This window comes from Balaenoptera physalus, assembly GCF_965194825.1.
Source record: "Balaenoptera physalus genome assembly, contig: HAP1_SCAFFOLD_1780, whole genome shotgun sequence".
NCBI lineage: Eukaryota > Metazoa > Chordata > Mammalia > Artiodactyla > Balaenopteridae > Balaenoptera > Balaenoptera physalus.
Window position 1 is genome coordinate 1 of NW_028125023.1, and position 125,210 is coordinate 125,210.

Genomic DNA, 125,210 nt, shown 5'->3' on the forward strand with positions numbered 1-125,210 from the left:
TAGCAACTTGAAGTTGCAGGACCCCTGCTCCGTCCACTGACCGCTGGCACCACAGACGGGCCTTCAGTCCCCGGTTCCTTCGTTGACGACTGGCCAGGAATGCAGATAAAAACGGGACACTCTGGAAGGACGGTCACTGTGGGACCGCTGCCACCACGGGAGGACCCCTTGCCTCGCACCTCCCCAGCCGCTTCCGTGATGGGGACAGGCCTGCCCTGCCCCTGCCGGTGACACTACAGGGGTGGGGGATTGGGGCCAAGACTCAGGGAGTAGCACCAGAGCCTCGGTTCCTGGCCTGCGGGCACGGGGCCATGAGGAGACACTGACAGGGCAGGCGTCCTGCAACGCTTCATCGACCGGGCACAAGAGGCCCCCCGTCCCCACTGCCTTGTGAGGGCGTCCCAGGTTACAGACAGGCCTCTCTTCCAGCCACCTTTTTCCTTCCCTCCAGTCTCAAGGAGCAAAGTCTTCATCTATGAACCGAGGCTGACCCGGGAGGGTGGGGCAGGCCCAGCACAGACCCGGGAGGGCACAGAGGGGCCCGTCTGCTAGATAGGTCAGTTCTCCTTCTCTGGGGTCCCCCTGCACCCCGACCATGTGTCAGGCTTTCAGGTGAGGCTTTCTTGAATTCTGTGTGCATTTGGAGACGGGGCGGTCCTGGGGACCCCTCTGTCCCAGTGTGGTTCCCCCCAGGGCCTCTCAGGCCCCACTCTGGGCAGGGCGCCTAGACCACCACGACCTCCCCGACCTCCCCGACCTCCCGCGTGGGCTCCCACTGGCCTGGCTCGTACTCTCTAGTGAGCTCCCGCCCAGGGCTCTGAACTGGATTCGCCCGGAGGCCCCAACACACAGGAAGGGGTGGAGGGGTCTGGCTCTCCACACTGGGGGTCACAGGTCTGGGGAGGAGCCAAGGAAGGAAAGGTCAGCTGGGGTGGCCTGAGACGGGCCGTGTTTGGGGGGCCCCTGCTGCCTCATGCTCACGGGTTACACCACACAGCTGCGGGGGACAGGGTAGCCCGGGCGGGGGTCTCCTGCCTGCAGACCCTCTGGTCCTCCCCCAGCTCAGGACTCAGGAGGGGCAGGAGCGCGTGGAGCCAGGCAATTCTGAGCCCCGTGCTGCCGGGCCTCCGAGCTCAGGCCCCGAGCCAGGTCCTGCTCAGCTGGGGGGCGTGGGGGGGGGAGGGAAGGGGACGACTGACAGCAGGATCTCTCTAGAAGCTCTCAGGGGAGTGACCCTGACGCCAGCAGAGCTGGGGGAGCCCCGGGGGCGTGGGCTCAGAGGAGCCAACCCGGTGGGGAGAGGGCAGTGCCCGTCACCCACGTGCTCCTCAGAAACCTCCTACTTCAAAGAGCGTCAGGCTCAGCGTCGGGGCCCAGCTTCCCCTTCCATCACCCACAAGTGCCACTGGGCAGCGGTGGCCGCGCAGGTGCTCTGATGACGAGCCTGGGCTCGGCTGGAGCCAGCAGTGCAGGGACCAGCCCCGGGTGGAACTTCCAGGCCGGGGTCGGGGGGGCTGCTCCTTGCTGACCACCGACACACGGGGACAGGGTCATCGGCCAGCCTGCTGACAGCGGAGGCCGGGGTGGGGCCCCTAAGCCACCCACTCTGTCCAGGCGAAACCCATCAACCACAGAATTAGGGGACTAGAAAGGTGTACGTTAAAAATCCTTGCCAATGAAACATGAGCCTGAACCAGGGATGAGCTGTAAGGCGTGACCTGACCCCAGGGTGAGGGCTGGGTTTAGGGTCAAAGTGACCCTGAGGTGGTGGGGGCAGGGGCCCGGGCAGCACAAGCGGTCCGGTCACTTGGCTCAGCTGTCTGTCCACAGGCCGGACAGCGTCCCCAAGGGCACGGCGACTCTCCAGAGGTGGTCAGAGCGCAGGTCCCGCCAGGCACCCCCGGCAGTGATCCCTAACCACAGGTCTCTGTCCAAACACCACCGAGGCCAGGAGCACCGGCTTCTCTCCCGGAAGTCCCATGGAGCCGGCTGAACCTTGGAGCGACGGGAGCTCAGGGGTGGAAGGGAGGGCACCTAAGAGGAAGCTGGTCCCAGACTTGGCGCCTCCCCAGGCCACACAGCCCCCTCTTCCTTCCGCTTCTGAAGCCAGGCATCCGTGGGCAGGACGCCCAGTCCCCGCCTGCAGCTCCTTGGAGACACTGCTTCAGCTTGAAAACTAAACCTTAATCAGAAGCATTACTGCAATTATTAAAAGTCAAAAGGGAAACTCATGGTAGCCAATCAATTCCTTTTTCCTTTCCTGAAAATAGTGAAGAACAAAAGAGGGAGTGTTTCCTACAGTATTTTAATAAAACTTTGTGTTTTGAAATAACTAGACGCAACTTGAAGGCAACACAGACGCCATGAGCCTTCCCCCGCCCCTCCTCCCCGCCCCAGCTTCCCTGCAGAACAAGAGCAGAAACACACCGGAGACACTAAGATTTCAGTTACAAATCGTTAAATTCTTTAAACGCTCATTCCCCCAACCGGTGAGTGATGCTGAGTTTCCTCTGCTAATTGAGAAATAGAAACAGTGATGTGTACCCTCTTCATTTTATTTGCAGTACTCTGATTAAAACTAGAACAATTCCAGGGAGTTCCCTGGTGGCCTAGCGGTTAGGATTCTGGGCTTTCATTGCTGTGGCCCAGGTTCAATCCCCGGTCAGGGGACTGAGATCCCACAAGCCTTGCAGCTCGGCCAAAAAAAACAACCCAATTCCAAACAACTTCAGAAAGCGTGCACACGACGCAGGAGGCTGCTCTGATCAACCCCGTGAGCGGCTGGGCCGGGGAAGCAGGGACGCTGCGAGCGCTGTGGGCTGTGGGTGGCGGGCCCGGTGCCCTGCAGAGCTGCCGCTGCCGCTGCCGGTGCCGGTGCTGAGGCAGACACGGGCTCTGGCCTCAAGGAGCGCACGGCCGGAGGTAAGTGAGCTCCTGGAGGACAGGGACGGCGGCTGCCCCGGGCTGAGCGGCTGTTCAGAGCAGGGCACAGCTCCTCCATCCAGATGCTGCAGAGACCAGACGTTTTCAAATGCGTGAACCAGGATACACAAGCACAGGGGCCCACGCTGAAACAGATACCAGATCACAAAATACAGCCTCCGTGCTTCATTACCACGCCCAGGGCAGATCCACGTGAGGTGACACTGTGAGAGGTCCCCGTACAGTACATGAAGCCTGGCCCCGCCCCCCACCCCCCAGGGCCAGTGTCATCTGCTGTCAACACGCACAGCACAAGGAAACGCTCAACTCCACTGGGTCCCAGAATCAGTGAGACAGAGCCCTCACGAGAACCCTGCCCAGCGCCGCCCCGCCCGCAGCCCTGGGCTCTACCACCACACGGCACCTGGGAGGAAGGCCGTCCCGTCCCCAGCCCATCACCCCCGGGTCCCCTTCCATGTGGACCTTGGACGATATGACGGAACCGCCAGACCCTCTTGGCCAGAGACACACGCGGATCCCGCCGGGGCCCAGCTCCTGGGTTACAGAGGAAGAGGTGAGGGTTTCGAGGGGGGGGGGGGGTCGCCACGGCCACGGCCATGGCCCAGGCGGGGGGCTGTGCCACCGAGGGACGGTGGCCCCTCGCAGACAGGCCAGGGCTCTGGTGAAGGTCTTCTGCATCAACCTTTTCAAACCCCGTGGCCTTGGCTGCCAGCAGGACCTGCCCCCAACCTGGGCTGGAGACACTGGCCCTTGTCAGAGACCAGCATCAGAACAAAAACTCTGAGCACGGCTGCACGCTCAGCGGGCCGGGGGCATCAGCGACCTGAAGACTTAACTTTCATTCTGCTTCTCTTGTAACCCAAGAATTAAAATGAACGTTTGTTACGTGCCAACGTGCACTTGAAAAGCCAGAAGACACACGAAACGCAGATCAGGGTGCCGAAGCCAGGGAGTAGATGGCCAGCCTTACAAAACTCTCTCAAGGTCCCCAGAGCTTCAGCCTGGGTGACGGCAGGACTCCTGGCTCTCCCAAGGCCGTGCTGTGATCAACTGCTCATCTCCTCTGGACTGGGGTCCCGGCCGGCAAGGACAGCCTCTCCGCAAGGCCCACACCTGCAAGGGGGGGGGGGGCAGGACCCCCTCTGGCCTGTGGACAGCAGGAGGCGTGGTTTAACTGCCCTGAGACAGGAACTGTGTTTACAGAGATCAGATTCGTTTCTGGAAGCAGAAAGTCCTGAGATATTTACTCATTTTACCTTTTCACAGGCTATCCATCCATTCCTGCCCTTGGATGGACGATGGAGCAAAGCCAGGCTACAGCTTCGGGGGAGAGCTGGGACAGGGGAGATCCCTCGGCTCCCTTCAGAGTCTGCGGTCTAGGGAGGAGCCGGGGGGAGAGCCCGCAGGGACACGTGGTCAAAGGAGAGCCAAAGCCAGCAGGTGCACGGGCAGGTCAGCACCGGCACGCGAGGCCCAGGGCCTGGACGCGGGAACCTGGTGCACCCAGCACCTCCCCCACCAGGCGCCGTGTAGACAAGCCCGGGCCTGGGGCCTCGGGAGACGCAGGCCTGCGGGGGCAGGGGGAGAAGCACGCGGCTCAGGTGTAACACGGGCACCCACAGGCTGGGGGCGGGGGCAGGCCCTCGTGCTCAGTGCTGCTGAGGTGCGGCACGGAGACCTCAGACCACGCGGCACAGGGGGCAGGACAGAGAAGAGGCAGCACATTCCATCAGGGAGAGCTCCAGCCCACCAGGAAGGAAGCTGCTAAGAGAGCCACACGGATCTGCTCCTCTGGCAGCATTTCCATTTCCAGAGCAGCTACCCTGCGTCCCCGATGAGCCCCGGGGCGGGGGTGGGCTGAGGGGGTCCAGCGATTCTTCTTACCAGGCATTTACGGGGGCTGGCTCTCGTTGGCTGACTTTTAGCAGGAACCTGGCTCCTACACACCCAGTCTAAGGCCTCCTGAGGACAGGAAGAGGCTGCCGCCCGCCCGCCCCCCCCACCCGCCCCCTGGAGACCTTCATTCACAGCCCCAAGGTCTCCCACCAGCAGGCCCAAGACAGTGGCCCGGGCCAGGACCCCACACCCCCTCCCAGCTGCAGAGGGGGCACAGGCCTTCCTGGCCCCCAGATCCCAAGGGCCGCCCGCTCTCACTGCTTCCCAGAATCTCGGCTAAGCTTTTGGGTTGATCTTGCCCATATCCAGGGAGCAAACAGGCCCTGGCTGGCTGGCCTCTGCAGGAGCTCTGATGTCCACGCGTAGGACCTGCCCGTGGGCCCTCCTTGGTTCTAGGCAGGAGGATGATTTACAACCCTCCCCATCGCTTTCGCTGCTGAGAGGCCAACACAGGCTTGGGGCCCAGCTGTGCTCTGCACGGTCAACAGCCTAACGTGGACTGTCCCGGTATCGGCAGGCAAAGGTCACGCAGGGTCTGCTCCGCGTATTCAGAGAAGCTGCCCCCGCTCTGCAGGCCCCGCCACGCCCACCTCCTCCCTACAAGAAGCTGCTTTCCTTTATCTTTGGAAACGCGTGACTGACCAGGAGTTCAGGCTGCATTTTGTGTTTAACCTGGAAATGCAGTTCCGGGAGATGGAGAGCCAGCGTGGCCAGAGCTGAGTGGCACATCAAGCGTACGAACTGCGAGTCTAGATACAACGCTTAACACACAGAGAGCGTAACTTCCAACAACTTCTGAAGGATTAGCGGACAGTCGTTCCTAATTTGACGGTACTGATCTTAGCATTTTAATGAAAATCAGATTCTGAACGTATGAAAAACATACCACAAGACCACAAAGACCTCTCTCTCCCCCATACTCGAGGTGGGCCTGGGGCGCCAGGCTTCCCACAGCGTCCGACGCTGCTTCCCTCAAAGCAAAAACAATCCCACTTTTGCTCAAGATTTTCAATTACGTTTTCACGCCGTGTCAACCCAGCAGACTCTGGCCTGTCCTCTTCCCCAGCGGCTCGTGCGCCTTGCGTCCTCGGGAGGGAAAACTGCACGACCGGGCACAGAGCGGATACACCCGTTTGGGGCCGCGTCCTAACCCACCTCGACCGCGGGCCTTACAGGGGCCCAGCTGCCCTCCAGCCCCGCAGGCACCAGGCTGCAGGCTCTTCAGGCAACAAAACAAAACAAAACATGTTAGTGGCTCCAAAAGAAGGAAACAGGAAAATCCAAAGGCTCCGTTAAACGTGCACGTAGTACCTCACGGTGTCAGCTCCATCCGCTGTTAAGTGTAATTTCCAAAGTCATTTCATCACACTAGGAAACTACTGATGGGCTTCTTCCCCCCACACTTCGTAAGAATTCCTGAGTGTAACAACGCATTAAAAAACTAAACACTCACATTGCCAAGTAAAGAGTTACGCATACCCAGGTAATTCCACAAGCAAAATGGTAGATGCCCTGGTGGGTTCCGCCCCCAAGCCCTGACACTCAATGCGCTCTGCGCCGGTGGACCTCGCAGGGCGAAGGCCTCCGGCTACAAAGGCCCCGAAGGCGGGTCGCCAACGGTGATGACAGCCCAGCCTGGGGGAGGCGGCAGCGACGTGGTCCAGACCACTCCCCGCTCCTACAGAGAGAAGGTGGGGCCGGCAGAGCCCAGGAGACTGGCGTGGGTCCCGGGACGCAAGAAGCAGCCCACGGTCGGCGGGCACCCGAGGCCTCGCCCGGGGAGAGGGAGGCGCGTGGCGCCGAGTCGCGTCTCAGAACCCCGGCCCCACGCAGCCTGTCCGCGGTTCAGGACCCCGGGCCCGGAGGGCGGGGCGCTCCGGACCCTCTCGTCTGGAAGCGGGACTAGGCGGGCCGGGCCCCTCCTCCTCCTCCCCGCCCCTCCCCCGGTTTCGGGTCTCCAGGGCGCCGCCGAGCCCCCGCCCCGCCCTGCAGGACGGACCCCCGCGCTCCCCAGCCCCCACGGCCCGCTCCCGGCCCGGCGCACTGACCTCCGCGTCCCAGGCCGCCAGGTGTGCCCGGGACCGCGGCACCTCCCGGCCGCCGCAGCACCCGCGCACTGCGCATGTCAGGCCGGCTAGGCTCGGCTGGAACCAGATCCAGCCGGCTGGGCGGTGACGCAAGCGCGCGGCTGGGCGTATGGGCGGGATTCCTGGCGGGGCGGGGTCAGGCGGTGGGCGGGGTCGGCCCTGCACGGGGGTTGGGGGGCGAGGACCACCCCTCCCCCCCAGGCCGTGTGGGCGGTGGCTGCCGCGAGGCCCCGGGCGGGGGAGGGGGGGAGAGGAGGAGGGGGTGGGACCTCCGGGCCAGGGGAAGGCCCAGCCCAAGGCTCCGTGCACTTCCCGGCCCACAGCTCGGCCGCCGAGTGGCAGACGCTGAGCCCCCGCCCAGGGGTCTGCCTGTGGCTCTCCTCACGACGCAGTGGCCCGGGCTCCCTGGCAGGTCCCCACAGGGGAGGCAGGAAAACCACGCGGTGCAGTTAACACGGACGCGTCTGCCGACCACAGGCTCGGTCCCCACCCCCCATCTCCACCCCCTGCAGCCGGGGAACCTGGCCTGCTGGCTCCGCCCAGGGCGTCTGCGCATGCGCTCCGCCTGCCTGAAGCGCTCACTTCCGAGCGCCTGTCAACCCTCAGCTTCGGGGAAGCCCTCTCTGCCTCACCCGCTGAACACCCCCTAGAGCTCCACCCCCCAAACTGTGAGCTCCACAAGCATAAGGCCGGGTCTGCCCACCGCAGGCGCTGACATCACCCAGCAAAAAGCAGGTGATCAATAAAGGCTCACGGAGTAAATGAATGAAGGTGTCCTTCCCCTAAGACAAAACTGCAAATCGATTTTTATAGTCCGAGGAAAACCACACTCCCGCAGCCGGAGCCTGCTGAGCCCGCCCAAGGCCTGCAGCAGGCTCTGGAGGCGGGGCTGGTTTCGGGGGGCTGCTCTGGCAGCCTGGCGTGAGGACATGCTGTCCCCTGGCTGCTGAGGCCGTGCGCTGGCTGGCGGGGGTGGGTGTCCCAGCTTCCCAGCCCGATGAGGATCTCCCAAGGTCCCAGAGCCAAGCCTGCATCTTTCTGTGCTTTTCCTCTTGGCCATTTCCCCAGCACCCAAGGCTGGCCCGCACACAGAGGCTCGCTCAGGAGTGCTGCTAGGGGCAGGGGCAGGGGCAGGGGCAGGCACGAGGTGGGGGCCAGAGCTGGGTGGGGGAGGAGAGTGGAGGGCAGGGCGGGGACTCGCGGGCCCACCACCACAGTCTCACCTCTGTGACCCCGTTTAAGCCCCGGGACGCTGGCGTCAGCATCCTCACTTTACAGATAAGGAAACCGAGACTCAGAAATGCTAAGACCGACGGTTTCAAGATTCGAAGCCACAAGCCAGTTTCGTGGAATGGACTCCACTTGAGGTCTTCCGAGTCACAGAGGATCTGCGTGCTGAGTTCCCAGTGCATTTCCTGTGGCAGCCCTGCAACCCAAGAACCCCCAATCTGGTTTCTTCACGTACTGTTCTGGTGACTCTAACGGGCCACCGTGGGAGACCGGACAAAGGAGAGAGCAGGAGGGGCAGAGCTGGCCTGGGGCAGGGTGAGGGTGGGACCCCGCACGCGGGGACACGCAGCCCAGAGGGAGCTTCGTGCCCACTGCTCGTCTCACGCTCCCAGCCGCCCTGTTGCCTGCACCGTGCAGACGAGGTCAAGGGTGTGAAATGGGCCGGGATCCAGCTCCTTCCCAGGCCCTTCTCTGCCCAGGGACCCGCCTGCAGGAGGCACTCTGTCCCCGCAAGGCCTCCCACGGAAGCAGGTGGAGCCCACCCCCAGAAGCTGCTGCTGGGCTGTGCTGCCCCCGGTTGTCTGTCCCGGGCCCGTGTCAGAGGGCAGCAGGCACGGGGCCACTCAGTGCACCCTGGGGCTCCCTGTAGGGACCCAGGAGAAAAGGCGCTTGGTCCAGCCCCGAGGGCCTCTGTGGCCAGAGCCCAGCTGGTGGAGTGGGACGGTGTGGCCGAGTGGCCTGCCTGCTGCGTGACCCCGGCAGCAGCACTGGCTCTACCCTGAGGGGCCACAGAGGCCCTCGAACCCCAGGCAACTTGGCCCAGCAGCTCCCGGTCAGGAAGAGCGGGTACATGACAGACCTGGATGCATTCCACATACATTTGTTAAGCAACATCTTCACGTGAGATATTCTTCTAAGTGCTAAGCTTACTGTGGGGAACGCCTGCCACCACAAAGCGTGTTCCAGTGCCCCCAGAACTCATGTATCGTAACCCTACCGCCCACGCCGTGATGGCACTAGGAGGTGGGGCCTTTGGGAGGTAATTAGATCATGAGGATGGGGGCCCTGTGAAGGGGATCAGTGCCTTCATAAGAGAGGGCGCTGGCTGTCACTAAAGAGAGCTCCTCACCCCTCCACCATGTGAGGACACAGCAAGGAGAACCGGGAAGGGAACCCACCAGACACCAAAACTGCCAGTGCCTTGATCTTGGACTTCCAGCCTCCAGAACCATGAGAAATAAATGTGCTACCTAGAAGCCACCCAGCCTATGGCATTTTGTGATAGCAGCCTGAACTAAGACCCCCTGCCATAGTTAGACTGCCTTGAAAGGCTACTAAGGAGGAAAATTAGGGACAACAGACAGAGAGTCGGTTGACTTAACGTTTTGTAATTTAAAATGGCTGGAGGAGGACGGAGGTCAAGGAAACAGCGTCAGGACAGTGACACCTGAGACCCAGAGGTGAGGGCACAGCCGTGGATATTTGGGAGAGAGGTGGTCCAGGCAAAGGGAGCAGGCAGCCACATCCCGGGGAGGGGGCACAAAGGCCCACGTGAGGCAGAGGAGAAGCCAGGATGGCTGGGGGTGTGGGGGGCAGAGGAGAACAACTCTGCTGAGCTGGTGTTCTAGAAGCATGAAATTGCCACCAAACCCTCCCCCGAGGAAGTAAGAACAAGCTCTCAAAACCAGCACCCCAAGATCATGGGGATCATTCAGAGTCATTCAGCGAAGAATAAATATGTCCGACGCAGACATTATTAGCCGGAACGTCTGGCTGATCAGCGTGCCCAGCGTCCCAGGGCACGCCACCTCCTGAGAACCAACCACTGGTGAAATCACAGGAAGTGCTGCAGGGGGTTTGGAACACCCGCCTGGATGCTGACATCTGCTCGCAGCCCCCAGAGCCACGGCACAAACCCCTTCCCTCACACGTGGCCCCGCCAGCGGGTCAGGCCCTGCTTGGAAGCATCTGGCGGGTGGAAATCGTGAGTGTGCGTGTGAGTATGGGGGGAGCCCCAGCCCCAGGGGAGCAGGGTCTGCCGTCGGCCACAAGCAAGAGGAAGCAAAGTGCTGCTGAAGGCCTTGGTGCAGCCGGCCCGCCAGCCCCTCCAGAGACGGCCATCGCAGGGCCTGGCTGTCACTAAAGCGACGGCAGGCCTGACGCCAGAACCTTATGTCCAAGCCCAGATGGTTTCGCTGGAATTCTATTCAACACTTAAAGAAGAATTAACACCAGTTTTATATAAGCTCTTCCAGAAAATGGAAGCAAAGGAACCATTTCCCAGTTTGCTCTATGAGGCCAGTGTTACCTTGTTACCAAAGCCAGACAAAAATAGTACGAAAGGAAAAAGAATGAAAGGAAAAGAAAAATATAGACCAAAATCTCTCATAAATATAAATGCAAAAATCCTACTCAGAGACGTATAAAAAAAATTATACACCATGACCAAGTAGAGTTTATTCCACAGACGCAAGCCTGGTTCAGTATTCAAGAATCAATCTAATAAACCCGTCATATCAACAGGCTAAAGAAGAAATATCACATGACCATATCAACTGATGCAGAAAAAGCGTGTGACAAAATTCAAAACTCATTCATGATATACATTCTCAGAAAACTAGTAACAGAGGAGAGCTTCCTCAACTTGGTACGTGACATGTAAAACTGCCCCCTCCCCCCACCAGACTGGGAACAAGGTGAGGAGATCCACTCTCACCACTGCTATTCAACACAGCACTAGATGTTCCAGCCAGGCCAAGAAAGCAAGAAAGTGCAATCGAAGGCACTCGGATTGGAAAGGAAGAAATACAACTGTCTATATTTACAGATGGCATGATGGTCAACACAGAAGAGCCCAAGGAATCGACACACTTTTTCCCTGTGTATGTCTTATTACTGCAGCACCGTTTGTTGAAAAGACTCTCCACTGAATTACTTTTACACCTCTGCCGAAAATCAAGTTGCTGATGTGGGACAGTTTCTGGGGTCTCTATTCAGATCTGTGTCTCTCCCTCCATTAATACCACACTGTTGTTTGTTTTTGCTTACCACTAATAAACAGAGATTTATTTGGAAATTTCTAAACCTGCCATAAGTGGCACTTGCCAAGCCCTAGGCCCACCCTCCTTACCAAGCTCCAAGGAGCAACGACAGTCCTCCCATCTCTCCCCTTCACCTCCCCCCTCCCCCCGGCCCCTTCCACCAAGCACACCCACCCACACCTCAGGCCACACCAGAGAACTAGAGTGCAGTCTCCCTCTAGGAGGCATTACCCCTGGGCCCAAGAGCCTGGGTGGCAGCCCTCTGGCATCCCAGGAGATGATGGCGGCCAGAGGTGCTTGCATAGGGTTAGGAAAGAGAGTAAGGAAGGAGGCACCTGAAAAACCCCAACTTACCCCTGAACAAAAAAAGTGGCTCCTGCATGGAAAAACCTGCTCCATGAAGAGTGCAAATGCCCAAAGGATAGGGAAAACCAGCAGCAAGGCTGGGCTGGTAGGAATGGCACCACACTGCCATGTTAAATTTCAGTTTCAGCGTTCACGGCTAACGCACAGAAATACAGCTGACTTTTGTATGTTGATCTCGCGTCCTGAAATCTGCTGCACACCTCAGTGATGGCCATCCACCCGAGGCAGAGGGAGCAAGGCCACGGGTGGGGGACCAGCCTGCACGAATGTCCAGCATCTAGCCTCGGCCCTGAGACCGCGCTTTTCTGTGCAGGGGAGCCTGCCGGACCCACCCCCCATCATTTCCACAGGTCACGTGGGGTAAAAACCCACACCCCCACCCACCCTCCTCTGAGTCCTCGGGCAGGATCCTGGCATGGGGCAGACTGCCTTCCTCATATGGCTCGGCCAGACCTGGGCCTGGGACCCTTCACTGTAGTGGGGACGGTGCCCTGGCTTCTGGGGCCACGCCTGAATGGCAGATGGCCAGCAGACTCCGGGATGCCCCCAGCGCGGGCTGCTGAGAGGAAACCCCGGGCCATGCGCCCCTCCGGGGACCCCGCTCCTGCTCTCCAGGAAGCACTGTGTCACGTGTACTATTTTTTTAAATTAAGTAATTAGTTTAACTAATTTATTTTTGGCTGTGTTGGGTCTTCATTGCTACATGAAGGCTTTCTCTAGTTGCAGCGATCAGGGGCTACTCTTCGTTGCGGCGCGCGTGCTTCTCATTGCAGTGGCTTCTCTTGTTGCGGAGCACGGGCTCTAGGTGCACGTGCTTCAGTAGTTGTGGCGCGCGGGCTTAGCTACTCCGCGGCATGTGGGATCTTCCCGGACCAGGGCTCGAACCCACGTCCCCCACATTAGCAGGTGGATTCTTAACCACTGCGCCACCAGGGAAGCCCCACGTGCACTATTTTTAACGTCGATTAAAGGTTTGGGAAGAGAAAAATAAACTCCCAGAATAAAAACTCTGGTTCTTTCCCCTCCTGACCCCAGCTTCGAGGTGCCTGCACGCGAGGTCCTAACCGGCAGCAGCAGCACTCAATCTGGCAGCGACCGACGGGCTCCCTCGAGGGACAGGGCGTGACAGAGGCTCCCCACTAACCGTCAGCAAGACAGCGAGTCCGGCTTTGTGAAACCCCTCCTGCAGGAGGAGTGGAGGGGTGAGCGCATATGGGGCAGGACGCAGGTCCCAGCAGGCAGCCCCGGGACGTGCTCAGGCCCACCGCCCTCCCTCTTTTCTCCTCTTTCTGTCATTAAGGGAAATGTGGTGACCCCCTGTGTCCAACGGTGTGGCCCATCTCCCCCTCCTCCCCTCACCCCCAAACATCTCATCATTTCTTCACATGCACCTGGAACACTTCAGCGTACGGCTCTGATGTGATCCGTATGTTTTATACCACACACACACACACACACACACACGCAGTACACACAAATAAAAGCACACATGACTACAGCGGAACAGCTTCTTCTAAGTAACGGAATATTGTCATTGATTGCATTATTTGGAAGCTGACCGTGAGCTCTTCTTGGCTAAAAGTGTGGCAGAAAAGTTTCATCAGCAGAGTTGGGTGACGTGCCAAGGTCTCCCCTGACTCTGGGGAGCGCTGACTTGACTCCTTGGGAAGGAGCCTCTGAGGCTGCACCGCGGAGGCCGGCCTCCCGAAGTCAGACGACGACTCGGCATCTCACCGGCTCCCACCGTCAACTGCCTCCACATCCTCGGCTCTGAGGGAAGATCCAGCTTCGAGAAAACCACCGAGCGGACGTGGCCCTGTAGCCACGCTGGCTCTACCCCTCCAGGACCGCTCAGACGGCCACGGGGAAACCCGCCCTATCCGAGCGGGGAAGCACCCTGGGGCCCACGGGCAGGGCTGCACAAAGGCTGAGGCGCTGTGCCCACCGCAGAGGATGGACTGATCCCTGCTCCTCAGAACAGGGAGCACGAGGGACCACCAAAGCCCACCGACCTGGTACTGACCTGGGCTCCAGCCCATGACCGTGGCAGGACCCTGTGTAGGTCAGTTCCTCGCGGGGCCTTGGTCTCCCCACCTGCAAAGCGGAGCTGCCAAAGCGTCCCCGGGAGCTGGGAGGCGCCCTGATGAGGCTGCCGGGCCGCACGGAGCCCCAGCTGTCTGCTCTGGTCAGGGGTCTGTTATCCCCTGGAGCCCGGCCTCTCTAAACCGGGCCTGGTGGCCACTGGGAATCCCACTCAAGTGCAGGAAATCACTCCGTAAAGACTGTGGCACAAGGCCAGCGATCGGGGCCCCTTCCCAGGTCCCACGGGCACCGTGGCATCGTGGGCGACCTTGCCCGCGGCTACCCGACTCGCCCTGCACCCTCGTGCGGTGCGGAGAATACGCAGGCTCAGCGCTGGTTTCTCTCGGACACAAGAGCCGACGTGGCTGAACAGCTGGGGCCGCGACGAACCTCCATTAAGCACATGGCGGGTTAACCTACAATCCCCGAGACGATCCGCGCTGCTGCTGCTGGGTGGGGGGCGCCCAGGCGCGAAGCCCCCGCGTGCCCGGGCACCCCCGTACGCGTGCCCCGTAGCGGGGGTGGGGGCCTGCCCTCGTCTCCCGACCCGCGGCTGGAGCGGCCGTGCGAGAGCCGGGGCAGCCGGGCTGGCGAGGCGTGTGGAGAAGCAGCAGGGCGAGGCGGCGCGGTGCCGGAACCGCAGTGGACAGCGGGGCCCTCCGCGCGGGGTGCGTCCACAGGGCCGTGTCCTCGCCGCTGCCGCCGGCTCGGACGCGGAGGAGACACAGCCCGGCTCGTGGCCCACCCGCTGGGGTCGGTGGTCCTTCGCACACGGAGACCAGGATGAGAAGACGGCCACGGGGCAGGGGAGGGCAGGCCGCTGCCGGGCGAGCGTCGGGACACCTGAGAGCCAGAGGGGCCTCCCGCACCCCCAGCCGGCTGCCATCAGGCGGCCGCCCAGGGGCTCTCGGGAGGGGCCACATTTTCCAGACCTAAGAAGCACCACGAAGGCTGTGCCGGGGCTGCTAGGCGTGCGGGGCGCTCGTCGGCCTCAGGCTAGACAGAGCCCCGGGACCAGGTCTCCGAGCGTGGCTGAGGCCGTGGCTTGGGCCTCGGTGGCCCTCCTCCAGGCTGGCCCAGCTGCATGCCTGCCGACTCCCGGCGTCCCTGGTGCTCCCCGTCGGGGACCAGAGCCCCGGCTCACGGCCTGCCTCGCGCCGGCCTGGGGCTCCTGGAGGGCGGGCCCCGTCAGCGTGCTGATCTCTCAGAGCCACTGGTCTCCCCCAGGCCAGGAAAGGCGCATCTCGGGCAGGGCTGACACCGGGTGCCGCTCCACTGCCCTCCTGGAGTCTGGGTGGCCCCCGCTCCAGGCCCTGCACGCCGAGGGCAGGGACCTGTCACACACCCACCCCGGGCGCTTCTCACGTTACTAATGGGGAGGATCTGCTTCCACGGAGGACAGAAGGGGTGCCGGCAGAGGCCGAGTGGGGTGGGATTTAGAAAGGGGGGGGGCAGTGATGCAACTGCACTGACAAGGGTGACGACCCAGGATGACCACACAGAAACCACGGGCCCAGCTGTCAACTGACGTCCACCCCTGGCCCCTCCAGGGTGGGACTCGGGTTCTCACCAGGCCCTCACGCTTCCTTATCAAAGTCAACTACCAGGGCCTGAGCAACACGACTTACAGTAACAGAACCACGGAGACATCAAAACACATAACCTCACTACAAGCCACACTCGCAAGAACTAACAAGGGAACTTTAAACGTTCCTTGCCCTTGACCCACGTTTCACATAGAATCACATTTCTTCGTAGGTGTGAAACTCCTAAAAAGGTGCATCTCCTAAAGGTGCGTAACTCCTAAAAAGAAAGACCCACCTGCCTTGTCAGTGAGGGCAGCCGTCACCCTCGCCGCCCCCGAGGGAAGGACCAAGTGCGGCCCCCGCGGCAGGTGACCCTCGAGTCCCTGACCAGCAGTCCAGCGCCCCCGGCGTGGGATCGACTGCCGCTCGAGGACAACCAGGAAGACTGGCCGAGTCTCAAGACTGGTGAGCAGTCTACATCCACGGGGAGGCGTGTCCATGAGCCCAGCAGAGCACCGGCCGGAGTCTCTGCTCCACAGAGTGTGGCACAGTTAGGGCACCAGCCTTGTGAACACGGCGTGTGCAGCTACAAAGGTAGAGGCCTGGGGCCCGGCAGCACTTGACCGCTCCTTGGGGGCCTTCACCAGAAACAGCAGGGGAGGCCGACTCCACGCGGTTTTCAAAAGTCAACACTAGACGATGCAGTTGGAAACCCAGGAACCAGGACCAGCTTCCCACACCTCCCGCCCCGAGGACGGTACAGCTGTCCCTGCAGACACCTGGGTCTTGCACAGGAGTTGGCCTGAGCTCTGGGAGCAGCTAGCAGCAGGCCACAGAGCTGGGGCCCCGCAGAGCGTGTTTACATTCCCCAGCTAGAGAACGCTGCTCTGGGCTCAGCTGGAGGGTGGGTCCACTTTGAAGATCCCCCGACACACACAGACTCCGCCATTCTCCCTGGCCGGGGCCTGCTTGGTGGAGGAAGTCTTTCTCTGCAGATAAGGCAGTGGGGTGGCCCGAGGGCTAAGGGGCCGGGACGGAGCCGAACGCCTGCTTTTTCCCAGGTACGACCAGCAGCTGACCAGGCGGGGAGCACCTCGTGGGCAGAGCCCACGTTCCAGGGCCACGTTGCCGAGAGTGAGCCTTGCCGAGCCTGGCGTTCCGGGGACTCTGACCAGGAATCCTGGGGTCCTGGGCCTTTCAAACAAGTAGACAACAACACGTCTTAGGCAGATCGCTAGGACGACCCAAAGTCCCAAGCCCTAGATTTAGAAAGCAGAGACCACCTGAGTGCAAATTCTGGCTCCACCCTGCTGCATGACCCCGGGCACGCTGCTTAAGTTTTCTGAGCCTCAGTACAATTTAAAATGAGCAGGGCGCCGTACTCCACTGATGGTAAGGCATATTTCCTCACTTTGACGACTCTAAGATCAGCACGCTTCTTACGAGAGACAGCGTCACACTCTTTTCTTGTAGCGGTCCATAACGTTTTGGCGCGTGCAGCGCTGACGGAGTCTCCGACTTGATGAAACATGGAGCATATACCTTGAAAGGCTGCTCCGAGGGCCCAGAACAGAAGCTGGCACACAGCCCGTCCTCCCTCGCTGCCGGATGTCCGTGCCGGCTGACGGGACTAGCCTTCCCACGACTGGATGCCTGCCTGCTGCCACAAAGACCTGGTGTTGGGATGAGGAGCAACTTACGGTAACGACAACAGGGCCAAGGGGAGGGTGGGGGCCCCAGGGGTCTGTACATGACCTTGACAGAGAGCGAGAGGCAGTCTGGTCCCCCAGCTGACCCCCAACTTCCCTCTCGGATCCCTTGGTCAGGAAGCTGTCCTGTCAAGCAGGATGGCCCAAGGAGGAGCCCTGAGCCCAGCCGGCAGGACCATGACACCCAGGGCCAGTCTTGGTTACTATTCTCATCATTCCTGTTCCATCAACCCCTGGTCACACAGCACACTTGGATCTTCAGAAACGTTCTTAGCTCTGGAGCCAGATCGCGTTGCCAGGAGCACTATTACAGCACAAGCCTTACAGCACAGAAAACGACCTTGTTCTGTAACTTTCCCAACACCCAATTAGAACAGCAGCTACGGAATTAATGAGACTGCAAACAGCGCACTGTCTCTTTAAACGGTTTTCCTGCGGCCAGTTGTTTACAAAGAAATTCCTCAGGCCAGGAAGTAAGGGGTGAACCTGGAGCCAGCAAGCACTCTTGGGGAAGAGGAGCAGGTGCGCCTGGCAGGCCCCGATTACAACCTCCGAGGGCGGGGTGTGCGTCCCCTGCGGATTAGAGCGCGTTCTGACTCAGCAATCTGGCCCGCCCAGGCCCTCGGCCGAACGAGCGCCGGCCCGCGGCGTGCCCCCGGGGGCGGGGCGGACTCCCGGGCGGGGCGGGAGCAGCGCGGTCACGTGTGTACACAGGCCCGCGCGGCGTGCGCGCCGTCAGCCCTGCCGCCTCTCTCGGAGCCCCGAGCTGACCCCCTCGCGGCGACTGCGCGGTCCGCGGCCCAGCGAGCCGGTGAGTGGGCGCCGGACGCGGGGTGGGGGCGGACGGGCACACTCGGGGTCTCGGCCCGCGCGGGAGCGGCACGGGACGCAGCGGCCGGGGCCGGTGCTCCGCTCTGACCCTCGGGTCCCCTCGGCCCCGCCCAGCGCTGTCCCCCGGCGGGTGGGAGCGCTGTCCCCGCCCGTGGCTGCCCTCCGGCCGTGCGGAGCCCAGCCGGCCGGGGCCGCTGCCCTGCGGTCATTCACCTGTCCGGGCAGCTGAGAGCTGCTGGCCGCATAGGAGGCTCAGCAGCGCCGCCGGTTCCTCACATGTCCTGCGGGGACTGACCGCCCGCTCCTGGGTCACCGTGCTTGTAACTTTCGTCCCCTTTTATGATTACAACATCTTAGGAACTTCTGGAACGACGTCTAAATGGAAATATCAAGTGTCGTTAATGGTCTAGGACACTTGATAAAAAGATAAAAACCCCTGAGCGTGAGGCTCCTTCAAAACCTGCGAAGAAGGCAGTGCCCCCGCCTCTGAGCACCCACGTACCAGCACAGGAAACCCAACACCAAGTTAGTGGCATGAACACGGAAGCCGGGTTCATGGTCTCGGTGGGGCCCTGGTCTCAGTGTTGCAGTCTGTCTGGGCTTTGGGGAGACAGAGGGTGAGCCTGGACCCGACAGACCGGCCCCCCATCGCTGGATGTGCACTCACTTGGCAGCTCCAGGCCGCCTGCCGACAGCCAGCTCCGTGCCTCGGCCGAGCAGCGGGCCCCCTCCTCCCCGCTCTCCGTCTGCAGCATCTAGCGGGCTGGCCTTCAGTCACCCAGGGGCGAGCAGCCTGCTTTCCCGGCCTCTGCAGACACGAGAGTGTGAGCGCGGTGTCTCTGACCGTGCTCCAGGCTGCTCACGCATGACGGGGGGGCCAGACACGCTACCGTCCCATCTGGGTCCTCACCAGGGCGCTGCTGAGAGGGAAAGAGGCCCCACTGATAATTACGCTGAGGGGACGGCCACACACTCCACGACCCGCTGCAGGGTCCAGTTCTCCACACCGGAACCTCCAGCATCTTCCTAAATGGAGAAGTCCTCTCTAAGATAATAGGCTTTGAAAAACCATAGCTTCCATCTGGTGAGTGCGTACTGTGCCGAGTCACGGACAGGAAGCTGGGGGGGGGGGCCCTGCCCTTGACTGCTGCTGTCCTGCTTCCCTGGGGGGTATGGAAACACCCTGAGGAGAGACGAGCACAGCATTTGTTCTGCACTGACTTGGGGTCCCTGGAACTCAGAAGCCCCTGGTAGGCGGGTGACGGGAGAAAGGCACGTATATCCACTGGATGTGGGTGTGGGGGGTTTTAGGTTAGAACGGAGAACTGCTTATACCTATTATATAACTAAGAAGTGACATGCCTGCAAAGATCCCTGCCAGGGGGTATGCGTGCGTGATTACAGGTGGGAAGAGGGACCGGCTGCTTTCCGGGGCCGGGAGAGGAAGGTGCTCCCTGGGGAAGCTGCATCCATCCTCCAGGCCCTAGGATGTCATCTGGACCCTGAGAGTACAACCTGCCACCCGGCCTTTCACGCCCCAGTTGCACACCAGGGCTGCGTCTGGGGTCAGGGCTGCTGGGTTCTGCACGCGACAGAAGCAGGCTGCTTCCTCCTTCAGCAGAGTGTCCAGCTACCTCCCCTTGCTCGCCGCCGGCTCCTCAGCTCTCTACGGCTGGAGCCTCTTGCACGGCTGGGCCGCACCAGGCTGCGTCTGTCCACGGGGTCTCACAGGCCCAGGACCCCAAAATACCAGCCAGGCATCAAAGAGCAGAGGGCACTCAGTCTAGGGAGTAAAAGTGAACTTTCTAATTTGAGAAGCTAAAACGATGCTGCCAAGGGGCCGAGTTCGGCCCCCGAGACCTGCCAACAGAGCACCCCTTGAGTAGCGGAGGGACAGGGTGACACGGGCCGCCTGTCCCGTGTGTCCCCCCGGGGTCCCCTGCCTCCCACACACGCGGTGGGAGGGCGGAGCGCACCTAGGAGTTTCCCAGTTTTAATGAGAACCAAGGAAGCAACTGTCGCCATTATACCAAGTGTAATGGGCAAAAATAACTGCTGGCGTTCCTCCCTTGGAAAGAACCACGGGCAGCGATAAGATCTGTGGCTCCGAGCACCGCCCAGGTAAGAGCACACCAGGGAAAGGCAGGGCGGCGTGGGGAGCCCAACAGGGTGCCGGTCTGCCCGAGCCTGCGTGGAGGCCCGGTCTGTTCTCAGTGTGGCCGTTGACTTTCTGAGCGAGTCTTCCTGGTTCTGTTTTCCCCTGGTTGAGATTACCTGGAAGGAGCATTAGCCTCAAACCAAGGTAGTCGGGGGACAAGAAAAAGGCAAGGAACTAGTGCTCCACAAACAAAGGAACACGTGTCCCATGTTCTTCCAGGGTGAGGAGCCTGGGGCCCCGGGCGGGCGTCCCGGGCCGTTGGTCCCCGTTCCTGCAGCCCTTCCCGAGCGGCGGACGTGCTGTTCTCTCCCCCGGAGAGCCAGAGGCAGCTCCGTTTATGCCTGAGGCAGGCTACGTGGTTCACACTCACCACTCTTAGGTTCAGAACCTTAAAAAGCAACAGGCTACAAAAATCAGAACACCCCATCTACGTAATGGACCGTTTCTTACCACAGCCAGGAAGGCGCAGCGTCTGTGATAGGAATCAGTAGCGTAAGCTCTCTACACTGAAGACCTATGAAAACATCAGCCTTTCCTGAGTGTCTGGCTCCTACCAGCTGCATGTTAATTGTAGCTAGAGCCTCTGCCTGTTATTACAAAAGGAAATAAACATTCAGGAGTCATTTTCAGCGCATTTTGATGGCTCCAGAGCATTCAGCTGAAGTCCAGGTATGGTGCGCGGCGGGTCTCCAGGACGTCAGCCAGGCCGAGCTGCACTGCCCAGGCACTTTGGGGAAAAGCCTGTGACACCATCTCGGGCCTCCTCTTCCCCGGACACAGCCAGCCAGGCTGCAGGGCACCAATCAAGGAATGCACCCGCTTCAGGGAGCTCTCGGCAGGTGGGAACAGACGGGTGCAGTGGGCCGAGTTCAGCGACCTCGGACGGGAGTTAGCCGGTTCTTCGTTCTGCGGGCTGTGTGCGTGCACACGCTCACGCTCGTGCACGCGCACACGCTCACTCAGGACCCCCCGCCTGCCACGGCCGCCCACTCCCCGCCCCCCGCCAGGCTGCTGCTCTGAAGTGCTCCTGGCATCCTCCAACTTCCACAGAGATCACCGTGCACTGTAGCCCTGAACTTGAGCAAGATTTTTAGTTACCTGTGGACATTCACTTTGGAAGGGTTGGTTTATACCGTTCTGGGCTCTTTTTTAAAAAAAAAAATCAAGGAAGAAAGACGCTGACATCTGGCCTCAAAACACTTCCAGCAGCTAGCCCAACTGACCTGCGGTCCTTGCCAGCAGAGAATGAAAGAAGGGACCGCGGAGCATCTGTAAGCAGGGGCGCCGTCGGGGAGGAGACCCCAGCTCAGCGAGCGCAGCCCCAGAGCCTCGCTGCCTGTGTTGTCACCAAGGCCCTGGTGGGGTCCCGGGGACTCAGCTGTGACGTGGGGTCTGATGGGGCCCGCAGCCTCTCCCCGTGAGCACTCACACTGGGCCTGTGACCGCGCTCAAGCCCTCTGTCCCCTCTCCCCCAGCTTCCTCTCCCCACGCATCAGCTGGCAGAGAGTCTGAGCGAGAGTTCACGCAGCAGCTTCCTCTGCAGTAACGGAATGCGGAGGAGGGTGAGGAGTCGCGGCCCCACTGCCCACGCCGGGACGGGCCAGGCTCATCCGCCGACCGCACTCACCCCACCCTCCCGACAACCTCCTGACCCAGGGACCAAAGCCAGGCAGCTGTGAGCAGGGTGCCCAGGGAGCCCGGTCCTCAACCACGTGGAGTCCTGGTCTCGGCCCCTCGGCCCAGCTCACAGGCCACTGCTTGGTTCCCTCCGCAGCCCTCGGGCAAGAGCTCTCAGCAGGCAGCGTGGGTCCCTCCCGAGGGGAGGACTGAGTCAGGCCAGGGGGCGCATCCGAGCCGCTTTCTCAAAGTATAAAAGCAGGGCCCTTGGTGCAGCAGGGCTTGGACATGCGCCCTGGGGCCCCGAGGTCCCCAGGTGGGCACCGCTTCACACCTGGCCCCGGCTGTTCTGCTCCATTGACCAAGCCTGTGGCCAGTCCCCCGCCAGGGCCCCCCAGTCACCGATCATTGGGGGGGAGCTGCTGCCTCACTGCGCTGCCCCCGCTGCCCCGGACACCACGGCCCCTCCTGGGCTTCAGGGCTTCCTGGGCCGCTGAGCAGAGGCGTGACCTGTCAGCTCACCTTTCCTGAGGCCCAGCCACGCCACCTAGAGCGGGCCTCCACACTAAGCCCATGTCCCGCAAGACCCTCTCTGCCCACATGTGACTCCAGTCAGCATGGCCCGGCACCCACCCAGGCCACAGGGCCATCCCACAGGGCCTCCTGGCTGCCAGAGAGAGCCGGCAGACGTCCTGGAAGTGCCTGCTCAGGGCCCAGAGCAGAGCCGGGGACCATCTTCTCCGGAATTCAAGACAGCAGGAGAGCTGCCCTGGGGCGCTCGGGCCAGCGCCGCACACCCTGCACTCACATCGGCGTCCACCTTGGAGCCAGGCGGCCGTGGGTTTCCCTCTCGTGGTGTCTCCGCTCCTCCCCGCCCGAGCCTGGAGCAGACAGCTCTTCAATGCCACGCGGCGAGCCTCCCACCCTGCACAGCCGGGGGAGCTCCCACCCAAGGGGCACACAGCGTGACCACGGGCTGGCTGAGCCTTCCCAGGGCTGGAAGTCGTCGAGCCTGGGAGAACGTCTTCTTGAAAGATAATCACTGGAACCCAGAGAGGGTCTTGGAAGAAAACTATCAGTACTTCTATGCACAGGAACATCTGTGATGAATGACAGTCAAGGAAGAGAGGGGGCTCTAGAGACAGCTGAGTCCTCAGAAACGGGTGCGGGTGGGACAGAGCCCCGAAACGGCCCCGTGCCCTGGGCCTCCCGTGGAGACAAAACCACTACTTCCACGTCCAGCAGCCCCGAGCAGGGCTCGCCCCGCCTGCCCCATTGGAGGTGGCCGCCCTATCACCATGCCCTTCTGACAGGCTAGCTTGAGGTCAGTGGCAGTGCCGCTGCCCAAGTACCACAGGTGGACGCCAGCTTGTCTGACCATGAACCTCTGGCCTTGAGGCCTCACCCTGGTTCCCTCCAGAGGGCAAGGCCACTGGGGTCCGAGAGGGGACCCTCTGTGCTGCAGAAGTGGTGAGCTCGGCTTTGTTCCCTTAAAGGCTTCCCTCAGCCCCCGGTGCCCCACATGCAGCGGGTGGGCAGGGAGGCCTGAGAGCTCCCCATCACACTCACAAAGCAGCAGCCCCAGCAGGCCACGCACAGCCCAGCTCGTTCATCGGGCCCAACGCTGCCCGACTTCCTGGTCCTCTCAGATTCTCTGAAAGAAGCATGATTTTTGAGCTCCAGCCTCTCCCAGGGCTACCCTCCTGTGCCATGCATGCAGCCAAGCCTGCAGAGAAAGACCCTGAGCAGGTGCTTCAGTGTCAGGGGCAACGTTCTGAGCCAGCTGAGCCCTCCGCCCCGGCCCAGGGAGATGACCTCCACCCCGGAGTCTCAGGCCGGCGGTGCCCTCCCGCGGGCGAGGTACTCTCTGCTCTGCCAGGCTGGCCGCCCTCCTCTTTCCTCTCCGCTGCTGGCTCCAAGCCTGGAACCACCCTGGCCCGAAGCTAAAGACCTCGCCATCCCCTCGAGCGAGACTGGCCAGGCGCCCGCTCCATCGCAGCCACGCCGGGACCAGGCAGGGCAGCGGACGCTGGGAAGGCCGCCGTGCTTGCAGCGCCAAGGCTGCTGCTTCAGGAGCGTCATCAGGAACCAGACAGACAAAACCCTCCCACGGCGGGGATGCAAGTCACCTTTAGCTCAGTAATCAACCCCCTTATAGGAGGAACAGGATAAAGCTGTCACTGGACCACCGCGGACAGCCCGAGGCACGTGCCAGTGCCGGCCTGCGGAGCTGCTTCCCACCTCTCTGCTGGGCCAGGACACGGGTGCCAACCAGCCCGCTCCCGCGGCCCAGGGCCACACGCTGGCCGAGCAGATGATCAGGGCTCGGTGGTCCTGCCGCTGGCATCGCTGTGATCCCCGAGGCAACGCGCCTGCACGCATCAGCGCGCCCCTGCTCCGTGGACCGAGGCTGGTTGCAGCCCTGGCTCGGCACGCCTGCCGCAGAAGAGAGGCGACCGCAGGCCGGGATCCGAGAGCAACTGGGTCGTCTCTGGGTGGACGTGCACACACCTGTATGTTCCCTGGGCCCAGCGGAGGGAGGTCAGGCAGGGGCCCTGGGAGGAGGCTAGGACCCTGACCAGGCAGGAGAGAGACGTTCGGGCACGGAACCGGGACCCAGCCGGGCTGGGGGAGTGGGGGTCCTCGGAGGGCCCCTGGGTGCAGTCCTGTGGGAGGACAGGAGGTCGGGGCCACTCCTCGTGTCTCATCTGATGAAGGGGTCGTGGACGAGGCCTGGTGCGGGCGCTGCAACTGGGTGCTGGTGCCGGAGGAGGTGTGGGGGAGGTTTGGAGAGTGGAGACGCAGCGAAAGCACGAGAGGAAGGCGGCCGCCCGGGCCAGCGAGCCTGGAGGCGGGCCCAGAGGAGGTGAGGCAGGAGGGCAGCCGGACGGGACAGAGCCGGGAGCACAGGACAGAGCCGGGAGAACAGGACAGCGGATGGGACAGGGCAGCAGCAGGGGAGCCAGCAGGGTGGGAGGGGAGGGGAGGGGGGAGGGAGTGAGGGTGCAGAAGAGGGCAGGCCCGGGAGCATCGAGGGGCCCAGCGGGCAGCAGCGTGGGCAGCTCTGACCAGGAGGTGTCAGGAAGGCCCCAAGGACAGGGCGACAGGATCAGCCTGTTCCTAAGGCCAGCCTGGACGAGAGGCCACTGGGGTCCTTGCTCGTCCTGACCCCTGGAGCTGAGAGGGCTGCAGCAGGTGACGGGGTCATCAGAAGTTGGATTATTAATCCTGCCACTTGGGGAGAATGTGGCAGCTTTCAGAATGAAAACCGCCAAGCGCTCCACATTCGGCACCACCAAGGACGGCCTACCGAGGCACCGGAGAGAAGGAGCCCGGCTACTCAGGGCCTACCAGGCCTCTTCTCTCCTGCCTCTGGGAGGGACAGGACCGCAGAGAGGGCCCTTCCTGGAATCCTGGTCTCTGCGCTGGCAGCCGTTCCAGTTCCTCTTTCTCGGGAAGGAAGTGAACAGAGCTGGTAACTGGAAAGACAGCCCAGCCCAGCCCAGCCCGAGCCTGTGTGGAGGGTGGGAGCCAAGCCATTGTTCTCAGGCCCCCTCCTCACATGGCTACGCGGGGAGGAGAGTCTTGTTTCCAGATTCCTGCACTTGCAAAACCAGAGCACAAAGGGAAGTGGGGGGACCGCAGGCGGCGGGGGAGGGGCAGGGCATCCTGCAGGAGCAGCACCGGGACCTGGGCAGGGCAGGACGGCCGCCCCCACCAACGTCCTCGGGATACCCGGCTGGGCTTCGAGCAGGTCTGACCGGCTGCCCTGCCGCCGGGGCAGGCAGTCGCCTGCTGAGCGTCCCCAAATGAGATCCCCCAGCTCCCCTGCAAGCCCACAGGCGCCGCCCGCGCAGTCTTGAGCCAGGTGGCCACCCACCCCCGGCCTGCAAGTGTCCTGGTTACACGTCCCCTCGGTGCCAGCGGTGTCACCCGTCTGCTTCCTTCCCTTCTTCTCACCCCGCGTGCCCACGCAGGTGAGGATGGGCCTCCCCACTTCAGAAAACGCCAGGCACCTTCATCTGTGCGTGAGGCGGCTCCCCCAACAGGTGTCCCTGCCCTGGGCCCGCTGAATGACACCTGGAGACGAGGGGCCTCCAGGAAGAACGTAGGGCCAAAAAGCAAAGACGGACTGAAAGCAAGTGAAAACTGGTACTTTTAGCTCGTGATCTGCATCTGAAATCGGAAGTGTCCTCACAGTTGATAACTAAGAGGACGCACACAGAGCTGCCTGTACCTCACGGGGCAGAGTTTCTAAGTTCTGTGTTTATGAGCTGCCGGAAAACAGACTCGGGCAGGTTTTTAATCTAAAACCCGGCACTGACTCTCGAGACACTCACAGCCTGTCTCGGGCCGAGCGAGCCGGCCGTACAAGCACGTGAGTCTGTGAAGGAAATTCTCAGTAGGTTTACTCCATGTGACCACCTCCCAAGAATTGAGCCATTCTTCGGCCAGGACAGGGCCCCTGGCAGCAGCTCTGCTCCTCCGCCGACAGCGCTGCCCCTGCCCTCGGCTGCGGTCCATGAGGCTGCAGGGCCCCCCTTCTGTCCTCGGTTTCCGAGAACCTCTGCTCAGTTGACTTCCCCTGGCTGAGCCCGCCCTCCACGTGGACGGGGATCCCCAGGAGGGGCGGGGGCACCAGGGGACCCGCCGTGGGGCCATGGGGGGAGCCAGCGGGCAGGGCCGCCCATCCCACGCGCTGGTCCTTCCAGACACAACCCTTGTGCCTCAAACTGGCTGTAAACAGAGAGGGAAGAGCCGCTGCACCTGCCCCGGGAGGAGGGGCGTCACGAGAAGCCGCAGATGGACGCCCATGCGCGCAGAGGTGCGGCCCAGGCACCAGGAGACGTGGGGCCCGGAGTGAGGCAGGGCAGGCGTGGCGGGAGAGTGAGAGTGCGTGGACGGCAGGAGGGTAGGGACTGAGGCCCGGGGGGGCCGCTGGACGCCCTGCGAGCCGTGTGAGGCCGGAGTGGAGGGGGACTGAGCCGCAGGCTGGTCACAGCACACACAGGCCGCTCTGGTGGACCGGCTCCCCGGCCCCCAGCCACTTTCCAGGCCGTGGCTCAGCAGGCAGGAGCCTGCAGGCATTTGGGACGGAGATGGGAGAGAGGGAGCCAGCACTGAATCGGCAAGAAGATGGGAGAGAGGGAGCCAGCACTGAAAAGGCAAGAAGAGGACGTAGAGGCTCCGAGGACCCCACGAGGGCGTGTCACCTGCCTGGAGCTCCCGCCGGCTCCCCTGACCCCAGGGCTCTGGAGGGAGGACCCGTGTCCCTGCGGCGGCCGTGCCCCTCCCAGAGGTGATGGAGCCGGCAGGCGGGCAGCAGCTCGGGACCTGCGTCGCCCCGACCCGGCACGCCTCGGCCCAGACGCAGGACGGAGGGGAGGGCGGAGCAGGGGGCTCGCGGGATTCCGCGACTGATGCGGGAAACCAGGGATGCGCCGGCAGGGCTGCAGCTCCCACCGAGGGGGCCGAGGGGGCTGACAGGGCCGCGGGAGGCCAGGCCTCGGGTCCACCCCTCCTCTACAGGCTTTTGTCGCCGTGGCCCACCCAGTCACCGCCCATCACCAAAAGGTGACGGCAGGCATGTTACGGCTCCAAGAGCTGTATGTTTCCCTGGCAAACAGGGCCAGGGAGGCTCCCGTGGCCGGCAGGGTCCTCACAGCTCGCAGCCGTGCCACCTCGGGGTCACAGAAAACACGCAGCACAGTTTCTGGCCGTCCCAGCTGGTTCAGGGGGCAGGGAGGGGCCCAGGTCTGGTCGAGGGGAGGATTCACGCGCTGCTCTCCCCACAGCCCGCCATGTGGAGCTGCCCACTCAACGGCACGGGCGGCGAGGACCAGCTCCCCTGCCAGCACGTCCAGCGGGCCCTGTCCGCCCTCTCGCTACTCTACCTGCTTGTCGGCGTCCCCCTCGGCCTCGGCTACAACGCCCTGCTGCTGCTGGTCAACCTGCACGACCCGGGCGGCATGACCATGCCCGACGTCTACTTCGCCAACATGGCCGCGGCCGGCCTGGTGCTCAGCGCCCTGGCGCCTGCGCACCTGCTGGGCCCTGGCGCTGCCGGCTGGGCCGTGTGGGACGTGGGCAGCGAGGTCCACGTCACGCTGCTGGTGCTGTTCAACGTGGCGGCGCTGGTGACCCTGTACTCCACAGCGCTGCTGGGCCTCGACTGCTACATCGAGCGGGCGCTGCCGCGCACCTACATGTCGAGCGTCTACAACACCAGGCACGTGTGCGGCTTCGTGTGGGGCGGCGCCCTGCTCACCGGCTTCTCCTCCCTGCTCTTCTACATCTGCAGCCACGTGGCTGCCAGGCTGGCCGAGTGCTCGCAGGTGCGGGACACGGAGGCGGCCGACGCCATCATGCTGCTCAGCGGGTACCTGGTGCCCGGCCTGGCCGTGCTGTACGCGCTCGTGCTCCTCACGCGGATCCGGAAGGAGGACACGCCGCTCGACCGGGACGCGGGCCAGCCGGACCCCTCGGCGCACAGGCTGCTGGTGGCCACCGTGTGTGCGCAGTTCGGGCTCTGGACGCCCCACTACCTGACGCTCCTGGGGCGCACGGTCCTGGCTGCGCGGGAGAGGCCAGTGGACGGGCACCACCTGGGGACGCTGCTCCTCGCCGAGGACCTGTCCAGGTTCCTGGCCTTCGCCAGCAGCGCTGTGGTGCCGCTTCTTTACCGCCACATCGACAGAAACTTCCCCAGCAAACTCCGGCGGCTGATGAAGAAGCTGCAACGTGGGCACCAGAGCTGCTCCTTGGACGAAGCGGGGGCACAGCCGGCGATGGCGTAGACGCTGCTCCTCGGGCCTCGGCCAACCGAGGGGCAGACGGCGCGTGGCAGAAGGCACAGCCCGCAGTGGCCGGGCCCCCCGCTCCCTCCCTCCCTCCCGGGTCTGGCATCCAGGAGACTCGCCGGCCCTGCATCACCCGCTCCCTCCCTCCCTCTCCCCAGGAGACCAGGCAGAACCAGGCGAGTCCCCTTGGAGCTTCCCGTGTCCTCCCACAAGAAGCCACCCTCAGGCCAAGGCCATGATGTCCGAGCAGCAGGTGCCAGGTGTGAGGATGGGCTGTGCCATCGGGGGCACCTGGCCGCCCGCGGGGCGTGCGCTTGTCTCCTGCGGCGCCTTTCAGGTCCACGCCTGCAGCAGCCTGCTTCCCTCAGCCTCATGTCTGGCTTTCAAATGAGTGATGAAAATCTAACGCCACTATTTATACTTTGTATTGTTAAAATACTCCATCCCCCCTCCCTCTTGTTTTGTTGTTTATGAAGAGACGTTTGGTAGGAAAGTCAGAAGGTATTAAAATGAAGGAGACACACGGAAGCGCATTCGGGGGATGGGTGGGTGGTGGGCTGGCGGGGCCGGGGCTGCTGGCGACTTGGCGTCCACGTGGACGTGGTGGGAGAAGAGTCAGACGGGGCCTCTCCTGCCCCCAGGTGCGCCCCCGGGTCACGTCCGCTGTCGCTGGGCCAGCGTGGGTCTGTCCTAAACAAGTCCCCAAAGTGTGCACAAAAGTAAATAAACCGAAGGAAGAAAAATGCTGTTAGGATTTCTAACCTAACCCGAAAGCCGATGGGCCTGCCGACGGGAAAGAGGGATTTGGACGGGTGGGCGTCACCGGGGCCACAAGGGTGCTGCCCGCTCCCGGGACAGACAGACGGACGGTGCAGACCAGACGACCTGACCAGACAGGGCGGGGCTCAGACGAGCCTCCCTTCCCCCACCCCAAGTCTTCACGAAGAATTACGGCCCCACAACCCTCTGACCCTCAGTTCTGAAACCCCCAAACTCCCTAGAAACAAAGATTCGTTTTTCAAGTTCGTAGCAAAGGTACGAGGGTAGCTTTCTGAGGAAAGATGAATGTGATGGTGTGCGCTGCCCCAGCCCCTGGGCTTCTGCCACATAAATACACACGTGTTCACTTCTGACCACCCAGCTGCCCCGAGGAGGAGGCTGGCTCTTTTCTCTGGCATCTACCGGGGAAATCGCCCCATTTGGTCCCGGTCTCTTGGGAAACTGAGCCCTGAGTGAGCTGCATTGCTTTTCTACGTGCAGACTGTTTCCCCTCCAGGCTGAAGAGCCTGTGCAGAATCACAGACACACACTGGACGCCGGGAATGGTCCCCGCCCCGCCCGATGTGGCCCTGGGGATGGTTCTGGGCACTAAACCTCAGGGATGGGGCGGGAGGGACTGAAGAGGTCTCTGGGCGGCTCCGGTCGCTGACAAGAGCACAGCCGCCTCCAGGGCCCCAGGCTGTAGTGGGATTTGTCTTCAAGTTCCCCATCCCCTCGGCTCCTCCAGCAGCTGCCCCAACCATCGACAATGAAGATGAAGATGACGATGACGATGACGATGACGGATCGCAGTGGGCTGTGCTGAGGGCGGATCGCAGTGGGCTGTGCTGAGGGCGCCCCGCAGGGTCCCGGCAGGTACGGCAGCCCCTCCCCCCGCTTCCCTTTCAGCTCTTTGCTCCCAGGGCTCCTGGGAAAAGGTAAACCCCCAGCGCCCAGATCTCTGCCTGCAGTCCTGCACCACTCAGCCCAGCTGGTCTTCCCCAAACAGCACGGGGGGCCTGAAATCACTTTATTTCTTATCAGTTTCTCAGTGGCTTTGGTTGCAAGCTGTCCAGTCTCGGGGGGCCTCCTGGGTGGGGAGGTGTCAGACAGCGGCAGCCGCGCGTTTCTGTCCCTCCCCCGTCCCGGCGTCCACCTCTACTGGTGACAGAGGGCCCCGAGACGTGACAGAGGGACATACTGGGGTCTCAGGTGCAGGCCCCTCTGCTGCTCCTGCCACATCTTGGATCCCCCCCTAGGGCCCCCGCACCTCAAGGAACAAGCCCACCTTCGCCTCGGCCGCTGGTGCCACGACACAGAGCCTACTTTCTGTGGACATTTGCTTGACAATCTCACGCGGAATTCACCTCGGTCACTTCCTGCTGTCCCAGTATGTTTGGTTTGATTCCCAGTACTCCTGCCACATTGCCAGAAAATGCAGTGAATTTTTGAGCCGTTTTGATTTTTGGGTTCGGGGTGGTATGGCCATAGACTGGAGCCATTTAGAAGAGAAGGAGGAACTACTTGGAAAAAGCCAAGGTGAATGGTACACTCAATCCTTTTTTTTTCAATCTCTCTGTGTGTTTTAGTTAATTTATTTATTTTGGCCACACGGCATGTGGGATCTTAGTGCCCTGACCAGGGATCGAACCCGTGCCCCCTGCAGTGGAAGCAGAATCCTAACCACTGGACCAGCAGGGAAGTCCCCTCAATCCTGTTTTCTTAACTGACCAATCCTATATTCTTCAAATGCATTTGCAAGATACCAGAAGTTTTCCAGTTTATGTTCTAAGGTCGTTAATTCTGCTACGGACACTTCTTGACTATGATTTTAAAGTTAACGATCTTATTTTTGTCAATAGACAAAAGCTCACCTACCTTGCCATGCTTCATTATTTAAGATCCCAAAAGGTGAGTTTAACCTTGAATTTATTTCATGAAGGTTATAAAATTTATTGTACGAAACTGGGTTTTCTGCTAATTGTGGCAGATATATCAAGATATCAAACATTTGTTCCTTTATAAAAAGCACTTGAGGGGCTTCCCTGGTGGCGCAGTGGTTAAGAATCCGCCTGCCAATGCAGGGGACACGGGTTTGAGCCCTGGTCCAGGAAGATCCCACATGCCGTGGAGCAACTAAGCCCATGCGCCACAGCTACTGAGCCTGTGAGCCACAACTACTGAGCCCACGTGCCACAACTGCTGAGCCTGCATGCCCTCAACTACTGAAGCCCACGCGCCTAGAGCCCGTGCTCTGCAACAAGAGAAGCCGGTGCGATGAGAAGCCCACGCACCGCAATGAAGAGCAGCCCCCAGTCGCTGCAACTAGAGAAAGCCCGTGCACAGCAACAAAGACCCAACACAGCCAAAAATAAATAAATTAAAAAAAAAAAAAGGCACTTGACAAAGGATAAACCAGGAATAAGTCATTAGAAGTTAAACTACACATCAAGTTCTTGAATTTAAAATCAGTTGGGAAATTTGGGGGCTTTCTCATTTCTAACCTGTTCCATCCACCCAGATGGCCTGAATTGCTGCATGTGTGTCTGAGAAAGAGGAAACTGCTGAAGAAGACCCACAGGTTGGAAGATTAAAGTATTTGATCGTTATTAGCCAATTTCTGAATTCCTGTGTGTGTATTCCCAGGGGTGTGTGACATGTCGGCAAACAGCAGAAAGTATCACAAAAACAGGTTTTTCCTGTCATGACTTGAACCCTAGCCTCTTCAGTTACTCCTGGCTCCTCTGTCCTCTGCACAGCTGACCCTGCACCACGTGGGTCTGGACACCCGCGGCCACGGGGGCCCGTAAGCCCTACGTGGGTCAGCCATCGAGCCGTCCGAGGGCCCGTGGTGCGTCCACGGGGCCAGCGGCGGTCGGGTCCCACATGCCTGCGTCACTGCGGGGCCAGAGCCGTGGTACAGACGGTGACGGAGCACCTCACTCCCGCTCTGCACGTCACGCACACAACGCTCCCAAGGGGACAGACACCCACTGGCCTCGCTCAGGGCTCCCGCGAGGCCAGGGCTGCCCGGAGGGCCGCTTGCACGGCTGTGCCATCTGTCAACACTCCTCGCCCTGGACCCCGAGAACCCAGCGCTTCCTTCACGCCTGTGCGTTTCTCAGCTGTTCCACGGGGAGGGGGGCAGGGCCACTGCAAAACCGCCCGGCCTCGCCAGCACGTGAGCCCACGAGGCAGGACGCCGATGGACTGACTGCGCTTTTAGGTTCCAAGCAGGATAACGGGCGGCTGGGTGACCGACCGCCAGCCTCCGAGCAGGCGTGTTCGCGGGGCGCCCTCCAGTGGCCGCCGCGGCCCCTCACTCTCCGCGCGGGCGGGCCTGCGGGACTGGCCCCGGGCAGCTCCTAACAGCGTGACGCGCTGACCCCCGAGGAGGAGGCCCCGTCCCGCGTCCCGAGTTTCCTTCAGAAGCCGGGCTGTGCGGATGCTCTAGCCCAGGAGCCTCCGGCTCTCAGAACTCACAGCAAATCCTGCTTTTACAAGACACGCCCTCACAGCAGTGGAGGTGAGCTCAGCCCATGCGGTGCCGCTCCGCATGCGCACGCGCACGCGTGCACACGCACACGCACACACACAGCCCCCGGTGGCACCGAGCCCATGGGGCCCGGCTTTCACGGGGGCAGCCCGACACTGGACTTCATGCCCAATCTCTGACCTCCAGCAGTCGGGTCACTAACGCAGAGCACTGCATGCCGGGGCCGAGACACAGCAGGAAAGTAAAGAGAAAGCAAAGCAGTCAGATAATGTGGGCTTGTAAAAAATGCTGGGTTTTTTTAGAAAAACTTTTTATCAAGAAAGAGGCAACAGCAAGTGGTGGAACGGGAAGGGGCCTGCTCACGACGGCCAGCTGCCAGACCCGCGGGGACTGCCCGTCACCTGTGCACACAGGAAGTTTCCAAATCTACAGAGGGTCACTCGAAGGGTCAGTGTTCCTTAGAGACGTGGCCTCGGGCATCTCTCTTCACCAGAAAGCAAGAAAGAGCTAGAAGACGAATGGGTCATGTCAACAGGATCGGGAGCTGACTGCCAGGGGCTCCCCTCAGCCTCGCTTGGGACTATCTGAGCGTAAAAAAGACAGTGAATGTGGAATTAAAAGTCTATGCAGACACTCAGAGGGAAGGAGGGAGGAGGGAGAAGCAGCAGGAAGTCGCCACCTTGTAAGCCAGGGCCCCCACGCCAGGCAGGACCCGTGAGGGACCGCTTGTCAGCCACGCTGCCGCACCCGGCCCCTCGGCCCCCGGTCTGCATAGCACGGGGACTGGAGCGGACACGTACGCAGCCAGGAAGGCCCGAAAAGGCCGGGTCCTGCCGGTGGGCACGAGGCAGGGAGCGACTGGCCGAGTGGAAAGGGCTAGAGAGCCACGTGCCCCTCCCGCCCCCCCACCAGCAGGCTGACACGAAGGGTGTGGGGCGGTCACGTCTCATGTGCCTTCAGGGTTACAAGTCAGCGTGCTGCGGCCCTTCAGAAGATGCAGCCCAAGACGACAGTTCCCAAGAGGTCAGCATCCGAGTCAGACGGGACCACAGGGCAGCGTGGTGACAAGCGCTCGCAGGAGAGCCTGGCAGAGGCCGTGCCCCGTCCAGGCAAGCCGAGGACGCACAGAACCACCGGGGCGGCCCTGACTGCACAGCTTCACACTCAGGACCCAAAAGCACCCACGATGGCAAAGATTCAGAAGCCAGTGTCCACAGAGGGGGTGGTTAGTAAACGACGGTCACCGCGCTACCGTAGCTACGTACCCCCTGAGACGTCTGCGGAACCGTGTAGGAGCACACAGAGCACCGAGGGGCTCGGCAGCACTCCCGCCGGACGTGGAGCCCGCTCCGTGTAGACACAGGACCACCCAAACCCCACACGGAACCCCACCACTGGGACGGGCTCGTCTCCCCACCCTCTGACCCAGGCAATCCTGGTGAGCGAGGCCCGCTTCGCAGACCCTCTCAGGACTGTGTCGGGGGCGGCGGCCGAGAGCTGCCACGGAGGGCACGGCATCCTCCGGGCTCGGGCCGCGGGCGCTCCCGGGGACCCCGGGGCTGGACCTTGGTGACCCTTTTGCAAGGCTGAGGGAAGGGCCTCAGAAGCCCTGGCCCGTGGTCTGAATTGGCACCAGAACAAGCCGGGGGCCCGTCTTCCCGGGAAATTCCAAGGCTCACGTAAGAGCCTCCAAGGGAGGCTCCCGGCAGGAGAGCGGGTGGCCGGCCACGTGGGAGAATGCTGGCGGCGTCACGTGCCTCAGACGCTTCCCCTGCGAACCCACGAGCCCACCCTCAGGCGCTCACTGGGGAAAGGACACTTACGCTCAGGTGAAAACCCACCCACAAATTCTGATGGCAGCTCTGCTCGTAGAGCCCAAACCCAGAAACGACCCAGCGTCACTCCAAGCAGCCGTGGTCCATCCACACGGCGAATCCTGCTTGGGCCGCATTGCAGGGCTGCCGAGAGCAGGCCCCACCTGGCCAGGCCAGACGCCGACCGCCGAGGACCGGCACCAGGATGCCAGGCACCTGGAGTGGGTTGCGCTCACAGGCCGGGCGCCCCCCGACGACAGACCTCACGTGGGCACGTCCTGACACACCCTCCGGCCCCCGGGTCCGGCAGTCCAGGCGCAGGGCTGGACGCCACCAGCGACCCCCGCGTCATCGCTCTGACTCACAGCTCAGCCGTAAGGCGGGATCACGCCTGCACCGCCTCGTGCGGACCACCGCCAGCCCGGAGCAAATCTATGCAGAAAGCGCTACCAGCGTGTCTGCCTGTGGTGGGCGCCCCAACTCCTGAGAGCTCATCCACCCCTCTCTGTGCCCTGTCCCCGCTTCTCTTTGGGGGTGAAGGGGAGGGGAGACCCTCAAGGCTACAGTGGATCCCAGGCTACAAGGGGGTGGGAATGGCTGGGTGGGACGGAACCGTGGACAGTTTCCTGAGAAAACGTCTCCAGCGTTTCATGTTATCTTCCCAAGTACACCCAGAAATGGAGCCGAGGACAGCTGGTCAGCCCGGCTGGCGAGGCGGCTGTCGCTCGGCCAGGTGTGTGTGCCGGGGCCCCGCTGGGAGGAGTGCTCGGAGCCCCTAGACCCACCGTGCTGCACCAGGCGGGCCCCCCAAGACCAGGGGCTCAGGGAGCCAGGTCCCAGGTCCCACCCGCCAGGACACCTCGCCCCCGGGCCGGATTCTGAAAGCGAAGGAAGGTGTGGGCATCCATCTGGGTCTGCACGGTACGTGAAGCCTCGAACTCTACCCTCTGCTCACGTGCCTGGGGAGGAGAGGGAACGGAGCCCTGCCCTGTGGGCCGGCCGGCCGGGCAAGCCAGCGCATCCAGCGCCCACCCCTGGCAAGGGGCTCTGCCTGGTCTTCCTGTCCGCGAAGCTTACCCAGCCTAGGAAGAGGCTCTTCGGGTGTCCGCCGTGCAGATGGGGAGGCCAGGGCCCGAGAGTCCAGGTGGCCCAGGTGCAACAAGCCGCGGCCACGCCAGGACACCAACTCCCGTCTGCAGACCCCACGTCCACGGCCCCCCGCCAGAGAGCCCACGGCGTGGGGGAAGAAAGACGATGCGGTAAAGCTGGGGTTCGCTCTTCTTAAGTTAGTGGTGGAACGTGGAAGAGCTGCGTCCTCCGAAGTGGTAAACCAGCACCTCTGTTTGTTCCTTTGCTTTGCCTTAGCTCCACCGCTCCAAACCCACCCACCAGGACTCTGAATCTGTCCACCCCGGGCGAAGTGAGACCTTCCGGCTGGGTCCCCCGGATTTGGGCCGACTTTGCGCCTCCAAACAACCTTAGCATGATGTCTTATCTTAAGCAACCGCCTTACGCAGTCAATGGGCTGAGTCTGACCACTTCGGGCATGGACTTGCTGCACCCCTCGGTGGGCTACCCGGCCACCCCTCGGAAACAGCGGCGGGAGAGGACGACGTTCACCCGGGCGCAGCTAGATGTGCTGGAAGCGTTATTTGCTAAGACCCGATACCCAGATGTCTTCATGCGGGAGGAGACGGCGCTGAAAACCATCTTGCCTGAGTTCAGGGTACAGGTGCGGTTTAAGAATCGAAGAGCTAAGTGCCGCCAACAGCAGCAGCAACAGCAGAATGGAGGTCAAAACAAAGTGAGACCTGCCAGAAAGAGGACATCTCCTGCTCGGGAAGTGAGTTCAGAGAGTGGAACAAGTGGCCAATTCCCTCCCCGCTCTAGCACCTCAGGCCCAGCCGTTTCCAGCAGCAGTGCTCCTGTGTCTGTCTGGAGCCCAGCTTCCATCTCCCCACTGTCAGATCCCTTGTTCACCTCCTCTTCCTGCATGCAGAGGTCCTATCCCACGACCTACACTCAGGCTTCAGGTTATAGTCAAGGATATGCTGGCTCAACTTCCTACTTTGGGGGCGTGGACTGTGGATCTTATTTGACCCCTATGCATCACCAGCTTCCTGGACCAGGGACCACACTCAGTCCCATGGGTACCAATGCAGTCACCAGCCATCTCAATCAGTCCCCAGCTTCTCTTTCCACCCAGGGATGTGGAGCTTCAAGCTTGGGTTTTAACTCAACCACTGACAGCTTGGATTATAAGGACCAAACTGCCTCCTGGAAGCTTAACTTCAATGCTGACTGCTTGGATTATAAAGATCAGACATCTTCGTGGAAATTCCAGGTTTTGTGAGGACCTGCAGAACCTCTTTTTGTGGGTGATTTTTAAATATACTGAGCTGGACGTTCCAGTGTTAGCCAGGCCTTGGTTAAAAGCGTTAGATGGCATGACGCTCAGACTCATCTTCTGATCGACGTCGCGGGAGGCATAGAAGGAAAGATGAAAGGCCTTAGAGGGGCCTGCCAACCAGCTACCTGAAATGGACAAACCGTTTGATACTTAAGATCCTATCATAGTTTTAGATCATTGGTTTTACTGATTCGCAAAGTGATCGAAAGCATTCTAGCCACGTGCAACCAAATACCACCAAAAATAAACAAACAAAACTAAACTGTGAGGGAAAGGAGGGAAAGACATCGCCTTCTTAAGCAGAGGTGTTCCAACGTCTCAGCCAATCCTTGGCTGAATCTTAGGAATGGACAGTGTCCCAAGCTCACTCACGTTTCATGGCCAACTGGTAGCTGGCACTGAAAAACTTTTCAGGGCTGTGTGAATTGTGCGCCTGATTGTCCTAGACGCACTACTTTATTTCAAAAATAACGTTCATAAGGAGTCAATATGTAGTTTAAGAGACAATCAGTGTGTGTCTTATATAAATGGTACATCTGTGGTTTTTCATCTGTGCTAGACTTCAAAACTGTCATCTCCTGTTATTGTATGCAAACTTGAACTCCACCTCTGCAGGGGTTCTTCTGTGATTAAATGCGTTATAATTATAAGCAAATTCAGAGCAACTGAGTACTTATCTAAAAAGATTACCTGTGGCTGGAGGTAGCTGGAGGAGCTGCACTGAAACTTTACAACAAAATGTCTCTGGACAAGGAGTGAGAGAAGAGAAACAAAAGGACACTAATTCATCTGTAATTTGCTGTTGGTAAGCCTAGCAGTAAAGAGACATTGGTCAATTGCTCTGACCCTGATGAATTTATAAACTGAGATCATCGTTGTTTATGCTTGCAGATGTTAACTGGAAAAGTTATATATGCATAAACCTTTCTTCCTGGATTCGGCAGATATGTATAATTATATTAAAATGGTTCTAGCACACACACACACACACACACACACACACACACACACACACACACAAAACTGGGGTTCCCTCACCCGAGGAAGGCCCCGGCCTTGGAGGGAAGCCTGGGAGGCACGCTGGGGCCAGGTTCGGACACACACCCTCCCCCTGCCCGGCCACCAGGCCAGGTGACAGCTGACGGCCACAGCTGCGTGGCCCTGACCCCACACCACCAGCAGGGACCAAGGCGCACGCCCGAAGGGGCCTGAAACGCCGGCCGCCGTGGAGATCGGACACCAGGACAGCCTGATGCCGTCTTCCGACCTGGAGTCGATGTTCACGAGATCTTTTTTCCAATTTGCCTTAATTAAAGAGACAGGCCAACTCATTTCCTCTCAGTGTGGTCACCAATCTTAATTTTGACGTCACCCAGCATCCTGGCAATCGCTCACGGCCTTAAGCGCTGCCCCATGGAAAACATCACTATTCACTGCGTCTCTCGGACGGAGGAAGCCAGACACATACCTGGGAGCGAGCGGCTCCAGGGCCCAGACCCCCTGCCTGCGCGTGGGGTGGCGAGCAGGGTGAGGACGTGGGCAGTGCTCTCTGCGGGTCGAAATAAAGGCAGCACACCAAGCGGCGTTCAGGCAGGGCATCAGCGCCGCACACACGTGCACAGGCATGTGCGTGCAGGCACACGCGTGTGCTAGAGACAGCAGGGAGGAGGGCCACAGCGAACCCATGGATGCAGAGGCTGCCGTCAGGCAGCCAGTGTGCCTGAGAACGCCGCTGCAAACGCAGGGCCTGTGCCGAGTCACGCAGCACCTGCAGCCGGGCCGCGGCCCTTCCCGTGGTTGGAGCCGGCCCACCGCCAGCGTTCTGTGGAAACGGTTTCCAGCTCGTCGCCTTCAGTTTCCTCTGAACCACAGCAGCGCTCTCTCCCCGCCTCATCAATTTAGTTAAAGTTTGCGGAGGGGAGACATGTACGTGGAAACAAAATGATTTCCAGGCCGGGAAGGCTGAGCCTGCGGGCACTGTAACTTCAAGCCCTCCCTCCAGGTCTCAGGCCTGAGCAGAGCCCCCTTCCCCAGGGAGAGGCCAGACTGGTCAGAACTTCTCTGGGTCCAAAGGCGGCGACACCCTGCCTTCAAGCAACGTGGACTCTGGCTGTTCGTTCGCTCCATGAGGGCAGAGGCCCCGATGAGAACCGCAGGATGCACCGACCGGCTGGAAATGGAGAGCCTCGAACCCCATCCTGGAAACCTTGCACTGAACCCTTCTGCGGCGCACACGCTATAGTGGTTCTCAGAATGCGCTCCATCAGCACCGAGGGAGATGGAGGGGGGTCCTGGGGGAGGGGGGGTCATGGGGGTTCTTGTACCCCACCCTGCTCCAGTGGGACCCAGCTTGAACCTGCCCGGGATCCACCAATTCCCATGGCCGCCCACCCTCCTCGGGAATCGGGGTGGGACCCAGAAAACTTTTCAATGAGGTCGCAGGGCGTCCCTAACTTAGGGCAGCCCAGGTCCCCCCGGTGAGAGCTGGTTCCCATGACGCGTGTCCACAGCCAGCGAGGACGTCGTAGCCGCGCAAGGTGTCGCGTCCAGGTGTGCACTTGGCTACGCGGCTCTGTCCCCGTGGGCTCTTTAACCTGACCACCTTCCTCCGGGGCCTCGCCAGGCTGGGGGGCCCAGAAGACGGCCCGTGGGACCTCGCAGCCCCGGCCTGCTGGCGACGATGCTGTCACTCGCGGCCATCGGCCGGCCAGACTTCCTGGCCACGGCCGACCTGGACTGTGCCGTCCTCTCCTTTCTGTCCAACACCTGCTACTTCAACACGCAGGACGTGCAGCTGGCGATGCCATTCGCGTTCCTGCCGTGGCGCCCTCTGTCCTGTCCGCAGGGGCTGACCTGGCGGCCGTCGGGGGCAGCGGCCCTGCTGGGCACGTCTGGGGAGCTCTGCGAAACCACGCTGTGTCAGGCAGACCTGCTGACAGCCTGGCCTTCGTCCTGCAGCCGGCGTCCAGCGGGCCAGGCGGGCAGCTCCTACCCAGAGGGACGCGGCCTCTGCTCAGCTGGTGGCTTCCGGTCGCCCTGACCACCATCGCCCTCCACCTCCCCTACCACAAGGCTCTCCTCCAGCAGGCCAGGCTCGAGCTGCAGAGGGCCGGAGGCTCCCCCAGGGACGAGCCGCCTGGGAACCTCGTGGAGCTGCCCTGCCTGGGGAGAGCTGTGCAAGCTCCCGGCCGCCCTCCTCCCCACAGCCGTGCGGCTGGGCCCTGCTGAGTGTCGGAGCATCTCTGGCAGAGGTGCAGGTGCGGGAAGCCGGCAACAGCTTCCCCCTGAAGGGGCTCAAGTCGGAGCCCCTGCCCGTGGACATAAGCCACGCAGGCCGGCGGGGGACTCTCCCGGCCCTGCAGAAACCCAGAGCGGCGTGCTGAGAGCCAACAGGGATGCCGGGCTGTCCGGAAGGTGCTTACTGAAAACGAGCTTTCTGGCTTTCAACTCAGTTTATGCAAAAGCATGACACCTTAGCCCAAACCAATACTCACACCTGAAGGCTGGTGTGGGGAGTGAGTGCGGGCTGACACCTGACCAGGTGGAAGGTTCTAGCCTGTCTGCTGGCCGACATCTCTCCCCTACCCCAACCAAAGGGCAAGGAAGGAATCTTGAAGATAAAAACATTACTCAAATAACTTTATGGGCTTGTCTTACCCTGGCCCTGAACGGTCGTGGCTGGTTGACCTCCAGCTCTGCCAGGAAGCGGGGGCCGCACAGATCTCAGCAAGAACAAACGCCGGTTTTGTCTTTTTAATGTATCATCACTGGGGGTCTGAGGACATCACCCACAGGCACAGCTGTCCAGCACTAAGGCGACGGGTGTGAGCCCGTGGTGACCGTCGCACACCTGTCACGCTGTCCATGACCCAGCGGACAGCGGGGGCCCGTCACCAGGAGCGCTGGATAGACCGGCTGTTTCAAAAGCCTCATGTGTTCTATTCGACAGTATGTGCAGAAAGGCTAGTAACACGGGAAACATAGAAATCCAAGGGAGGGTAATTAGTCTTATTCCAAAGCTTACATCCATCGGTCTTACTGCATTTACATCACGGTTTACTTGGCTGAGCAGAGAACAGGGACGTGCAAAGGAAAGGCATCTTTCTGGCTTTATGAAACCTCTACCTTTGACAGCTTCGTTTTTTTTTTTTTTTATTAAGACCTTGCTTTTTTAGTTTTTAGATTCACAACAAAAATACAAAGAACTTTTAAATTTCGCATTTATCTCCTGCCCCCAAACAGGCACAGCCGTCCGTCTCCGGGTGTCACGACTGATGAACCTGCACTGACACACCTCCACGGCCCCAGTACAGCCTCTACACTGGGGCGCACTGGGTGCTGCCCGCCGCGCAGCTGAGACAGGTGTATAATGACATCTACGACTTCTCTGTCACTTACATATTCATGAAACCTCTACCACGGACCCCGTGCAGCACGCCCACAGGGGACAGAGCTGGGGTCAGGGGTGAGCCGCCCCCCACCCAGACCATCAGCAGGACACGCAGCGTCAGGGCCGACGTGGAAAGGCGGCTTCTTCGTGTGACACACTGACCACCAGATGCTGGACGTGAAATTTTCCTTGTTGAGTGTTTCAGTGTCACCGTCGTCCTTACGGAGTACTGACTCTGTCTACCCGGGCGGGCGGGCTATGACCTGAGGACGGGCAGGGTTCTCTGCAGAGCTGTGCTCAGGCTCTGTTAGTCGACGTCCAGAGCAGCCTCAATACGCGGGTCCATCCTGGGGTCTCCGCGCACTGTCATGACTGCTCACAGACGGTGCGGGGCTAGAGCAGGCCGCCTCTGGGGGCTGGGGGGGCGGGGGTGGGTTCAGCCTGTGGCTCCAGGGACGCTCGTGCCCCGCAGGCAGATTCAGCCAGAGTCCAGGGGCTGCTACCCAGACCCGGCCCCTCCCCTCCAGGACCGTGCCCAGCCCTTGTGCCCCCAGCGCCCGGGAAGGGCCCCTCCTGGCCCAGGGGCCGGCACACGGCCTCCGCAGCCCCCCTCCCTCCAGGCCCACCCGCTGCTCGGCCTGTGGTGCCAACACCTGAGAAGAGCCCTTTCCTGGAGGCCGTCCCGTTTTCTATGGTTTGTGGCAGGCGTGCAGGCCAGAGGGGAAAGGACCTCAATCGATCAATTCACAGTAACAGACGCCAACGGCTTGCCAGTCTTAGAACCAGACGAGGCGACAGCAAGTCCCCGAGTGCGCAGGGCTCCCTGAAGAAACGGCGGCCGAGCCTGGAGGACTTGCTCACACTGCGTTTCTAAGTATGTCGGCTAAAGGAACCATCTTAGGACCCGCCACAAGAATGTAAACTCGTGGCTCTCAAACTTCCTTTTCAGCAGCAGAAGCCTTTCTTTAAACAAAGCCCGAGACGGTCAAAGGGCTGCTCTGGCTGGAGGGGGGGGCGGGGCCGACCGCTGGAAGGTCAAGGCCCCCAGCCCCCTGTCCCCGTCCCCGCGGCTCTGGTCCACTCAGCCCGCATCCTGCACCCCGTCAGGACACACAGAGCCAGAGAAAGAGCTCCAGAGCCAACCAAGAGCTAAGCAAACACACAGGCTCTCTGGCGGTGGGGGGGGGGGGGTGGGGGCACCTGACTCCAGGAGAGGGTGTGTGGGATAAAGCGGGACTGACGGGGTGGGAAGCCACCTCCTGGGGCTCCTCGCCCCTCCCAGGACACTGCTGGGGCCACTAACGTGCGGCTGGGACAAGGACCTGGGCCTGCAGCCTGGCCTTCTAGAGCATTCCACCCAGAACCCCCAGGGACGGGACAGCCCCTCCCAGGGCAGACCCCTGTTCCCGTCGCTGCCGGCATGTCCTTCTCAAAGGCCAAAAGGAAACGTCCAGGAGGCTCCTGGCAACGGCACAGAGGAGCCAGCTGCCTGAGAGTCAACACCAGCCGAGCCCTGGGCCGCTGCCTCGAGTCGTAAATACCGTAAATACCGCGGGGCCGTGCGTGCAATGGGCGCCTGCGCTGGGGCTGGGGAGCAGCAAACCCTTCCCACGACGGGGCTGCCCTCCGGGAAACGGCCGGGCCACGGATACGTCGGCAGCTGTCGGGCACACGCACTTGCGCACGCGCAGGACCGGGACTCGCGACACCAACAGGGGCACGACGGCTGTGTCGAGACGCGAGGAGCCCAGCGAGGGGAGCGCCAGACGCGGCTTCCGGCCCGCCCCGCCCCCCCGCCCCGCACAGAGCAGAGCGCTGGGTGAGGCGGGGTAGGGGCGGGCGAGGGGCACCACCCAGCTGCTGATCGGACCAGGTTCCCTCCACTGACCCGGTTCGGGGATGGACAGGACGATCCCGAGAACTGCACTTCCGCACCAAGAAGAGCGCGTGTCAGGCCGACGGTCAACGTGGGAGGCTCCCGGCGAGGAGAGGGGGCCCAGAGGCCCTCAGGCGGGCCGAGTCCCAGCTCCGAGGCCCTGGTGACATTCCTTCTGAGCTCTGTTTTCCCATCAATACAACGGGGATACCACCTCACCTCACGGGGAGCTCACGGAGGATTCCGAGACGGTGGGCGCCACGCTGCCCGGTGTGGAATAAGCGCTCTTTCAAGGCTGGATGTCAAAGTGTACAGACGGGCTTCACGCCTCACGAAAACGTCTACGAGGCCTCTTGGGCCCTGCCCGTGTGAACATCAACTGGGGTTCAGTGGCCTGACGCCCCCCAACGCCGTGGCCTGGCCCTCACGCTGACCAGCTGCAGGAGGGTTGACAATTACTTACCCACCCGGGGCCACGAGAAAAGTGGGCCCGTGGCCTAGCAGCCCCAACTCGGCCCAGGACCATCGGCCCCAGGTGAGTTCGGGGACACACGGACGAGAGGCGGGGCTGCAGGCCGTGGCTCCCGCCAGGAGGGAGCGGCTGTGCTCCAGTGACGTGACTCGGCTATTTCAGGGTCTGAAGTTGTGTTTTAGTCGTTTATTTAACTCAAGGAGAAACTGTACTTTCTCATGACTCACTGCTCTCAAGATGGCGTCTCCAGCATTTCTAGTGCTGAAGCCATCTTGCATGTGCAGCTGGCCAGAGACAGGTCTAAAATCAAATCAGCCCCATTTATGTGATCACGCCATTCTTTAAAAAGCGAACCTATTAGAAGCACAGCTGGAAAGAACCCTGAACGTTAGTATTTTTCCATAAAAAATTCACCACTGTCTTCTGTGGAAACGTGTCTGAAAAGATGTTAAGTCAGCATCGCTCAAAAAACACCTTCAAGCTCACGTGCACTCAGCTGGGAACAGAGGAGAGAAGGCTCCCCCGGGGCTCAGGGAGCCCGCCCTCGCCCCACACCCCCGTCCCACCAGGCGGGGGCTCCCACCGCAGCGGAGTTCAGTCTCACAGCTTCAAACACCAAAGAGGTGAAAAAAGGGACCCCCTGAGGAAGGTAGGAGATGGATTAAAATGCAGTGCTGATGAAAACCACGCAACTCTCGCTGGCGACCAGGGCACGGAGGGCCTGCAGAGCTCTCGGCCCCGAGCTGAGCGTGTCCGGAGACGCCTGCGGCGGCTGTGCCAGCCTCTCCAGGCCGATGGTGACATCCATCCGCCGGCAGGCGGGGCGCACGGTCAGTCGGCCCTGGAAGTCGGGTCAGGCCGGCCCTGCCGGCACCAGGGCGGGCACACAGCGGGAGGGCGGGGGCCGTGGCGGGAAGAGGGGTCTTAGGCAACACCCGCAGGACAGGCACCTCCAGGGGCTTCGGGAGCAAAGGAAGGGGGAGCGGAGGCTACACATCTACCCGACTCTGAGCTCACCTGCCGAAAATACCTGCTACTTGTTGGGTTTACATTTCTTCCTACAAGTGTCTTGTGAAACTCCTAGGTGAAATTGTCTATGTATAATTCACATACTACTCTCCGAACTTAAGAAATCTAGTTTTAGTTTTAAAGGCAGTCCATTGCTAAAACAAGCAAGAATATGTACGCTTCAACAAAGGATGATAGATTTTTATCTAAAAGATAAGACCCATTTACAATCCCTTCAAACTTAGAAAGAGGTTTGTATCAGTGGGTGAAAAAAAGCTGTTCAACTGGAAACTTCTCTGAAGACGCTTTGGTGGGACTGAGCTCAGTGCCAGAGGGGGAGAAAAAGGCCCAGCAAAAAAGGGGTTACATCCGGACCTGTGGGAGGTGCCCGCCCGCCAGCCGCGGGCCTATAAAGCCTGCCTGCGGCTGCCAGAGGCCAACGAACCGACAACCGACCGGGCTGCCTGCCGAGGACAACGGGCTGGACTCCGGAGCCTCCACGCTCCTCTCCAGCGTCCCGCGAAGGTCCCGATTCCACCCCCAAGTCCAGAGTCGCTGCCGCCCCCAGCCGTGAGCGCATCCCGGAGGCTGGCGGAGCTGCCCTCCCAGGGACGGGGGACGGGTCTGCTCAGAGGACACACGCGGGTGGCCAGCGGCAGCCACGCAGGTAAGCGCGACCCAGGCTCTGGGTCTGTGTTCGGGTCAGCGCCGGGACGGAGACGGGCCGGGCAGACGGGGCTGGACGTCCCGGCTGGGTGCAGCACAGACTGGGCACCTTCAGTGAGGGCGGCTCAGCAGGAAGGGTCTTCCCTGACGCTGGCTGAAAACAACGCTAGCTGCGCTCCGTCCTGGTTTGTTCAACAAGCATCTTTCTCACTCCAAGAAGATCGCCAGGGCTCTGACGGCGGCGCGTCACTCACTCCCTCAATGAGGACGCCCGCCAACCCGAGATTAATTTAATATGTAAAACATACCTCGTAGATCTGACAAAAACGTGGTTCATTTTTCTAGATCTGGACCAGCAGTGGCAATCTGAAACAAAATGATACCTGACTGTTTTATACTCCCCTATTTGTAAATTCGTGGCCAACTTTCATGAGGAAAGTGTGTCAGCAGTAAGGTTCATGCTTATCTTTTCATCAGACCACCATGAAAACAGCAGCATTGCTCAAGGACCAAAGACCCATTTACCCGGGAAAGAAGTGACGGCCAACACCTAACGAGCACAGGGGAGGGCAGGTGTGTCTCAAGGGCTCTGCTCGCCTTGGAGTTTCCTGAGAAGCGGTCCAAAACTTTCCAAAATCCCCACGTTTAAAGAGCAAAACCAGTACTCTGAGCAGTTTTACAGAGAAATTTAAAAACAGAGGCTTTAAACATCACAGATGGAATCTGAGAACAATGGCACTTATGTGGTTCAAATTGGGATTACCTATCAAAGATGAAGAACACAACACAACTAGTAAAATCCAGTTTATCAACCCCAGTGAAGCAGAGGTTATTGAACCCTTTTTAAAATAACTGACTCCAAGGTCCCGATTCATCTCTTTCCTCCTTTTTTTTTAGAAACTCTGTTTTCAAGCAATAGGTCAGTAAGCACCTGCTGCTCTGGCAACTTTGAAAACGATCCCTGGCCACCTCCCAGGTGAGGCAGAAACTCTCCAAGGCGGTCACTAAGGCTCCTCCGCCCCAGCCCTGCTGACGGGGCTGCCCCACAAAGCCGGGGCCACCTTGCCCCTCCCCAGCCGCGATGCCCGAGACCGCAGATCCTGCCCAGGGTGCCCAGGTCAACGCCGCAGAGCCTCTGGGGAGCGCGCTGAGCAGAGCCCGTGTCAGGCCGAGCGCGTGAGCGGCCACCGGGGCGAGACGGTCAGAAGCAGAGGTCTGGGAGGGTTGCTCTCCCCAGCCTCCAAGTCACAGCGTTTCTAGGTTGCAAACAGCAGTAGAGAAATTCATTCGGTTTTACAATCATTTGGCAAAACAGTGAAAAAAATTCAAATCTTATTTCCTAAAACAATGACCACCTTTATTTCTCATGTTCTCTCATTCCATGCTCTGAAAACAGTTCCGTGTTCGGCACCCAAACTTAGGGTTAGCCAAAAATGCTAGACTTCTTTGATCTGTATTATTGTAAGAGAAAAGACTCTGCTCCACCTCTCACCAAGCGTGCTGGGCCCACTCCCTTCCAGAAAAGGCCGCTTTTCCCCTTCCCGTCTTAGTTCTCTTTCAGCAGCCGCCGAAATAAAACTATTTCGTCTCCTGACCACAACCCTCCTAAGGCTTCCACGCGAACATCCAGCCGTGCTCCCTCCTGAGCTGCGTCCGGCGGGCCTGAGCACGAGTCACCGTCGGCTCCACTCAGACCCAGTGGCCCTGGGAGCCCTCGGGAGAGAACACGGGGCGTGTTCTGCGCTTGACTCTCCCGCTCCAGCACAGGGCCGGCCGGCCCTCCAAGCGGAGGGGACACGTCCAGGCCCGCCCCGCGCGCTCGTGTGCTGCACCCGTCCCGCGTCATCCGCAAGCCCTGAAGCTGCCGAGCTTGAATCCTCTGCTCTTGCTTCCCCAGGTGCCCGGGAGTGAGGGGCTCGGGTGTGGCGGGGACACAGCCGCAGACCCAGAGACCAGGCAGAAGCGCAGGCCGGAGCGCAGGCGCTGACCTCCACCTCCGGTTGCACAAGTGCCCCTGGGACCTGCTCCGCTTTTACAGATGCCTGGCTCACTTCCAAGGGCAGCACCTTTCCTTCTCAAGATGGATCTCCCGTTAAAAACCGGTTTCTGGGAGCCCTGCGGCAAAGCCTGAGAGCCCGGCCGTCCCTCCGGGCGCCCGGCCCCGGCATGGAGATGCCGCCGGGCGCCTGCAACGGCTGCTCCACCGGCCTCGAGCTGCCCCGCACGCTGGCCAACGGCTCGGCCGCGCTCTCGGAGCAGCAGCAGTATGCCATCGGGCTCTTCCTCTCCTGCCTCTACACCATCTTCCTCTTCCCCATCGGCTTCGTGGGCAACCTCCTGATCCTGCTGGTGAATATCCGCTTCCGGGAGAAGATGACCGTCCCCGACCTGTACTTCATCAACCTGGCGGCCGCGGACCTCATCCTGGTGGCGGACTCGCTGATCGAGGTGTTCAACCTGGACGAGCAGTACTACGACATCACCGCGCTCTGCACCTTCATGTCGCTCTTCCTGCAGGTCAACATGTACAGCAGCGTCTTCTTCCTCACCTGGATGAGCTTCGACCGCTACCTGGCCCTGGCCAAGGCCATGCGCTGCGGCCCGTTCCGCACCAAGCCCCGCGCGCGGCTGAGCTGCGGCCTCATCTGGATGGCCTCCGTGTCCGCCACCCTGGTGCCCTTCACTGCCGTGCACCTGCGGCACAGCGAGGACGTCTGCTTCTGCTTCGCCGACGTCAGGGAGGTGCAGTGGCTGGAGGTCACGCTGGGCTTCGTGGTCCCCTTCGCCATCATCGGCCTCTGCTACTCGCTCATCGTCAGGGTCCTTGTGACAGCGCACCGGCACCGTGGCCTTCGCCCGCGGAGGCAGAAGGCGCTGCGCATGATCCTGGCCGTGGTCCTGGTCTTCTTCGTGTGCTGGCTGCCCGAGAATGTCTTCATCAGCGTGCACCTGCTGCAGCGTGCGCCGCCCGGGGCCGGGCCCTGCCAGCGGTCCCCCCGCCATGCGCACCCGCTGGCCGGCCACGTGGTCAACCTGGCCGCCTTCTCCAACAGCTGCCTCAACCCCCTGGTCTACAGCTTCCTCGGGGAGACCTTCCGAGACAAGCTGCGGCTCTACCTGGAGCAGAAGACCGGCCTGTCTGCCCTGAACCGCTTCTGCCACACGGCCCTGAAGGCGGTGGTCCCGGACAGCGCCGAGCAGGCCGAGGTGAAGTTCAGCAGCGCCGTGTAGGGGGCGGGGCGGGGGGGGGGGGGCGGGAAGGGCCAGACGCCGTGCCCCGCGCCGCCCTAGGGCGCCCTCCCGCTGGTCACTCACACACAGAGCTGTCCATCCACCTGGGTCGTGAGCACGGGGCATGGACCCCGCACACGCTGGACCAGCGGCAGACGCTTCTGACACCCGCCAACGAGAGCGAGGAGGAGGGGGACGCTGGGATGAAGTACCCTCGTTTCAAAGCAGACGTGCCAGAAATTTGCCATTTTAGAGGAACAGAACTCACGCAGCTGCCGTGAACTGAAGGTGGCGGAACACCTTCCGCGCCTGCGTGTGTGTGTGTGCGTGCGCGCGCGCGTGTGCGTGTATGTGTGCGTGCGCGCGCGTGTGTGCGTGTGTGTACCGGGCGCCACGGCTAAGCAGGAGGACGCCGGGCGCCCTGCACCTCCCGCCAGCCTGGGGAGGGACGCCTCGGGCGCCTCCTGAAGGGCGGGGTGAACGCAGCGGTAACAACGGTGGCAACGCAGACCCCTCTCGTCACAACGTAACACAGGAAACCTCACGAGTCTGGGGATGTCCAGTCTTTGTCAGTAAAGCGCAGCCATGCCGATTCCTCCGAGTTCTCCACCTGAGCAGTTCCCTGAGGGGCCGCGGGGTGGGGCACTGAGAGCCTCAGCAGCAGAACCACCCCTTCCTCACCGAGAAACAGCTCCCCAGCGTCTGGAGGCGCCCCCGCCGCCCGGAGGACTCCGGGGACTCCGGCCCAAGCCCCGGGACGGTGCCTGACACGGGTGCCACACGCTCTCTGTGCACCAGGATAATCTCTACTGCAAACACACCACACGGCCTCGCTCTTCTGGGGCTCTGCAGGGCTGGGCCCACCCGCCCCGCCCAGGGCCCCCTCCTCCCCAGAAGCACAACCAAGACGGGACGCGGCTGGCCTCGCCGGGAGGTCGGTGAACAATGTTTAAGTGACAGGAAGTGAGCCATTTTTAGTTTTAACAGTTCTCGATGAGTGCAAACCTCCGACAGAGAGTATCTGTCCCAAGGAAGTACCTGCGTTCAACAAGCGCCGTCCCCAGTGGCTCCAGCCCCACCGAAGCCTCGCCTTCCACACAGACTTGCATCTTACGAGGTGAGAGCTGTTATTAAGTTCCCTGAGCCCGCAAGTCCCCATCGCAGGAGCCCCAGCACTGAGGCCTCCATCACGTGCACGCTTGCTCTCGTCCCCGCCGGGAGGGTGGTGATGGCCGGGACATGGAAAGACAGTGTGTTAGTGAACGGGGCCTGTCCCTGACCCTCCAGCAAACCCAGGAGGTGCACGCGTGGCCCCAAGAGTCTGACTTGACCGCTGGAAACCTTAAGCAGTAACGACACAGCCGGGAACCAGGCCCCTCCCTGTGTGCTCGGCTTACCCTGGTATCCAACAGGTAGGAGCAAACCACGCGGAAGCCACGCGAAGCCACGCAAAGCCACCCGGGGTCACAGCCCCGTCCTCCCCCCGAGGTGCCTGACATCAGCACATCTGGGTGGGAACTGCGTCCCACGGAGGCCCTGGAGTGTCGATCGGGGCGGGGCAGCCCTCACCCCGAGGGCGGGCGGGCTGGGCGCTCACAGGGCGGGGCAGCCCTCACTCCGCTGGCGGGCGGGCGGGCGGGCTGGGCGCTCACAGAACCGCCCCCCGCCGCTGGCTAATCAGAGCGAGCTTCCATCCCGCGGTCCCTGGTTCGCCTGAGACCACAGAGCAAACCTGTCCTCCTCACACCTGACACACACCCCCGCAAGCACTGAGGCCTCGAGAGCTCTGTGGTCAGAGACACAAGTCAAACAGGCCCCCGCACAGCACCTGCCGCTCAGCTCTGGAAGCCCATTTCCGGATCTGCAAAACCAGCGGCACAACGGCTCCGAGGGCCCGTTGGGGGGGAGACAGGCTGCGGGATCGCTGCAAGGCAGGTACAAGGCAGAGGCCCCGACTTAACCAAAAGGGGTTCTTACTGAACCAGTTCTTACTGAACCGGAGCCCCTTCTCACCCGAGACCCCGGAGCCCTGGCTCCGGGGGCAGAGCCACGATCAGCGCCCCCAGCGGGCTCCGAGCACGCACAGCCGCCCGCCGGCTCACACACGTCCTTCTCGGAGCGTTTATCTGAGAGCGGAGGCTGGTTTCATGATTTTCGCTGGAGCAGCACAAGATAAAGTCAAGGCGTTCGATGGCTTTGCTGTTTCCTGGTAACCCCGCTCTCCTGGGCAGTAACGCTCTCCGAACCCCGCCAAGAGCACAGAAGTGGAGAGCAGCCAGCACGGAAGGCACGGTGTCAGCACCGAACGCGACTTCCTAACGTCCTCTGTGCTTAATAACTCACTCCCCCGAGCCTGGGAGGCCCCGAGCCTGGAGGGCCCTGGCGGGAGGGCTGTGCGCCCACCCCGTCGGAGGGAAGGCTGGGCCCTAACCTCCCTCTCGGCCGGGGTGTGGGGCACCTGAGATGACCCTAAGCCACCATGACCGAGCACATCAGCGAGGGCGCTGCCCTGACGGACGCGGAGACGGGAGGGGGAAGGGCAGGCGGCGGGCACCCGTGGGAGTGGGCGGGAACTGGAGTTCGGCTTCAGCCCCAGGGTCTGTGGCGGGGACGTGCACGGGGCGTGTGGTGTGCGTGTGCCTGCTGGGCGTGAGCACCTCGGACGCAGACGGGCTGTGTGTGGACACGCTGCCACGGGCGCCTGTACCTTCCCCAGCCCACCCTGCCCAGGCCTGGGCCTCCAGCACCCCTACCCTCACAGGAGGCAGGCGCCTCGGGGTCCTGCACGGGGTGTCCCGCCAGGAGGCGAGAAGCATCAGGACGATGACAGGGTCACATCACCAGGACACAGGGACCCAGCTCAAGGGTTCCCACTGGACGACCTGGGCAGTTTGAGCATCGAGATCATTGGACGGGTAAGTAACCATCAACTACTGAAAAACGAGAATCCACGAGTCCATCCGATAACAAACATATAAATATCACCTAAATAAACTGAGCAATGAAGCAAATACAAGAACCCACAGGAATGAAGGAAGGACTGAAGGGAGGAGTGAGTGACTATACGGGAAGGACCCTGCTCAGAGCAGAGGCCGGCTGACTGGTCCGGCGGAGGGGGTGCTGGGGGCTCGTCGCGCAGCCTGGGACAGGCGAGACCCCTGACGCGGCTAAAGCAGGGGCACTCGGTGGACCAGGAGCCGGACGCCCGACCGCTTTACCGCGGGGAACAGTGACCAACAGCACAGAGACTGGACGGCCCTCGACTCGGGGCTTCCGAGGAGCCCACCTGACGGGAGTCCAGACACGGACCCCAGGGCAGGCAGGGCATCCCCACGTCCGAATCTGGGATCACAGCCAGAACCTAATGGGGGGGAAGCACCACCAGGTCCAAAACAGGGACAGGAGGCAGCCTCCACCCACAACGCCACGTCACGAGAGACAAAGGAGGCGGAGGGCTGCTCCCAGTTAAGGGACGGTCGGGACACGAGCAGCTAAACCAGAATGTGGTCCTGGGGAGGACGGCCCCAGGAAGAAAAAACGCTACAAGCGGGGGGTCCGCTGGTGGAAGTGGACCCCCCAGGAGACTAAGGTATCACATGGACGCTCGACTCCCCGAGACCGAGGGCCGCGCTGCCACTGCGGGGACGTGAGGTGATGCCCTCACGCTAAGGGGACACACACAGAGGGAGCACGAGCTCTTTAGGCGGCAAAGCAATTGGGACAAGTGTGTGCAGTGCCAATTCCATGCCCGGGTACACACTCAAAGGGGTCGGAACAGATGCTCCAACAAGTACTTGTGCGCGAGTGTCCACGGCAGCTCCCGTCACAGTAGCTGGCGGTGGAAACAACCCAGGTGTTCACCGACAGGTGACTACAACTCGGTCCGTCCACACGGCTCCGTGGCCCCGGGAGGGCATGAAGCATTGACACCTGCTGCAACACGGGGGAGCCCGAACACACGGTGCTCCGTGAGAACCAGGCAGGAAAGGACCGTGCTGGGTGAGTCCGCTGGCGTGCAACGCCAGAGCTGGCAAGTCCGCAGACAGGAAGCAGGCAGTGGGTGCCCGGCGCCGGGGGACGGGTGGGGAGGGGCTGCAAACGGGGACAGGGTGAGGCACGCGTCTCTCGATAGCGACCCATGACGGCCATGCCGCCCTGTGAGCCGCTGAGAGCCACTGTGGCTCCCAAGAGGAAAGGGTGCAGGGACAGTAGGTAAGCTGCATCTCAGTGAAGCGGCCCTGGAAAGAGCCGGGCGCAGCACTGGGTCCTCTCCCACAGCTGCCTGCCCTGTGGACGTGCAGCCCTGCAACACGACTCGATGCCACCGTCCGTTTCTGCCCACAAAGGGGAGACAGCCTGCACTGCCTGAAAATGTTAAGGTTTAAGCCGTCCGGAATCCGAGAAGCTTCCGCTAACGTGTACTGCAAGTGTTCTCAATAAAGTTCTCTCTTCTTCCTTACTGCCTAGTAATTCAGGTTTTCTTTTCTTTTCCACAGTGGGAAACTAATCATCGGGGATGTCTTTTGATATGTTTTTAAATCAAAAATAAAGGGAAAAAGACTTCAGTAAAAACTATAGCTGAATTTACTAGGTCATGCTCCGGCACTTCATAAAGCCACGGAGGCTGGTTTTGTCCCTGTGACGACTCTCTATGGGGCGCCCAGGGACCTGCGGGTTGGCAGTACAGCCAGCACCCGGGCGGGGCCAGGGGGCATCCCTCACCCACCGCCTCCCCAGGCACCCCCAGCTCTCTGCGGCACGAAGGAAGGGCGCGAGGGCAGAGGGGCGCGGACCGACTGCCATCTCACCGGGGCGCTGGCACCGGGGCAGGCTGCTCAGAGCCCCGGGAAATAGGCACGTCCCAGCTACTCCTGTGCCACTTCCCCACCAGTGACTTCCTGTCTATGATAGAGCGCCTCCTGAGCCGGGGCACGGCGGCCGCACAGAAGTGCCTCGTCTCCGGCCAGGTGAGGCGTCTGTCTGAACGTCTCCTGCATCAATGGTTATCACGGAGACCTGCGTGCCGAGCGCCCTTCTGGGGCGTCACCGAGGCCTGTCTGAAGAGGATGTTGGCACTTAGCCTCGCAGCTGGGGGGACTCCAGGGACAGTGGAAGGGGGGAGGAGGAAGGAAGAGTCACCTGCGCCAACCCCGCTCCCCACTGAGTGCCCACCAGCCTTCTGGTCAAAGGTGTCTGAGCCTCTGAGCCCACCTTGCCCGCTGGCACATCCTGCAGGCCCCAGAAGGCCCGCTGCAGCCTGCATCAACCAGCAGGCCCTCAGGGAACGGCTGTGGGCCCGCAAGACAGGGGTCCCGAGGAAGTGGGGGCACCGGCCATCAGAGGAGGACCCGCCTAGGCTCCTCAACACCAGGCGCTGAGGCCGACACGGCACCACGAGGCCTGGAGAGCCCAGAAAAGGCTCCTGCGTCCCAGGACAATCCACGCGCCCCACGGGCACCTGCTGGAGCCTTTGCCTTCAACGCCCAGTTCAGTGTCGTCAGAAAAGGTGAGCTGCTCTGAGTTCATCTGATTTGTGCCATTGTCCAGTGGGTGGGCATCTCATCCGGGAACAAGGGTTTTAAAGGCCAAAGGAACAGAGAACAGAAGTGGACGAAAACCTCCAGACTGTAATTCTAAGCCTTTATAACTGGGTGGAATCGATCTAAAACTTCTCACAAGAAATCAGCCGTAGGGAGTCCTGGAGAGTCCGGTCATTAGAAAGGGCGCCGTCCCCGTCTGTCCAGGGGGCTGGTCCCGAGGACAGTGGACATCGGACACGAGGTCTCTGAAGCGGGAGCGGACCCTTCACGCAGAGCCCCTGCTCCGCCACTCCTCCCTCTGCCTGGACCCCACTGCTGCACTCACCCACCTCCTGCCGCCCGAGCTCCGGGAGACGGTGGGCCATACCCTGGTCTGGACAGGGCCCCACACGACGCGGGCCGCCTGCACGGGCTGCGCCCCTACGTGGAGGGAGCCTCGGACCCATGCCGGGCCGCACCCTCCCAGACACATGTGGGTCCCCCGCCCCCAGAAGACTCGGGCTCTTCCAGGGAGGCCACAACAAACTCCCACAGCCAACCAGACAGGAGGTGGGCCCCACCCCCTGCTCAGAACATTCAGTCTTCAGCAGACAGGACAGTTTTCTTTGCCGACTCAACAATGTAAACCGCCCAGAAATGAAGAAAATCAGAGCAGCCACGGTTCCAGGTCGCTAGTTTCACCCTTCGCAGAGTCAACAGCAGCGGTTCTTGTCCCTGAAGCCACAGCGCAGAACTCTGCCCAGGGCGGCTGCCGTACCTTCCCTGGGCGTGAAGAGTGGCTTGCAGGGCACGTCCCGCTGAGAAAGTCCAGTGAGGTCCCCCAGAAGTCCCATCACCCCACCCTGACAACAGTGGTAACCTCTGCACTGGGCAACATGTGTAAAAGTCAGCCCCTTAAAGACATGGAAAATCGGAAAGGCCGGGGTCTCCCAGACCAATTTCTGGAAGAGAGCTTTAAATAGGGGATGTGAGTGACGGAGTTGAAGCCACCACAGGCCTAGCTGGGAAACGCCCATTAACAGTTTTTCGAAAGCAGCGGCTGCGGTTGGGGGCGGGGGAGGGGGCATTGGATGAATGCGTCCAACGCGTCCAAGGAGGCGATGCAGAGAGCAGGGAGAGGCCGCCGCAGCGAGTGGGGCGGGGGGCTTGGACCAGGAGGGGAGCACTTGGCGTGGTGAGAGCGGTGGGACTCTGGGTACATCCTGAAGTCAACAGGATGCAACAAGACTCCCGGATGGAAGAGACGTGGGACGTGAGAGCCAGAAGGACAGACACTGTGTGGTGCTACTCACAAGGTCCTGGGGGAGTCAGGGTCGCAGAGACAGAAAGTAGGGGTGCGGGCCAGGGATGGGGGAGGGGAGGGGTGGCCGTGTTTCATGGGGGCAGAGCCTCAGTTCGGGAAGACGAGAAAGTTCTGGAGACGGACGGTGGGGATGGCGGCACAACAGTGAGAGCGTACTTAATGCCCCTGAACTGGACACTGAAAAACGGCTAAAGTGGTTGATTTTATTACGTTATGCATATGTTACCAGAATAAAATTAACAAGAATAAAGAGAAGGAATTTTGCCTGAGCAATGATGTTGCCGTTGTTTCTCTGCGGAAGGTGGTGGATGGAACGCTCGCGGAGATGGAGACCTGGATTTCGGGCAGCTAAGTCTGAGGTCACGGTGAGGCACCCAGGCGTCTGCCGAGGGGCGAGGCTACAGGTGTGGCGCATGCGGAAAGTCTGCGGGAGCCACAGACGTCGGGCGTGTGGCAGTGGCACCGAGAGCCAAGATGCCAATGCGAGCGCGGGGCGGCGCGGGGGGAGAAGAGGGCTCCTCACGTGGATGGAGCAGGCGCCATGGAGCGCGCACCCCTCGGGGAGGGGTGGAGGGCAGCCTGTGGCCGACAGTGGGCGAGGCCCTTGGTCCACGGCCGGCGAGGAGCTGATGGGGAGCGAGGGTGGGGTGTGGAAGCAGATGGTCCCCGTCGAGCCCTCAGGTGAGGCTGCAGCCCAAGGGCTGAACCAGACGGCGCGGCGAGGCCCCACCCAGACCCCCACGCCCGGCTCTTTGAAGCCCCAGAATTTTGCAGTAATTTGTTACACAGCAAGAGGTGACTAACATATAGGGCTTGTCCAGCAGAAACGAAGACCTGCAAATCCCAAGACCTTGCAATTCCACCCCAGGCCTACACCCCAGAGAAGCCGTGTCCACGTATGAGGGCGTCACCCGTAACTGCCAACAACTCAGAGGACCTAATGGATGAACTATGTTCCTGCGCCAATAAAAAGTAACAATCCAGAGCTATAACAACAGCATGGAGGACGCTTACAATAAACGTTAGTCAGAAAAGCAAAATACAGGGGCTTCCCTGGGGGTGCAGTGGTTAGGAATCCTCCTGCCAACGCAGAGGACATGGGTTCAATCCCTGGTCCGGGAAGATCCCACATGCCGCGGAGCAACTAAGCCCATGCGCCACAACTACTGAGCCTGCGCTCTAGAGCCCGCGAGCCACAACTACTGAGTCCGTGCACCTAGAGCCCGTGTTCTGCAACAAGAGAAGCCACCGCAGTGAGAAGCCTGCGCACTTCAACGAAGACCCAACGCAGCCTAAATAAATGAAAAAATTTATTGAAAAAAAAAAAGCAAAATACAGGAAAGCGGGGATGGTGGTGGTGGTGGGATGAACTGGGAGGTTGGGATGGACACGTATACACTAATATGTATAAAACAGACAACTAATAAGAACCTGTGGTATAAACAAATGATAATAAAATAAAATTCTTTTAAAAAGCAGCAAAATACAAAAGTAGAATGCAATTCCAACCATGTAAAGTTCAACTACAAGCAAAACCAAACTATTATTTAGGGATGCATCACAGGAAATATTGATACAAGTCTAAAGAAAAGCAGAGGGATGAAAGAGGCGCTGAGTTTTGTTTCTCGACCCAGCTGTGGTTTCCTTTAAGCTGTATGTACCTCCTATTTGCTTACTTTACAATAAGAAAGGAAGGAAAGAAATCCACCATACAAAGTATGCCTGTCTGCGGCCATAAATGAAATTCTTCCACTTAAATCACAGCTGCTCAGTTTAAAACTCCAGGCTCAAATCAGAATTTAATACCGAAAGTCACTACCATTTCCCAGGTAAAGTGGTCACCTTCACTAACCCACACTCCCTGCACCTGTTTCTGAAAGTCAGGTCAAGTAAAGGCTGGAAATTAGATACGACGCTGGTAACACCAGGCCCAGAATTAGAAACTTCAATGAGAAAAGGACAGCGATTCTTTTTTGCCTCAAAATACAGCCTGAAGGAAAGAATTTCCCCTCAATGGGTAAGCCTGAGAAGAAAGAGCTGCACGTGAACAGAGGAGCGACAGGGCGGGAAGATGCACTGGGGTGCGGCGGCGGCGGGGGGGTGGGGGTGGGGCAGAGCCCGCCACGCTGACTTAACCCAAGCCCCACCCAAGTCCCGGGGGCCCCCCAGGGCTCCAGCCAGGGGAGAACGCGGGGCAGCAAGACACACAGAAAGTGGCACGTGGATGAGTGTCTTTCTTACAAACTACAGGGAAACGCAGTTTACACGCACGGGAATCTTGGAACCTCCCCGCCAGTTACAAATTCCCACTCCCTCTTCAGACACGCGGGGCACCTGGGCGACCAGAGAGAAGAGGACGAGAGTGCCAGCAGCCCGGCTGCTCAGAAAACCCGCCTCCACCCCGGGGACCCCGATGGTTGGCAGGGCCCTGGTACCGGCTACGCAGCCCAGGCTCCAGGGCCAGGAGCCCTGCTCAGCCAGATGGGGCGGAACGCACGCCCATGCCCGGGGAACACAGACCCTGCCAGGGCCGGAGCCCAGCCCACACTCGCCAGTGTGCCTGCACACACATGTGCACACACAGACACGGACACACACACATCTCCTCGTGACAAAGACCCGCAAGCACACACTCACGCAGACGTGCACACGCGCACACACTCCCCGCGCGCTGTCCGCATCTTGGCTGACGGGGTCCCTGAGCCTGCCCTGGGGGACCCTCCGCGCCACCAGGAGGCACATTTCGAAACCCCGCTCTGGTCCCCCGGGCGTGGTGCTCCATTAACCTCTCCCGAACAGAGCCCATTGCGGAGGGTCCCGAGCCGACCGCACAGCAGACGCTCAGGGCGAGGCCAGCGGCCGGCCTGGCCGGAGGGCTCAGGGTGCAGCTTTCTTTCAGGTGAAAGAAAAGCAAGAGCAGCTCGTGTGGAAAAGCACCGCCTGCCCCACACGGACCAACAGGACTCACCGTGCTTACCTAAGCAGGAGGAGACCCCAGCCTCCAGGGTCGTCAACAGGCACCAGGGTGACACGGCAGCAGACAAGGCGTGGTCACCTGGAGGCTCCGTGCCCCAAAGGTCACTGTCACACAAGTCACCCTTCATTTGTCCGTTGGTTTCCAGAGTTCAGCTGTATCGTCAGGCATTTACTGATGAGACTCTTGACCAAGTCTGACTTCCTGGTATGAAGTCCAGGACGCACACTTTCATTCATTACTTACGTTAAAAAATAAACTGCCCTCCCCTGCCCTCCCTTGCGTGAACTCCTGGCACCGACACAGGCTGTGACTCCTCTGCAGCACAGAGCGGGGGAGGGGGCCAGGGGCTCCTGGGGGGTCTGACCCCGCAGCCAGAACTCAGTGTAAACAGAGGACTAATTCATAAAACTGCTAAATCCCAACAAATGTAGAAATTTGCTCGAATCAGTTTCTATGCCCCCTACACAAACACTAATTCCACCCTCCAGAAAGGACATACGTTAACACACGTCTCCTGTTCTCATCACCACAGAGCACACACAGCTGCCACATACAAGCGTGTCCTCGAGGCACCGTGTCAGCTATTTAGCACGTTACCTTGTGGCAGCCTAGGCGACCCCGTGTGACCAGGTCGTACTGTCTCCACTTGACGGTGTCAGAGAGAAGCGTGGTGCCCAAGGTCACGACCACCCGGCGCCCTGCGTAAGCCTCTGTCCACCTGAGCCAAGCGGTACCAAGTCCTACCCCACAGCCCTGCTCTGAACTTGGAAGTGGGGTGGCGAGCCCTGGCCGGCGACCAAGGTGGGCACTTTCCCCGGCACCCCCCACCTTTCCAGTAACGGGTGCCTGTTCTGACTGGGCTCCTGGCTGCCCAGCTGCAGGTCACGGGCCCAGGCTGCCCGCAGCTTCCTGGTCGGCTCCTGAAGATGAGGCCACTGACCCTCGCTGTCTGCCCCCGCCCGGCACTAACGGCACACGTGGGGTGGGCTCCCACCGACCGTACACCGGGGCAGCAGCCCAGGGGCGGCAGGACGGCGAGGCCAGAGGAGCCGGGTCCCTGGACGACCCCAGGAATCAGCCGCCCCAGCCCGGGCCGCTTGCCTCCGCACTGTGAAATTTCCATCCTATGTAAGGCACTGGACTTTGGGGTCTCCGTGTCACGGCAGTTGGCCTGGGCCCTGACACGTGTCTGTCCGTAAGCCTCCGTCTGTGTCCAGTGTTTGGCCCTTCCTGCATGCTGAGCCCTGTGCTGGCACCCGCCCCATTCCTGGTCATGGTACCACACTATATATACACACCCCAGACCCAGGTCCCTCAGTCACACACTTCAGCCCCTGCCCCGTGCCACGTGGGGCCTGGTTCCAGCCGTCCCGCACCTCCAGGCCAGGCAGGCTGCTGCGTGGAGGCGCCTGGCTTTGGTGGCCACCGTGCTAAGCCCTCAAGAACGGGCAGGGCTCTGTCAGGCCAGCAGAGGCTCAGGACGTAAAGACAGCATCGTCGGACCACACCTGGCGTCGGTGGTGAGCAAGGACCTCAACCGCCACTTTCCTTTGCCTTTTAAGACATCCCCTCCGAGCACACACTCAGAGCTGATCCACACCTAGAGGCCGGGGCCCCCGGTACATGCAGGTGTGTCCTGACGCCCACACCTCCACAGCCGCGCTCAGGTGCGCATCTGGGCAAACGTCCGTCAGTGTATGTTCCCGGGGTCAGCCCAGCTTAGACCAGCCGTCCTCGGCCAGCAGAAGCCCCCCAGGGGCCGTACGTTTACACCAGACGCCACTTCTGCCCCTCACAGCGGGAGACATGAGCGCTGTGCCTGGGAAAACCATCTTCAAAGCAGCAACTGTTTTCCCAGCTGTGGACACTCCATCCTGGGAAAGCTTTTCATTCCACTGCAAAAATACTTTTGAAAAGACTGAACAAATACTCGGCTTCATCTGTCCATTCTGGTATTTTAGACCCAAAACTGGAGAACCTTCTCGAGTACGTGGTCTGATGAACCAGTGACTAACATTCCTTATAATCATGAGTGAACCTTCTAACGAAATAAGCTTCCTGAACTAAATGTGGTGTCAACTCACTTAACCGAGAACGATAAACCAAGTGGTTTCCTGTGAACAGCGGGAAGTGGAGGTGATCTCAGCAGAGACAGGACCCCAGGCCAGGGGGTCACAGTGACGTGAAAGTTCAGGGAGTGACTGCGGCCCCCTCCCAACGCCAGGACACAGCAGACCCCCCAGCAGACCCCCCGAGAGACCAGGCTCCGGGCAGCCCTGCCATCACCGCGTGAGGGCCCTCCTCGCACAGAAGGGGGTGGTCCCGGCCCCGGCCTCCCTCGGGGACGAGGGGGGGGGCAACCCTGGGCTTCCAGGGATGCAGCAGAAGGATGGGGCTGCCTGACCCCAGGTCAGAGTGTGGTTCCGACCCCAAAATGGCCAAAGGACTACAAACCAGTGAGAGTTTAATCGTTACTCACGTCACAGACCGTCTGGGCTAAAGAGAGGTGAGGAGACCTGAAAGCCAGGCAGGGAGGAGGGCCCAGGCTCAGTCAACGTGCCGACACCGCTCTGCGCTCCTCCACGTTCTCTGTGTTTTCCACAGTGGGTGTGTTCTGCTTGTATAAGGTGGGGGACGACTTTGTTTTTTAAAATTAAATTAAGGATGATGTTGGAAATGACACTATAAACCGAGCCTGCACGAAGAGGCCCCTGTGCCAGATACGCCTTCACAGAGGGACCAGAGCGGGAAAGAGTGGGGCTTTCAGGGCGGAACTGGGGGGCAGGAGGGGGGAGCTTCCCTTTTTCAACTTTCCTTCATGATTTCGACGCTGTTTATTCAGGAAGTAGGCACAGCGGCGCAGGGCACGCAGCATGAAGGCCTCACTGGGATGAGGAGCTTTCATTCCCACGATCTTAGACGTCGGGTAGAGGCCCGCGGGGACGTTGCGGGACCTCCCGGACTCCAGGGCGCGTGTGGGCACCAGCGGGAGATCCGGACCAGCCAGAACGAGGACCTGCCTCCGCGTCCCAGGTCTGCGCTGGGGGAGGGGACAGCAGAGGCCACCTGTCCTGGCTGCCCGTGGCCGGAGGGGAAGGCAGAAGGGCCGGCGGAGGCTGGAGGCCTCCACGCAGGCTCTCAGGCTGGGCTCTGCTCACGTCGGAGGGAGCACGGGCCAGGGTGCGTGCAGGGAGAAGCGTCGGGAGGAGCGCGGTCCGAGGGCAAGGGCTTGGGGTAAGCGGTCAGATCCAGGACGTCCTTTACCGTAGAGAAGACAGTGCAAAAGCGGCCAGAGAAGACGCTACCGGGGTCAGGGACCCCGAGACCGAGCTGCTCGCTCAGACACGCGCCCCGTGAGCACCTCCAGGCAGCCCCCCACGCTGGTCTTCGGGCAGCTGGACCAAGTGAGAGACCAGTGGAGAGGAGCCAGACCACAGTGCACCCCGGCGGCAGAGGGAGGTCGCGGGCGGGGACGACGAACAGGCTACGTTCTGAGGGGGGGCTGGGAGGGGGGGTCCTCCAGGTCTCACAGAAAACGCAGCAGCTGGCGCTCCTGGGAGCCCCCCACCTTCCTACACTGACCGGGGAACCAAAGGGCTGGCACAGGCACCAACCTGGCGGCCGGCAGCAGGGCCCTGCAGCCTGGGAGCGGCCAAGGGGCTGTCTGTCTAGGGCAAAAGCCATAAAAATAACTTGGCTGGAAAAATATCTGAACCATTAGGACAGAGCCCTCAGCACAAGGGTTTTCTCAAATCTATACAGCAAAGGTGAACTTTGTAACAGAACTGGTAAAAACACACAGGCAGCTCACAAGAGAAAAACAAGTGACGGTTCACGGTAGCAATCAAAGAAACTGAAATCACAACAACCATGAGTGACCTTTTCCTCTCTGTCACACCAGGAAACATGGAAGACGTTATGACACCCAGGTCTGGTGCGGGCGCCCTCACACACGGAAAAGACACTGTGTCCACTGTAGGACTCCGAGGACACACCCCAAAGTATAAACTGCAGCGTTCTCTCGGGGTGGCAGGATTCATCTGTCTGGTTTCTTCTGTATGCTTCTATTTCTTTTTTTTTTTTTTTTCCATTTGGCCATGTATATATAACTCAGGAAAAATAATAAACATTCCTTTTTTAAAAGTACGTTTTGCTGAGCTATTTTCTGCTGACCACGAGGAAGCAAAGCTCACAAACATGGCCCTGGCTGACCAGGCGGCAATTAAAGCATTAGAAACCGACGTGTGGACAGCTGGACTTGGGGGCGGGGAGGGGACAAGGGCGACGGGTCTCCACGGCAGCGGGACGCTGAGCAGTTTCCAACTCTTCCCTAACGGTTCAGAGTCAACAAACGAGCCGAGAAAACCCATTTTAGAGACAGAGGTACACAAGCTCGCGGCCAGCCTACTAACAGACCACGGGCCCTGGGGCCGCAGCCCCGAGGAGCTCCTGGAAAAGGGGACAAGGACGTCACACAGCAGGGATGACAAGGGCCACATCGAACACGAACACAGCAGCACGGTGCCGCCAGCAGGCTGGGAAGGCTCTACCGTACGGCCCACCCAGCAGCAGCCAGAATTGATAAGGCCGACAGCACACATATCACCAAACTCTGGAAAAACGAGAGTTTAATTCTGCCCCTGCCAGTTCCCAGGACAACTCCAGCCGTCCTCATCAACGCGAGCGCCGCGATCAGAAAGACTGAAATATTAAAGCAGCGAGACGCCGAACACGAGTGGAGATGCAGAGAGGCCGGATCCCTCGCGCGACGGGGGCATGCAAGGGGGCGGCCGCCCCCAGGTGGGTAGCTGCCGAGCACCGACACGAGCACGGACCACACGCCCAGCCGTTATGCTCCCGGGCGGTTCCCGGAGAGGAGCACATGTTCACGGACGTTCACAGCACTTTGGCGGTAAAGCCAAGACTGGAGACCACCCGAGTGTCCTTCACTGAATCGCGAAGGGCTGCAGAGCAGTGGCCCAGAAGCCAGTGGTGACAGCAGCTCTGGGTCATGACACCTACGGTAAAACGGCAGAAACGCATGCGCGCCGGCAAAACTAATGGCATGCGAGAGCTCTGCGGGCGGCATCGATGTCCCTCCTGGCTGCAACACCACAGTCCGTTACCACTGGGGCAAACCGGGCACAGGGCACACGGGCCTCCCTATAGTTTCTGCAACTTCCTACGTAACCTACAGTTATTTCAAAAATAAATTCTCTTTAACAAAAGCGAGAGCCCCAGGCCCTCAACACGAACACTGAGCCCCTCGGCCACCCGTCCAGGACCCTCCAGGCAGGCCTGGGGCCCAGCCCGGCGTTCAGAACGCGGTTCCTGTCACAGCGAGAAGAGTCCGCACCAACACCGCCCGACGCCGCGATGGAGCGCCACGCTCCAGGGCACGCGCGGTGGAGCAAGACCTGGAAGGACCGCAGCAGCCCCTGCCCACCGGGCGGTCTCACCTGAGCGCTCCCCGATGCCGCGCTTCTCCTGTCATCAGTCCCGTGTGGGGCGGTGCCCGTGGCAACCTTCCAATGGCGGCCAAGAGCCCAGAGGCCCCCGACCTTCCCAGGGAGGCGGCAGGTCGGTGAAGCCACGGGCCCAGGGAAGGGCTTCCTGCCGTCGGAGACCAGGAGAGCCTGGAATTCGGGGCAGAAAGATCTAGTGCCTGAGCGACCTCGGCCGGGGAGGGGCTGCCCTGCAGCCGGGGAGCAACTCAGACTCGGGGTGCCCGGGAGGGGGTGTCCTCCCGGCTGTGGGGGGTACTCCGGCCAGGCCAGGGCCCCTCCACCGCCAATCTGGGGGTGTCAACGTCGTCCCCACACCTGGCACTGCCAGCCTGTCCCTGGGGGCTCCTGCCCCGGAGGCAGCGCTTGGCTGCGACAGAGACCCCGGGCTGCCGAGCCCCAGATGCCCCCCAGGAGGGGCTCTCAAGATCCTGAGTTGACTTAGACTAACTCTGCCGAGGGGGGAGAGGGGACGGCGACCAAAACCATCGACCGAAGTACAGAACCAACCATTTCTGGAAAGCGAAGAGCCGGCCGGAGGGGAGGCTCCTGGCGCCTAGGAACCACGGGTTGCAGCGCCACTCGCGCCTGAGCGATTCGCAGGGCCGGGAGTTTGCCCGTGGGCTCAGGTGGCCTCCAGCAGCGGCGGCGAGGGGCCGAAGCGCAGCTCAGGGCCCCCGGGTGGAGGGTCAGAGGGCGGGACTGATCCGGGAGGGCCCCTGGAGCCACCTCATGCCTCCCGACCGGCTGCAAGCACCCAGCCCCCAGCGACGCCTTCTGGCCAAGGGACCGGGGCTCCTGTGTCGTCCCTGTGTCACTGTGCGCACGTGTAAGACGTGTGTCTCACACTGGGCTGCGGTCAACGTGTCAGAGTGAATGATCTGGCCGAATCACGTTAAAGTCTCTGGTTTCTTGAGAAATGCTCACCTTTTGAGATAAAAAAGATTCAAAAAGATGTGTCTGAGTTTATAAGCCGTAACTGGTTCTTTGGGGAGAGGCTTTTATTGAGGGGAGGGGTTGTGTGTTTCCCATCGCGTTTGTAGTCTGAATCTTACCCCGTGTTCTCCAGGCGTGTGTGGGGACAGAAAAGCCTGCACCATCCTCGCGGACACTAAGGGCTACCGGTGGCCAGGCTCAGCTTCCCAAAGCCACCCACACGCTGTCTGCTACTTAGTGCAAATCAGAGGAAATCGGTGAAAAACATCAACTACTTCCAAGGTCAGAAGCCACTCACCATCAGATTTTCTATGTTGCATGAGATTTTTCCACCCAAACAGGAACCGATGTGGTTGTGAACCTGACACTAAGCGACGTGGTAAGTTAACCACAGCTCCATCTAAAAACGAGTAGAATTTGACATACCTGCTATTTTTTGGCTACAAGTATAGGCTGAAAAAGCCAAATGACTATAACTAGGAGGACACCTTGAAGCTCCCTAACCTCTACCCCACGCCCCACCTCGCCTTATTCACCTGCCTTTAGAAAACTCTCAGCAGGTTATCAGAATTCGTTGAAAAAAAGATGTAATAATTAACACTCCCATAACCTATTACGTGTTAAAACATATAAATTAACGCAACATTAAATAAAATCTGTTTTTAGCAGCACAAAATCCCGATTTTTAATATGTATTTGCTGAACATGTGTCCCAATTTGATCTCAGGGAGCTGCTGCTAAGTTTTATCGGTTATAGAAAAGTTAGGTTAAGGGTCAACATGGAGAAGGTGAGAAAACAGGGAGAAGAAGAAAAATCAGAAGGTTGGCCAGGCCAAGAAGATCAATTTCAGAAAGGAACTCGGGCAGAGAGAATGTGCCCGGCAGGCAGAGGAGCACAGCACGTGGCCGAGTCAGGACTGATGGGAAGAAGCGGGAGGGCTACCGAGAACCCCAGGACATCTTCCACCCTGGACCACAACAGGCCTGCAGTCCTGCACAGACCCGCCTTCACCACAACGGTGCATTTTAATGGTACGTTACACAGAAAACAGACAAACGAAGTCTCCACCAGGTGGGCTACAGGGACACTGTCCAGGTCACGTGCTCACTGAGACACAAGTTAGATCTCTCCAGAGAAAACCGTAAAACTTTCCTGAATGACATAAAAAAACCACCTCAATCAACCATGAAAGATTTCTCAGGAAATCTGAAAGTGGATTGCAAAATTCAAACCAAAAAGAAAACATGACAAAGGCCCAGAACCCTGTCCCAAAAAACAATAAGTACTTAGTGTACTAGATATTAAAACATATTTTTAAGAACTAAAGTATTAAACAGTGTGGCAAGGAGCAAGTTAAATTATGGTACAACAAGATAACAGAATAGTATACAACTTTTTTAAAGGATAGGCTATTCCAACAAGAATTCTAAGACAATTCAATAAGAAGAGTATTTTCAACAAATGGTGTTGGGACAACCGGACACCCACACGCAAAAGAATGAAGCTGGACCCTTACTTCACACCATACACAAAAGTTAACTCAAAATGGATCAAAGACTAAAATGTAAGAGCTAAAACTATAAAACACAGAAGAAGATAGATCTTCTCCTATAAATCTCCATGATCCTGGATTTGGCAATGGTTTCTTAGATATGTATGACACCAAAAGCATGCGCAACAAAAGAAAAAACAGATTAATTAGACTCATCGAAATTTAAAATGTCTGTGTTTCAAAGGACAACATCAAGAAAGTAAAAAGATGGGAATTCCCTCGGTGGTCCAATGGTTAGGACTTGGCGATTTCACTGCCCAGGGCCTGGGTTCGATCCCTGGTGGGGGAACTAAGATCCCACAAGATGTGCAGCCAAAAAAAACAAACAAACAAAAAACAACAACAAAAAAACAAAACAGAGAGAGAGAAAGTAAAAAGGCAATGGACAGAAGAAAATGTCTGCAACCCACATATCTGATAAAAGAATTGTACTTAGAAATCATAAAGAACTCTTACAACTCAATAAATGAGACAATTTTTAAAATGGAGAAATGTCTATTCAAACACTTTGCCCCAAGAAAATATACAAATGGCCAATCAGCACATGAAAAGATGCCCAACATTATTGACCACTGAGGAAATGCAAGTCAAAACCACAAGAAGACACCACTTCACACCCAGCAGGATGGTGAGAATCAGACAGAGAATAGTGTTGGCGAGGACGTGGAGAAAGTGGAATTCTTACACGAGGCTGGCAGTGGAACGAGATGTACAACAGGGCAGATGCTGCAGAAAAGTCTGGTGGTTAGGAGTTAAGTACAGAACTACCATATGGTCCAGCAATTTCACTCCTGGGTCTATAGCCCAGGAATTGAAAACAGGTATGTAAACAACAATGGGCACACGAATGTCCCCAGAAGCACCGTTCACAGCAGCCACAGGTGGACACAGCCTGACCAGTAACTAAACAGAATGCAGCGTATTCACATAAAGGAACGTTATCCAGCCACGAAAATTCAGGAGTGAAGCACTGACACACACGACCACATGGATGAACCTCGAAAACCTGATGCTAAGTGAGGGAACTCAGACACGATGTGTGACACAGGTCACATACTGTATGCTCCATGTACAGGAAATCCCCAGAAGAGGTAACCCAGGGAGACAGAACGTGGGGGAACCGGGGCTGGGGCAGGGTCGGGAGGGAGCGCCCCGCAAGTTCAGGGTCTCCCTCCAGGTGAGGACGATGCCGTGCGGCTAGACAGAGAGGGACGGTCACACAACACGTTCGTGTGCAGAAGTGTTGCTGCAAAGTGGTTAGTTTTATATCCGGCCCGTCAGCTCCCATCACAATCCTGGACGTTTAATTCAGTCCCCAGACCCTCCTGAGCTCTGCCTATGTTAGCGTTGCTGTGTCCGTCTCTGTGCACCAACAATCCCCATTTCAATTCTTAAATATATGAACTGAATCTCCTGGCAACCAGCACTTTAAAAAACAGAACTACCCTGAAAAGGACACGTGACTGTCTGCTTTAGAAAAAGCCTCCACATGGTCAGTTTGGATAAACAGATTAGTAGAACATAGAACATGATAGAACATGTTCTATCAAAAGGACAGAAAAAAAATGTCAGATCCCTGCCTCACATAACACAAATTTCAATTCATCTAAAAAACTACAAGAAGTGGAGAAAAATATAAGAAAATGTTTGTAACTGTGGAAGAGAGAACTTTTTAAGGGAACAAAAAAAGAACAAAAACAGACACCACAAAGCAAAACTGACAGACACTCGCCTGCACACGACCGAAAGCCCCACGGAAACATCAAATTCAGGAGACAAAAGACACATGGGGAGAAAGTCCATGTACTAGACACACAAAAAGTCCTTTTTTACAAAAGGCAATCAATTCAACAGAAAAATAGGCGAAAGATGTGGTGAGGAAATTCATAGAAGACAAATGCTTAATAACTAACTGAAAAATGTCCATCTCACTAGGGATCAGGAAAATAGAAATTAAAAACAGATTCTACTCTTCACCCACCAGATTGGTAAGAATAAAAGATGGATAGTACCCAGTGCAAGCTGTAATGCCAGGACATGAATTCTGGGGCCCTGAGGCATCATGTATCAGATTTCAAATGCTGCGTCTCCAAGAGAAGCATCACACAGGCACACAGACCTAAATGGGCCTCTCTCCAAGAAGACACACAGATGGCCGACAGGCACATGAAAAGATGCTCAACACCGCTATTATTAGAGAAATGCAAATCAAAACCACAACGAGGTACCACCTCACACCGGTCAGAATGCCCATCATTAAAAAGTCTACAAACAATAAATGCTGGAGAGGGTGTGGAGAACAGGGAACCCTCCTACACTGTTGGTGGGAATGTAAATTGGTGCAGCCACTATGGAAAACAGTATGGAGGTTCCTCAAAAAACTAAAAATAGAGTTGCCCTATGATCCAGCAATCCCAGTCCTGGGCATATATCTGGAAAAACACTAATTCGAAAAGATACATGCACCCCTATGTTCACAGCAGCACTATTCACAATAGCCAAGACACGGAAACAACCTAAATATCCATCGACAGATGAATGGATAAAGATTTAGTACATATATACAGTGGAATACTACTCAGCCATAAAAAGGAATGAAATGATGCCATCTGCAGCAACATGAAGACCTAGAGATTATCATACAAAGCAAAGTAAGCCAGACAGAGAAAGACAAATACCATATGATATCACTTATATGTGGAATCTGAAATACGACACAAATGTACTTATCTACAAAACAGAAACAGACTCACAGACATAGAGACAGACTTGTGGTTGCCAAGGGGGAGGGGAGATGGGGGAGGGGTGGACAGGGAGTTTGGGATTAGCAGATGTAAACTATTATATAGAGAATGGATAAACAACAAGGTCCTACTGTAGAGCACAGGGAACTATATTCCATATCCTGGGATAAACCAGCATGGAAAAGTATATGAAAAAGAATGCATATGTATAACTGAATCACTTTGCTATACAGCAGAAACTAATACAACATCGTAAATCAACTATACCTCTATAAATTGAAAAATAAATAAAAACGTACAGTCTACTCTCTGTCAGTTATACCTCAATAAAGCTGTTCTGAAAAACCACACACACAGTAAGACACGACGACACCCACGAGAGAGGCCGACAACAGCAAGTGGAGGCAAACGCGCGGAGCACCGAGAGCCTCCACGTGGCTGGCGGGGCGCACGGTAGCGCAGCCTCCTCAGAGGACAGCTTAGCAGTTCTGTAAGGTGAACACACACTTCCGTACGATCCTTCCCAGTCCTAGGAATCTACCCAAGAAAAACGACAGCAGAGGCCCTTGTACACAGCACACTGAAAACAGCCCCAAACCGGCAACAACCCAAATGTCTAGACCCAGGTGAGGGAGAGTACAGTGTGACGGGTCCAGAGGAAAGGGGGACACGGGGGGGCGGGGGGCGGGGGTCGCAGGCTGGCCCCCCGGGCAGGGCCGGGGCCTCGGCGCATCACAGAGCCTCTCCGGTCTCAGGGGCCCACTCTCGGAACCCCTCTTAGCCCCGCAAGCCCCCGGTTTACAGCTCCCAGGGGCTGACCACCGAGCACTCAGTGCTCACAAAGTAGGAAACGAGAACAGTGGAACCAGGGAATTTCTGCTAAGAAAAACAAGTCGGGCTCCCAGGGAGCTGTCTGTAAAGATCAGCAACCCCTCACCCCGGCTAGTTTAACGACCAGAAGTCTGCTGCCAGACCAGAAACATTTCTTGAGGCAAAATACCATTGGTATGAAGTCATTTTGCTGAGCAAATTCTCAAGGCCATGAAGTTCACAACCTCGTCTGATGGTTCTGAAGCACTTGTGGGCTTAATGCCCATGTAATTCCTCTGATTTTTCCAGGTTGAAAAGGCAGGAGAAAAGATGCCCCATGTTCAGCTTTGCTTCCTTTCCACACGAAGGACACGGCGTGGCCTCCTACAGCCCAGCTGCCCCCGTCACGTGTCAGCAGGGCCCACGAGGACACGACAGACGCACATGGCTGCGCTGGGCCCTCGGGAGCCCAGGGCTTGGGGGTGGCGCACACCGTGTTCCAAAGGCACAAAGTGGCGCCCATCCCTCCAAAAGTACGTGTCACTCCCCACTCCAGATGGTCACTCCAACCAACGGAGGGCCATCTGGTCAACACGTGCGAGCTCTTCCTCCCTGGACGTCAGCGTTTACAGCCAAGGGCGAGCCGGACGCACTCCCCACACGGTCTGGGCCAGGCGGCCAGGGAGTGTGGTGACACCTCAGCCCGTGTCCTTGTACGACCAGAGTCAGGAAACCCAAGAAGGGCCTCTCCTCCCCACCAGCTGCCCAGGGACCATGCCCGTGACCCGGCCTCTCCAGCCAACTCCCCTGTGAAGCAGCAGTGCACGCACACCTCCGCCCCTGGCATCTCAGGGCTGCCAGAACCCAAGGTCAAAGTGCTTCTGTGAACGGAAACGTGCTTTGCAGACATAAGAGGTTCTTCTTAGCGAGACCCAGAGCCAAGAGCTGAGCTAACCAGCCCTTGGCTCCCCCCACTCCCCCCTCCCGCTCACCCATCTCCCCCAGATCCCCCCACTGCCCCCCAGATCCCCTCACTCCCCCCACACCCCCACAGCTCCCCCCACTCCCCCCCCCAGCTCCCCCCACACACCCCCAGCTCTCCCCACTCCCCCCCAGCTCCCCCCACACCCCTCACTCCCCCCCCAGCTCCACCCACTCCGCCCCCCCCATCTGTAGACAGCCTGAGTGTATTTACAGCAGCAGGAGGCAGCCAGCTCGGCCTAGGTGCCCCGTCCAAGGCGGCAGTCACTGGCTCCAAGGGTGACAGCTGCTCTGGTGCGTCTCCCCAGCCCCCAGGTCCGGCTCAGCGTCGGGGCGGTACCTCCCCAGGGAGGGCGGGGTGGGGGGCTGAGGCCTGCAGACCCCTCACCCCCACACGGCCGTGCTCGCTAGACCAGTCCTCCCGAGCCTGTCAAGCCGGAGCCTCCTCCGGAAGGGGTCCGGGGATGTGAAGACAGAACCGGGCCCCATCTGCCCGGCCCTAAGCCCAGCTCACGGGGAGGGTTAAGAAGCTACCAGACGGGCAGACATGGGCCAACTCCGAGACCCCTGTGCTCGAACACCACCCTCGGAAGAGGAAAGGCCCTCGAACCCCCCACCTCGCGAGCCCCCCAGCAGGACGGGGAAGAGGGCAGGCGCAGGGCAGGGCCTCCGGGAAGCAGCAGCCGGCAGCACAGAACCAGCGCCGTGAGGACTCGTCCCCGCCTCGGGGGCACCACAGGCCACCCCCTCCTCCACTATCGCAGCCCACGCGCCCCTCGGGTCAACGGCAGGAGCAAGAAGTGGATGGGGGGGCTCGGCCGCACAGATGTCACACGCTGTGGACAAGAGCACCAGGGCAGCGGGGACGGGACGGGACAGGAGAGGGGTGGGGCCCCCCCGCCGAGCGCCCCCCCCGTGGGGCTCCCAGTGCGTGAAGCACCCCCCCTCGGGGCTCCTTCAGCCCTCCTGGCGCGGGCTCAGGGCCTGGGCTGTGGGAAGTGACTGCGCAGGGACCCGAGGGTCCCTGGACGGGCATTTCCGGGAGGACAGCGCCATGGCCCAAGAGGGGACAGAGGCTCCTTGGGGCTCCTTGCGGGGGCTGGCGCAGGAGCTGGGGCGGGGACGGTGCAGTACTTTTCCACGGGCTCCCAGCAACGGGAACGCGCTCTCCAGGCCCTGGCCACCCACCCTCTGCAGACGGAAGGGTCCCTCCTCTAACAAGGCCTAACACAGCAGCTCCCCAGGTTCCCACGAGAGCGGAGAGCGAGCGGGTGAGAGCATTCTGATGAGCAGAGACCAGGATGTGGTCTCGAGGAAGCACAGTCTCCATTTCCTCGGGACACCAGCCCCGAGCCCAGCCCCGACCGCGCAGGGACCCACCCTAGACCCCCCAGCGCCCCTGGGGACCAAGGCGAAGCTGCAGAGCACAGACCCCATGGGGACCATGTGCACAAGTTACTAACCAACCAACCAACCAAAAACCGAGGCACCAAGAGAGACCGGAAGGAAACATACCCAAATTCTTCTTCCTGCTTTTGTTTTGCAAATTTCTTTGAATCAACATGTACTTAAATAACAAAAAAACAATCACTTTTTTAAAAACTGCCTAAATTTAAGAATCATTACCCATCTCAGGCAGAACCTTTACGCTGGGCCAATATCTATCATGAACCCACACAGTTTTGGGGGTCCTGCCAGTGACCAGCGGCCAGCAAGCAGAGACCACTCAGAAAGCTAGAGATTTATAACAAAATTACAAGTCACCAGGACTTGTCACTTGGAGTTCGTTTTAAAGAAATTGGAGGAGTCTAGAAAAAGTAGGCAACTGTCCAGGAAAGGCCCAAGAAATTCACATGTAAAGGAGCTTCTGCAGGGATTGGGGGCCAGACCACCGAATGGGAACTGGAAGAGCTCTAAAAAACCAGTTTCCCTCTAGGGTCTAGAAACCAAAAAGGCCTGACAAAACTGGGCTCCAGTGGCAGAGAAGGCGAGGACGACGAGAAGGGGCCCAGGGGACACAGGACTGGCTACGAGCCCGGGTGAGAGCAGGACGTGGGGGCCAGCTATGCGGCCTGGCTGGCTGACCTGGGTCCTGTAAGCGCGGGCCTTCTGCACAGGGAGAGGCGCCCTGGCTCGGGTGGCAACAGACCTGCGGTTCTCGGCCAGAGAGAAGGCAGAGAAAGGGGCACCCAGGACAGGTATGGTCCTGAGTGCCGGCCTGGTTTCCTCCCCAACACCCAGAGGTGGCAGCTGGGAGACGACCCCCGGACCCAGTGGAGCTGCTCTCTCGGCACAGGCCCTGCACCTGCCCACCCACCACGGAGGAGGAGTGCCGTCACGCGTCCCCCTGGCACAGAACTGCCCAGCCAGCCGGTGTCCTGGGGGTCGGACCAGCAGTCCTGTACGGAGCCCGCAGCAAGGTGGCCTGGGATCCACCCCAGGGCCCGGCTGGGCCTGCAGTCGAGGAGGCGCTGGCCGACGGGTAGGCGCTCCTGCCCCAGCCCCTCCGCTATATGAAGGGGGTACATGCGCCCCGAGTCTCAGCAGTGTGCACGGCCCAGGCTTGAAACAAAGGCAGAGCTGGAAGCACGGGGGCGTAAGAGTGACCAAACCGGGACTTCCCTGATGGCGCAGTGGTTAAGAATCCACCTGCCAATGCAGGGGACACGGGTTCAAGCCCTGGTCCGGGAAGATCCCACATGCCGCGGAGCAACTAAGCCTGTGCGCCACAGCTACTGAGCCTGCGCTCTAGAGCCTGCGAGCCACAACTACTGAAGCCCGCAGGCCTAGAGCCCGTGCTCCACAGCAAGAGCAGCCACCGACCGCAATGAGGAGCCCACGCACTGCAACAAAGAGGAGCCCCCGCTCGCCGCAACTAGAGAAAGCCGCGCGCAGCAACCAAGACCCAACGCAGCCAAAAAAAAAAAAAAGAGTGATGAAACCCACCAGCCACGCACCACCCATCCTGTCGGGGGATTTCCATCGCTTCCTTTCAGAAAGACCCGAACGAGGACCTGATCTAGTCGCCGATTAACGGTAGATACTCACAGGTAAGTCTGACAACTGCCCAAGTCACTCGACACGCTATGCGGGCGGCTCCGACGACACTTCCCTCCCCGTGGACCAAGGACGAGCACAGGGTCACCAGGCGCTCACGTGGGACGCGGGCTCGAGGCCACACCAGGTCAGCCTCACGCACGGTCGGCACCTTCACCCACCACTCAGGGCCCAGAAAAGCCGCCCCTCATGACATGAGTCACCCATCAACTTTTACTTCATGTTGAATAACTTGTCAAGATTTGTAACATCTTATGCTGTTTTGATCAACTACACACTAGGAATTGCAGAGTCAGCTCAATATAGAAGAAAAATATTAACACTCAGAACCTGAGTGGTAACAGCAAACAAATTTAAACGTAGACACATGTTTCTGTGGCGGATCTTGAACACTTTTAGATGCAATCTCGTAAATACAGACCCCAGGCCACGGCCCACGCAGTGCCATGTGAAGGGCCCTCCCTTGTCTGACGGGCTCAAAGGCCCAGCTGCGGCCAGGCCAAATGAGGCCTCCACCGGGCCACCATGCCATTGAAACCCTGTCACACTGGGGACCCCAACAGCAACCTGAGGTCTGGTGGCTGAAGAACGGCAGTCGTGCAGTTCCAACCTACAGTTTACTGCAAGTCTTATTTGCCCTACAACTGCCTCTAAAAGGCACTGGGCATGCCCATGGGGGCCTATCCACCCCCTGACGCCTGCCATGTGACCACCGAGTCCCCCTCCAGGTCCGGAAACAAGGTGAGGCCAGCGCGCCCGCGTCACCTACCTCGGCTGGGGCCCCCTCAGTGCCCGGCGGGGCCGCAGGTGCCAGAGGCATCTCTCTTGCTGCCGCCTTCTTCAGTTTTTTGTTCTTTTTCTCTGTCACTTGGCTATCTTTTCTCTTCTGTTTTGCCATCCTACAACAGAGAAAGTAAACTATAAAGACACAGGAAATAAAAATTCTCAATTAACGGAGAGGGGAGGGCGTTATAAAAGATACAAAGCTATTTCAGAAAGTGTGGGAAACATACAGTCACTGTTACAAATTCAAACTCCCTTGTTTCATCACCTGTGGACAACTTACCATTGGTGGTGGATTTCCTGTCTTTTTTCTGAGTGTTTTATTTAACATAGCTGCCATCACACACGGATTATATACTCTGTTTCTAACTCAACATGAACATAACCTTTTAAGAGTAAAAGAAGGGACTTCCCTGGCGGTCCAGTGGTTGGGACTCCGCACTTCCACTGCAGGGGGTACGGGTTTGATCCCTGGTCGGGGAACTAAGACCCCGCCTGCCACACAGTGCAGGCCCCCTCACCAAAAAAAAGAGGAAAAGAAATAGCATATTTAGTGACAGTATCCAAATTTTCCAAAAGTGAAAACTGCGAACATTTGTCTATTCCCTAATTAATGACTATCTGGGATTATTTTCATTTTCTACTATTACGGAGTAACTCATACTTCCCCATCAACTAGGGATGCTGCAGCCCTACACGGGCTGGCAGTGACCACCATGCAGTCACTAGGCCCTCGGTCACCTGTGGCTGGAGGTGGCCATGATGAGTCCGGGGTGGCCCCCTTGGACCGTGGAAGCAGCCCCAACCGGGGCCGCATTGAAGGAGCGACACAGGTCCAAGAGGCTCTGATTACATCTCCCTCCTCAAGCACAGCAGTATCTAGAACTCTACGTACAAGGACAGAAGAACGCCCGTGAACGTGAACTGCAAACCCAGCTTCCCCTGTGGGACCGGATGATGGGAGCCAAGGGAAATGGTCGCGGCACCAGAAACTAGGCAGGGGTCGGGGGAGAGGCCTCCACCTGAGGGGCACTGGCTGCGGGGACCTAACGAGGGGCGTCGTGAGGGCTGGGGATGGGGGGAGGCCGCCTGCAGGGCCTCGGGCCCACCCTGAGGGAGACACGGGAACTGACCGGCTCCTCCCCACCCCCGCCCCCTTTGGATGGAGCCCAAAAGGAGCTGAAAACACAGGAAAGTTTCGGAGTCCCAGCAGCTACAGCGTGAGCACCCCGAGGTGCAGGGTAGAAGGCGCTTTGGCACAGAGGCCATGGCCAGCTCGTACAAGCCGCGCGCGCACACACACACACACACGCGCGCGCGCGCACGCTTCTCGTCACACGTCAGTCAAGCAGGGGATGAGTAAGTCAGCATAAACTGGGAAACGGAATCCCACTCAATAGCTGAAATCAATGAGGTAGCGTTACATATACAGGATGGAACAGAACACTACGAATAGTATTACACTTTTGTATTTGTTTAAGAAAATAACAACAGAGAAAGCTATGCACGTACTTACAGGCAAATGTCTGAAGGACATAAACCAAAGCTTTCCCTTTCTATCTAGGGATGGGATTGCAAGGGACTCTCCCACACCCACAGCTCAGTTTCATTTTGCTTTTATCAAGGTTTTATACTTGAAAAACTTCATTTTTTTAATACTAGTCCTTTAAAACTTTATCTACAAGGCCTGCTAGTATCAGCTTTTATTCTAACAAATTACAAGAACGTATTTTGTTTTATTTATCCTAAAGTCACTCCACTGGCTTCATTTACATGTATGTGTATTGTATGTATTATTTAGACGCAAGCATGTACATGTATATTACATACACCCACAATAGTCACGCTCATGTCTCTACAATACAGGTATTTTCACTTCGGACATGCTGTCCCAGGCTGTCTGCACGGGAATGGACACACAAACCCAATGCCTTCTTCCTCTGACACCAGAATTCATTTTGGACTCCATTCACAAATGCTCGAAAATGCAACTCGTTCATTCCACCAGTGTTTATCGAGAGCCAGTTCTGTGCCAGGCACTGCTGCACGCTGAACACAGAGCAAAGAGCAAGGCAAGTAAGAGCCTTGATCTCGAGAAGCCTCCTTCTGGTGTGAAATCCAGACCTATTTAAGTGAACGAGCCAGCGCTTTCACACAGAGATAAACGCTGCCGAGAAAGTAGAACCGGGCTGAGTGAGCAGGTGCCCCCGAGGCTGGCAGCCACAGGGCGGGGCAGCGTCAGGGGCCTCTGAGGGGCCAGAGGCAGACAGAGGAGGCAGCGTGTGAAGGGCTGGAGGCGGCCCCGGGCCAGGGAGCGTCCAGAGGAGCAAGGTGCGCAGGTAAAGGAGGGGCGCCGGGAGCAGAGCTGCCTGCCCTCAGGTCCTCTCACCCAGGCATCAGTCTCACCGAACCACTTACTGAGACCTTAACTTCCCCCAAAGCAAAACTTTCCACAGGGGCAGACCGACAAATGACATCAACATGTCAGCGGGGTGGGGGGGGAGCGCGCCCAAGTCACCAGCAGCCCCACCCCAGACAGGCCCCTGCACTCCGTCACTCGTCGGTCACCGCCTCCACCGCGGAGTGCGGACCACGCGCAGGAGCGGCTCCAGGCTGGACCACGCAGCCCAGAGGGCCCACCCACACGCAGCTCGCGTTCCGATGGGGGAGACAAACATGTCAGAAAATGAGGATGATGCCAGGCAAACAAAAAAGGCATGCAGGAAAGGGCTACGGGAAACGGCGATCGTGACGGAAAGGGCCCAGAACCCAGACTTGAGCTCTGAACACCATTCTCTATAAAAAAGAGCCAGCCTGCCTTAAGATTCCCCGTCTGGAGCAAGGAACGTGTAAGGTGAACCAGAGTATCAAGCTGCACCACGAAGCAAGCCAGACAATCACAGGGCCACGGCAGAAAGGACACGGAGCCAGGGTGGAGGGCCCCTCTGTCCCCTCTGGGGCCGTGACTGATTACAGCACACCGACGGAATATCACTACTGTGCAATCAGAAGACTGCCAGGCGCCGAGGTCTTTAATTAAGCCTTATCTTAAGAAAGTATCCCAAGCCAGAGGCTGCAAGCTTCAATTAGCAGTGTAATAAGAAATCTTGAAAGAATGAGACTGTTGACACAGGGTTTTGAAAAGACAAAGGGCTCTGCCAGCCAATTACCTTGTTGGAGAAGTAAGAAAAGTTTAGCAAACATTTACACACCGGTTACCATAAAAGTTAAATCTACATTCATTCTTAAAGTTATCATTAAAAAGTTTAATCAGGGGGCTTCCCTCGTGTCGCAGTGGTTAAGAATCTGCCCGCCAATGCAGGGGACATGGGTTCGAGCCCTGGTCTGGGAAGATCCCACATGCCGCGGAGCAACTAAAGCCCGTGCGCCACAACTACTGAGCCTGCGCTCTAGAACCGCGAGCCACAACTACTGAGCCTATGTGCCACAACTACTGAAGCCCACGCACCTAGAGTCCATGCTCCGCAGCAAGAGAAGCCACCGCAGTGAGAAGCCTGCGCACCGCAACGAAGAGTAGCCCCCACTCGCCGCAGCTAGAGAAAGCCCACACACAGCAACGAAGACCCAATGCAGCCAAAAATAAATAAATAAATAAAGTTTAATCACTAAGTCTATTTGCTAAAAAGGGGGGAGAGACTCGCATATTATAAAAACCTTTCTTTTTTAGTCCCAAGAGACGGTGATGCATACTTTTGAGACAAGGAGTGTTTGTTGTAGGAAAGACATTTCCTTACATTTACGGTCAGCTGGTCTTCAAAAAGGGGGCCACAACAATTCAATGGGGAAGAACAGTCTTTTTAACAGGTGGTGCTGGGACAATTGGATATCCACATTCAGAAGAATGAAATTGGACCCCCTACCTCACACTATATAGAAGAATTATTCAAAATGGAGCAAAAACCTAAATGTAGAGCTAAAGCTATAAAACTCTTAGAAAACATAGGAGTAAGTCTTTATGACCTTGGATTAGGCAACAGTTTCATTACGACACCAAAAACATAAGGAGAAGAAAAAAAGGTAAGTTGGATTTATGAAAATTGAAAATTTTGTGCTATAAATGATGCCAGCAAGAAAGTAAAAAGACAACCAACAGGACTGGAGAAAATGTTTGCAAGTCATATCTGACAAGAGACTTGTATCTAGAATGTATGAGGAACTCATAACTCAACAAAAAAGGCCAACAACTCACTTTAAAAATGGACAGGGACTTCCCTGGTGGTCCAGTGGTAAAGAATCGGCCTTACAATGAAAGAGACGCGGGTTCAAGCCCTGGTCAGGGAACTAAGATCCCACATGCTGTGGGGCAACTAAGCCCACGCACCCCAACTACTGAGCTCCCGTGCCCCAACTAGAGAGCCCGCGTGCCACAGCTACAGAGCCCACGCGCCCTAGAGCCTGGGCGCCACAACTAGAGAGAGAAAACCCGCACGCCACAACTATAGAGAAGCCCGAGCACCACAACTAGAGAGAAGCCCATGCGCCGCAATGAAGTGCCCACACGCTGCAACAAAAGATCCCGCACGCCTCAACGAAGATCCCATGTGTCGCGACTAAAGACACAACACAGCCAAAAATAAATACATAAAAATAAATAAATCTTTAAAAAAAAATAAAAAATTTTAAAAAAATGGACAAAGGACTTGAATAGACAATTCCCCAAAGAAGAGATACAAATGGCCAGGAAGCCATGAAGGAGCTCAACAATGGTCCTCACTAGGGAAACGCAAGTCAAATGACACACTTCACACACACGAGGATGGTTAAAATCAGACAGATAATAGGAAATGTTAGTGAAAATGTGGAGAAATTGGAGCACTCATCACTGCTGGTGGGACAGAATATGGTGCAGCCACTTTGTAGAACAGTCTGGCAGTTCCTCAAAAAGTCAAACAGTTGGGACTTCCCTGGTGGCGCAGTGGATAACATTCCACGCTCCCAATGCAGGGGGCCCGGGTTCAATCCCTGGTCGGAGAACTAGACCCCACGTGCATGACGCAACTAAGAGTTCGCGTGCCACAACTAAGACCCGGCACAACCAAATAAATAAATAAATATTTTTTAAAAAAAGAAGTCAAACCGTTATGTGACGCAGTACTACCTACAGATGTACATAATCAGTGAAATGAACAGATCCACATAAACTCTGAACTTGGTTGTTCCCAGCAGTGTAAGTCATAATATCCATAAGGGGGAAACAACCTAAATGTCTATCAACTGATGAACAACTGAATTCTATCCACACAACAAATTATTCAGCCAAAAAGGAAGCAAGCACGGACACCTACTTCAGCATCGATGAACCGTGGAAACACGCTGAGCGAGAGAAGCCAGCCACAAAAGATTACAGACTGCATAATTCCATTTATATGAAATGTCCAGAATAAGCAAATTACAGAGACAGAAGCAGATTAGTGTTTGCTTAGGGCTGGGCAAGGGGAGGAGTGGGAGTGACTGATTGGTACCAGGTTTCTTCTGGGAAAAGAAACATGTTCTAAAATTAGGTTGTGGTAATAGTTGCACACCCTGTGAATATACTTTTAAAAAACCCCTCTAATCCCAAATTATTTGCTGTAAATTAAAACACATAATGCCCCAGTACTGTTTGTAAAAATAAACAGGGAAAAATACGGTTTCCTACCACCACCATTTCAGCAAATGTGCCTGTGCCGTCAAAGGCGTTCCTTGCGTTCCCCGGCCTGGTGGGACCTCCCCACCCTCACTCTGTCCACCGGCCGTCATGGGTGGCTTGGCGTTGCTGTGTCACAGCATCGAGACCCTTTATTGTGCTTTCTTTCCTTACAGGCCTTTCTGCAAAAATCCCAGTGACTCAGATTAATTTCTATGAGCAACACCAACTTAAGATTTCCCTGTACTTGGTGGTCAGGAGGACTTGGAGGGGCAGGAATTAAAGCTAATCATCATCGCAACCATCACTAAAACTGGCCTTGATTGAGAGCTTCCCGTGTGGCAGGCCCTGTTCCAGGTGCTTTCCATGTGTTAACTCGTGTACTTCTTGTGACCAATGAGGTGGGCACACAGATGAGGACGCTGAAATCAACAGGGGAAAATCAACAGATTGGGCCTAAAATTGGTAAATCAAAAAAAGTCACCCAATTTGCCTATTATTCAGAAATATGGAAGTAATTCCAGTAGAAACAGTGGAAAGATGAAACTGTGCTTGCCTCTGAGGAGCAGTCTGCCTGCTGGATTGTGTTAAGTTCCAGGACCACTGAGTTTCTTAGCCATATGCACACATCACTTAGTTAATTTGATAGATGAAATGTCTTTTACAAAGATTTTTAAAAATTACATTATTCAGCGTTAGCCAGAGGATGATGAAAAGGACATGGTCATGCCCTGCTGATGGAGAACAAATCGGTACAGCCGTTCTCAAGGGAATTGGATAACATTTAATCAAGTGCTTTGGCCCAGTGGTTCTATGTCAAGGAACTCACCCTAATGAAATAATCACAGACAGAGATTTATGTAAGGATGAGAATGACACGATATAAAGGATGATACTACCTCTAATATTAAAAAGTGGAAAACACTGTAACTGTCCAACAGCAGACTGAGGGATGGAAGACTCCTTCACGCCGAGGGACCGGCCCACACACCCGTGAACAACTGTGATCTCAACTGTCCCATCACTCGAGTGGGCGCTCACGACACAACGTAAAGTGCAAGGATGGACTATAAACCTGTGTATGTGCAACACGACCCTCGTCTTTAAGAACAATTACGTGCAGATATGCACAAAGGAGAAAACTAGAAGGTAATACATTAAAACACTACCATTTTAGGGGGTAGAATTATAAGTGTTCTTTTTTTTCCTTTATACTTTCCAGCAATTTCTACAATAAAAGAAAAGACATTTTTGGGAATTCCTAGGTGGTCCAGTGGTTAGGACTCCGCGTTCTTACTGCCAAGAGCACAGGTTCGATCCCTGGTCAGGGAACTAAGATCCCGCAAGCCATGTGGCACAGCCAAAAAAAAAAAAAAGAAAGAAAAGACATTTTAAGATATCAGCTCAGAAGTGTTCAGTGAAGCAAGCAAATAACCCCACCAGCAGAAAGCTGACAACCCCGGTCAGACCAACAGGAGGAAGACAGCGAAGCGCTCGGCTGGGCTGCAGTCGCTGATCAGGGCAAGTCCGCACCAACAGGCTGAGGCTGCCGGGCTCTGGGCTGAAAAGAAACTCCACAGGACCTCAAAACAATAAATCAGCCTCAGGGAAAAAATCTTTTTTAAAATCTGAAAGTATCACTCGTAGCCCCTAACATCCCCTCTCACCCGGTGCATCTAAGTCACCTCTGATGTGAGCCGGCAGGTCCAGGGAAGGCCCCCTGAAGGAATCCACAGGAATCAGTGCCTGGAGACCCAGCTCGGGCGCCCAGGACACGGCCACGCTCCTGTCCGCCCTGACCCAGGACTATTCCAAGTCCCCACTCGGATGAACGGCCTCCAGCTTCTGCTCTTCTGCTACCTGACCCCACCCCCTCCCTCCTGTGGCCTAAACCCCGTAACACCAAGCATCCCACCCACCGAGCCCCCCTCGGTGCCCTGGGGCTCAGCGATCCTCCAGCCTCACGAGGACCCGCAGTCCCCTGACCCGACATGTTTCAATGCCCCTCACCGCTCATGTTCCCCTTGCCACAACTTCACTTCCACGGCCCATCATTACAATCGCGCCTTTACAAACACTCTCAGCCCCTCTCCTGGCAAAGCCCCAACTCTAGCTCTGGTTCCTGCCTGGCCGGGAAGTCCCCAGGGCCACGCGGTCGGTCTCACTGTACATGGCACAGCCCCAGCCTCCAGGGGTGCCCAGCAAGCCCCGCGCCCAGACGACCGGCTCTTCCACTCGCCTCTCAAGCTCTCAGACCTCCATCACATCCTCCCCTCCTGCGTTCATTCCTGATCACTGAGCTTCCAGAAGCTCCCCTCAGACCCTCCCACCCTTCCCTCGTGCTACAGTGCAGAACCGCGCCTGCTCTGAGCAGGGCCGAGCCTCTGCTGCTCTGATCCCAGGGGCATGCGTGGCTCTAAGCAATTCCCCTCCCCCATCAGCTGTCCTTCTACAGAGTCAACTACAAGGTCCCACATCTAAAAACCCTGATTCCACGTGCTCTCCACCCCGTTTCTGGTGCTTTCTGCACGAAAACCCTCAGGAGCTGTCCACTGGCACGGTCCCTACCTCCTTTCCAGCCACTCTCCCATCAGGCTGCCACCTGACTTGGCCAGATGGTTCTTACTGAGACCACCAACGACCACCAAGGACACCCATCTGCTAACGACAGACTCTCTGATCACAGCCTGGCCGGGGTCCCTCTGAGCCCTCCTTCATCAGGCCTCAACCTGGGCCTGTACAGGTTTGAAAAGTTTCTAGCAGCTGAAGGCCACATCTTTACAGTGACTCTAGCCCCCCTAAAAAGCGCCTTCCTGAGAAAACAAGGCTACCAAGAAGATCCAGCCAACACCTGAAGACAGAGCCCTGTCCCCAGCCCCAGCTCTGTGGGAGGGCAGGAGCCTAACTTCCCGAAGCACCGCCCCCCAAGGTCAGCAAGCCCCGAAGGGTTTCACACAACCGACCCCCTTCTGCTCACTGTAATTATCCAGTTCCCAACTCACTCTACAGAGTGCCGCCCCTGCCTCCCGCCACTCCCTCACCCTCCCTTTAAAACGCCCTCTCCCCTGCACAAGTCCAAGGCCCCTGCTGCAGTAGTTACCCCTGATTAAAATGCGACCTCACCACTTACCACCACCTCCAGTCCGGCTCTGCTCGTCTTTGTTCATCACTGACTGGACATAACTGACCTCACAGCAGCATCTGCCACAACTGGTCCCTCCTCTTGACTGCCCTTTCCTCTCCGTTTCCCAGACACACCACGCTCTCCCGCTTTCCTCCCACCTCTTCACCTCCCCGCCCCCTGGACACAGAAGGGCCCCCGGGCTCAGCACTCCCCCGAGATCTCACCTAGTCGTGTGGCTTTAAACACCAACCACAGGCTGATGACGTCCCCATTTCTCCCTGAACCGCACAACTACACTGTCAACTCATGTGTATCACCTACACACACATCGTCTCAAACTAAAACGTGTCAAATCCACACTCCCCATCATCCTTCACAAACCTGATCTTCCTGCAGGGTCTGTCCCCTCAGTAAAAGGCCAGCTGGTGAAATGCGTATTTCAGCTCAAGCTAAAAACCGTAGTGTCACCCACAACTCCTCTTTCTCAAACACCCGTCCATCCCACAGTAAACCCCGGTGGCCCCACCCCCAAAGCACATCCATAAGTGGACCTTCACTGCCCCTACCGCGAGCATCCCGGTCCAAACACGTCTCCCACCTGGATCATTCGAAAGTCTCCAACTGGCCTCTGGCCTCCGCCCCGCCCCTAGCCCCTCCAGGCCATTTCCGACTCAGCATCTTGAAGGGCTTGTGAAATACCTAAGCCGGGTTAGGTCTCACCAGTTCTGGGACCCTCCCCCAGGGTTCTCCTCCCCTCCCCCGCCCGGAGCCCCGCCCCGCTTCACTTCTCGCCGCCATGCTCAGCAACGTCTCTTATCCTCATCAGCACCGCTCCCCCCAACCCCAGGCGAGCTCACTGGCTCGGGGCTGCTTCTACCGGAGCCGCGCGGACACGCGGGAGGCACCCATGGGGCTGTGGGGAGGTCCGGCGCGGCCGGCGCTCGGGGCCCTGCGTCCTCCTCAGGCCGCCGACGAGAGGACAGCCAAGCCCCCCGCGCGCCCCCGGTTGCCCGGCAGGCCTCGTACCCAAGCGGGGCGCCCCCGGCCCGCCGCCCTCGCCTACCTGCGCGTGGCTGCCGACGCCGGCTTCCGGCAGACGCGGCGCCCAGGTAACGCGGTCCCGCCCACCGGAGCGGCACCGCCTATTGGCCGGGGCCCGCCTCCGTCTCCCCGCCGACCAATGGCGAGCGGCAGCCACGAGGGGGTGAGGCGGGGCCGGGCGCGGGCCTGTGGCGTCATCGCTGGGCGCCGCTGGGCGCCGGGAGCCGCCGGTTGCCAGGCAACCCTCCGGTCGCGGGCTAAGCGGGTTTTTCCCCCAAGGTTCCCGGGACTCAAAGCGGACGACGCCTGTCCGTCCACGGGGCTTGGTCTCAAACAGGATGTAGATTATAACTGCTGTCACTTAAAAAGTGGGCGCAGGGTTGCGAGGTCGCCAGCGTTACACCTGCGCGCAAGGTTGCCAATGCAGCGGTGTGTCTGCAGACACCTGTAAACCCAGGTTAGGTCACCTGGGGAGGGGATGAAGGCAGACGCGGGCCCAACCGCGGAGGGTGTCTGAAGTCGGAGGCTACGCCACGCCGGTGAAACTAACCACGAGTTAAATCGTTGTTCGGTTCTTATAAATATTTTATAGTCTCGACACCGAAAACGGTAGGGAAGGGAGAGCCGGTGCGGCGGACTTTTAATCTGGGGACAGCTGGACGGGGTTGTGCCATCAAGGGGAGGTTCTGGGGGTGGGAGATACGACAGCAAGCCAGGATTCTCTAGTTCCACTCTCTACGGACAACTAACTTGTTTCTAATCGAATAACAGACACCCTGCTTTTCTCTCGTGCACATACGTGAGAGTCTCTGTAAGGCACATATGGAGACCGGGCCACAGGTATAAGCATGTCCAACTTTACCGACTCCAGGAAAAACCATTCCGTTTTCAAACTGCTCCAACTGGCTTCATGACCACTGAAATAGAAAGTTCTCAGCCATACATAAGCTTAACTGATATAGAATATAAAAATATAAATATGTTTACCTTATATTGTTTACTTTTGCTTTTATTTTTAGTTCTGGTAACGTAGGGCCGTAACCAAGCAGAACTCCATGGAGCCTTCCTGGAAGGGAACAGACCTCACTTGCCCAATGTCCTCCGCCTGCCTCTTGTCTGTAGAAAAGCTTTAGTTAAAGAATAAGTTTAATCTGAGAAGTGAGAAAATGCAGAAAGGAAAACAGTCAAGCAAGACAAAATAATAATAGTTTAGCCATTAAAGTCAAGGACCTTTGGTTTCTCCTCAAGGGCTATGGATAATATTCTGAGCCATGTCCTTTGAGCTGTTTTGCCGATACTGAAACCCCACCAGGTGGAAGAAGGTAACTGCATGCTGCCCACGAGCATGTAGAGCCCAGACCCGTTGGAACCAGAAGGCTGATGATGTTGACTCCCGATTACCTCACCACCAACCAATCAGAAGAATGTTCATGAGCTGGTCATGCACCCCACAACCCTCTCCCTCACCCTGTCTTTAAAAACCTTTCCCTGAAAGACTTTGGAGAATTCAGCTCTTTTAAGCACTAGCTCTCAGGCCTCCTTGCTTGGCGCCTGCAATAAATCCTGCATTTTCCTTCACCACAACCCAGTGTCAGTAGCCTGGCTTTTCTGCCCCCCTCCTCGGGGCAAGAGGACCCAAGTTTGGTTCAGTAAAAGGGAGAGGTGACTCAGATCAGCCTTCCATTGAGAACAGCTTAAAAAAATGTTCAAAAATATATGTAACAAATACATATATATTGATGACATCAGAGTGCTAATTTGACAGTGAAATATTATGGGACCAATAACAAGGGAAGAAAGAGGAGCCCAGAGAAGTGGGCCTTCCAATTGGGGCCGTTTTTCACTCAAGGGTCAGTCAATTCGGAAGAAACAGCTGAAAGGCTGAGAACCTGAACAAAGATTTGGTCAGCTTTGCGGGCTTAGGGCTGCCAAGGGGGAGGGTTCTTACAAGTGCCCCATCTTTGGGTCGAAACCCTGAAAGGCTACAATGTCGGTGTGAATATGAACAGAGACCAGCCCTTGCAGGAACTTCATAAAATCCATTCTGAATTCATTTCAATTTCTGAAACTCATTTAAGTGATTCAGGCTTAACTGTTGGTGCGTCTAGCCTGCTGAAAGAAGAAAAGTTAAAGTATTTGTAGAAGACCATAATGTCCTATACCCCAAATTATAATTGCTCATATAGCATGGCCCGTGCTCATAGGAAATAGCTATGTACACAAGGAGACAATGTGATAGAAAACCAAGAAAAACCACCATTGTCAGCATGCACTGGATTGCTGACACACCCACCCAACGTGGCTTCATGGATCTGAAGGCAGACCACCCCAGTTACTACTGGACCAGGTTCATTTTGCCCGAAGCACAGCATGCCAAAACGCTGAGATGCTGCGGTTTGCAGGAAATCAGCCAAGCAAGGAGACGGGAGAACAAGCCTCAGCACCACCTCCCCGAAGGCAAGGGGCTCAGGGTATTTATGGGATAAAGAAGCAGGGCGGTCTGAGGCCTGGGAAGGGTGGGGAGCGTGGGCAGAGGTGACTGGAAAAAGCTGGGATAATCTCGTTCCGCAAAGGTGTAACTAAGCCACAGGCCTCTGCACGTTCAAAAATGGGAGCACAGACCTGAGGGTGGAGTTTTCAGCTCTCTGACGTCAAAAGGTCATGGAGAGGACCGTGGCCATTGGAGGGTCGGTGGTCCCCCCATCCATTCTTAACCAGCTCAGCTGGAACCAGACACAACTGACTCCAAGTTCCTGAAAAACAACTCAGGCGAGCATCTCATCGTTTAGGGTACATGCCGCTTGGAGGACATGCAGTCTTAAAACGACCTTGACCAGTGGAGCAGGTAAAATGGATCTGACCCAGGGTCTCACAGTCTCGTGCTAACATGATGCCCCTGGTCGGGGGCTCAGTCTCTACTAAGCCTCGTAGCACATCAGGAGCTTCTTAGCCTGATGTGTGATTCTCTGCAGCAGAGGCCTGGCTTTGCTCCACACTCTGGGGGCCTGTGCCAGAGACCACCCCGCCCCCTGCCAGGGTCTCACTCACCGCGTGTGCCTCTAGCACTATTGGATCTTCCAGGTTATGTGACCCAAGTGCAGGACCACTTGTACTACAAACTGGATCTCTTGCTTTGGGCCCCACTCAAAACCAGCCCATAAATGGGTGGTGGTCACATTAAATGTGATCTATGCTGCCTGCAACCCAAAGGGGCCGAGCAAGGGCAGCGGGGCTCTTTCTTCGTGACGGAAGATTGCGTCGTTCTCTGTTTCTGCACAAAATTAACACAAAATTTAGTGGCTGAAAACTACAGATATTTATTAGCTCACAGTCTCTGCAGGGCAGGCATACGGGCGTGACTTAGCTCTGTGCCTTGGCCAGAAGGGCTCTCACAAAGCTGGGGTCAAGGCGGCCGCCAGGTCTGTGGTTTCCTGGGTAGGCTGGCCTGGGGGACGGTCCATTTCCAAGCTCACTCACCTGGCTACTGGTAGGATTTGCTCCTCGGGGCTCCTGGGGCTGAGGGTCAGCTCCTCGCTGGCCGTCAGCCAGAGGGCTCCCTGAGTCGCCTGCCCCGTGGGCCTCCCCACAGGGCGGCTTGGAGCATGGCATGGGCTTCCCCTGGGGCAAGCGAGCAAGAGGGGCCCAGAGATGATGGAGTCACTGTCTCGTAACCTAACCTCAGAGGGGACACCCCATCATTTTGCTGCATGTGGTTCATTAGCAGCAAGTCCCTCGGCCAGCCCCACTCACGGGGAGGAGGTTACAGAAGAGTGGGCGGCTCATGGGGGTATCGAGAGGCTTCCTAGCAGGGGGTGGAAGGTGCAGTAGCAGGGGCCGGGCCTTGTAGGGGCGTTCTAACTCCCCCAGACCACCAGTCCCCTAAAACCTCAGTGATGTGGCAGACCCAAAGCCCGGGGCTCCGACGCACACGTCTCAGGGGGCGTCCAGAGCCCACACCACTCATGCTCCGCCAGCTCCGCCCGGCCTGACACCATCCACACAGTGACCAGAGGACGGTGAGGTCCCCGTCCATTAGACCCAACAGGGAGCAGGAGACTTAACATGGCCCTGAGCCGACGCACCAACACGCGCTCCGTCCCTCCCGCGGGAACGCAGACAGGGACAAGCCAGGTACCCAGCGCCGTGCTCTGTCTGGACAGACACAGCACAGCTTATAATCGTGGCAGCTGTGGTTTGGGGCTGCCGCTTAGCCGCCTGACCGCAGCTGACTGTCACCCACCACGACACATCTGGAAATCACTCGGATCTGAGGGGCCCAACCTCTCAGTTCCACCCAGGACCAGGTACCGCTTCTAACGGACACGCCTGGCCAGAGGGCAGATCCGAGTGGCTGCCATGTGGCCTTTGCTCAACAGGCCGGAGCTCTGACGGGAAGCTTCTGTCGGCTATTACGCAAGCATCCCCCCATCAACCTGCATTTAGAGACGGGCGACCCGAGGGAGTCTGAGCGGCCACACGACCTGCCGTTAGACAGGCTCGGGCCAGGACCCCACTTACCACCTGGCCCCTGTCAGGCCACTGGGACCAGTGTCAACTCCAAGCCTGTGTCCACCGGCCAGCAGCTCGGGGCCGCGCCCTGCTCCACTCGGGGGCCCCTCAGGGCGTCGGTGCCCGTGGGGAGGGGCGAGTGCACAGACGCCCGCCAGCGGGTGAACGGAGGGACGAAACGTGCCCCATCCACGCGACGGGCTGTTACTCGGCCACGGAAGGCATGACCTTCTGCTATGCGTCACCCCGAGGATGAACCAGGAACGGGTGACGTCGTCAAAGAAGCCAGTGCTGAGGACCAGACAGTATGATCCTGTCGCTAGGAGGCGCCCAGAACAGGCGAATCCGCGGAGACGGGACGGAGACTGGAGGTGGCCGCCGGGGGCCGGGGGGACGGGAGAACGGAGCGAAGGCTAACGGGAACACGGTCTCCTTTGGGGGTGGAGAATGTTCTGGAACCAGATGGTGGTGGTGGCGCTGCAACATTGTGAATGCGCTAAATGGCGCTAAATTACCCACTTTAAGATGCTTAGGGTGGTGAGTTTTATGTGTTTACAATACACAGTGTGTGTTCCTCCTTTAACGTGGTTTTGTTGTTCACGTGAAAAAGACCCGTGTTCATCTGCTTCTGTTCGTCTCCAGTTCTAGGCGCCTCCGGCCCTCCGCGCCTGTGCTGATTTTGTTGAATATGGAAAAAGCTCACCGGAGGGTATCGTTCCCTCCCCCGCCCCCGACTCAGGTACCCAGTTTCATTCGTTTCCGCTTTATCCTGTGTTTCTCCTGGCAAAAGTAAGCAGGTATTCGGGTATTTATCCCCTCTGTCTTGCCCAAAAAAGTAGCATGCTACGCACTCCTTTACACCAACAGTACATCCTGGAAATCTTGGTTGGTTTACCGACATCCTCTCTGTCCTTTCCTACAGTGGGGGGGGGGGGCGGGGGGCTGCCACGGTCACTTACCCACCGTCCACGTGAGGGCAAACGTGGAGATCGCCTCCAATTCTGCAACTGTAAGCCGGGCTGCAGTGCACGTGCCTCTGAAGATTGCTGGTGGTAAACCAGGTTGGGGTCCTAGAAGTGGGACCGCTACGTAGACATTCATTTTGCCAAATTTTCCTCTGTAACGGTTGTGCCATCTGGCATCCCCACCAGCAGGGTGTGGAAGTGCCTGCCGCCTCCCAGCCTGGCCAGCAGAGCCGCTCAGGTTTGCATGTTTGCTAATCCAACCTGAGGAACAGGAACCCGGTGCAGTTTCCATTCGCATCTGCCAACGCGTGTGAGGTCAGACACCCCTTTAAGGATCCGCCCTTTCCGGTCAGTTCACGTCCTTCACCCATCGTTCTATCTGGCTTCTGGTCCTTCCCCCTCAATGTTCCAGTTCTTTATGTGCCAGAGAAATCCACCTTTATCTGTGATGTGCGCTGCAAACACCATCTCCTGATGCGAGCATTCTGCATCCCGGGAAGGCCTCCCTTCCCCTCACCTGACTTCTGAACCCGAGTGAGAAAGCCCCTCCCACACCCAGGTTCAGAGAGACCACCTGTGTTTTCTTCTAGTACTGGCTTGGTTTCATTTTTTACATTCAGATTTCTGATATGAGTCCTTTTTGGTGGGTGATGTAAGGTATATGTCGAATTTTACCTTTTTCTAAATGGCTGTCCAGTTGAACCAACACCAACTTTGAAAATATCCATCTTGGCCCCAGTGCTCTGAGAAGGCCTCCTCTCACACACACTGTCCAGACGCACCTGGCCGGGCTCTGCACTCCCTCCTGTTCCTCCTGCACCAGCAGGACACTGTCGTGATCACGGAGGCCGCAGGGGCCCTCACGGCCCCCTTTCCAGGGCTGCCTGTGCTGTCCTATCACGTTGACTTTCCCTGTAAACTCGAGTATCGACTGGTCTAGTTCCAGAAAACAGCCTGTTGGTATTTTTATTGGGATCGTCTTAGATTTAAAATTAATTTAGGCAAAACGGACAACTTATGAGGTTGACTCTTCCTAAGAACAAGGACTTTTTTTCCACTGATTTGTGTCTACTTTTGTGTCTTTCATGAGTGTCTTAAAATGTTATCTCATCTAGGTCTTGCATATATCTTAAGTTTATTCCTAAGTATTTAATCTTTATTGCCATTGTAAATGGGATTTTTCTCTTCCATTCTTTTTTTTTTATAAACTTATTTTTATTTATTTATTATTTTTGGCTGTGTTGGGTCTCTGTTGTGGTGCGCAGGCTTCTCATTGCAGTGGCTTCTCTTGTTGCGAAGCAGGGCTCTAGGCGCGCGGGCTTCAGTAGATGCGGTGCGTGGGCTCAGTAGTTGTGGCTCATGGGCTTAGTTGCTCTGCGGCATGTGGGACCTTCCCGGACCAGGGGCTCGAACTTGTGTCTCCTGCATTAGCAGGCAGATTTTCAACCACTGCACCACCAGGGAAGCCCCCCATTCTATCTTCTGATTATCATTTGCGGGAATGAAGGCTATTGGTTCCTGGGAAGCAGGCTGCCTGCCCGGCCCGTGTCTGTGGTGGGCAGTGCAGGTGGCACAGCTTAGGTGGACGTGAGGAAGCAAACACTCAGCTAATGGCAGCCAATCACCACCCAGCGAGTGATTGACAACTGGGCACGGTGTATGCCAATGCCTGGTGGCTCTCCCTCTCCCTGGGGTCCCATAAGCTTCTCCTTGACCGTGACGGACACAGTGACCGTGCTAACGGCTCTTTCTCCAGGCAATGTCTGCATAAATGTACAAGTAGCTTCAGTTTAGTTCAGAACGACAAAGAACTCTCCAGAATGTGAAAGTAGCCAGCTGCTCTGCCGTTGGCATGGGATTTTAAAAAGAACATTTTTAAAGGTAATTTGTGTAGCATTTATCGCAAGATGATCTTAGTTTTTAACGCATTCTAAGGACGGCTCGTCATGTAGATAGGGGTGTGCGTGAATTCTACACACGTGGGCTTTAGGGGAGCCCCCAGACGCCCTAACGACAGGGAGGGAGAAGTCAAAGGAGAAGAAACTGAGGACAAACAGCAAACACGCCCTTCACACGACATTTAACCCCTCCTGCAGCACCGACGCTCCCCCCTCGGCTCTTCCAGGGCATCTACTCACCTCATACAGCAAACTGTGATTGCTGTTCTTACAGCCTTTCAGTGACATAAAGCAAACAAATGAACATTTATCTGGGGAACGTTCACACCGGACCAAGTAGAGAAGTCAGACTAGTCCCCCTCTCACCACCCTCCCCGAACACACCACGTCTCACGACATCTGCCAAGTTGAGTAAGTGTCCATGGTCCTCATTCTCAAGCTTAAAACTTGGAAAACTAAGAACATTTCCGGAACTCATTGCAGAACCTACCTTTCAGATTTGGTCGTAGCATTACTGACAAGAATGAATGGGGAAGCCGGATTAAAGATACATTTAAAAACAACCCCGAACACTTTTAACATGAAGGACCTGCAAACACTGACTTGGGGCCAATGGGCTGATCGAGTCTGTCCTTCCCAGGATCCTGGGCCCCATTTCCAGCGAGAACTAGGGTCCTACCTAGTCCACAGCTCTCAGTTCTCGGGAGGCCCTCTGGTGACACCTCGTGGGCACTTCTGATACCGCAGCCGCGCACCACCTCGGCCGGGGGACCAGTCACTGGACACTGGGCCGGCAGCCTGGCCCCTCGCCCTGCTCGGAACTGAGAGGCAGGACCGCAGCCTCGGCAGGGGGGGCGGGCTGCACGTGGGTGAAGACCCCAGCCAGTGGGAGAAAACGCTCAGCTGATCCCTGGCTCTCCCTCCCCACGAGCCAGACCCTCCCGAGACGCGATGGACTCCCTGAAAAGGCCGACCTGACGCCCACTCGTCCGGTAGGGCAGTGGTGGGCCCACCTCCGGGCCCAGACAGAGCCTGCACACCTGGAGAGGCCTGTGCCTCGGGGCACCTGTTAGAGTGCCAGCCTCGCCCTGTCCCACCTGAGGCTGCCATTTGTAGGTGAAGAGACTACAGCCAAGGTTACACAACGTGCTCAAGGTCACTCATCAAGCAGCCGAGCAACGACCTCATCATCCCACGTCTTGCAAACGTTTCCACTGAAGCACCCCAGCAGCAAGGAAGTGAGCCCTTCCCGCCCAACGGGTGACCACAAACCACACGACTTCCTGCCAAGCCTTCTCTCAAAACTGCATGCAAACTTGTGACACTCAAAGGAGTTCTCTGAGCTTTCTCCTCCTGCTAGCACTTTCTACGAACATTTAAAATACACTTGTGGCTTCCCCGCCCCTCGGCCACGCCCACTGATGCCCTCAAACTCCTCGAATGGGCGATTCTCAGAAAATGCTTAACTTTACTAATGTAAGACGTACCCTTTTAAAGCACGGTGACACCATGTTTTCATCACATTAAGAAAAAACTAAGCCGATGAAACAGCTGATGAGGGTGTGGGGAAACTGACGGAGAGGAAGCGGGCGTGACTTTCGGGATGGCAACTTGGCCCCTTCCACCAAACTCTGAAACACGTCCCCTCCGGCACAGCAAGGCCATCCAGGAAACCCTCTCTGAGCAGCCGGGCAGACGAGCGATGACACGCCCAGGTCCTGGGAGACCACGCAGCCGTAAGGATGCCTGTGACCTTGACTGCTTTCCTGACCTTTCACCCTCTGCGCCACTTAAGTGTCTGTTCACACAGGTCCTTAAGGAAAATACTAACTTCTCAGAAAGCTCTTAAATACACTTAAATACTCCAATCACAGTTAAGAAACACAAGTGGACTCCTAAGTTGATAATTCCTGATAAAACGTGCACATCTTTTGTCCTTTAGTTTGGATGATCAAGAATGGCACTAAAAAAAAAAAAAAAAAAAAGAATGGCACTAAAATGAAGTATGACATGAGCCCCGCCTACCTACTTTTAAAATTTCTAGTAGCCACAATTAAAAAACAAAACAAAACCAGGTAAAACTCAATTTAATGTTTATTTAATCCATCATATCCAAAATACTGTTTCGACCTGTAAATATTATTAACAATGAGATATTTCACTTTTTTTTTTGGCATTGACTTCAAAACCCAGTGTCTCAATTTGGACATTAACCTAACATGAGAAAGACCTGATCTGTATTTAGATTTTATAAAATTTACAGCTGAAAAACCAGATTCACATATTCATGTTCTAGACATACTCAACACTGTTTCCTAATAACTGAATGAAGGTAACAGCTCTGCGGCTACGCTGGACGCTGGCTTCACGTGCTCCCTAGTGGCCAGTGACCGCTGCACTGGACCTGGACCACAGAAAGTGCTCCGTTCACGTAGTCCCCAGACCCACAGCGTCAGGAACTCTGCTGGGGTGGGGTGGGGGGCGGTGGCACTGCTCTAACAGGCCCCCGCGTGATTCTGGCGCAGCTGGAGAACCACGGGTCCAGATCTAACGCCACTGACAGGACGGGGCGTAGAAAGAGCTGGATAGCCCACCTGTGGAATGGGAACTGAATACACCCCCCATTACATATATGTATATTTAACATGGTTATTGGAGTATGACTGCTTTACAATGCTGTGTTAGTTGCTGCCACACAACAAAGTGAATCAGCTAGACGTATACATACATCCCCATACCCCCTCCCTCTTGCATCTCCCTCCCACCCTCCCTATCCCACCCCTCTAGCTGGTCACAACCATTATGTTTTGAGGCTATGAAACCAAAAAAGAAAGAGTAACTGCTTGGATTTTTGTTAATCCGCAAGCAGTGGGATGTCTGGAACGCACGGCTGGATGCCCCGGGGTTACGACTGGGATGGTATCTCTCTTCATCCGGTTCCCTGAGGTCCCAGGAGAGGACGGCTCTCCTGACAGGCCCCAAAGCCCTCGGTGTCACCCCAATGCCTGCAGTCAGAGGGTCACAGGCTGTTCTCTCAGTGGAACAGGAGCGGCGGGCTGGGGGCCACCTCCGGACAAGGACCCCTAACAGGGAAGGTGTAGTCCCGCCCCCGTGCCTGGGCTCAGATGGCTGATCACCACACAAGCCACGTGAGGAAGACACAGTGAGATCCACGTCGGTGGTTTAAGGGACAGAGGTTAAGGGACAGAAGCCCCTGACCGGCTCAGTTCAGGGCAGAGCTGCTCGCGGTGGGAAGTGTGCAAGTGCTAGAGCATAAAAGTGTCCACAAAGTGCAAATCACGTTCGGAAAGAGGCCAGTTTGAACACAGTCACATCGTCACTTTATTCTCCACCTGAAAGAAAAGAAAACAGCTTATGTTCTTAGGTTTGTCTTGATTAACCAGAAGCGGGTGATCGTATAAAAGACATTCGCCAAACACAGTGCTTCAGAAAGCAGCTATAAAGTGTCACTCTCGTCACCCTGTGCTGGAGGGACCTGCGTGCGCACCCGGGGCTGACGAAGCCCAAGGTCGGGCGCACGCCCCCCTCCACCCCGTCCGGCCGTGATGGAGCGCGGAGCTCCAGGTGGCCAGTCGTGAGCCGCACCACGACCGCTCGGCGGGACAGAGAACCGCCCCGCCTGACACAACGGCAGCAACACCGCGTGCCCCCCGCACCAGTACCTGAAGCGCCGAGCCAGCCAGCCGCCTGGCCCCTCGCATGAAGCCCCCGACGGCCCGGCATCCGAGGCCCTTGCCGCCGAGCACCTGCGCAGAAGGGTCAGGTCAGTGCTCAGCCAACCCCTCCCGGTGCCGAGAGCCACGCACGCAGGGATGAGGTCACCCCCCAGCCCGGCTCGGGCACAGACACCGTGAGAAACAGCCGAGTGGAAGTGACAGGTGACTCGGGCTTCCATTTCTACCCACGGAAGGTGGGGGCAGACGCGTCCACCGACCCGAGGAAGGTTCTCCCAGTTAATAACCGGTGAAGGGGCTGAACTGCCCCCATCAGAAGGTGGGGTGGAGTCGACACCCAGGACCTATTTGGAGGGAGGGTGAGCTCGCCATGCGCCGACCCCACAGACCCGTGTCCTTATGCAAAGGGGACACTTGGACAGCACCGTGCACAGGGAGAACGCCGCAGGAAGGTGAAAGGCCAGGGTGATGCGTCCACAAGCCAGAGGACCCCGCGCCTACGGAAGCACCCTCAGCGAGGGGGAGGCCGGGGGAGACCCTCCCCGTGGCCCCGCGCGGGAGCGGGCACTTCTGGCTCCAGAACTGCAGTCCCAGCAAACAACGACTAGAATCGGCTTCAATTTGGAATCCACTTTTAATTAAGATCATACTCCCCCAAACCCCTACAGCGAGTGGTCAACACCAAGAGCTGAGCGTGCCACACGGGTCCAGGTCGTCACAAGCGCAGGCAGGCCGAGCCGGGCCTCTCCTCACCCGGCCGTGCTGGCAGGGGGGCCCCCGCGGGCGCAGCCGTGGTCCCGAGGGTGTCTGTGCTGAACGCAGACGGCGCCGCGACGCTCGGCGCGAGCCACCCACAGCATCTCCTTCCGCCTGCAGCCCTCTTTCGAGCAGCGGTGCGTGCAAATCTGAGAACGGACAAGTTGCTTCAGTGTTCCGGCAGCCTCGCCGAGCAATCATTCAACCAGCCCCCGCCCCCCATAAGAGCATCGGCACTTAAACTGGAAACGGTCCTTAGCTAAACAGAATGAAGGCGCCGGGGTTTCACTGAGATGTCTTTCTGTCAGGTAAACAAGGAAATACTAGTTCAGGAGACAGAAAGGTTTTAACAAGTGGTAAATACAAAAGCGGCATTTTAAGTTGGGGGTCTCATGCAAGATGCTTGGGGGGTACTCCCAGGAAAAGAAACAAGACGGGGGGGGCGGGGGATGGGGACACGGGAGAGAAGGAGGCCAGGCACGAGGCGTCACGCACAGCCCTAGAGTGAGCTGGCGCAGGCTGTGTCCCGTCAGGGGCAGGGGAGCTGGCACAGCCGTTAGTTACTGCGGGGTCTTCGGGTGATATAAACTCCCAGGCACTTCCGACTCTGTGCGGGTGACAGTGTCAGGGAGGAGGGGGGCCGGCAGCCTGGGGGCAGCCCTCTGGCCAAGAAGGGCGAGTGACCCGAGTGCGTGGCAACAGTGCAGGTGCCAGCAGGCCCGGGAGACGAGGAGGGGCAGCGCAAGGTGGGGAGTGGGGGTGGAGCCGGGAGGGAGGAGGACCTGGTCACCTGGGGGGGAGGGGCACATGGGCGGGGCCGTGGTCGGAGCGAAGGCACAGGGTTTTACCAAAGCTTCCGGAAGGCTCGGAGGCACGGCAAGCGTGTGCAGCAGGAACGGGCTGGAGGAGATGGGGCCAGGAAGGGGTCGGGGGGCTCCAACCAGAGGGTCTGGGACGGAAGCTCAGGGACAGACTTCACCCTCTCCTGTTCCAGGTAATTTGTCATAATTGCATTCGTTCTGTATTTAGTGTAACATACAGAAACCGTGAGGTAAGGTGGTCAGAAGCCAGTGCCCTGCAGATAAGCTCTAAAGGCCAAGACAGCAGGGGGCGGCGCACCCCGCATCCTAGGGAAATCACCCAAATAAACCCGGAGGCCCCAGGGAGCGTGCAGTGCTGGGCTGAGCCTGGGGACGCGTGCAGGGCTCCGAGAGTCTCCAGTCCGAGGAGTGCACCAGCTGCCACGGGCCATCTACCAAGGGCCATGTCCAACCCGGGTCTCCTTGGACTCTGGTTGAGGATGGAGAAGTGACCACAGGTGGCGGCTCTGACTCCGCCTGAAGTTCTATAAAAGTGACCACAAAGAGATGTTCTGAAAAAGGATGAACCCCAAAGGGCAAAAGATAAAAAGAAAACAGCCACAAGATTTTAATTTCTTTTTTTTTTTTTTTTTTTTTTTGCCTGTGCCACGCGGCATGCGGGATCTTAGTTCCCTGAGCGGGGAGAGAGCCCCCTGCAGTGGAAGCGCAGAGTCTTAACCACTGGACCGCCAGGGAAGCCCGAAACAGCCGCAGGGTTTTAGGAAAAGCACATGGGCGAGCAGTCACGGACTCAGCAGACACGAAAAGGCTGAACCGTGAGCCGGCAGGGAGGGTCAAGCAGCAGCATACTTGTGACACGGAATCCCCGAAGGCTCAGAAATCGACAGCAGCAGAGGCAGCGCAGGTGACACGGAACCCGGGTGGAGGCCGCGTGGCTGGGAGGAGCACGCGCGCGGTCAGCTGCGGACCTGGCGCGTGGGCACGACTGACCACGACGTGGGAAAGACCACCTGCACGTGGGTCACACAGAGAAAAGGGAACTTGAGGGGAAAAAGGAGGCCGGCCCGGGAGGTACAGTCCCAAGGAGCGGGAGCCCAGAGGAGACGGCGACTCCCGGTCTTGAAGGGTCGCCAGGCGGAAGCTGCCACACACGGGGACAAGGACAGCCGGGCCCTCGCGGGAACTCCCTGAACAGCAGCGGAAGCGGGAAAAGCACCGATGCCAGCGAACGCCCAGGAGAGCCGCAGCCGGGGTGCTGGAGCCCGGCGGGCAGCGCGCCGTGGGGACGGGCATCTCCCACCACCCCAGGGCGAACGAGACAAACGCGAGCTGGAGCTCAGGCCCGTGGGGGAGGCAGATGCCCCAGTGGAGCGGGCGGCCGCTCCTGACTCCAAACGCACAGATGCGGGACGTCAGAACGAGCACCGACACCGCCAAAGCAGGAACGTCCATGTCTGACTTTACATCCTTGACGTTTCCCAGGCGGAGCTTAGGAAGAACCACACACTAACAGAATGATTCTAGAAAACCACATCCACTTTCCATCTTGGGAGGAATTCCTGTAACGAAAGCAAATCCTAACACAGACCCTAATATTTAGGAAATATGTTTATATAACTGTAAAAACCCATGCTGTTCACAACCCAGGAAAACACCGATCAGTTGTTAGGGTTTTATTTTGTACCAAAACTATGGAAACTAATTAGCCTGGCTGGATAATTGACCTTCTTTCCCCTGGGGAGAAAGCAGCCCCCCGCGGCTCACGCAGACTCCGCCCTCACCTCCTCTTTCCTCCTCCCAGGGTGACGTTTACAGCCTCCATCCATGTGCGCACCGACCACCACATCTGGGATCTCGCCCTTTTTTACTGGGACAGGGCTGTTCCAAAGTGGGCACACTGGGACCTGAACATCCTAAAAATAACACATATGATATTCCAGATTCAGACAATCAAAACTCGCGCACACACACAAAGGCACGGCGGTACAGCACGCTTACAAGCAAGCAGGGTACAGACACTGACGTCCGAGCCCCACGAGAGCGGAGCGTGGTTAGCACGGGGGTCAGCAGCAAGGCACCCCAGGGCTGGAAGACAGCTGCCGTAAGTGGAACCCAGGAGAGCTGAAGAAACAGACTATTAACCTCCCGCAGAAACGACCCTGAGACAGAGGGCGAGCGCAGCCCAGGAAGGAAGCTGGTGAACCAATGCAGAAGGACAGGCTCAGGGCAGCAGGGCCATCTGTCCAGCACCGGGTAGTGAGCAGTGAAGCTGCCCAGTCACCTCGAGGGTTGGGCTGCCAGGAAAACCCTCCAGCCGTGCAGAGCCTCAGCTCCTTCGCCTGCCAGGGGCCTTCCTGACGCTCCCTGCAGCTTCCGCCGAGCCCACGCAGGGAGACTAGCTCAAGGGCGCAGGCGGCCAGGCTGAGCTCTCAGGCTCAGAACCACCATCCAAGCCCAGCACTGGGGGGGCTCCGGAGGGAACGCCCAGCACGGTTAAAATCCCTCTGGGCCAGGGCAGGAGCTGAGCTAATTTAGCTCAAGAACACTGAGGTGACATGTGGGCGCGTAACAGGTAATCACAGAATCGCGATGCCAGCTGTCTGGGAACTGAGCTGGAAAGCCACCCAGGGTGCTCCTGCAGCTGGCAAGTTGGCCAAGTTAAGAAATAAAGCATCATTCAGTCACCTCTAGGCAGACTCTCCCCATCCAGGGACACAGGAAGGTCAAGGCAACAGACCAGGTAGTTCGGCCTGGTCACCGGTGCCGGGTGACCGTGAGTCACCCTCCCCTGCCCCCGTGAACCAGCAAAGGGCCAGACCCCAGCCGACGCCGGTCAAAGGGTGTAGCACTGTCACCCGCATTTCTAACTGCCACCCTGGGGAAGCAGCAGAGTGCTGACTGAAGAGCTCACGAAAATGCTCCCTGAAGCACCCAAAACAAAGTGAGTTCAGGCTGGGACCACCTGAAAAGTCAATAACCAAGGTCTTAAACCTCTGGACTTAGGCAAGTCTGTTTCCTTACAGCCATCTTCCGGCTTCCACCACGAACTGTCTGAATCACCTAGGGAGGACGCCAAGGCTGCAAAGGTACCCAGATAAGCAAGCATTTACAATTCTTCCCAGATTCGAGCCCCCATCAAGCGCTGCCCTGCGCGTCTTGTGCCCCATGAAGACAGAGCTGTTTTTCCCTGTGTGTCGAATAAAAGGAACTAAGTGTTTTAACACGTAAAGTAAGCTCTGAAGGTTTAGATACAACAGTTTGATTCCAGGAAAATAATCTGTTGCTTTAGAGCTGTGCCATCCAGAGCTTCCTGCAATGATGGAAAAGCTCCACATCTGCTCTGTCTACACACGGCTCCTGAAAACCTGAAACGTGGCTGGCGTCACTGAGAAACAGGACTTTTAAGATTTATTTAATTTTAATTAAGTTTTATCTACACGTGGCTAGTGTCCACTATCTCGGGCAGCGCAGCTTTGGAGAGTGAGGATGAGAATCTTTAGAATGAAGTATGACCAATTACCTTCTTGAATGCAAAGGGACATTTATGTGCAGCGTAGGTAAAATGATCTTTACAGAAATCTTGTTTACATGCATCACATTCTAACGGAAGAAAATCTAAAAAACAAAAAGAACAAAAAACACACAAAAAACAGTAAAGTGTTTTAAAGACTAGAACAGAAGAATCATAGATCATATTAAATAGGTATTTACCTTTGCTGAGTTCATATTATGCCTCTCAAATACATCCTCGAGGTACCACATGAGAAAAAAACTTGGGGGCCATGACTTTGACAACGCCAGCAACACTGAAGAACTGGCATAGCTATCCTTTCCCAAGAGATCCCACCTCACGTGGCACCACGTATCTAAGCAGAGCATTTAAATCCACTCCGTGCTGGCAGCCAGCCTTGTACCTAGCTGTACAGAACCAAAACCTCAGGCCAGCATCTCATTACTGAAAAGCCAGAAAGGCCAAGGCCCAGAGAACAACAGCTAATGAAGACAATGGCCAGTTCTTCTCCCAAATAAATGACAAGACACCCATTTTCTGTTAATGTTCTCTTAGAAGTGCTTACCTAGCTGCTTGCAAGTTTTTTCTGAACAATGCTTCCCCAAATCAGGGAACTCCATTATGAGAAAATGTCCAAAACACAGATGACAGAGTGAAATGTCACCTGCAAGAATTAGAAATAATTAGGAGGAAAGCAAAGATGGTGTGAATTTCAGTCACCAGGGTTTATATTGCACAGCTGATATAAGTAAACAAACACCGCAGGGAGCATTAAACGCCCAAGTCATCTGGGCTCCCGCAGGGGCCTAAGTGTCACAAATTCTTGTCTTTCAGCAAAGAGAAAATGGGAGTTTTAGCGTAAGTACAAGCTCTTTCAGAATCAACCCCCTTAGGAGACAGATTGTTTTTCAGTTCTTTTAATTCCTAGTTTATCAAGCTCAACGCGAATTTAAGTTTTCATTAATCCATATTTTGACTCATATTGACAGGGACGTCCCACATTCAATTACACAGCTACTAGGGAAAGTTACAGCCTCGGTGAACTTTAAATCGCAATTTCATCTACTGAATATAAAACTCTGTTAGCAGGTGCTAAATCACGTTACTTAACTACACTCTCCCGGGGACATTCGACTCAGTCCCGTGTTGCTCTCTTTAACTCCCTTATGCATTGAATTTTACTCAGAATTTATTCCTTACTGACAATCAACCGGGAGTTGACCAGGGGAAGGGGAAGTCGTTAACTCACCAGTGGAAAACAGGTGGACAAACAGTGATGTCACTGCACTTGAGAGAAAACTGAAGTCCACGGCACGCCTCACAGGGTCCCTCCCCTCCGTGATCCGGTACCCACCAAACCTCTCAAAACGCTTGTCCCTCCCAGAATTCACGTCCCCAGAGCCTCTTCCGGACCTGCCCATCAGCTCTCCCGCTCCCGGGAGCGTCCCGGGTACCTGGGATACTCTGGCCACAGCTGACATCCGCTCACGCCCTCAGGGCCCGGTTTAAAGCGTCACTCAGGGCCTTTCCTAACACCCTCACCTGGCCCCACCCAAACCGCGTTTCCTCTGCTCTATAATTCCTTTCCCAGGACCCACTCGCTCGGCTCCCCACTGCAGCTTCGTTCCCTACTCTCGGCTCCGCGAAGCGCAGGGCCCAGGTCGGGTCTGCCCATCCTGGATCAGCAACGCCCAGCAGACGTTCGGAAATCAATCGATCGAGGACCGACGAGAAGCCGAACTCAATCCCGACGTGGTCGCGCTCTCAGCGCCGCAGCCGCGGTGTGAGAGCCCCGTTCTGCTAGGACACTAACGCCCTGCCCGTCCGAGGTTCGCGGCCCCGCCCGACCCCCGCCCGGCACCCCCAGGCCGGCCCCGTACCTGGCCCTCGTCGGAGGCCTGGGCAGCCGCAGAGGGGAGCGGAAGGTGGCAGAGACCAAGAGCTGTCTCCCTGTCCGCGGTCAGCCGCTGGGGACAAGGCCAAAGGGACGAAGAAAACAGGATCCGAGCGACGGCCGAGGCCGGTCCGAGTCCGCGGGAGAGCCCAGCATCGCACCGCCCGGACCTCCCGGCCATTTATTCGCAGCCGCCGGGTCAGAGGCCAACCGCTGTCCGGGCGTCCCCGGCGCTCCCCCGACGACGTCACTGCCGAGCCGACCAATCGCGCCCTCCGCGGCCAGGCATTCCCGGCGCGCCCCTGGACGTCACCGCTAGGCCGACCAATCGCGCCTGCCGCGGTCCCGTCGGCCCGCCCACTCCTCGCCTCTTCTCGAACAGTCCGGCGGCTTCTTGGGCTGAGGAGTCACGGTGAGGCGGCTCTGCGCAGGCGCACTGGGCCGGCACCCGGAGCGGGGCGCTGAGTCAGGGCGGTCAGGGCAGGCAGGGCGGGGTGCGGAGGGAGGGTACCCCGCGCTGGGCGCCACGGAGGTGGGGGCGCGGGCGGCCGGTACCCGGCGCGAGGCTCCGCCGGAAGTGCGTCCAGCCCGCTCACGCACACAGGCACTGATTTTGCAGTTACAGATGAACTTTAGCTTGTGGGCAAGTTCACAGATGTGGAAACCACAGCCATGAAGGATCGACCGTGTGTGTGTACGTGTATGTGCGCATTTTCCTTACCCTTGTTCTGGACCACGTGAGAGCGTGGTGTGGACATGATGCCCCATCACCTCCCCCCCCCCCCCCGCCCCCAATCCTCCCGCGTGTGTTTCCTACGTGGCCACTCCAGCCACCCAGCCCGGAAATCAGTGGTGACACTATGTTAAGGTCCGACCCGCAGACCCCATTTAGGTTTCTGCCAACCGTGTCGTCGATGCCTCTTTCCTCTGTGCTCCAGGAGCCCGTCACCAATTACCCGTTCATTGTCTTCCTGTCCCCGACAGCTTTTATTAAAGATCACAGACTTTAATTCATATAACGTGACTCTCAGGCAGGGTACGTCCACGTTTCCTCAGGAGCAGGCTCAGGTCATACTTTCTTGGTGGTTACATCACAGAAATGGTACTGCGCTCATCGCCGGCACAGGATTGCAACCCCTCCTAGAGTGGGTGACGTTAATCTTGACGACATCGTCATCCCGATGTTTGATAAGTTTCTCCACTTTTTCATTTGTGAATTAACTAGTATCTTGTAGGGAGAGATTCCGAGATTCCACCATTGTGTTATTCTTCATGAACCTCTGACCACCTTGACTCCATCTGTTGCTTCTGCCTGGATCACGATGATCATTGCCAAACAGTGCTTTTAAAAATTTCCATCATTTCCTCTACATTTATTAGTTGGCATTCCACTATAAGGGAATGATTTGCCTTCCCCATTTATTTTTTAACCCTGACTTTAACCCGAAGAACCAGAATTCACACCCAGCATCAGGGAAGGTCAGGAGAAGATGTGAGAGTGGATACCCTGGGGGTGTAACAGGCGAGCACTTGGCCCGCCTCTGCTGTTCCTGGTCCTGATCCAGCCAAGACCACACCAAACTGTCGTGAGAACAAAACACCATCAAGTCAGAATTTTTAAATGCAGTGTTTTTGTCATTAACTGAACATCTGCCTTCATACAAAGAGAGATGCCAAAAGCATCTCAGTAAGTTAGGTGACCACCATCCACCTAAGTAATTTACCACATCACGATAAAGGGGAGGAAGGACCTTGTACTACTGTGACCCGGGGGACGGGAGGGGAGGCAGACCTCGGAGCCTTAGTTAGCAAACCTCAAGAAGTTCTACTTGAGAGAAGAGGCCAGAGCACGTGTCCAGACACATGATTCTCTATCAAGAGACCACAATGCCCTTCACCAACGGCTCACTGTTGTGACCCTTGTTTTACCTGCGAGGAGACTGAGGCACAGAGGTGACAAGGGACACGCCCAAGAGGAGCCAGGATTCAAACCCCACCCCAAGTCCACATTCCGAACTCCCCTCTGCTACCTCCACCGGCCAGGGGTGGGGACAGAGACGCAGCCAGGTGCCAGGTCATAGGACCCAGAGCGTCATGAAAAAGATTCGGGGCTTTATTTTGAGTGCAAAGAGGTATTGCTGAAAAGTTTTAAGCATGACCTTGAGGGGTGGGCAGGAGACAATATGTATAAAGTACACATACTTTACACAGCTGAACGAAAAATAATTGCAACTTTCTCAGTTTTCTAAAATTGAGCTCCACTTTCCTTTGGAGTCCCAGACGCCTGCCGCCGGCAGACATGGGCCCTGTCCCATCACCGGTCTGTTCAGATCCGGTTGCTTTGGTGACCTTGGTCACTGTCCAGCTCAAACCGCAGTCATTTCAAGCCTTCTTCCTACAATCCCTCGTTCCCGTCTCCCTCCATGGCGCCTGGGCTCGGAGATGCGCATGTAACCCCGTGGCAGTGAAGGGTGGAGGCTCTGGCCTCTGCGGGTGATGACCTGTCCACAGCCTTTGGTCAGGTGCCAGCACCTGCTGCCCGTGTCAGGACTTCCGTCGTGACCTCTCATCCCAAGCTTATCACGTGCACTGTCCTGACCCCCGGTTTCAGGTTCAGTGGCCCTCTCCGCCCTCCACGCCAGGGCACGCGGGGCTGGGGAGCTCCTCTAGCTTGTGCGCGGGGACCGCGGCTCTGGGGCACCAGCTGAGGCCCTCTCCCTGCCTGGCTGCACCCCGGGCACCCTCCACCGCAGTCTCCCTGTGCTGGCGCAGAGAAGGTGCGCGCCTCTCCCAGAGGTACAGGGGGGGGCCCCACGCCTTCAGAGCACCCCCTCCAAGCCCAGGTTGTTTATCATTGCAAGTCCCACACCTGAGGGCTGCAGGATGAGCCGGGCTCCCTTCTCAGGGACCCAGGCAGCATGACAAGCTTGGCGTCCTCCCTTTCAAAGCCCGTCAGATCTCTCCCCAGGCCTGGAAGTAATGTCCTCCTTATGCTGCGGGGCATTTCTCTCACATCATCGCCTTGGGTTTCTTGCTCTAAGGGTGAATCTCACAAACTTTGGTTCATGGTTCCCTTTCCTCTCCCTTGAAAGCCTTGCTTCTAAGACTAAGGCTTGCTATGAGCTCTTAAAAGTTTAGGTTTAAAACTCAAATCTGAGCAACGATTTCTTTGGTCTAGACGGACCCTTCCGTGGAGCCATGAGTGTCACTGCAGGGCCTAGCCTTTTTTGTGTTTTAAAAAATATTTATTTATTTATTTATTTGGTTGCACTGGGTCTTTAGTTGCGGCTCGCGGCCTCCTTAGTTGTGGCGTGCGAATTCTTAGTTGCAGCATGCATGTGGGATCTAGTTCCCTGACCAGGGATTGAACCCAAGCCCCCCGCATTGGGAGCGTGTAGTCTGAACCAGTGCGCCACCAGGGAAGTCCCAGGGCCTAGTCTTGATGGAGAAGAGAAAACACATTGACGTTATACCGGCTGCACACATTGTACTTTAAAACGTGTTCATCCGCAGTTTGTGGCAGACAGGCAGATGGGGGAGAGGCCGGAGCAGAAGCTGGGTGAGCAGGTAAGAGGCTGCGGCTGCAGTCCAGGTGACAGAGATGACAGTCACCATGGAAACCATGGAAACACAGAAGCCTTACCCACCTTCACTGCTCCCCTTGTAGGCAGGGCATCAGCATGTGGTCCAGGGAGAGGGGCTTCTGGGAGATTTCTTTCCTAGTAAAAGAGAGACATCCATTAGGACATAGCCCTCTTCTAGAAGGATTTTTTGTGACGCTTGAAAATAGTGGCCTTCTCCTTAACACGAAGGGCAAAGCTTAAGGATCAAGTCAAACAGAGACGGCAGCGCAGAAAGGTGGCGAGAACCTGGGTCGTTGATTACATTGTTGAGCTGACTATCAATTTCCCTGCCTCTGGACTTCTTGTAACCTGAGACAATTTTTTTTGTAGCCAAAGCATTCTTACTGACACTTGGAAAAAAATGTTTCAATTTAGGATGTATCGGTATCTGCTATGGGACAAAAGGGGGAAGTTGGCAAATAAGCACATGGATACATGAGTGGAAGTCAGAGAAGAGGTCTGGCCTGGAGAAACAACGTTGGAAATCGACAGCATAAAGGTGGCAATTAAATCCATAAGTGCCGAGATTGCCTCGGGAAAGGACACCCGCGGAGGAGGAGAGGGTCTGCCTTAGCAAAATCCAGCGTTTCAAGATCAGAGAAAGATGCGCAGGCCTAGCTGACCAGGAATGAGAGGAAGGCCTCGTGGAAGCCGAGGGAGGAGAGAGAACCTGGGAGGGCGCATGGGTCACCTGCCTCCTGCTGCCGGGGGACAGAGGGAAGCCTGCGTGTCTGTGTTTTGTGACACGTCGGTCACACGTTGGTCACTGTTGCCTTTAGAGCGGCCCCAGAGGTAGGGGCACAAGGCAGGCTGAAGTGGGGTGAAGAGCAGAGGGGACAGAATGGTGTCTGCGGTAAGGAAGCGGGGTACAGGCAGGAGAAGCCATTATGCCTGAAGAAAGGATGAAACCTGTTCCCTGCCCGCCTGCGTGTCCAGCTGCTTAAACAGGCGACTCTCTGCTGCCCGCTTCCCCCAGGACTCTCTCTCCTCGGCCTGGACACACAGTCAATATTACCCTTACGTTTATAATTCATATCCTCAACAAATATTTATTGGGTGCCCGCTGTGTGCACAGCACCCTGTTTGGCCTCAGGAAAATATAAGAAAGATTCAACTGGGTCCCTGTCTCTTCCCATGAGCTTACAGTCTCAATCTTGGAGGAAAAAAGGACCCCCATCCTGAAACAATGGGGCATTAAGTCTGAACACTGTGTTTGTGAGCTTGCAGGCCAGAGGCGGTGATCACTGGGACTCAGAGAGTAACAGTGTCCCAGGGCGAGCCTGAAAGAGTGAAGCCAAGGGCTTCCCTGGTGGTGCAGTGGTTGAGAATCTGCCTGCCAATGCAGGGGACATGGGTTCGAGCCCTGGTCTGGGAAGATCCCATATGCTGCGGAGCAACTAGGCCCGTGAGCCACAACTACTGAGCCTGCGCGTCTGGAGCCTGTGCTCCGCAACAAGAGAGGCCGCGATAATGAGAGGCCCACGCACCGCGATGAGGAGTGGCCCCCACTTGCCGCAACTAGAGAAAGCCCTCGCACAGAAACGAAGACCCAACACAGCCAAAAACAAATAAATAAATAAATTTATTTAAAAAAAAAGAGTGAAGCCAAGTGTCTAGGAAGGGCTCACGGGTGGGGGGCTCCTGCCGGCCCTCGAAGGTGGGGTGGTGGGCTGGGGAGGGGGGGGCTGCCCAAGCCAGAGCTGTGTCAGCAGGACTCCTGACTGCGGGTGACGGGAACCCCCTCAAAACAGGCTTTCCCCAAGGGGGAGTGTATAGGCTCCTGGCCTCAAGATGTGCTCGGATCCAGGAACTCAGATGGGGCCCTGGACGCCCTCACCTCTGAAAGCCCCTCCACTCTGTGTGGTGGGGACGGAGCTGCCAGCAGAGTGAGCGACCGTCTCCCAGCATCCGTGCCAGAGTCCTAGGGTGGACGCTGACGTGCTTTCGTGGGTCACGTGTGAGGTGGCAACACGTGATGCTGAGACGCTTTTCAGAGTGAAAACGGGGCGCTGTTGGTGACTCTGTTGGGACAACAGGCACACGCAGGGACTCTGCCAGGAAAACTAGAAGACGAAGTCTCCTGCATCGCGTGTAATTGATGTGGCCACTGCCGCCCCTGGTAGACAGCCCACCAGAATCACACACAGTGGGGAGGGACCTTCCTCCAGTGTAATGGTGCCGATAACAGATGAAGGATGGGCCAGGAGGCTGGGATCGTGAAGTGAACGCGTCCACCGTTCGCAGCGAGGTGGCGATTCAGGGAGAGGGCGAGAAGACTGGAGAGGGACGCTCAGTGCTTGACGTCGAGCTAAGCGGACACAGACAGAGACACCTGAGCCCCACCTGACGGGGAGGAAGGCAGGACGTGGTCCAGGAGATCGACAGGTGAGACTGATGTTCGGGAGACAAGGCCGGGGCTCAGGTACAGGACGTATCGAGAGGCTCAGAGGGGAGCTCAGGTCTGTTAGTTCGTCCTGAGCCGTTGCGGGTACTAGTGCGGAGGAGGTGGAAGGAAAGGGGTCTATTCTCAGCAGAACTTCCTGGCTGATGGGCATGGAGGACGGAAGGAGGAGGGCGCCCCGAGTCTCAGGCTTGGGGAAGCAGAGGAGCCGGCAGGAACAGGGAGGTGACCGAGAGTAGCAGTTTGGAGACGAGATAAGTCTGCTTCGGGTCACCTTGAGCTGTGGAGAAGCTGTACGAATAGAGAGAACACGGAATTAGAGTTGGAATCTGACTTGACGCCAAGACAATGGATAAAGTCTCCAGAAAAGAGAGTGAGAAATGACCAGAGTTGAGTGTTAGGCGAGTGGCAGATAGGCCACGGGAGGGAGAGGAAACAGAAAGAAGCTGTGGGAGATTCAGGAGGAGGGGAGGGGACCAAGTGCCAAACGCTTGGCTGAAATCCAGGGGGGTGGAGATCCTTCCAGGCGTTTGGCCAGAAGGACATGGATGACCTTTGGGAAGGTCATTGCTTACGGTGCAGCTCTCGGGGCAGGCTGGGTCACACTGCGGAACAGACGCCACCGGAAACAGCAAGGTTTATGTCTCGCCCAGGCTTCGCGTCCTCAGTGCTCAGACAGGCTCTGCTCCACGCCGCCCTCACCCCGGGAGGATGGAGCCCCGGGGGGATGGAGCCCCGGGAGGGAGGATGGAGCCCCGGGAGGATGGAGCCACCGCTGTCGGAAGCCTCATCGCTAGTTGCTTCGGCAGAAAGGAAGCCACGGCGCTGGGGCCTCACGCTGGCCATCAGGTCCCCTACAGGCGAGCCTCACAGCTCAGTGGCCCCGGCCAACCGCAGGGGCCAGGCGTGCAGGCCCCCACGTGCCTGGAGCAGGAACGGAAATCGCTGCTGAGGGGAAACGACCCGCCGGAAAGTAGCGGAGGCAGAGGCCAGGCTGCGGGGCGGGGGCAGAGGCCAGGCTGCGGGGTGGGGGGGGCGGGGGCGGGGGCGGGGGGGGGGGGTGGGCGCAGGGCGCCTGCTCTCTCAGCGACACTATACTTTTTTTTTTTTTTAAATATTTATTTATTTTGGCTGCACTGGGTCTTAGTTGCAGCACATGGGATCTTCGCTGCAGCGTGCGGGCTCTTAGTTGTGGCATGCATGTGGGATCTAGCTCCCTGACCAGGGATCGAACCCAGGCCCCCTGCATTGGGAGCCTTACCCACTGGACCACCAGGGAAGTCCCTTCGACACTCTTCTTGAGGTCAGACCACAAGCCTCCTGTGCCCTTTAACCCCTTGCAGGTGACGCTTACGCACCTCGCTGTGGTAACCAGGTGCCATCAGGTGGCAAAACCAGAGAGCAATGCTCTGATGACTTAAGACTTTCCCATAAGGCCTCGGGGAAGGTCTCGGCACGGCCACCCCGGGAAGGCAGATGTCTCTCAAATTCTGAGTAGCCACATATACGTCTGCATGTTATGGCGTCATAACGGATATAGTGATGAGTACAGCCCGAATGAGGCCGGTTTTCCTACTGGAGCCTGTCCTGGGAGCCCTGGTCTCTAGTGAACAGTGCGTGCTTCGGGGGTGGGGGGCATGCTCCCCCTGCGGGCCTGGGCTGTGGCCTTGGACAGTGGAGATGCTCTGACCTCTCCCTGACATCTTCCTAGGAAACCTGAGAGTCTCAGGGGGAGATTGCTACGTGGATAGAATTGCCAACAGAAACCAACCTCTGTACCCCCTAGACTCGGTGCGGAGCACAAATATTTCATAGACACAAAGTCAGCTAGACAGAGAATTTAATTCTGGAAAGTGATTATATGATAAACTGCAGGAGATGCAATACATGATTTGCCTCACGACACATTTTTAAGAAAGCAGAAGCCCCGTGGAATAAAAATAAACTCGTTCAGGTCCCCAAGCGAGCAGGAAGCAGCTGAACGCAGCAGAGATGACCTAATGTTTTCTTTTTCTAACTCTTAATTTTGTGATGTGATGTTATCTAGCTTATGGGACCCCGTTTATCCCAGAATCTGGGTCACATGATTCTTGCCTACTCCATTATTTGATAATAAACCGGTGCAAGGGCTTCAGTTCCAATATCCTCCAAGTATTGTCAGAAAAGGCGAGCCTGCAGAACCCTTTGTTCGGAGCCTATTGAGTCCCCAACAGGAAGGGGTGAGTGGCTGCTTAGTGGCAATTGTCCATGTAAAGTTCTGTATATGAGCGGAAATGCAGATACAATGTTAGAAGAGAGAAGAGTGATGGAGCGTGGAGAGCGGGGTCAAAACACTCACCCTTGTAAGGACTTCTTAAACCTCCTTTCAGAGTCAGTCGTCCATTGACTGAGCAACCAAGGCTGCTCAGGGATCACATCCTTTCCATTTGGTGGTCACTCATGTGACGGGAGTGGATCAAAGTTCTCCTCTTCCCACCACGAGGAGTCTTTGGCCCAGTCCCAGCCCCTGCAGACCCTGCTGTGGGCTGTGTGCCTCCTCGACGTGCTGCCCGTGGAAGGCAGGCAGGGGAGCCTGGGCCGCCGCGCATGAGTGGACAAGTGGGAACCCAGACGGGACCTGCAGTTCTGTTAGCAGTGTTACCAGCGCTTACCTCCTAGTTTCCAGGAATGCTGACGCCGGGGAAGCGGTCGCGGGCTGGGGTTCGGGATCCTCCGAGCTGCCTGAACGACATTCTGGCAATCTGAAATGATTTCAGTGTGCAAAGTGGAAAACGAAGCTGCCTCTGTCTGCAGATAGTAAGACGTGTTTCCTTTGCAAGCCTGCCGGTTGAAAAAGCACCCAGTCACTGTATCTTGGAGCCGAGCAGGAAGGGCAGCTGCCCTTTCTACTTGCTGGGAAGTGAGACTGTATTTCCCCTCGTAACTACTGGGGGAGACATGGAAGCACCTTGAGAACTGTATAGGTTAACCCGAAACTTCAACATTCCACAACTTTTGTAACTGCAGCTAAAAACATCTTGATCACAATTAGAGCCAATTATTGTTGTACTCTGATGCTTTTGCAAAAAAAAAAAAAAAAAGAAAAAAAGCTTCATCTTCAAAAAGATTCATAGAAAGGACTTTTTGACAAGTACAAGTTTATGATAGCTTTCAGATCATACTGCTGAACTGGGTAATAAATTAAAGAATTCTAATGGAAAACCTGATGGCTTCATAAAACTGTTAACAGAAGAATAAAATCAAGGATTAGTCACATAGGACTGATCAAACTGATGAATATGTTTATAATTTTTTGGTTTTTGTCTGAAATATTACTGGGTTTTAATCTGTGTTTTCCAGATATAAGGAAACCCTTCCCCTCAAGATAATTATGACTTACAGCAATTTGGTGAATTACACCTTTGTAAGTAGAATTGAAACATTTATCTTCTCTCTTTACCTGATCCCTCCAGAAATTGGAAGCTCTTAGATTCCCAGCAGTTTTATCAGGTAAATAAGGAAGGCCCCCTCCTAATAGGTACAGGAATCTCAAGGCACTTTGGGGACCTCAAAAAGAGAGGAATTCACCCAAATCTATAGATGTCACAGGTGGAATCTGCGACAAGCCCTCGGTGTGGCTTTTCTGGACTTGAGAGACCTTTTAAAAGTTCAGTCTGAGATTTCTTATGAAAAGTTCCAGCACAGCCAATTTAAAAGAGCCTATGTGGTCAATTAACCAGACTTATTCTGGAAACAAATTAGTCTTAATATGGCTATGTTTGGTAGAAATGAGGGTAATTTTAAAGAGAAAAAGATTACGTTTCAGTGGCTATTAAATTCTAGTTTTGTTAATCGAGGTCTGTATTTACTGCCTGGGACTTACTTTCCCAGATAACTCCTTGTTGTCACGTTATATCATTGTAAAATTTGATTGAATTATTAGAAGACACTTTAAGTTTGTTTCTGAAGCTTATCACAGTAATCTGTCTTTGGATGAAGATCAGATGCCCCATGACTGACAACCAGGAGATTATTCACTGGAAAAAGACATCAGATAAAGGACTCTTTACAGCCATGTTGGAAAGTACCATATCAGGTCTCTCCTGAATGAACTTCAATTCCTGTTTCTGACATGTGACTTCAACTAAGACCAGCACTACCAGACCGGGACAAGAAGAAGACGACATCTGAAGTAGACAGCTGACCCAAGATGCTGGACCAGGCCCGTATGCTAATTACTTTGACAATTGCTCACACTCTTCCCTTATGAACCAAATGTATTTCTTCCTTGGCCTCAATCCTAGGCAAGTTTCAAAAAATCAATCCGATTGCTGGGTTTGTGGCCAATTACCTATGCCCAGTACTCCCAGGTTGCCTTGGTGGGTTTCTCCTCCCCAAGGCTCTAATTGGATGAAATTTTATTTTAAAAGAAAGAAACTCTAGCACCATGCAAGCTAACATTACCACCAATATCACTATGTGAGACCCTCTCACCTGGCCAATTTAATGACACCCGTTCTGAACTTGGCCATAAATACTTGTTCACTAGATGTTAAATATTGGATAGTGCTTAACAGGACCCAGTTGACCTATGGAACAAGTTAATGGTCTTGGCTTTATGCAGGTTGGTTAGGAAGATGAACGATTGGTTTCCCTTGGGCTCAGGGTCACCTACAAATAGCCTTGGAAACAGCCCCTGTCAGTCTGCCTTTAATGTGAACACACTGCTTTCTATGAATTTTCCAACGGTATGACCATTTGGCTGCAATATTTGTTAACTCATCTTATGACACGTGAAGAATCAGATTTCTACTCTGAATGATCCTCTTCCCAGTTTAGGAAAAATACTAGGAAAATGGTTTGGTTTAGGAGGATCTTGGCTTAAACCTTTACTAATGACATCATTACTCCTACTGTCAAGTTTGATCACATCTATAGTTCTCTATAAATTAATGAACATGTACAATGTACATCCAAGATAAAATTGGCATAAATCCTACTGGACAACTTGGAATTGACCATTAGTCCTTGCTAGACATCTTACTAGCACAACCCCTTAAAAGGAAAGAAAGAACTGGACTATTAAGATCTGACATCAAGGGACATGATGGACCCAGGGCAGGTAAACAACCACCGTATCATCGAGGGACCAAACATTTGATCACCTATGCTTTATATCGAAAGATTAGTGATAGATAGGGGGAAATTAATGAAACAAAATTCATATTTTATGCCAGACAATAGAAATTAAAATTTTTTCTTTGCCCGTTTGGGCCTTCTCCCTCCCCTTTAGTGTGTATTGTGCATCTGCATTAACCAGACCTCCTTAGGAGATAACATTCTCTCCCTCTCTTTTTTTTTTTTTTTGCCACGCTGCAGGATCTTAGTTCCCTGACCAGGGATTGAACCCAGGCCCTCGGCAGTGAAAGCGCCAAGTCCTAACCACTGGACCCCCAGGGAATTCCCAAAATTTTCTATTTCTTAAATCAACTGCTGATTAATTTTTTTCATTGACAGTTTCAATATTCACCTTATATCACTGATGGTATTTCCACATCAACAGTGTTGTTCTTGATTTTTAAACGTTGTTCCAATCTGAGCCACTACAAGTCACTGTCTCAGGATTCCTGGTCTGAAGTCCATGAGCACACAGGGTAAAGTCCAGGACCAAGAGCAAAGATGCAAAGTCATCTTTTTGTCATCTTTTTGTTGGTTCCTGCGTGGGTTCTGAATAAGTAATAACCAGCCTGGTTTCCCAGTAATGCAACATTCCCTTCCTGGCCTGGCCCCTCTGATACCCCCAAGTCACTGCATTAAATATTAAAGCTGCCTGTGCCCTGGCAGCTCCATTCTGAAGGCAGCAGCGAAGTTTCTGTGGAATAACTCTGGCTGGCTGGCTGCTAGATTTGTTCATTATTTTAATCTATGCATATTGGCTAGGACTGCAATATTGTTTCTTTTTCCCACAAATATTAGTCTGAAATTGAGAGAGACCTGATCTCCAGTGCAGCCTGGAGAAAGAGGAGGGCTGTCATTTGTTCTGGTTGCCACACCTAAGGGAGGGCTGTACATCACCCTTTAACCTAGCTGGGACATTCAGGCCACCCCAGCCAGGGGTCTGCTGAAGACCTGCTCATACAACATACTTTGGTGGGTGCTGTCGGGGGTGGGGAAAAGCATAAGATTTGAGCTTGTAAGCTTCATGGAGAGTGAAAACATGTACATTAAATAAAAAAGAAAAAAAAAAAGACAGTCCAACCCAAAGCAGCGCCTGGTGCAGAGAAGATGCATGACAGAGACCAGTGACCAGGATGTCACGTCTAGGGGAGCACGTCCCTGGCTGGAGCCATCCAGGGAGCTGCCTTGGGAGGTGGTGGGATGAGGTGGACCTTGGGGAGGGATGTAGGACTTTGACAAAGGTGCAGGGAAGGAGGGGTCTCTATTGTGGATGCAGCGTGAACAGAGGGAGAGCATGTGGACCCTCCAAGAGCACCACTCCTCTCATGCAAGACTCTTGGAGCAGATCTCGGCGATGCCAGCGGTCAGTGGCCACTGCCGGTGGTGCCCGTCTGCCCTGGGTGTCACAGTCTTGGAGGGAAATAGTCTTCATGGGTCTGAGATCTGAAGGAAGGTCCTGACCCTCAACATTTTCCCCAGAGGGACTCAGGTTCACTCCCAGTGTTACTTACGCAGACTTTGTTCCTTTGAGATCAGGAATCGTCCTGTCTCTTTGTCGCTGACAGCCAAGCCCATGCCAAGCTGAACCGCGTTGATTTGGCCATTTCATGACACTGTGATTCGATCTAGAGAATTCTGCCTGAGGGGAAGAAGCAACGGGGGACGGGTGAAAGCGTGTGCTCAGAAGGGGGGCAGGGGAAGCAGGTGCGAGCCCGCTGGGCAGCAGCCCCTGCCAGCCCCCCACCAAGGCCCCAGCAGCACCAGCAACCCCTGGGTGGTTCTTTGGAAAGCGCTCCTGTGTCCTTCTTTGCCAGCAACTGAAACTATAAAACAGACACTAATTGTAGCGGTAACTTACCAGGCCATTCTGCCACTGTCAGGGCAGGGGCTTCAGGGCAATGAGCCTCGGTACAGGACCCGTGTGTCCTGCGGTGCCCTGGTGGCCACGGGCCCCTCCTCTTAGGTGCTACAGGGGGTCCTGCATCAGTGGCTCAAACACCTGCAACCCCTTGAGCAGTGGCACCGAGGCTCTACCACAGGAAAGGTGAGACCCCCAGGAACACGTGTCCACCCCCTCCCAGAGATGAGCAGGCGGCCTCTGGCAGGAGGCGTGGTGTCGGGGCTGTATGGGGAGCAGCTGTGCAGAGGGAGCCCGCACTGGGGGCCGCACGCCCTCCACCCCTGCTCCACGTGCCCCGTCCGCGGGCCACCTGCCGGCCAAGCCGCTCTGCTCCTGGTTATCAGGCCTCCTCTGTGGTGGATGCCATCCACGGGGGACCACGTGTGACCTGTGTCTATGCCCCCCTCCAGCGGTCTGCCCACGTGCCTCTTCTCAGACCTTGACATGAGCATCCAATCTCTCCCAGGACCCTGACCAGACCACGCCACTGACATCCACCCATGAGCCGAGGGGTGGTCTCACCTTGGGCTGCTGTTCTTCACCCCACCTGGAGGACCATGACCTGGATGACCAGCTCTGCTGCCTGAGACTCTGTCCACGGGGAGACCCCCCCACCTTTCCGGGCCGCCGGTGAGTGGGCTGGAGCGTGGCGGCCACCCACGTTCACTTGCACCTGGTACTGAGCGGCCGGTCCGTGGCCCAAGGGGTAGCCTTTTCTTCCTCCATCAGCGGGTCGCAGAGGTCCCTCACGTGACCCCAGGTGGGGGCTGGGGGAGAGGCACGGCCGCTGGAGCCTGCGGGAGCCTGTCCCACGCGGACCCCCCACCCTGTGAAGGACCACTGCTGGGTCCCACAGAATCCCACAGAATCCATCCCCTGAGGGAAGCTCTGGCTGCAGGCGCTGTGTGTCCCTGGTGGGAAGTCCCCTCTCCGTCAGGGCTGTTGGCGGGGGTCTCTGCTGCAGGTGACGTGGAAGCAGGGGCACAACCAGCCTCGCTGCAGAACCCTGGGAGTCTGCACTGGGATTCTCCTGTTGGGCGAGTCGTGAATTCCAGACGATGTCCTTTCTGACCCCGGATACCCGGGGCTCTAGGCTCCGCCAGGTTGTGCAGTTCCAGTGGCAGGGCTGCTGCAGCCCTTTGCTGCTCTGAGCCCTCAAAGCTGGCAACATTTGGTGTCACCCAAATACACGAAGGAGCACAAAATATGCTCCCTCTGGAACCAGGTGCAAGACTTGACTTTGGAAGGCCTTTTCAACATGCTCCAGACTAAGAGAGGTCTGAAAATCTCCCTGCTGTGCTGACCCTCTGAATTGTCACAGGGCTTCTCTCCCACCCTCTGCAGAGCAGGGGTCTTGCCAAGGCCTCCAGCACACTTGCCACTTCTTGCTCATCTGGCCCTGGTCACACGATGCCTTTGATACAGTGGACCAGTGGGATGGTCTGCAGAGGGTCCTGCTGGCCCAGGTCCCCTTGGCCTCCTTTATAAGGATGGGAGAGTGAGCGCCGCCCTGGTGCCACACTCCAGACGCAGGCTGCTGTCCTCAGCACGCGAGCGTGGACCACGTGTGATCCTCCCTGCAGACAGGGACGGAGCAGAACGCATTCACCAGCACGACGGCTGAAATCACGCACCGAGACTGAGTGACTCTTCTCCAGCAAAGACACGTCTGTTACAAAGCTGTATTGGGGGCTTCTCCTGAGGCAGGTTTGCTGTAGACCACTGCCAGCTTTCACCATTGATTTTGTTTCTGTAGGGCCAGAATAATTATTTGTAATTAATTAATTAATTTTTGGCTGCGTTGGGTCTTTGTTGCTGTGTGCAGGCTTTCTCTAGTTGCAGCAAGCGGGGGCTACTCTTCTGTGCAGTGCGTGGGCTTCTCATTATGGTGGCTTCTCTTGTTGCGGAGCACGGGCCCTGGCCCTAGGCGCATGGGCTTCAGTAGCTGTGGCACACGGGCAGTTGTGGCTCGCGGGCTCTAGAGCGCAGTCTCAGTAGTTGTGGCGCATGGGTTTAGCTGCCCTGCAGCATGTGGGATCTTCCCAGACCAGGGCTCGAACCCATGACCCCTGCATTGGCAGGCGGATTCTTAACCACTGCACCACCAGGGAAGTCCCAGAATAATTATTTAAATGGGGACACAGTGAGGACTGCTAACCACCCCCTTTATCCTTTAAATCTCATCTCTGCAGTCTCCCAGGAATGCATCATGATTTGGATCTACTGTCTTGGCAAGGGCGCTACAGTGGCAAGGGCATCTCCTGGGCTTTTTGTCTTATGACAGTTCCATACATGCCAAAGAACCAAAGTTAGGGTTCTTCCAATTACCAGCTCTGCACCTACAGTTATATACTTGGGGAAACGACTACCGGCTGAGACCAGATGAGCCACTGGCATGATGAGATTTTCAATCCCCAAGTATTAACGGGGCCACGTAGGCGTGTCCACTTCTCTGAGTGTTCTGATTCCTTCCTCCACCATCGCCACAGCAGTTACGACATGTATGTTTCCATCAGTGTGGGTCACTGCCTTTTCCAAGCTTCCAAGAACCATCCTAGGAGCCCATCAGCACTGTCTCCCCAGCTGTTAAATCCTGCGAGCTGGCAAGTGTTTCCATATTGATAAACCCTCCCTTGCCCCAACTGATATTCTGCCCCTTGATCCAGCATAGCCTGATGGCATCTCTTGGCTAGGTCTTATGGCTCCTTCAGGACATAAGTTCTTTCTTCTTTGCCAGGCCCAGCACCTCCTCGGCTGGGTTATATAGCGACTTGCTTCTCAGCTTGGTGGCCAGGAGGGAAGGTGAGGACTGCTAGCCTTCAGTAGGGTGGAATGGACCACACACGCAAGCCCAGAGCATTCAGAGGGGCCTGGGGTTTGAAGGTTCCGGTGCCTCACCCTAGTTGTTCCCGTCCCAAGTTTCAGGGCCGCACTCCCTCTAGTCATGGCCCTGACCTTGGCAGAGGAGACCAGCTGGGGCTGAGGAGGCAGACTCCCCTGGAGCTTTGCTGTCCTTATCGTTAAGTCCTGGGCCTGACTCAGTTCTTCCTGCAAGATGTGGGGTCTCTTTGGGCTGCCAGAGAAGCTCGGGGGGTTCACACGTCACCTAAGTTCGTGATTAGCCAACCTCAGCCTCTCCTTACCTTCCCCCACCAGGAATATCCAGCAGCAGCCACCGGAGCCCGCGTCCTTACGCGGACCCCTCCCCCATGCCTCCCAGATGCCCGAGACGGCGCACCAGCTGGTGTAATCCCTTCTACCTGTGTCCCTTCCCACTTTACCACTGTTAAAAGTTGCTTTTTTAATTAATGGATTTCATTTTCTTCTTATTAAAATTTAAAAAACATTTTATTTATTTCATTTTTGGCTGTGCTGGGTCTTTGTTGCTGCGCGCAGGCTTTCTCTAGTTGTGGTGAGCGGGGGCTACTCTTGGTTGCGGTGCGCGGGCTTCTCATTGCGGTGGCTTCTCTTGTTGCGGAACATGGGCTCTAGGCGCGCGGGCTTCAGTAGCTGTGGCTCGTGGGCTCTAGAGCGCAGGCTCAGCAGTTGTGATGCATAGGCTTAGTTGCTTTGCGGCATGTGGGATCTTCCCGCACCAGGGCTCGAACCCGTGTCCCCTGCATTGGCAGGCAGATTCTCAACCACTGAGCCACCAGGGAAGCCCTGTTTTCTTTTTTTAAAAAAAAAATTATTTATTTATTTGGCTGTTGCCAAATGCAGGATCTTTAGTTGTAGCATGTGGGATCTAGTTCCCTGACCAAGGATCGAACCTGGGCCCCCTGCATTAGGAGCACAGAGTTTTAACTGCTGGACCACCAGGGAAGTCCCTAGATTTCATTTTCTAAAACAGTTTTAGGTTTCCAGAAAACTTGAGCAGAGATCTCCCACATACTCCCCTCCTCCTGCACAATTTCCCTGATTATTACCATCTGGCCTCAGTGAGGTAGATTTGCAACAATTGATGAATCAATATTGACACACTATTATTAACTAAAATCCATAGTTTATGTTCAAGCTCTCTCTCTGTGTTTTCTGGTTCTATGGGTTTTGACAAATGGATAATGTCCTGTATCTACAATTACATTATCATTCAGAACAGGTTCACTGCCCTAAAACCCCCCTGTGCCCACCTGATCATCCTTCCCCCTCAAACCCCTGACAACCACTGATCTTTTCACTGTCTCCACAGCTCTGCCTTCTCCACAAGGTCACAGAGTTGGAATCACGTAGTCTGTAGCCTTTTCAGACTGGCTTCTTTCACGTGATGTGCATTTAGGGCTCCTCCATGTCTTTTCAGGGACTGACAGCTCGTTTCTTTTTAGCACTGAATGATACTCCATTGTCTGGATGGACCACAGTTTATCCGTCACCTGCTGAAGGACATCTGGGTTGCTTCCGGGTTTTGCAGTTATGACTAAAGCTGCTGTAAACATTCATGTGCAGGTGTTTGCGTGGACGCACGTGTTCGGTTCAGTTGGGCGGACGCTGAGGAACGTGACTGCCGGATCGTGTGGCAGGAGCATGGTTAGCTTCGTAAGAAACCACCGCCCTGTCTTCCACCAGCAATGACGAGCGTTCCCGTTGCTCCCCGTCCTCACCAGCATTTGGTGTTGCCCGAGTTTCGGATTTCAGCCTTTCCAGTGGGCGTCTAGCGGTGTCTCACTGCTGTTTGAACTTGCATTTCCCTAACGACGTCTGATGCGGAGCATCTCGTCACATGCTTCCTTGCCACCTGTGTATCTTCTTGCCGAGCTGTCTGCTCAGATCCTCCACCCGGTTTTCAGTTGGGTTGGTTGTCTTCCTGTTGCACTTTAAGAGTTCAGTGTCTATCTGGATGCAAGTCCTTTATCAGACACTTGCTTTCTAAATATTTTCTCCCAGACTGTGGCTTGTCTTTTCACTCCTTTAGTATGTTATTCACAGAGCAGACAATTTTAATTTTAATAAAGCCCAACTTATCAATATTTCCTTTCATAGATCAGGTTTTTGGCGTTGTATTTAAATGTCATCGCCAACAAAAACAGACACATAGATCAACGGAACAGAATAGAGAGCCCAGAAATAAAACCACACACGTACGGGCATTTAATCTTCGACAAAGGGGGCAAGAATATACAATGGGGAAAAGACAGTCTCTTTAGCAAGTGGTGTTGGGAAAGCTGGACAGTCGCATGCAAACCAATGAATTAGAACACACCCTCACACAATACACAAAAATAAACTCAAAATGGCTTAAAGACCTAAATATAAGACATGACACCAAAAAACTCGTAAAAGAGAACATAGGCAAAACATTCTTGGACATAAATCAGAGTAATATTTTCTTAGATCAGTCTCCCAAGGCAAAAGAAATAAAAGCAAAAATTAACAAATGGGACCTAATCAAACCTATAAGCTTTTCCACAGCAAAGGAATCCATAAACAAAATGAAAAGACAAACTATGGACTGGGAGAAAATATTTGCAAATGATGTGACTGAAAAAATATACAGGCAGCTCATACAACTCAATATAAAAATACAACCCAATCAAAAAATGGGCAGAGGACCTAAATAGACATTTCTCCAAAGAAGACATACACATGGCCAATAGGCACATGAAAAGATGCTCAATATCGCTAATTATTAGAGAAATGCAAATCAAAACTACAATGAGCTATCACCTCACATTGGTCACAATGGCCATCATCAAAAAATCTACAAACAACAAATGATGGAGTGGGTGTGGAGAAAAGGGAACCCTCCTACACTGTTGGTGGGAATGTAAATCGGTGCAGCCACTATGGAAAACAGTATGGAGGGTCCTTAAGAAACTAAAAATAGAATTATCACATGACCCAGCAATCCCACTATTGGGGATATACCCTGAGAAAACCATAATACGAAAAGATACATGCACCCCTATATTCACAGCAGCACTATTCACTATAGCCAAGACATGGAAACAACCTAAATGTCCATGGACAGATGAATGGATAAAGAAGATGTGGTACATAGATACAATGGAATGCTACTCAGCCATGAAAAAGAATGAAATAATGCCATCTGCAGCAACATGGATGGACCTAGAGATTGTCATATTAAGTGAAGTAAGTCAGAGATTGTCATATTAAGTGAAGTAAGTCAGACAAAGACAAATACCATGTAATATCACTTACATGTGGAATCTAAACAAACAAACAAAAAAACAAATGAACTTATTTGTAAAACAGAAACAGACTCCCAGATACTGACAACAAACTTATGGTTACCAAAGGGGGAAGATAGGGGGAGGGATCAATTAGGAGTTTGGGATTAACAGATACACACTACTACATGTAAAACAGATAACCAACAAGGACCTACTGTATAGCACAGGGAACTACACTCAGTATCTTGTAATAAACCATAATGGAAAAGAATCTTAAGCTGTACACCTGAAACTGACACAATATTGTAAATCAGCTATAGTTAAATTAAAAAAATAAAAGTAAATAAAACTTCATTGCCAAACCCAAGGTCACCTAGATTTTCTCCTAGGTTATATTCTAGAAGTTTATAGTTTTGCATTTTACAGTTATGTGGTTTTAAGTTGTGATCCATTTTGTTTGTTCATTTTTGTGAAAGGTGTAAAGTCTATGTCTAGATTTTTTTTCTTTTTTTTTGGTTTGTGGATGTCCAATTGTTCCAGCACTGTTTGTTGAAAAAAACTATTCTTCCACCATTAAATTGCCTTCGTTCCTTTGTCAAAGATCAGCTGACTGTATTTGTGTGAGTCTATTTTGGGCTCTCTATTCTGTTCCACTGATCTATTTGTCTAATCTTTTGCTAATACCATGCTGTCATGATTACTGTAGCTTTATAGTGAGTCTTGAAGTCAGACAGCATTAAGAACTTTAACAACTGTTTCCCTGCACATGCCAGGGACGAACAGGGTTCAACCCACGACCTCCAGTGGGGGGTCCTCATCACCAGCCTCACTGCCCGCTGGCAGGTGATCTGGTTCAAAAGGCCCATTTAAGAGTCGACTTCCCGGGATCACTCTGGTGCCAACTGTGGTTCCCTGGACACAGACTCTGAAGTGGAGAGCGGTGTGTAGGGGCTGACTGAGGGGTGCGCTCATGAACAGCACCTGTAAAAGGACATGAGGGAAGTGGGGGAGGGCAGAGGGCGAAGCTGAAGTACAATTTGGGTGCAGCAGTGAGCGCACTAGAAGTTCTGGAGCTGGGATGCCCCACAGAGGAGCCCCAAGTGAGGCAAAGGCGCTGGGCCACGGCACCTCTGCAGCAGCTAGTCATTCCATGTGGGCTTCCGGGAGGAGGCGGCACGCGTGAGGAGCTTCTGTTTAGCCCAGGGCAGCTCCCTTGGAGAGCGACGCCGCCGAGCCACGATCCTCCGCCTCGAGGGTTCTGGACCGCGCCACACAGCATCCACCACCGTCTCGGCAGAAACGTCGCTCACCAGAGACTCCCTCTCCCCTTACAGAGGAGGCTCGAGCTTCTGCGGTTTGCCCAGACCACCTGCCGTTAGACCTTTTAAGACAATCGCAAAATCTGGATGCCTATCTCTGTACCATGAAGGGTACTAACCACGGAGAATTGAAAATTAATCTACATTTTGAAATATTAACCCAGCACTTAGGATAGGAATTGTGATTTCTTGTCCAAGGAGAGAATGGAAAGGGGAGGAAAAAATATAGAAGAGTTACCTGAAGGGCTTTCTCAGGTAACTCTTTCTCTAAGCTGGTCTCAGGACCTCCGTTTGCAAGAATACCTTCTTGCCTGGTGCCAAGTCAGACTTGATCACATTGTCAATAATCAAATTGTCAGGAAAAGTTGAGAATTGCTTAATCAAGTAAAGGACAAAGGCTAGGAGATGAACTGCTCATCTGTCAGTATGAATAGGAGCAAGGATTAGAAATTAGTTGGTGGCTTAAACTGATATTTTTAGAATTCCACTTGAAAGGGATAAGGATTCTAAAAACAGGAAAATGGTAAATGCTACATAAGTCAGTAAAGGATCACGGTTAGCCCCATGTCCTTCGTAAAGAAACTATTTCAAATTATGTGGGAGGATTTAGCTGTAAAATTGCTTGAAAAGCGGAATTTGATCTGAGACAGGCAGCCTAGATTTATGAGAGGAAACACGCCCATAAGTTGTGCTGGAGATTTTAAAAGATATTATATTTATGACAGACAATGAGGATGCTTTGTGCAGCCCGCCTCTGTGAAGAATTTGATAATGTTCTACTTAAAGATTTATTCTGAAGGTAAGAAGTGGGAAAAGATGTAAAAAGAAATACTGCATTTCCAAAGCACTGCATCTCCATGCAGACACTCACTCCTGCTACATTGGTGGCAAAGTAAGAATGATTTGTTCATTATCCCCCTTGCCATGCGTGGAGCCTGACACAGACCAGGGCCTTGCTTATGGATTAATATGCGCATGAGTAGACAGATTATTCTTGTGTCACCAATACCCCTTTAAACAGGAAGCCTAACGAAGCAGTGAGGAATGACTCCTACATGTTGCTAAAACGAGTCGCTTCCCCCTTCCTTTTAACTGGAAAAAGCAAGGGCTTCTTTCCATGAAGGTAACCAGCTTCGCAGAGTCCTTGGTGAAGACTTTCCCTGTGGATGAGGTCCTCTGAAGAGACAGCTGGTGAATATCCCCTGGGCAGACAGAGGCACTGATGGGCAATGGGAACCTTCATCCAGGAGCACATGAAGATTCCCATTAGTCAGGGGTGAGGTGGAAGGAGGTGGGAATGTGGCCCTAGGGGCAAATGGGGACAGCCACTAAGGATCTGGGTTTTCAGGAGGTCAGAGACCCAGCACGTGGTCAGGAGTCCCTAAGTCAGGACATCTGGGCAGGGCTGCCAATAAGACAGGTGTGGTGGGAGGTCCTCTGACCTACAAATCCAGTCCTCTGTGGTTCTGTCAGGGGCATATGGGGCCCAGGAGCAGATCCAGATTTCCAGGTGAGCATGGTCAGGTGGCCTACCTGTCAGGAGTGGAGACCCACAGAAGAAATGAATATAACCCAGGTGAACCATGGTCAGGAAAAAGAACAGAACGTCCCCCCTCACAACTCCCATTCAGCATCATACTGGAAGTACTGGCTAATGCAATAAGACAGGAAAAGGAAATATAAGGTATACAGTTTGGGAAGGAAGAAATAAAACTGTCTTTGTTTGCAGATGATTACAGGAATCTCCCCAAAATTACAAAAAAACCCTCGTGGAACTAATAAGCAATTATAACAAGGTTGAAGGATGTACAATTAATATACAAAAGTTCATTCCTTTCCTATATACCAGAGTTTGAAGTTAAAAGTGCAATACTGTCTGTCATACACAGTGAAGTAAGTCAGAAAGAGAAAAACAAATACTGTATGTTAACACATGTATATGGAATCTAAAAAAAAAAAAAAATTGTTCTGAAGGACCTAGGGGCAGGACAGGAATAAAGATGCAGATGTAGAGAATGGACTTGAGGACACGGGGAGGGGGAAGGGTAAGCTGGGACAAAGTGACAGAGTAGCATGGACATATACACACTACCAAATGTAAAATAGATAGCTAGCGGGAAGCAGCCGCACAGCACAGGGAGATCAGCTCGGTGCTTTGTGACCACCTAGAGGGGTGGGATAGGGAGGGTGGGAGGGAGACGCAAGAGGAAGGGCATATGGGGATA

At 56.6% G+C, this 125,210-nt stretch overlaps 4 protein-coding genes, 3 long non-coding RNA genes and 1 pseudogene across 32 annotated transcripts; 4 read left to right on the forward strand and 4 right to left on the reverse strand.

The window, feature by feature from the left end:
- Positions 1–1,387: 1,387 nt before the first annotated feature.
- Positions 1,388–7,423, reverse strand: LOC309654040. Of its 4 annotated transcripts, none has more exons than XR_014259761.1 (4): positions 6,888–7,423; positions 6,151–6,517; positions 4,200–6,058; positions 1,388–4,090 (listed from the first exon to the last, which is right to left on the reverse strand). It is a non-coding gene; the product is annotated as an uncharacterized lncRNA (long non-coding RNA). The 4 variants fall into 4 exon arrangements; XR_014259762.1 differs by having other exon boundaries at positions 4,200–4,319; positions 4,828–6,517; XR_014259760.1 differs by having other exon boundaries at positions 4,200–6,255.
- On the forward strand, positions 6,516–11,333 carry LOC309654041. Its single transcript, XR_014259764.1, has 3 exons — positions 6,516–6,682; positions 7,404–7,661; positions 8,169–11,333. It is a non-coding gene; the product is annotated as an uncharacterized lncRNA (long non-coding RNA).
- Positions 11,334–17,541: 6,208 nt separating this feature from the next.
- GPR146 (G protein-coupled receptor 146) lies at positions 17,542–29,029 on the forward strand. Of its 5 annotated transcripts, none has more exons than XM_082478696.1 (3): positions 17,542–17,691; positions 18,069–18,795; positions 27,282–29,029. In XM_082478696.1, the coding sequence occupies exon 3, from the start codon at positions 27,288–27,290 to the stop codon at positions 28,281–28,283; it is 996 nt and encodes a 331-aa protein (XP_082334822.1). In that variant the 5' UTR covers positions 17,542–17,691; positions 18,069–18,795; positions 27,282–27,287; the 3' UTR covers positions 28,284–29,029. The 5 variants fall into 5 exon arrangements, with proteins under 5 accessions (XP_082334822.1, XP_082334823.1, XP_082334821.1 ...); XM_082478697.1 differs by having other exon boundaries at positions 18,625–18,795; XM_082478694.1 differs by lacking the exons at positions 17,542–17,691; positions 18,069–18,795 and adding exons at positions 23,246–23,999; positions 24,204–24,352.
- LOC309654043 (uncharacterized protein) lies at positions 19,839–84,611 on the reverse strand. The gene is made up of 5 exons (XM_082478702.1): positions 84,431–84,611; positions 84,225–84,240; positions 81,929–82,224; positions 74,583–74,712; positions 19,839–20,456 (listed from the first exon to the last, which is right to left on the reverse strand). Exons 1-5 carry the CDS (start codon positions 84,604–84,606, stop codon positions 20,316–20,318), a joined length of 759 nt encoding a protein of 252 aa, XP_082334828.1. The 5' UTR covers positions 84,607–84,611; the 3' UTR covers positions 19,839–20,315.
- Positions 30,480–37,738, forward strand: LOC309654038 (homeobox protein OTX2 pseudogene; annotated as a pseudogene). The gene has a single exon. The product of its transcript is annotated as a homeobox protein OTX2 pseudogene (transcript).
- Positions 41,692–49,000, forward strand: GPER1 (G protein-coupled estrogen receptor 1). 3 transcript variants are annotated; one of them, XM_082478700.1, is made up of 3 exons: positions 44,171–45,178; positions 45,523–46,153; positions 47,075–49,000. In XM_082478700.1, exon 3 carries the CDS (start codon positions 47,344–47,346, stop codon positions 48,406–48,408), a length of 1,065 nt encoding a protein of 354 aa, XP_082334826.1. In that variant the 5' UTR covers positions 44,171–45,178; positions 45,523–46,153; positions 47,075–47,343; the 3' UTR covers positions 48,409–49,000. The 3 variants fall into 3 exon arrangements, with proteins under 3 accessions (XP_082334827.1, XP_082334826.1, XP_082334825.1); XM_082478701.1 differs by lacking the exons at positions 44,171–45,178; positions 45,523–46,153 and adding an exon at positions 41,692–44,152; XM_082478699.1 differs by lacking the exon at positions 45,523–46,153.
- Positions 84,612–94,554: 9,943 nt separating the features above from the next.
- Positions 94,555–102,575, reverse strand: ZFAND2A (zinc finger AN1-type containing 2A). 14 transcript variants are annotated; one of them, XR_014259768.1, is made up of 8 exons: positions 102,444–102,575; positions 101,129–101,227; positions 100,573–100,667; positions 98,834–98,965; positions 98,453–98,540; positions 97,902–98,062; positions 97,080–97,216; positions 96,471–96,532 (listed from the first exon to the last, which is right to left on the reverse strand). XR_014259768.1 is itself a non-coding variant. In XM_082478707.1 (7 exons), the coding sequence occupies exons 2-6, from the start codon at positions 101,181–101,183 to the stop codon at positions 97,926–97,928; spliced, it is 507 nt and encodes a 168-aa protein (XP_082334833.1). In that variant the 5' UTR covers positions 101,184–101,227; positions 102,444–102,575; the 3' UTR covers positions 94,555–95,133; positions 97,902–97,925. The 14 variants fall into 14 exon arrangements, 8 of the variants coding, with proteins under 8 accessions (XP_082334833.1, XP_082334836.1, XP_082334831.1 ...); XR_014259769.1 differs by having other exon boundaries at positions 97,080–97,250; XR_014259770.1 differs by having other exon boundaries at positions 97,080–97,576.
- Positions 102,576–104,557: 1,982 nt separating this feature from the next.
- Positions 104,558–115,930, reverse strand: LOC309654045. Of its 3 annotated transcripts, XR_014259771.1 has the most exons (5): positions 115,150–115,930; positions 113,991–114,092; positions 111,133–111,222; positions 107,910–109,405; positions 104,558–106,171 (listed from the first exon to the last, which is right to left on the reverse strand). It is a non-coding gene; the product is annotated as an uncharacterized lncRNA (long non-coding RNA). The 3 variants fall into 3 exon arrangements; XR_014259772.1 differs by lacking the exon at positions 115,150–115,930 and having other exon boundaries at positions 113,991–115,142; XR_014259773.1 differs by lacking the exon at positions 115,150–115,930 and having other exon boundaries at positions 111,133–111,407; positions 113,991–115,142.
- Positions 115,931–125,210: the final 9,280 nt, after the last annotated feature.

Coding starts and splice junctions, on each gene's coding strand:
- GPER1 (XM_082478701.1), top strand. CDS start 47,344: ATGGAGATGCCGCCGGGCGCCTGCAACGGCTGCTCCACCGGCCTCGAG.
- GPR146 (XM_082478694.1), top strand. CDS start 23,801: ATGATCAGGGCTCGGTGGTCCTGCCGCTGGCATCGCTGTGATCCCCGA. Junction 24,000..24,203: donor GGGTGGACGTGCACACACCT/GTATGTTCCCTG, acceptor CATCTGATGAAG/GGGTCGTGGACGAGGCCTGG. Junction 24,353..27,281: donor TGGAGGCGGGCCCAGAGGAG/GTGAGGCAGGAG, acceptor CTCTCCCCACAG/CCCGCCATGTGGAGCTGCCC.
- ZFAND2A (XM_082478707.1), bottom strand. CDS start 101,183: ATGGAGTTCCCTGATTTGGGGAAGCATTGTTCAGAAAAAACTTGCAAG. Junction 100,668..101,128: donor AAAAACTTGCAAGCAGCTAG/GTAAGCACTTCT, acceptor TTTGTTTTTTAG/ATTTTCTTCCGTTAGAATGT. Junction 98,063..98,452: donor CGTTCTGACGTCCCGCATCT/GTGCGTTTGGAG, acceptor ACCCACGTGCAG/GTGGTCTTTCCCACGTCGTG.
- LOC309654043 (XM_082478702.1), bottom strand. CDS start 84,606: ATGACGCCACAGGCCCGCGCCCGGCCCCGCCTCACCCCCTCGTGGCTG. Junction 74,713..81,928: donor CCTGCCGGCTCACATCAGAG/GTGACTTAGATG, acceptor TCTCTGTTGTAG/GATGGCAAAACAGAAGAGAA. Junction 20,457..74,582: donor CTGAGGGGGCCCCAGCCGAG/GTAGGTGACGCG, acceptor TTGTAATAACAG/GCAGAGGCTCTAGCTACAAT.